The sequence below is a fragment of the Cygnus atratus genome, chromosome 11, assembly GCF_013377495.2.
Source record: "Cygnus atratus isolate AKBS03 ecotype Queensland, Australia chromosome 11, CAtr_DNAZoo_HiC_assembly, whole genome shotgun sequence".
Classification (NCBI taxonomy): Eukaryota; Metazoa; Chordata; class Aves; order Anseriformes; family Anatidae; genus Cygnus; species Cygnus atratus.
Genome location: NC_066372.1, coordinates 251,001 through 395,179, shown reverse-complemented (window position 1 = coordinate 395,179; position 144,179 = coordinate 251,001). Strand labels below are relative to the sequence as shown.

At 38.2% G+C, this 144,179-nt stretch overlaps 3 protein-coding genes across 6 annotated transcripts; 1 reads left to right on the top strand and 2 right to left on the bottom strand.

The window, feature by feature from the left end:
• Window positions 1-4,664: 4,664 nt before the first annotated feature.
• SECISBP2L (SECIS binding protein 2 like) lies at window positions 4,665-32,468 on the bottom strand. 2 transcript variants are annotated; one of them, XM_035553745.2, is made up of 18 exons: window positions 32,255-32,468; window positions 22,465-22,643; window positions 21,552-21,876; window positions 20,897-21,032; window positions 20,225-20,454; window positions 20,114-20,138; window positions 19,219-19,352; window positions 18,838-18,969; window positions 18,380-18,463; window positions 17,239-17,406; window positions 16,943-17,084; window positions 15,162-15,331; window positions 13,802-13,934; window positions 12,683-12,845; window positions 11,749-11,969; window positions 10,917-11,071; window positions 10,200-10,419; window positions 4,665-9,217 (listed from the first exon to the last, which is right to left on the bottom strand). In XM_035553745.2, exons 1-18 carry the CDS (start codon window positions 32,270-32,272, stop codon window positions 8,544-8,546), a joined length of 3,309 nt encoding a protein of 1,102 aa, XP_035409638.1. In that variant the 5' UTR covers window positions 32,273-32,468; the 3' UTR covers window positions 4,665-8,543. The 2 variants fall into 2 exon arrangements, with proteins under 2 accessions (XP_035409638.1, XP_035409640.1); XM_035553747.2 differs by having other exon boundaries at window positions 4,671-9,217; window positions 19,219-19,334.
• Window positions 32,469-39,322: 6,854 nt separating this feature from the next.
• COPS2 (COP9 signalosome subunit 2) lies at window positions 39,323-61,307 on the bottom strand. Of its 2 annotated transcripts, none has more exons than XM_035553793.2 (13): window positions 61,177-61,307; window positions 52,187-52,300; window positions 51,044-51,121; window positions 50,318-50,443; window positions 48,873-48,983; window positions 48,681-48,758; window positions 47,591-47,765; window positions 46,508-46,686; window positions 46,298-46,350; window positions 43,896-43,993; window positions 41,901-41,983; window positions 40,857-40,915; window positions 39,323-40,078 (listed from the first exon to the last, which is right to left on the bottom strand). In XM_035553793.2, exons 1-13 carry the CDS (start codon window positions 61,228-61,230, stop codon window positions 39,934-39,936), a joined length of 1,353 nt encoding a protein of 450 aa, XP_035409686.1. In that variant the 5' UTR covers window positions 61,231-61,307; the 3' UTR covers window positions 39,323-39,933. The 2 variants fall into 2 exon arrangements, with proteins under 2 accessions (XP_035409686.1, XP_035409687.1); XM_035553794.1 differs by having other exon boundaries at window positions 48,873-48,962.
• Window positions 61,308-62,568: 1,261 nt separating this feature from the next.
• On the top strand, window positions 62,569-118,038 carry GALK2 (galactokinase 2). 2 transcript variants are annotated; one of them, XM_035553790.2, is made up of 10 exons: window positions 62,569-62,732; window positions 65,268-65,356; window positions 66,695-66,818; window positions 72,332-72,422; window positions 75,292-75,438; window positions 91,656-91,754; window positions 94,435-94,587; window positions 99,604-99,814; window positions 108,394-108,595; window positions 115,357-118,038. In XM_035553790.2, the coding sequence occupies exons 1-10, from the start codon at window positions 62,680-62,682 to the stop codon at window positions 115,562-115,564; spliced, it is 1,377 nt and encodes a 458-aa protein (XP_035409683.1). In that variant the 5' UTR covers window positions 62,569-62,679; the 3' UTR covers window positions 115,565-118,038. The 2 variants fall into 2 exon arrangements, with proteins under 2 accessions (XP_035409683.1, XP_035409684.1); XM_035553791.2 differs by lacking the exon at window positions 75,292-75,438.
• Window positions 118,039-144,179: the final 26,141 nt, after the last annotated feature.

Genomic DNA, 144,179 nt, shown 5'->3' with positions numbered 1-144,179 from the left:
CCAATGCTGCAGCCCACCCGTTATGAGGAGCCTGAGATCTGTGTCCCAAGGCGTGCCTGGGGCTGTGGGCTCCCCACGGAGGTGCAGTGTAGCACTTGGCAGCCCACCGGTGTGGTGGTGGTGCAGGAGGCAAAGAACGCGGCGTGGGTGTTTTACAGCAAGTCCTGGCCGTGGAAAGCTCTGGTTTCAGCAGCACTACAGAAACACAAGCTCGAGAACAGAAGCCAGTAAAGAGCAGCATTGTCCAAGGAACATTAGCAATGGCAGGGAGGGGGAGGAGGAAGAAAGAAAAATGCCGTGCCTTTGTAAATCAAAAAGCTTTTTCTTGAGGCTAAAAACAAGATTTCTGTTTAAGATACTGGGAAATCAGCCTCTAACCAGCACAGAGAACAAAGCTCCTTTATGCACTGGTGAAACTGAGCCTACAGCCTTGCATGAAGCCCACAAGGAGCCTGTGTTCTTTGCTCATGGCTTCAGTTCCCGGTTGACCCAGGGCCTGGGAGCTTCAGGTGCTGCCCCAGCTCGCTGCCCAGCCCCGTGCTGCCACGAAAGCACGAGGAAGCAGCATTTTGCCCCTTTGCACAGGTGTTGATGTGCGATGTGTGTGCTCCCAAGAGGCTGGAGCCTCTGTGTTTTCTCAGGCTACGGGAACTGCCTCCTGGCGTGCAGTTAGGAACCCAAACCTCCCTTGGTTAAGAGTGGCAGCAACCCCAACACACCCTGCAGTGGCTACAGCCCCAAGCCCCCAAATACCATGCAAGAAAAAAATCTGTGAGCAGCCCCCACCGCATGTCACTGCAGGGACCACGAGCTTTGGCAGGTGCCACCACGTCAAGAGGGGCAGCAGCGTCCAGGGGAGGGACCAGGTGCCAACGCCAGGCACCTCCAGCATCCCTCCGCAACAGCTGCAGAGGCGGCGGTGAGACAGCATGGAGCAAACAGTGCTCACAGGAGCCAGGAGGAAGCTGCTACGTGCTTCTTGCGCCTGGCAGCCTGCCCACCAAAGCTCTGCGTTTCTGTCAGAACATGGGATATATGGGGGATGGTTTTTCCCCTGTATAAATAGCAGCAGCAGCGTTAATTGGTGCTGAGGTGCACCGAGCTCACCTGCTTGCTTCCTCCTTGACATGCCTGGCTGCTTCAGGCAGAAAGCAGCCAAGTGCTGCAGGGTGGCAGGAAAGCCCCCAGCCCAGCAGCCTGGGCGCAGGGAGCTTTGGGAAGCCCTGGAGCTCACTTTGCATGAGCGAGAGTCACGTACCACCACTGCGCCCCTTCAGTCGAGAGAAATGGGTTTTCCCCACCTACTGACTCATTCCCACTGCTTTATCTTCTACAGGCACCTTGGTCGTGGTGTCAAAGGCCAAGCCCAGGCACCTTTGCCAGCTGCAGCCCACTTCCCTCGTTTTGGAGGGGTCAAAAGAGGGGCATGGGTTGAAGACAGGGAGCTGAGAGCTGGCGGGCTGGAGGAGGGCAGAGGCAGGGCTGCCAACATGTCCCACCATGCATGAGGGGAGCCAGTGACGAGGCTGTTGCTGCTCTTCTGCTCCAGCTCTGGAGGGTCTGCCCCAGGAAACACCTCCTGGGGGAGTTAAGGACAAGTTGCCCTTCTAGAGCACCACACTGCGTTACCCAGCCCGATGTAACCAGTCGCAGCAACGCTGCCTTGCCCCAAACCAGGCGGTCCCTGCGGCACAGCCATCCCTTCTGCGAGGGGGCGATGCCAGCCTCTCCAAGGCCCTACAAGGGAGCCGCACCAAAGGGATCTGAGTTACAGGCAAGCTGCTGCGAGCCTTCGGGAACCCAGCGTACCCAAGGGGCAGGCACAGTGCCTGAGCTGCTGCTTTCTGAAAGGGGAGATGCAGCCAAGGAGCCCCAAGGGGTGTCCCGTGGCACTTGCTGGCCTGCCCAGCACTGCTTGCAAGGACAAGCCTACGAGAAGTCATGAGAAGCCCACCAGGCAAACAGCTCAAGATTAAAACAGCCTCTGATGGCCGTTGTCCCACAAAGTGCTGGCAGCAAAGCAGATGCAACATCGCCTGCCTGGCTCTGGCTGCCAGCACAGCCCTGCAGCAGGAAGGATGCGAAGACAAATCTCGGCTGATCCTAAAATAGCCTAAAGCTCCAGCTCTGCACAACCACCCTCCATGTGAACCAAGTTTCAGCAGCAGCACCACAACTGCAGTCAGCTCTCAAGGAAGTTGGAAATAATCGTGCTTTAGCAGCATCAGGCGGGTGGTATCTCTGCGATAGTGTGCAGGGAACATTCCTTCCTGCACTACAGCTTGTAAGTGGATTTTTGTAGGGCAATTCACAAGCACATGTTTGGAGAGAATAACTCCAGCAACAAATTGAACCTCTCCCAGTAGCTCCTCAGCATGCAGAGGCTACCCAAGGAACCACCAAGATCGTACCCGCACTATCTCCCACCTCCACCTTCAGTGGTTGGTTATCTGTAATTTGGCATTACGTTGTCATAGCAAATCTGAAAGGAAACTGTGATGCAGGGACATTTCTTACTGCTTTTTTCCTGTCAGTTTGCTCTGTTCCTCTACCACCATCTGAAGATGTGTCCTTCCCTTGCTTGAAATGCATTATAAGGATTTCAGTGCTCTAAATGCCTTTTGTCTATTTTTTTTTTAATGTAAGATGCCACCCAACAGAACTTTTACTGCAGGTGTTGTTTTCTTTTTCTATTATTTTTTATTTTTAAATGTACAAACCCCCTACCAGTTTAGAAGGCCTATATTTAGCACTGCTTTATGCCTCTGCAAGACATGCGTAGCCTACTACATAGGCACACAACACATAAAAACACAAAGTTGGTTTAAATTTAGCATGGACGCATGTTAGCTCTCCCTATAAATACAAACTGCCTGCATGAATGGTGTCACCGCATCCTCCAGGGGAAGCCGAGTACAAACAGAGCTGCAACACTGATAACTGCAGGAAATGCAGCTTGCTCCAGCCCCCTGCTCCTGCTTGTCTTTATATAACAGTAAGTCTGTTATCAGTGTTAGATGATTACTAAATTCCTCGTTACTCATTTAAGCGCTATCCTTGGAAAAAAAAGGACATGATAGATAGCTGAGCATTTCAGAGAGCGCCCAGGTGGACACCCACACACATCCGCCTCTCAGCCAGTGCTCACCAAACCTCAGTGGAAAACTGCAAGGAACCAGCTATGAGCACACCAGCGTCCTGTTGCTGTTGCCAGAAGGCACGTTCCTGCTCAGGTTTGCCTGATTTTGTACTGTTTGCTAAGTCATAAAACACCTGGGAAGGTACAGTCTTCAGTTGCAGTACTGCCTTTGTCCAATACTACCAAAAAAATCCCAACCAAAAGCAAAAATCCAAACATCTCTTTAAAAAAAAAAATTGTACCTTTCTACACTGTGATCCTAAAAATCTGAAAGCAAATCTGAAGAGCAGTCTTTGTTGCACTGAGTGCAATTTGAGTGGCTGGGGTCTTTTCTGCTGCAGATTCTTCAGCTCCCAGCATTAAACCTGGTGTCTGAGAGTTCAGGTCGCTCTGCATGTGTGGGCAGCGCTAGTGCTTGCTCCCATGAACTTCAGTGCAGCAGAGCAGGAAAACAAACTTGCATATGATACTGTGTAGCAGTGCAAAATGTAGTTGCCATGTATAGTTTCATTGCCAAACTTCTCAACGGAAGCTGGGAAATTTCTTCAGGGGAACTACAAATTGTGCAATGCTTTTTCTACAGTAGAGAAATGGGGATGGAGAGAAAAAAATCATAAGGCTTTAGGGTAATTATTACTTTCATAGCACATTACACAATGCCACCTGATTCTTTTTGTACTTTCCAGAATTCGCATCAGGTTGAGAGGTGTGCAAAACTCAGACATGAAGAGTGATTTTGAGGTAATCTCACCTGCTGTGCTGTCTAAGGCAGATCACAAAAGCACTTTCTACGGAGGCTACAATGCCAATAGCAGAATTCAAACATGAAGCTAAGGCACAGAAATAGAAAACTCAAAATTACAGGATGAAGCTGCATCCTTTTTGAGTTGCTCCAAATATTCTCACCCGTAGGAGTTGCAAAACCAGTTAATGACACTGTTACTAGAGATGCGGAAGCGTGAGCAGCTCCAGTGAGTCACTGGGGAACTGGGGGCAAGATGCTCCCAATGTCCTGCTGCTGTTTGCCAAAGGAAATTTAGCACCCAAATACAGCAACAGAGGGAGGTCGACTTCAACTCTCATACATTAGCAGTATGCAGGAAATCCACCGTTTTGGTGGTGCCTGTCATTATTCTCACTCTTCTGCTCTTAAATAAAATGTTACTTCCAACATGATGTGCTGGACCTACTTCAGCCCCAGGATGCCTGTAGAATGGTAGCGTTTTTTCTCTCATGTGGTTTTATGGTTATGGTACAGGGTGGTGCATGAGTGACAACAGGGAACTGGACTCCCCGCTGCCAAAATCCCCAGCTGATCCCCCAGCCCCTCTGGCAGTGACCACTCCACCAAGGCAACTGCCCAGGCCCCAAGCTCACGGTGTGAGACCAGGGCACAGGGCACTGCCCTGACCCAGCACGGACTCGCAGGTAGCGCTCTGCTGTCCCCTGTCCTGCCCGGGTCACCTTTGGCAACCTGAACTCAGGATACAGCAGCGAGGAACAAACACATCACTAATAACACCATACATTTCTACAATTGTTTTTATTAGTTATGGAAGAATCCCCCACTAGTATTTACATAGTGCAAAAAAGCTGTTGTTACTCCAAAAAGTACGGTAGACAGAACAATTATCCTTCATACAGCAAAAAAGAAATGGAACAAAACCCTTCATATTGTATTTCGTAATAGTTTTTCTACTGCTTTAACCTAAGTATTACCATAAATTTTAAGACATTAAACAGCTTTCCTAATTAGAATCTATTTAAAAGTAAGATACATGAACTATTGATGAACATTTAGAAGGTGGGCTGTGCCAACTGGGTTTCTACTTTCAGTGTTACCATTCACTGGAGTGGAAGTTTTAGGTTAGACACTCTTACGTTTCCTTACTTGAGGCAGGGTGGGTCGGAAACCCATGTTGTTTGTTTCTATGGCTTGCTTCTGCTGGTTTTTGTTTCACAAACAAGTCGCCATGTCTACTTTTTGAATGGCTAACATTGAACTCAATAGTTTCATTAGTTGGCACAACTTCACAGAAAATACTTAATGACAGTTTCAGCAAACAGCAGCTTTCCAAACAGTAATACTTTTTACATACGTATTTAAAGTAACGTTATTAAAATTTAAGCTTCTGTTAAAGAACTGGACAGAATCACACTGTGTAAGCTCCCACCCACCCCAATGAGCATAAAGACACCTCTTATCTTTACCATAAGAATACCAACAAGTGCATCATCGAACGTTTTCTATAATGAATTTTTAAAACACAGGTCAACACCCTCAGTCACTGCTTAGCTCCAATCTTACAAATACCTGCACACAACTGAGGCAGATAAATAGGCCACCGACCTTGGCTAGTGGAAGTAATGCTGTCAAGCGTGTGTTAGCAGGATCAGGTCCTTAACCTTAGTCATTTTTACTTGGTCCAACTAAGGACAAAAGTTCTTCAGAATTCTTCCCTTTTACATATTTGCAATCCATGTTTTATTATTTTTACAGAGATACTTAAAGTATTTATATAAATAGGTTGTATACATAGCCACCTCTATCAGCTTTAAAGATCCCTACCCCCTACCACAGATGCATTATTTTTGATTTTACCAAATAAATTAAGTGGTGAAATCATTTCTATAAAGAATGTCTTAAGAAAAGTAGATTAATTTTCTGAATAATCATTTGCACAACAAAAATATCTATACACCTATAACTACAGAAACATCTTTTCTTGGGAACCATAACAACCTGTATAATAAACTGCATACTTTTATACCGAAATAGAAATTCAGCTAAAAAAAATCATGGTATTGTAAAACATTTTTATGCCTTTTTTTTTTTTTAATCCTGGTGATAACAATTCAAAATTACCACAGTGAGATACTCTTCTCAAGTGCTTTAAGTGGTAAGGAACTTCCTTAAATTTAGATGCAGATGGATCACTCTCAAGGGAATTGCAATTTCATTCTCACAGTTATTGCTCACTCCCAGCTTATCAAAAAAGGAAGCACTAAAAACAGTTTCCTTAACTCATTTTCAGTTTGCTCCTCTAAGGGTGATCTGCCATATTTTTTAAAAAAGAGACTAGTTCCTCATTTGCTGGCAAACAGAGACATTAGAAGTGCTGTATCATCTTCAAGAGCTCTATTAAACCTGTAGCAAAATCGCAGTTAAGTAATGGGCTGAATATTACAAGTTTTTTTTTTTTTTTTATAAATGTCAAAAAACCTTAAAATGACAGTCCAAGTTCAGAAAAGACATACAAAAAGATGCGTCTGATGCTAATACTTCAAGATCAAAAGTTATTTGAATCACTGGCACTAAAAAAGCAAATGGAAAAGTTACAAACTTTTTTTTTTTTTTGATGTTCCGGTAAAGTTTTGTCCTCAGTGTATACACTGATCTCAGCGAATGTTGAGACATGCTTACACATCCAAGGGCAAGTTTTGCTTGTCAGCAGTTCAAACACCTATCATTTCCTAAAGCAAAAACTATTTCCAAACACACAGACAGTAGAAGTCTGCCATATGTACAGTAAAAGGTTTAACAATCAGGAGGCATCGATCCTTAGTCTTTGTTTTCCTATAAAACACCTGTTCTAATATCTAGGAAGAGTACATTAAGGAACTAAGAACGTGACAGGACAGCCAGTTGTCCTAGCGGCTCTCTACACTGCTTATCTCCATAGCCTTTGCTATGCCTTTATCAAAACACTATTTACATAACACACGCAGTTTCTACTATCGTCATTAGCATCCAAAAAACCCAGGGCTAGATGATTTCTAAACCTGGAGTCTTATTTTCCCAGTGCAACCTAAAATGCCAGCATTGCTAATACTATAAGCGCTGGTCCCATGTTAATAAGTGTGGACTAAATATCTAACTAAGCTATTGATTTCTTGTGTTTTTCTTTCAGCCAACCCAAAGGATTTAAATGCATTTTGATACAAGTGATCAAGAGAAATGAAGTGGAATTAAAACATACGTTTGCTATAAAAGTGTATTTGTGAGAGTTACTCTTTGGCTCTTGTAGTGAAGCTCCTGCTGCTGGCAGTTTCAGTACATCTCTCACCAATATAAGACAAGGATGGAAAACAGATTCCTTGCATGCAAGGTTTAAATATACACTCAATCTTCAATCTGAAATCAATTAACCATCAGTTAACAGATTTCACTTCATATTCAGAATAAAATTAAGGAACAATTCTGTAGCAACATGTATGTTTCAAGAGCGTGGGGGTCATTCCTTTTACCTCAGGACCACTGCAATACCTCCCCAAACTACAGGGCACTTCCCCCTTTCCTGGACAAACTACTTCCTTTTCTACTCCAGAGGTCAACTCCTAAGGCTGCTACAACTGAGAACAGACAAAAAGAGGTCACATTTTGAATACAAATTGTTAAGATCCATCCTGAACTCAACATGAAGGTGACCAGGACCAAAGCATGCAGATGAACTTATCAAGAAATTGAGCCACTGTGTCATTTGCACTTGCTGTTAAATAATTACTCTTCCTTTTTGCAATGTTATAGATTACAATATGCAAAAAACAGCATTCCTGAGGTAAGTGACAGCAGAAAAAGGAAGTCATCAGTTTACTAAAAGCCCTGGATAGGGATTATGGTTAATGATTCACTTAGTGTGGTTTGGCAGGCAGCAACTGTGGAGAGCATGGGAAATTTGTTTTCTTTTCCTGCTTTTATGTAATATTTCCACTTTGTAAACAGACTAATAACAACAATAAATACGTTATACCCCTGTAGTTTAAAGTTTTTTCTGGAATAAAAAATTGGTATAGCTTATTGTAACAACTGCAACCATCTCAACTATCAGCAGCTTTAAAAAAGCTGCATCTATCTTAGCGTAAGAACCATGTACAGATTTCTCTATTTACTCTTCATGAAGACTGCAAACAGGGTTTTCCAGCTTTTTTTTTTTTTTTTTTAAATGAAGATAACCAAAACCTTACTTCTATTTCTAGACAGAACTAGAATAATCACAGCCAAATACATTGACATGCCTGGCATAACACTAATGTGAAGTGCTGGTAACTTGTCAGTCTTAAAATGTATGTTATCTGTTTGAAAATGAGCTAAATGGTCACATAAAATAATTTTGCTTAAAACTGGTCAGTTATAAAGTGTTTCCTTTTACAAAATATTGAATGAATACTCACTGACAGATTTTCCACACAGTTTCTATTCTGGGAAATAGATACTGATTAAAAGCTAAGCTAGTTTTTAAATCAACCAAGTAATGGACAGCTACAAAAATATTGTGAATTAAATACACATTAAATGTTTAACAGTGCAAAACGTTGAGATGAAGCGTATGAAATAATGGCTGCAACTTTTACAACAGTTAGTTTTAATATAATTTCTAAAAAGTTCCTGAGTTCCTGCTGATTTTTATGGCATGTAGATGGAATCTGTGTGTTCTTTATTCAAAGAAGCGCAGATGGTGGGCTTATGTTGAGGGTTACTTGCATGCTTGTCATTTGTCCATTCCTCACCATCAACGACTGGATCAACCTGCTCAGAAGTCTCTATTTCCTCCTCCTCACTTTGTTCTGCATTGTCTTCTTCCGCACCACTAAGGGTCTTCCCAAGCTGAAGGGTCTCCATAGTTCTCTGGGTCTCTGAAACCCAGGATTCAATTCTGCTATTAAGCTGAACCTCAACAGAAATCGGTTCATGGGCATAATCCTCATCATCTTCCTCATCTTCCTCGTCCTCCTCTTCTAGCATTCCTGGCACAAGAGTACTGGTGGTACTGGTCATGGAGGAATTCAAAAGATCTTGGCAGCTGCCATCCAGTGATCCTGTCTCTGTACTCTGCTGTGAGGCCCATTCCAGATTGTCATCTGGTTTCACCTCCTCCTTCTCACCTAGTATGGATTTTCCGTGATTTGTTGCTGAGGTAGTGCTGGATGTAGCCAGTGGTGGTTGTTTATTAAGGGTAGATTTTTCAGTTTGACCATTACCAGCTTTTTCTGGTACTGCAGCCTTGGATGAGGATTCTCTCTCGTTTTCAGAGGTTTCTAACCCATCAGATGTTTCTACCATATTTCTCCAGTTTGTTTCTACAAGTTTCAAAAGAAATTTAGGTAGGAAACAGATTAATTCTTTCTGTATAAAAATATTTCTCCTCAACATCCCCAAATTGTTTAAATAGCAGTTGAACATAAATCACTTTAATATTGTTCTACACTTGCTATAACAATTTGAACTAGAAAATGGGGGAAGAAGAGGAAGGGAGAGAGAGAAAAAGAAAAGCTGTTTTGTTAATAGGATTTTAAGACACATTATGAAGTTGAAAGTTCGTGCACTTAGCTTTCTATGTAAACTGTGGAAGCGCTAAATATAACAGTGAGTATGATCAAAGAGGTAAGACTAAATACTTTTATGCTCAAGTATAAATTAACAACAGATTAACAACAATAAATTAACAACAAATGTTGTCATCTGTTTAATGATTTCTCAGAAAACACTCAAGTGAAGTAAGTTTAAGACACCACAAAAGAATTAAAACAAGACAGTTTCTTGCAAACTAAAAAGGATACTAAAAAAGAAGTTTCTGACTTCAAATAAACATTCTCCATTTTCTCCCCCGTCAACTGCGCCTATGCAACCTGTTAAATAAATCTGTCTATTGCTCACAATACATTCATTCATTATCTCATATTTCAAAATTTAAGCTACATGTCCTCTCTTCAGAGATCTCAATAATTTCCTAACCTGTCATTTTCAGCCTCAATCACAATCAATTCTGTGTTTGGTACAGTCTTGTTACTATACATATCTGTGTTAGTTCAATAAAACTGGAAAATCCACCTCCACTAGTGCAAGTAAGTTAACTGTAGCACTTACGAAGTTTAGAACTTTGAATTATGATCTTCTGTATAGTTCAGGAAAAATTACTTACAAAACTAGCCAATTCTGTATTACTCCCAAAAGCTGTAGAAGACTAATGAAGAAGTATTATATTTTTAGCTGCATTTTCCAATAAGTAGCATTTGGAAATCTCCAGCTTCTGATTACTAAATTACGTTTTTAAACACTTACCATATTCTTTCTCATTCACTTCAGATATGGGTTCGGAAATAACACTACAGAATGAGATAGCACTTGCTGCAGAGGGATTACGAGAATGACCCATATGATGGGGCGCCTTCTTGACATTCTTCAAAGCTTCTTCTGCCTGTTCCTGTTCCATTGCAGCAACCATATCTCTGTATGCTTTTCGGGCCTCTTCAGTCAGCGATACCAGCTTATTAAATAGATCCTAAGTATGAAGACAGATTTATTTTGTTTTTAAATAATCAGCAGTTCTTATTGATAATTTTCACTTTAAATTACTTCTTTTAATCAATGGCATACCACGTAATGAATCTGAAGCCTACTAACACCAAATACCTTTACTTCAACCAAAAACTAACTCTACTCTGTATTACACGTAAAAAAATGCCACTCCGCATATACGCAACCCTAAAATGTGCTTACTTTAAAACACTGTTTTCCTTACAATTTTAAGCCTACTAGAAAATTTCAGATGGCTTTTCAAGTCTATGAAAGCTACAGAAATGTCGTGACCAACATTTCAATGCATAAACCTCTCAGTTCCATAAAAAATGCTGAATTTCAAAGAATAGACCAGGGATCAGGGCTGGGCCATTATCAAATAGGTAGTAGTTTGACGTGCTGCTCTCCATGTCAAAATAACTCTTAACTACAAGGAACATACATTGTTTATTCCAGCCATACATTAAGTGAATTACTCACCTCAGCACCTGAGTAGTTGAAGATACCCACTACACTAACAGGAACCAGCTTGTTCACACAACGGCCAAGAGCTTTACGTCCAAGAGCAAAGACAAAAGGAATTTCCTGTTCCCGTGCCATGGCTATTACATTATACAGAGCTTCATCCAATCCACCTTGAAGACAGCAAATTTTTAATGGATATCTAGTCAGAGCCATAATACAGCGAGACATTCTGTACCCCAACTTTAATTGTAATTAGTCAGCAAAATCTCAATACACACAAATCACCAGCTACTATGTATCACAGGATAACAGATTATAAATTATGAGTATAGCACGTGTGTATATATCAAGGCACTTCTGTTCAGTGATATTCTATATTCCCTGTTAGTCCTGCAAACATGATTTTTTTTTTTCCCACTCTTTTTTTCTTCCATTGAATAGATCTTTACTCTTTTGATATCTCAGGAAGAGTCTCTCTGCATTTCTGGTAGAGGCAAAATGTGTTGTTTGGCTAACTAACATATTTCCTCATGAGGAATCCTCCTTAAGAGCACCCAGAACTTAGGACGTTAGGTATATTACAGACATAATGGAATAAAATTAAAGTCTACAGTATCTATTATATCATCTATTATTCTTCAGCTATTTGTTCCTCATGAACCAGTTTCTTCCAGAATGGAAGATGAAAAGAATGAATTAAGTATAGACTGACAATTGTACAATGGATCCATGAAGTGTTACATCCTGCATAAAATGCTGTTAACCTTGCTATTCAGTGCTACACAGTGGCACAAAAAAATAAAAAGGAATGAAATTAAGTGCATCACTTGCTTTTTATGAATTATACCTTTTGACTGGATTTTTTCACAGTTGGGAGATATGATTACACACTTGATCTTGTTTAGCTTCATATGCTTAGTAACCTCACGCAGTCCCATAACGAGTCTTCTCCTTGCTTTAGCTCTCATGGGATCCTTTTGATAAATCCGTTCTTGAAAGCTTACAAGCTCTTGCAATAACAGAGTCACACATTCATCTATTTCTTTACTCAGAACTTGGTTACAGTACCTGTTGTCAATTCAAAGAAATATGAAATATTAGCATAGCACATACTCACTGTTTCCACTGAGCCTCTCTTTAACCAAAATGTGTTATTTTTTATCATAAGTTTTATGGAATTAAAGCTATTTGAAGTTGTTAAAAGGGACTTAGAAATCAGACTGTATAAGCGAAGTTTAAAAAAAACCTTGACATTTCCAGTAATATCTGTTACCTCACAAAGTCAGACAAACGGAATATTAAGAAATGCACAGAAATATTCCAGTAAGTGCCAAAAGAAACAGTTCTTTTCCTTAATTTTACACTCTTAAAAATACAGAATACAAAACTAACGTACTAAGGAGTAAATACTACAGTATTTTCAGCATTCTTAAGTATTCCTCCTCTTTCCCATCCACAAAGTAGACCGTACTCCTTTAAATAAAAATCTTCTACAGAATACTTTAAACTACCTTATTTGTTGCAGCAAATGAAGAAAATCTGAAGTGTGTATATACATACACAATATATATACATCTGTGTGCACACACACCTGACATATATATGTAGCCATCCATCTATAGGACGATAAGTAGTAAGAAAATACTTGCACAAACTTGTATTGATGAAAGGCTAGTTTATGTTTATTCAGCTCCTAAATCTATTAAACCTATCCATGCTTAAAAAATGAGGGGGACTGAAGTGCAGAACTTGAATTTAAATTAATAATGCAAGACTCTTACTCTCTGAATCTCTTGCTGTGAATTTTGGTTATTGCAGAAGATGCCATCGGACTACCTATTCCAGAACTAGCAGGTGAGCCTTGTGACACCGGGGTCATACAGTAGGGAGAATTCTGACTTGCTGGTGAAAGTGAAGTATCACTAGGCATACTTAATCCAGTTTCTGAAAGACAGTTTTGAAACATTATAAAGCGCAAGGACATTTTCACATAGAAGAAAGAGCACTGCAATTCCTATGCACCTCTCTCACTTATGCCAAATTACATTTTGAAAAACACTAAACAGTATTCTTCTCTGGATGGGTAATTGAAAGGCAGAAAGCAAAATAAGCACATAGCAGATGCTTTGCATGGGGTCAGGTAACCAAGCAATATTTGAGCATTCATAATCAAACATCTAATGCCAAGTTTAGGAATACAACAGAATAGAAAACCTACCTAAATGCTACAACTTCTTTCAAGAACTCTTTACTATATGATGTCTAACTACTTTATTCATAGAGTATTTAAGATTTTCACACTTATCTTCAGTCACGTGAAGTCAGGAAGATCAAGCAGAAGAAAAGTTCTGAAGCAAGACATCTGGAGACTTGTTAGATAACCTGCTTCCCTCCCCTCCCTCAATCAAGAACATGGAAAATTCTTTGGAACTTCCCAGTTGCTCAGGGCTGTTGCTGCAAACTGACAATCCAGACACTACAGTTTATTGACAAAGTGTTCAGCGAACTGGAAACTCCTTTTGACAGTTTAACTTCTAGAAAAGTTTCAGTTTGCAAAAATTAACACACACTGTGACCAACGTGGCATGGCTGAAAAAAGACAGCATTTTGATAAATGGACAAGTTATCAACTCTGAGAGGTTTCAAGTAACCACTCAAGAGAAATTTATTAAAAGGCTATATGGAGATTATCAACCTAGAACACATACTGCACTGAGGCTTCCACAAATGAGGGACAGACAAGTCATTTTAAAAAAGGATTCTATTTTCTAGTATTTCATGACGTTAAGAAAAATTGCAAGATAACACCAGTAGATTGTATTGTATGAAAGAGATACAAAATAAGTAGGTTAGTAAAACTGGGGTGGAGTGGGCAAGGGGAAAGGAAGAGAGAGACTGACCTTCTTGAGAGGCCAACTCCTGAGACTGATCGGTAGTCAAACTTATATGAACCTCTTTCTGTTCGTCAGATCCCAAAAGACTGTGGTCTACTGACAAACGGCCTTTCTTCTCTTCTCTTTCTTTCAAAATAATCTAGGAACAAAACCAGCAGCTATTAACATTAAAAATAAACAGGATACCTTTAAAGAAAAAGGCCCAATTGATTAAACAAAACAAAATAATCAACTAATTTCAAACCTTCCTACTCTTAGTGGTATAAAGAAAGCTGAAGTCATCTGTGTTTCCTCACTGATCACAAACAGTATTTCATTCTAGCATTTTACAGATGGTATATTCCACGCTCCTGTACTTCCACATAAACAGTACTTCCAACAGTTTTAAATATTAAGCACTTTTACAGTTTCTTTCTGGTACACAATACTCACTCATTAAGAATTCCTCATTTCCATTTTTGTAAAAAGATTCTTATGCAAGAATATTAGTTGTCTTCATGAAGACAACATATGAAATACAAATAGAATCATTTCTTTTGCATTGAAAAAGCGCAGAGAGAAGCAGCTGTGGATGTACTGCCATTACTATGATAAACAATAAGATAAAGACCTTAACAGAGATGCTCTTTTTTCCACAGGAGCTGTGGATTTCTATCTCATGTAAATCACAGATAAGTTGGGGGGGGAGTTACCAGTGAGAGAAAAAAGGCAACTTAGCCTCCGTCAACCTTTGCAGGTACACAGCTTTACCAGATTCCAACTGCTCATCTCATCAGGTAGGCAAATCTTGATTAAGATCTGTGGTGCATTAGCACCAGTGGCTACCACTTCTTTAATGTTTCCCCACTGTCCTTTTTTTAAGGCTAGCTTTTCTGTGTTTTACCTTCTAATTTCAGAACATACTGTATTCTCTGTATACATACCTGTTTAATATATGCACATATATATACATATACAAACAATTAGTTCTAAATTCACTCCAAACCTGTGTGTTTGCTTCAAGTTATACAACCATTTCTAAAAAAAGGGTACAGTAATCTAGCATACTACTTTGCATTACAAACTAGGATTCAGCGACGTGGAAAGAACTACACAAACTTCTCCATATGTTCTAGTGCTTATAGTTAAAATATCCTCAAAACTCCTATTAAGATAAATTTGCACACCCCCGACTAGTTACAGGAGTAGAAAAGTTATGCATGTTACATGTCTATATCCAAAGGACAGGACATCAGCATAATAAAAACTAGAGGTAGAAGCTCATGAATCCTTCCTCAAGGAATAGTGACCATGAGTATATGGTAAGAAAATTTTTATTTTTGAAGTATGAGTGCAGATCAGAGCAACCTACAGTTGACACATTTACCTTTTTAAGTGCAGTAGGGCGTTTCAGTTTTGAAATCTCTCTTTCTTTTCCTCTTTTCACTTTTGGAGCAGTTGAATCCAAAGGATTAAGGCAACCCATAGATGGCTGTCCCTTTGTTAAAGATTTTCTGCTGGCAGATTCTTTGGTATGAAAGGGAGCAGCACTGCCAACTAAATACAAGAAAGATAATAGTTTCACTAAAAGACACGTCAACTTTATTTCAACACTACTTTCAGAATTTCCACTGATGAGTTCTCAAAGTGCATTTTCCTTCCTTGGAAAAAAAGCAGTTCATAATGACAGGAAAATTACATCATCAGATATTGTCAATTCCAGATGGTTTTAAGCTTTCTTCAGTTTAGCCTCATGCTTTAGGAAGCTACAGATGCCAGGAAAATAATTACTTTACAACACTTAAAATGGATCTCTCAAATGACTGACTACATGTAACATTATTAGTAAGATCATAATAGTAAGACAGAATGCAAATATTTATCCTTTTTTCCCCCCCAACAAAGACTTGGTTAGTTGAAGGAGAGAACAGAAGAGAGTACAGCATGTAGTTAAGTATCTTCTGTGAGAAACAGAATAAAATAAATAGTCTCAAATGAAAATGCCAACTGTTCTTTGCTGAGCTTTGTTTGATGTATCTTTGCCGACTTTAATTAACGTTTGAACACAGCTGAAACTCAAAGCAGGTAAATGAAGTAAACATGGTAACTATGTGCATAACAATGTACTCTAGGCTACATACTACTGCTCAGGAATGAGATTCAGAGGGTTGTAATAGGTAACTATGAAAGTGTCAGTTCTGTACTCAGCAGCAAACAAAAAAAGTTAATTTAGTATTAGGTGTTGATAAAGAAATAAGGAATAAGAAGTGTAATTAAGCTGGTGCATACATTTGTGATAGAACTATAACTTAATATATTTTGTGTACATGTAACCTCCTGCATTTCCAAGTGGATACTGTAGAACCAAGAACAGATACAGAGAGGACAATAAGGACTATCAGAAAGACCAACTTCCACACATGAAATAAAGAGACTAGAACTCTACACACTAGAAAAGAGAAGACATCTCTAAGGATCATAGAGAAGGAGAGACAGAGAATGACTGCTCAATCTCTTTGTCATACAAAGGTTATAAAGGCTAACAAAATTGAGTGAAGTGCAAAAACCCTAACCTCCCACCCAAAAAACAAAGGAAAACGAAGAGCTTCTCCACACAGCAAGTAGTAAGGTCAGAACTCACTGCTGTTGGACTTTATGGACAGTAAAAGCATGCAATAGAAGTGATGGATAGCTTCGGAAGCAAATTTGGTTTGAGAAAACCTTGGGTCAGCAGGCACTGAACTACAATCAGTAGAGGTTTGAAGAATATCCTGGAGAGGTATCCCTCTGTATCACAGTCACAGGTATCTTTTCTAAGCTGCTTTCAGGGAGAATTAGGTAATATTCTGTAATAAACTTAATTCGCTTATTTTCACACATTCACTTTAACACTGAATCACTCTTAAGACAAATACTGCATTTTACTAAGTGTTTATCTTCAGTTCTAATATGGACTTTCACTATTATATACTGCAGCTCAAAGGAAGTTAGCACAGGTGAATTTTTGGAGAAATAAATGCATCAAGTAGATCTTCCCAGGTTTTTGTTATGTTTATATTCCAAAATAAGAACTGTCAGGAAAAAGCACGCTTAAGATGCTCAGAACAATGACATTTCACACTTACATTGTCACAAAATACATTCTGTGATAGTCAAGATGAGAAGTACCTGTGTATGAAAGAGGCCTGGTGTTGGTGATCTGACGGGCTTTCATTGCTTGCTGCTGCTTTTCAAGAGCTGCTAACATGTCCCCCAAATCTAACTGAACAGGGGTCTTACTCTTCTTTCCAGCTGCTTTTGATAAAGCCTCCTATAAGGTGAGCATCACATACTGATAAATACAGAGAAATAGCGCCTGCAGAACAGTCTTTGAACGAGATTCTTGCTTTTACAGAACAGAAAGGAGTAGCTGCTATAAGATATTCCTCTTTACCAATCTCTGGGAGGTGGGGGTAGGGGCACACCTGAAGTTTTTTCTGTTCCATGCTTATCTCTGAATACTCTTGAGCTGTTGCAAGCGCTGCTGCCAAGGCCTTCTTCTTCTGACTTTTTGCACGCTTTGGTACGGAAGTCGTAATGGGAATTGGAGTTTGGACTATATTGATTGGAGAATTCTCTGGTAAGTCATCCAACTAGGATTTTAAACAGCGCGAAGGACACCATTAAAGACCTTTCTCTTGAGACCATAGGAAGTGTGACACTGATGAAGCCAAACGAACCATTGCTTTGGTCAGCAGTATGACAACCCAATAATTAAACACAACCAGATGACCCAGTAAGGTCATAGAACAAGTTCCGTGTATTTCATTTTCGTAAGAAAAACATTATTCTATTTATCTCCAATTACATCTTCAGAGGGTTTTCCAGATTGCTAAATAAGGGAAATTTTTTTCCCCCAGAAGATTTCATGTAGGACTTGATTTTCTTGGAGATCAGCCCAATAGATTAAATAGTTTACATGTACGATTCTGCAACAAAACATTTAAGTAAATCACATAAAAGAGCATCTTCACGACACTTATTTCTACAGTCTAGATGCAGATATGTTTAGCTTATTGTCTTTTCAGAATAAATTAGGCAAACTGTAGTTATTTTGGAGAATTGAAACTATAACTATGCATTTGCAGATTTAACAATTCTGCATCAAAGCTTCAGTCTGAATGCAAGTCCTTTTGAGTCAAAAAGAATAACCAGGATGTGATCTAGGTATTAGCACAAAGACAGACAGACAAACCTCCAAATCAGTTTTAGTATCAGAAATCTGTCTGTATCTACTGTTCATCCAAAATTCAGCATACAACTTCAAAAAGCACAAAATTCATAAGAAACTATTAGTGAAATGAAGAAGCGTTCGTATCTCTTACAGTCTCTCCCATTAACAGACTCATTAGAAGCCAACAGCAGTCTTTTCAAGATGGTTTCTCTGCACCACTTAATTGGCATTTCTTTAACATCTAAAACCGGTAATGCAAATACCCTAAGAACATCATAATTTCCACATCATAAATATTGTAATATGGCTTCATAAAAAAAGACAAATTTATGTTACCTCAAAATAACTGCCCTTAATTTAAAAATATTTTGCAAAACAAAAGAGTTACTTACTACTTTGGGTGAAATCTTTTGTTGGATGTTACTACTTTTGCTGCTACCATTGTCACTATTTAGCTCTGGGAATTCATCCTCATCCTAAACAGTAGAAAAAATTAAGAATGAAGAGCACGGAACCAGAAGTCACATGAAAAGCATCAACTAAAATAGCTGGAAGTACAAGAATGGACTTAATCCTAAAGTTCCACAAACTGGAAGAGCTTAATAATGACACAAATAGAAAGTGACAGAAAAAAGTTAAAATAGTATTTCTGTATCTGCATAACCTGTTTCAAAAAAGAAAAAAAGAATTTACTAACACTTTAAAGAAATTCAGCTATATTAAGAAAGTAAAAAATATCAAATATTTTTATTTGCAGGAAAACAAAAGTTTTTCACCTTTTCCCTTTTCATAAAATCACTTATTTCACAATTATTTCACTAATGCATAAAGAGTTTTCATACAACACTACCTCAAAATACAGAGGTTCAGGACTCTGTTCTGTTCTACTTGACTGACTTGGAGTCAGAGGCTTTTCATGTCGTTTCTGCAAATTCTGCCTTCTTTCTGAAGATGTGCTGTGGCCTCTGCATCTGAAACCAGACTAAAAAAGATAACGAATATGGTCAGTGTTCTGCAATTTTGATTTTTTAAGGTGTGTGCGCGCACATGTAAGACATTCATGTCCATTAATTAGAAACTAAGAAGGAGCAGTTTGTATGTAATTAAATAAGCAGTTTCTTTTTTTAATGCAAAAACTATTCAACAGATAATACCTACTCCATTTCAAATTCCTTATTTTCATGTGTTACATGAAACAAAATACTTAAGTTTAGAACCATTAACAACATACCTGTGAACTATTTCTTTGCTCAGCTTGTCTTCCACCTCTAGAAAACGTCTGAGTTTTTTCAGCCCAAGGTTTTTTTTGAGTTGCCTGGGAATTTACATTAGTCCAACTTACACCAGCTGAAAGGGAAGCGTCAGCTATGACAAAAGAATCAGTATGACAGAATGCATCAGTGACATGCATACCACCAGAGCTAGAAACTCAAGTTTGATACAAACACAGTTCTCTGAGAAGGTCTAATTCTCCTCTTATAATATTAACTTCTGTTAATAGCTACAGAAATAATGAGAATCACCTTTATGGAAGAGTCCCATGACAGATATTCAAATTGCTAAAAACTGATCACTAGGAAGCAGTCAGACAAAGGAAATATCAGATTTGCATCCCTAGCAATTTCGGTCCAGCCATAAATAATAGTCACTAGCATTATCAACTACTATCAGAGTAATCACAACATTTTTTTGTGTTACAGACATTTTTTAGAAGTAATGAGCACTTCTTAAATAGGTAACTGAGAGTTCTTCAGCTCCAAGTGTAGAGTAATGCAATTACCACCCTTATATGAACTGCAGTCCAATAGAGTAAGGAAAGAAGATAAAATACAATGCAAACACAGCTTTGTCTGAACGTTTCCATTGGAAAATTTAGCTTTTTTTCCCTCATTTGAAGACACAGTTGATAAATTATTAGCAATAGCTACTTAGATACTTTCATTCAACCAGCAGCAGGGAGGCATCGGTGGGGGTGGTAGAAGTCACAGTAAAGAAAATTCTTCAGAAGTATTTGATCAGTTACAACAGCATCCTGGAAGCAGATCAACTGTTCCCAGCAAAATGTCAAGCAAAAATACAGAAGTAGCCCAGCAAAATATGATATAGCTCACTAGGAAAATACTTACTTGTATTTACTGATGGTTCTACAACCTGAAAAGGAAAAAACATTTTAGATGTTTTCTTTTCTAGTCTGCAGGATACAAATATAGTTAAATTATTCAGTTATGTTTACATACATTCACTGCACAAGAATCTGTATTCCTTGAAGTCATGGCTGCAGCCTGGTTATTGCCATGCTTAGGACTACAATATCCACTATCGCTGTCAATGTCTGCTTCACTTGCACCTTGTTCACTAGATGACTCTGCAGCAGGGTGAGAAGCTCTTCTGCGCCTGCCTTTTGATTTCCAAAGCATGGTAGAGGTGCTCTCAGAAAGTGACTTATTAGCTATATCTGAAGGAAAGTCTGCAAGACAGAAGTTAACAATTCCTGCATAAGTAATTAATTATAATAACATGAAAAAACATACATGATAAAAAACAAAAGAAACAAGCCAGTGTCTTTGCACATGACCATTTCCCTTTAATAAAATTAATGATGGCACTGATTTTTTTTTTTTTTAAAGATGATTATTAGTTGGATCTAGACAACTCCCTCAACAAGGGAAGAGTTCTTTTTTGACAATGACAAGATCTCTGCAGAAGCACCACATGATTGCAACATTATAATCTGACACATTAAATAGGTCTCTCTGCAAACACCAGCACCTTTTCTTCATTATCTTATTGATCTGCAAAAATCACTCTCAAAAGCTACCTCTGAAACAGGTCCACCTTCTTTTAGGAAAGACAACAAGTGAAATATAGTTCTAGTTATTTTGTACACCCAGAAAATAACAAGAAATTACCTGTTTGTTGTGATGCATCAACCAACAAAACAATCTTTGATCTGCTCTCAGGACCTGATGAGCTAGTCTCCTTTTGAGTAGCTACATTTTTCACTGGGGGACGTTTATTTCTTATGTGCGTCTGTAACTGCTGTTGCTGTTTTAAAAGATTAACCATACATACTCATAAGCCATATGATTTGACTTCATAGTTACAATCAAACTAAAGAAACAAATTGAAAGTTCTAATGCTCTTTACAGAAGCCACATATTTGAAGACAAGAGATTAAGGGAAATATTCATAAAGTACTTGTAAGAACATTTTCTGTACGAACTCTTTTTTGATGCTTCCACCTCATTACAGTAAACAAAGTCTGAGGATATTTTATTCTCTAAGGAAGTAATCCTAAACTCAGACCAAACTAGCAGAGAGACAGCAGGAATTTCCCATATTACACTTAAGATTTGATGAGCTCATCACATATTTTAACCACAAAATTGTCTCTGCATACAGAGTTAAATGTCTCTCTAAATAACACCTTTTCTGCCCACCTTTCCTTCCATTTATATAGGCTATACCTGTTCTTGCTCAAATGAGAGGCATGCTTCCATGCAAAGACACTTTCTTTCTACAATTCTACTTATCCTGTTAACAAAGGGACAGCATCATGCTTACTTTTTGTATGACGGATCCCCTGTTACTGCTTCTACTCCGCTGACTGGATAATGGAAAGACCTGGCCCGATGGGTTGGGACGCTCAGTGCATTCTGTAGTAACTGCATTTACAGCACTCGCTGTTTGGAAGGGTGCAGAATAGGGAGTAGGGAAAGGATGATAGAAACCCATGACCTGAGCACAAGGTGCTGGCATCAACTGATAGTATGTGTATTCTGTAGAAACAGGTGGTTGCGCAGATATTATAGGATAAGCAAGGTATGGTCCTGCAGGATTTGGGTTGGGTTGCTGCCATCTGATGTCACTGTTATATAATGGAAACTGTCTGTAAAAAAAAAATCAAAAGGAAAGAAAAAAGATTGCTCCTTAAGTTTTTCCCTCAAGAAAATTCAGAACATGCAAACACCACCCCCTTAAAAAATTTCATAGGCTATTAGCTTATAGTAACTGAACTTAAATTTACTAAGACTTCTTAGAAATTCCAGTTAAATGATGTTCACCAGCTCAAATTACATTCAAGAGCAAAATAAAGAAATAGTTTTGTTTATCTTGGCATCTGTGTGAACTTATTTTCTAATATTAAATTTAGAAATTAAGCATAGGCATCTCCCTTGTCAAGTACTTTGGACCTACCACAAGTTGAATTGTTTCGACATCTCAGAAAGCATATATAACTTTAGAGACAGAAGTTTAAACAAGGTAAGCTAGCAGAGAGATGTAACAGTAAAGTTCATCATCTTACTCAGGGCCAAGTACTTGAGTATACCAAGAAGTTGCCAACTCACCCTTGTTCAAAATTCCTTTGAAATGCAGGCCTCCACAAGCACACGTGAAGACAGGCATTTACAAACTCAAACTTTCAAACTCATTTCAAGAGAGATTATCTTCCATGAAGACCACAAACATGTATTACCTATTGGATTGATTTTCCTGTACAAATGGATAGCAAGTGATCAGGTAGCTGGGGATAGGAGTTGGTTCCACACCATTAATTCCACCGCTGTCATTAGGAAGCGCCATTGGGATCATTAGTGTTTCTGGACCCTTCTTTTGAGGAATAAATGGTTCTACTTCAGCTGACAGCTTGACATTCTTAAGAAAGAGAAAAAGAAACAATGACTTCATTAAGTACAGAAAAGTATAAATTGTTTGGAAAACTTAGATTCATGAAGTTGTATGGTAACCATCACAAACAGCAGGCAAAAGGACGACAAGGCTACAAGCCTTCTGCAGTAAACTGAAAGACATGGAAAATAGTTGGCAAGCATTTGTTGGATCCTTCTACTCAACACAGGCTGTAACACACATCACCAACACCTAGCGTTTATGTTAAACTTTACATAGCGCTGTACAAACACCAACTAATTTAAAAAGGGGCTGAAGTTCAGATCTTGCAGAGGAAATACTAGTGTCAACACAGAAAGAAATAGACTTAGCACTGTAGGTGGAGCACGGTTGTGTAGGCTTGCATAATTGAAATCAACACATGGAAGATGTAGTAATGCCTGGTCTGCACTACAAAACTGACCATGTTTCTAGGCAATTATAGAACAGGTTTTTCAGCCACCATAAGTTTACTGCTAAAATGGATGGAACATCTGTGGCATTTTCTTCTGTGATACACCATCTGCACAAGTTGAACGTACTTTAAAGTGTTAAGAATGATTACTTTTTGCCACGAAGAGGGAATTAAAGACTGCTTAGAAGTAGGTTTTAAATTGCGGTTTTAAAGGAAATAATCACCCCCAGCCTCAAAGGTAGCCTCAACAGTTTATGGCTTTTTACCCCCAGTTTTCATCTTTGTTTGTAATAGACTAGCTAGATTTATGCTTCAGCAATGAACAACGCTCCATTCAGCCAGCCAAAGAAGCCTTAGGCTGAGACAAATGCAGATCCAAAATACCCTGAAATTCCATGCTCTGATATATGTTATAATTAGCCAAAAAAGATCTTTTTGTTCAAACATTTCAGCTTCAATATGCTTGCCTCACATTAGTTGCTAAGTAGATTCTTTCTAAAACAGGCAAGGAGTCCAGAAATGTTTCTTTCCATTTATCCAGGAAACAATTCCAAAGGCAATGTATAACCTGTAGGAGGATGTGGTCTTATTTTACAAAAAGAAGCTTGAAGGTTTGCTGTGCAGTGGACAGTTTTACATCCTTGTCACTACCTCTACAATGTCCACACAAGCAAAATCAGTTAAATAATGTGAGTTCTGAAAACGTCATGACAAGTAGTCATGTCTACCATGTGCCTCTCAGTCCACATCTTTGCTCTGTGTCAAGCCCCCAGCCCATACAGAAACATTTCAGCCTTACTGTTCAGAATCTGAAACTAAATGCTTATTATACCCTCCCTCCATTTATTTTTGGAAACAAAGCATGTGAGCAGATCATGTATTTCTTTATCAGCACGTGGTGGGGAAGTGGGTAGAAGTTGGAAGGGGAAAGTCCAAAAATGTTTAGAAAATACAGTTATCCTAAGTCAGTAGGAAACTACTTTTTTCTTGATGAATAGGCACATTTAATGTAATAGACTGAACAAGAAAAAATCCTAGCTTAAACTAGGAGTTAAATTTATTTGAGCAACAGTAAGGTCAAGACCCACTTGTGCAGAGTACTGGTTCTTCATTTATTTAGTCTGATACACTTAAATACAATGAAGTTTAATTAACCAGTGAAAGGCAGAATCGCCATCATCAACTAAATGACTAAGAGCATGAGTTACACTGTAATCCACCAAACGAGTTAAAAACCAAGTTATTTAATTACTTCGTTGTCACATACTCTTAAGAGAAAAGAACATAGTTGAGTAAAAGCTCCTAAGAAATATACTCACTATTAAGTCATCATAACTGCCAATGATCAATGCAATGTTTTTATAATATAGAAATATTTTCTCTGCCTCTATCAAACTGGATCTGAATTCCCTGCCAATCTCGAAAATAAAGCCAAAAATTTTGCTCACTGAATTCATTCTGTTAATCTCCAAACACAACACTCAAACTAATTGCAGAGTCTCTAAGAGCTATTCTAATGACTTGCACAAGTGGAACCAAACTACTCCTCCAAGTGTAAATCTTTTACTAAAAAAATCACCTGCCTGTTTTTAATTTTATCCTTCCATTGTCAAATCTGCTAATTCATAATCCTTCCATGAGATTTTCTGTAGTATTGGCTCAAATTTCACCATTAGCTATTCCCTGTAAACATCATCTCACTTCCTCGAAGAGCCACTGGGTAGCTCCAGGGCGCAGCAGTGCTCTACTCTTTGACCTCAGGCATATCACACAGCTCCCCGGTGACTCACGTACCCACCTGCCAAATTCCAAGGCATCTGCTCCAATGCAGCACCACAGCAAAGGCTTTTTTTTTTAATTATCAAATGCTTTCATACAGCGATCACATCATAAGCAACAAATACCTACGCTCAATTCCCCCTCTGAAAAGCAGGAGATTTTGTCCGTGATACAAAAAGACTTCCAGACAGAATTACTTGCAGAAGAATTGATTCAGTTGTGGGCTGGCCTACAAACCCAGATGGCAAACACGTTAGAGCACCACGCTAAGGCTGTCTCACCCACAGAAGACTCAACAGCGTAACAGGGATGAGCTCTTTACAAATACAGCATTCTTATGAAGCACTGAAAACTTCCAAAAAAGTATTCCTAATCTGCTGGTCACCAGCTTCCAGCAGTATGTCAACCCAACTTTAGCCAAGACACTAATTATAAACCACTCAAGAACTGGCTAGGAGAACAGTCAAAATATTTTATATTTGTGATTCAGGTGGTACAAGATTCCCTATTTTGAAGGGCTTTCTAGTCTGTCTGCTCTTTCCCTATATTACTTTGGAAGACTGAGGTGGAAATACAAACGAACGCACACACACATTTCTTAATGGTTGTAATAAAATGGTTGTTAATAGTTATATAATAAATGGTTATAAATATTATATATAAATAAATATTATATATATAATATAAAATAAATGGTTGTTAATAGTTCACTTGCAGAACTGCCTTATCACAATAATTTGTGCTATTGTATTATATCATCATTATTACTCTTATGAAGGAATAGTCTTTCTTTTTTTTTTTTTTTTTTAAAACACATGATAACTGATCAAAGCAGGAGCTGAATGACTCCCATCAGCAAGGCTGCCACAGCAGAAGCATTTCTTGCCATTTGGCAAAGATAACCCCTGCCTGTTAAGGTAAATTTTTTCTTCCTTTTTCTCCCTCCCCCCCACCCCCCCCTTTTTTTTTTAAAAAGGGATTTTAAACAATGCTGAGAATGTACAATCCTTTATTATTCTAGTAGTAACATTTTCAAGATAATGTGTTACCCAAACTGCTTTTGCAAAATCAAGAAAAGTGACCTTGGTTTTCCCTCCAAGTATTTTGGATAAAATGTATTGGATCTCTTTAAATCTTTCTAGTAAAAACAGGTTTCTCTCCCCATTTTTTTCTTTAAATAAAAAGCAGATATTTTGTAAATTCATAAATTTAGCAAAATTTCATTAAAATTATTGTGCTTAATTTTGGTATTTCATACAACTCAGAGATACCCGAAGTAGAAGGACAACGTCAATGGTTCTTTTCCTGTTGCCCTACCTCTTATGCAGGTACTGATTAACTAACGCTGTGACAGAGCAATTGCCTGATATATTTAATTACCATTTTCTGTACAACTCGTCATATATTTAGCTTATTTATAGTAGTAAGATAAAGATAGAAAATATCCTGTAATCATAAACAGGTATGAGTGCATTTGAAAATTAATGCCTTTTTTTGCCTGCAGAATGTTAACCGTGTCTGTTATTAAAAGTAATCAAAGCAACACTTTAGAAGTCTTTTACATGTATGATAGCATAAACACTGCTTTCTTTTGCAATCTAATCTGTATGGGTAGACTTTTTTCATTTTATTTTTTAAGTATTTCCAAGATGTTTGCTTCAGCAAAAAGAATTCAGGGTAAATCTTACTTTATTTTATTTTTTAAGTTTTACATTCTGTTCTGTACACACTTCGCATGCTAACTCACCAAAAGAGCAACTGAAAACTTAACCTTAATGCAGGTGTTTCAAAAACCATTCTGCAAGCATAATACATGCAATCCCCTGAATGACTGATACATCTAGTCAGACAACAACGCTCTATTTTCACTTCAGGGTAGAAAACAGAGACAACTTAATTGTATTACTATCTAAGCAAAGTTAACTTCAACATATTACTTCCTTAAGTATTTCAGAGGGACTGGTAAAATACTACAGAAGTTCCTTTTTACACAGCATACATCTACAGAAAAGGACACTAAAGTTCATTAAACCTAAAGCAGAAAGTGGAAACAGACGTAGTGAGGCAGGTCAGACTACTAACCAAACCAAAATAAAAGTAGAATTAACTCTCCAATGTTATTATCCAGACATTTCAGTACATTCCAGGGAGGGCTGGTGGTTTCAGTTGACAGGCAAAGGAAACAAAATAGCAAAGTTAGGTAATTGGCCCAAAATTATCTAAGCAAGATTTTTTGGGTCTGTGATATTCTTGGCTAGGAGGAAGGACTGGTAAAGACAGAGAGCAAAATAACTTTTTAGTAAGAGGCATTTTAAGTCACCTGGTTCCCAATATGTTGCAGAACAACTGAAATTATGTTCTCCTTAGTAGTGTAAGAAGAGAGTGAAACAAAAATTAAAAATAAACAATCAGTTAAAAGGTAAGGATGTTGCTAACTTCTCATTGTACTGGACAAGCAAAAATATCTCAGACGGAGCCTTTGTATTTTGTTTACATGGTCATCTCCTGTGCTTCTTTCACTAGATACTGAAATAATACAGCCAAGTAAAACAGTTCATCGTTGTTTTTTGTTTCATTTTTGAATACCATGTTGACATATTTGAGACTCAGTAGAAAACATAACCAACTACAACTTCAGTAAACTCTAGAAGAGAAGATGAGATCCCTTTGTTAAGTGACTATTTGCTTCCGAAACAAAATGCAGTGCACAAATCAGACCATGCAGATACGTACTAAAGCAACTCCCCAAAGACTACAGCCACACGGTACGGCAGGAGTGACAAGTGCAGATGAACACAACACAGTAGGACTGATCACATAGCTGATTTATAACCATATGCAAACAAAAGGAATTGAAAAGAAAGACCTAGACCAAATGCCAGAAAACTGGAGGAAGGCACCTAGACTTCGGGTAAAAACAACAGAACACTTGCAATAGTAATTTATGCTATGATTGCTCTCACAACATAGACATTTACATCACCTTGCACACACTAAAAATCAGCATTTTGCTGCTGACATCAGTAAACACAGGGTCAGGCCCTCAACAGTTAATATAACAAAAAAGTATGTTTTTGATTGGGCAATCTAAAGGCAAACATTGCAAGACCAAGTCTAATTTTATTCTGGCGTGTAACTTTTTCATGTTTATTCAACCCTTCACATCATAAAGCTGAACAAAGCTTTATTGAAATTGACCTCCGACAACCAAACTCAATCCTAAATATAAATTTAAGCCATGATGAAACACCAGATTTTCAATCAGTTGCCCATTAACGCAAGCAGACCCCTTCAAATGAAACCAAGATTTATACACAAGTCGCTTTTGTAGATACCCCTAGTTTCAATTTGTGAAATGTTTTGCAGTATCTCATTACATATTTCAGTCCAACAATTACAACTCTTTCAAGACAGCATATATACTGAAGAGATCCTTTGTTTCCTATATAAAAGCTACTGTAGTCATCAACAGCTGCAAAGACAGAAGATGACACAAGCAGGAACAGACTGGTAAACTTTGTCCTCTAGTTGTAGTACTGTATGTTTAATCTTAGAAAAGTTTTTGTTCATTGTAGCTTAATGCCATTCAGAGCTTTCCATTAAAAGGGATCTCTGTCAGCTTGCTGTCTTAGAAGAGAACACTTGGGTATCTATCTCACCATTTACAGGGGGAGAAAATAGGCACAGATGCTGCATTTCAGAAGGCTATAATGAAATCAGCTGCTTTGCTGCCTCGAAGTCTGGAAACAAGAAGTCTCATCACAAATGTGATACCCAAACATAGCTCAAGTATCTTTAAAAAAAGATCCTGATTCTGAATTTTGGATTTCAAAATGCAATAGTTGTTTTAGTAGTAAGACAGGTCACATTTTGTCTGTTTAAGATAAACTTTACAAACATGGAAGTCATTGTTTCTATAATTAGTTGCTTCTAAGTGGCAGATACTTCAGGAATGGTAAATATGCAGTCCAACTGGAAACACCAGCAGCAGGCCATTTAACAAAGCACAAAATTTAAGCCTACCCTATTTAGATTAAACATAATAATTCCAATTCAACACTTAAAGCAAACATGCTAGGAAGTTAGCCTTTCCCTTAGCTCCCGTACACAATTCTTTTTCCTTTTGCAAAAAGGAAACCCTACTCAGAAGCAAATAAGTTAATATTAAAATTTTAAAAGTACTGAAATTTTTCTGCATATGCTGAACGTAAACAAGTGGCACAACACGACAAGTTGGCTGGCTTTTTTTAACATTCAAGACCAGAATATTAAAAAAAAAAAAAAAAAAAAAAAGGAAAACTAAACTGCAGTATTTACAGTTACAAAGCTTGTCCAAAAGATAAAAAGCTATGGACAGGATCCTCTTCACTTATCTAGTTTACAGCACTTGACAGGGCATGTAAACTTGTAAAGTATGACTGCTTCGTAGTCTGTATACTAAAGGTGTTAGTACAAACCAGTCACGTATCTCTGCTTCCTCATCATTAACTAGTCAATGATAAATAAAATCTGTCATCAGAAGGCTTAGAAGACCTTCACATGTCATATCAATAACATTTTAGATGGACTGAAGAACACATTCTATAATAAAATATAAACCATAAACAAAACTCAAATTCTTCTGCACTTGCAGGGTTCAAGAGAAAGTAAGATGCAAAACACAGAACCCAGAAAAACTGATCTTTTTCAGTCTGATGACAGTTGAAAATTCTGCCATGCAAGAAACATGGAAGGATATTCAGTAGGATAAGGAGCACAAAACACTAATCTAGATCTATAGCGTTTTATCAAGCCAACTGTTGAACAGTCAAAAAGAGTAGAGGCAAGCAGTACAGGCAGTATTTAAGCAACAGTAATACAAAACAGGTCATCGATTTCACAACTTCACCTAATTTCTCAACTGCACTAATAGAATCAAATACCTTAATCATAGCAATAGACAAGTGTCTAACACTTGGAAAATCAAAACACAGCAGTGCTCTTGAGAGGGGAAGTTGATTCTCTTTAGGTTTCTACCACAATCAGCTTCAACAGAAAGAGTGACAAAGGTCACATACTGGATCTTCTCTTTTGTAGAGAAAGCCAACACTTTACAACCACTGAAAGCCTTATGCTTCTCAATGGAAGCAGTTTCGGTTCAAAAATAATTATTTTATAGAAGGATACATTACAAACAGCTTTATTCTGTTTTCCTCTTTGCTATCTGCCAAAAAGATCACTGGGAATACCATAACAAGCAAAGTCACACCAGAATTCAGGTAACAGAAACCTGAAGAGCAACATGCAAGTGACACCTTTTTCCTCATATGGGTGCCCAGATGTTCTTGGTGCGTAACAAAATTCTGTTCAAATACATCCTCCACCAAAAGCATTTGCAATCCCCCCCTACCCTTGAAATACCATACTTTAACATAGCGCAATATTCTACTTGCTCACGTTCTAGCTCCACACTAGTTATTCCTATCTGCAGGGACAGTTACCCTATTGTGGCTGACTGAGTAAGCTGGGGAAAAGGGAAGAAGAGAATTAAGTACCGTTATCATATATCTACATGCTTGAAGATTCATTTATCAGATGTCATGCAATACATGTGCCCAAAGCAGACCAAATCAAAGAAAACGTGGAACAGCACCCAGAACTGATGCAACCTTACCAAACGCTTGCACAGATAAAGGAGATTACATTTGATCTCACTGCACAAAAGGTTCAAACCCAAAGCATTTAGGAATCTCCTAATCAAGATGTTACTGCATAATGAGAAGACAATAGCAACAAGATAATTTAATAATTTTAGAAACTCATCAGCTATTAATTTGTCTGCCTAGAAGCCTTACTAGCAGATGAGGAACCAACAGGACGAGATATGCTGCAAACAGAATAAGCAAGAAGACTGTTCCTGCTTCAGAGAGCTTAACTGCACCTCTGAGTTGAAATATTACACAGTTAAGATAATCATACGGACAGATTAAACACATTATGTTGCGAGTAACTCAGCGATTCTCAGCTTTCCTGAGCTATTTCCAACAAACAAAAAGAGACTGGTTTGACAGTGGCATGAGCATAAGCCTCTGGTAATGAAGAGCTCAAGCAACAAGGAATAAATATTTCAGAAGGGTGCCACAGTCCTAGTTACAGATGAACCGAAGGAGAAAAATACAAGATTTTAAAGTAAAGAGTACAACAGGCAAATTCAGTAAGCTAATGTAAATTTTTACACAGTGAGATCAGTTTCTCTACATGAAATAGACAGTGGGAGCCATAAGGTGGTAAAGTGCACTGTCCACTAACTTCTTTAGACATATGTACAAAATAAAAAGCAATACATCTTTACAGGGTGCATTGTTACCATCTACAGGAGCTTGTGCTATTTTATTGATTGACCCTCCTATGAGAACCCCTGGACATAACCAAAACCTCAAGCTACAAGGAAGGAATATCTGAATTCAATGCATGAGTTTTGAAAATGTTTTGCTCAATCAGAAGCTTAAAAATAAAGTCATGTTGTTATGGAGAGCAACATTCACTTCAGATCCACCTTTTAGAAGTGCTTCCTGCCTGTGAAAGATTTTATTGCACAGATGTAAACAAATCACATGAGCTCTTAAGTCCCAGCTAAAGCTTCTTCATACCTATAATTTGAAGAGTGCTAAGAGTAATGCAGGCTGATTACTTGGAGAACAGCAAGTTAACTATTACACAAAAAAAAAAAATAGTGGTTTCTAGAATTAGTGACCTATACCCAAATCTCCCCACTCAGCTGACCGGCCTAAGACCTATCAGCAGTGGCCTAACCCTGAAAACTTCACCCAAACCCTTGTGTTTATGTTACTCCAACAGGCGACAGGTCTCATACGTCGCCAAGTTCTCAAGAACCCCACACAGGACTCTTCCAGTGACCACAGAGCTTTAAGTCACATCCCACCGACCATGACCACCCCACAAACATGAAGCAAAGCCTGTCAGTAGAAACAGGGAGGGGGGTGGAAGAATCCCATAACAGAGCCCCTTGGCCCTACAGGAACACAGGACCAGCCCCAAGCCCCGTAACAGAGCTCTTCAGCCCTGCAGGAACACAGTGACAGCCCCACAGCCCCCCGAGGCTCTCACGGAAGCCAGCGCCCAGTCTCCAGCCGGACTCCCGCTCGGAGCCTCCAACAAACCCGGCTGAAACTGCTCCTGCGGCCGAAGAGGGGTCGGGGGCAGCCACCCCAAACACCTCCCGGTCCCCCCAATCCCCCCCCCGGCCTCGTCAGGCCCCGCACGCGCCCCCCCCCCGCACCGCCAGGCCGCGCCCTGCCCCTCCGCGGGGTGCCGGGGCGACATGAGAGGACAGAAGGGACAGGGGGCGGCCGCTCCCCCTCACCGCGGTGGCCGCCGGCTCCCCTCAGCGCCCCCCGGCCCTAACCTTGTCGGCTTTGTCCATGGCTCCGGCGGGCCTGGGCGGCGGCTCTACCGAGGGCGGCGGAGGCTCGGAGCCGCCTCCTCCATGGCGCTCGCTTCTTCCCCCCCCGCCGCCTCAGCGGGCTACGCCGCGCTCCCGCACACGCCCAGGGCGGCGCTGGCCCCGCTCGCGGCTCTCACGGGAACTGGGCCCGGCTGCGCCACGGCCGAGGGCGGGCACCGGAGGGGAGGGAAAGGGAAAGGGGGCGGTGGCGGGGCGAGGGCGGGGGGGAGTGCTCATCTAGGACGGAAGCCGGGCGGGCCCAAGAGGCGCCGAAAGCCTTGTTTCTCCTCAGGGCTGGGGGGGGGAAGCGTCCTTGAAATTAAAATATTAAAAAAATAAAAATACTGTGAGTTATTTAGTCGGAAAGCTGAAAATGTACAGGAGGGGCCGGGACCACGCCCCGTTCTTTGCCCGTCCCCGGGTCCCCATAGGGTCGGGCCCGTCCTTGGGTGCTCCTCGGGGCCGCTGCGGAGCCCCCAGCCTCCAGGGAGAGCCGGCGTCAGGGAGCTGCAAGGTTGGCTCTAGGGCTTTCACTGATACTTCTGGAGTATGGTGGAAAAAACAGACTAAATGCCTATGTAAAATAGAATCAATTGCAAAAGATATGCTGGAGCAGAGTTGAGTACTTCCAGGTGAAATCTGAAATCCATTTATAAAATGTATTAATGCAAGAGGCAGGTTTCTGATTGATCTTTTTTATTTTTATTTTTTGTGAGAAATAAGGGCATAGCTAAGGGGAAAGGTAAGCAAGCCTGTATTTTGACACAGTTAAAATTAAAACTACCAACAATGTTTCTACAGAGCAATCTTGATAGAGCTTCATAGGTTTAACCTTTACTTTCCAATTCACTCTTTCCCACTTTATGTTCAGCATGCTATGTAACAAGCTGTTAGACTTTACAAAATTTTTGTTGGATTAATCCATGTTATCCCTTTGTTTGTATTTTCTTAGCGTAGCTCTCCACCATTAGAACTTTATAAGTAACGTATGGTATTTTGAAGATGGCTATTGCACTGCACAGTAAGATCTCATCTTGCAAACAGATGACATGAATACAGAACTTGTGCAGACAGACTGTCACTGCCTTTTGTGCTATTTTACATCAGCCGGATCTCCAGTTAAGTGTAACTTCTGCCTAGATGCCTGCAACATTACTTACGTTCTGTGAATTAAGTTTTCATGGGGTTGCAGCCAACAAAATCATAGGTCCCATGGATCATATGGGAAAGGGAGAAAGGTTAAATTGTAATCCCAATGAAATGTAACTGTAGGATTTCTGTTGACTTCATTGAGGCCACTGTTTTACCACTAATGAAGAGAACAGGAGGGCTGTTCCTGGCCCCCAATTGCTATAGAAACCTCTCTTAGCTGGAAAAGCTGCAGCACTCGCCTACTTTGCTTGCACTTCCATATCCCAACACTTTCCTTGACAAGATTAATAGAAGTCTTCATGGTCAGTGTTGACATATACCATCCTGTCTTTCAACAGTATACAGCATAGCGTGGTAAAGGTCTTCAGCAGAACTAACGCACATGTTCACAGCCTTAGGAAGCTATTTAAAAGTAGCAATACTGATCTAAATTTGAGGTTATGATGTTATGCTCCCAGCGGCTTTTACACAATGACATTTCTTATTCTGACACAAGAAGTCAGGAAAGTAAAACCAGGGATTAAGCTGGTTATATCAAGAACTTTCAGCTGATGCAACTGAACACCATTTCGTCAGTCACTGCTGAACTTATATATGAGATGTAAATCTACAGATAAATAATGATGAAACATTGAATAAGCCACCTAAACCTTAGTCTTCATAAATTGAACAATGCATCTCTACTGAGTGAAGTGTATTTTATTCCCAATTGTTGAATATGTTTCACTTAAGTCATTACAATTTCGCTCAATTATTTAAAATCTTGTCACTTTTCATCTCCCAAGTAATGTGGGAGAACTTGCCTGACTGGACAGAAAACAGTGAAAAAACCCCACTGAAACCACCACAACAATTGTCTTCTTGTATGAGCACACCAGCATTTTAGCATGGAATGCAGCTTAATTTGTCTAAATTGGTGCTGACCACGGAATATATATTATGACATTTGCTTAAGATACTTGCTGTATTTTTTTTTTTAAATAATGACTCATTATGGCAAGGCTGTTCATTATGAAATCCTTCTTTTGTTCCCAAGATACATACCAACAGAAAGGTCACACTTGAAAGGTCTGTTATGCATACTTCAACAACAATAACAAGAAGTTCTAAGATCTTAATTGGGCAGTGATTAAATAGGCATCAGATCTACACAACTTATACAATATACATAATACAGAAAGTTTTGTTGCATGACCTAAGTGGCCACTTCAGTGAAAAGAATTCAAGTCTCCCATAAAATTTAACTCTGTATTATCACAAAACAAACAAACAAAAAAACATGCCAAAGCACTTAGAACCAGTTATGTTAGATCCTCTATCCACAGCTATTTACAACTAAGCTAGGCTATCTGGTTACATCATCATCTTCTTGATCAAGTGTTGTGTAAGTGAACTCAACGGCGTTACCGGCCTTAAAGAAGCCATGAGGAAAAAAAAAAAAAGGCAACCAAAACAAGCAAAAAAACTGTCCAGTTTAAACACACTAGTAATTGCAGTAGCTGCTTTAGAATATTCAGTCCTAAAGGTCCAGTTTGCAAATCAGTCAATATGTAAACAATTATTGCTACTTCTCTATCACAACATAGAGTAAATAATAAATAGTTGGGAAGCAAAAATGATGCCTGAAACTAGTGGGTGCTAATTGCAATTTTGCTAATAGGTTGTTTGGTTTATTGATGCAGCTGCTGGATAGTGGAGTTATCCTTCCTGAATACAATGAAGAACGCCAATCAAATGAAAATCTAAGTTGACATAAAAATAAAATAAAACAAGGAGCCTAAACCAAGCTATCTCAGCAGTATGGAAAGGCACTTCATAATGGCTGCGTTCAGAAGATCACAAGCAAGTCTAACAGCCCACATGTAGCTACTCATGCTCCCTACTTACAAAGGCTCTACTTACACCCAGTGGGTAGAAAGCCTCACAGAACGTGTAAGGAGGCAATTAAGCACATCTCACTGAAATCAAGGTAGTTTCTTCTGCTGAAAGCTGAACATACACATACAAACTTAATTGCAATGGCAGAGGAATATGAAGTAAGGGTTGCTTGCTCAATGACACTCCCTCTGACTCCAGGTCTCAGCAGGCTCAGGCTGAGCTCTGTGGCAGCACGGCCTGAACGTCAACCACAGTGGAGGCTGCACAGTGAGAAGGAGGCAGCAGGAATGAAGCTGACTCCAAAATGACACAGCTTTACTGGACTGGAACTAAAATCTTCAGTATAATTATAGAAAAAGAGAGGTAGAGAGCAAAGCAGAACTTGGCAAATAAACATTGGTATGTGATGGGAGATGCAACGTGTCACATCCTGCACAGGCAGCTAAAGGCAAACACAACAGGGAACACACTGCAACCAAGGTGGGAGCTCGTCCACAGATCTGAGAACCACGAATCCGATAGCAACAAGCAATTACCACCTGGCAGCAGTCAGAGCAAGCACGGCACTCCCACTGAGCCCAGCTGCAAAGTGGCGTTAGAGCCAACGAGGACAGATCCTGCCTTGCATCTCCTCATAGCATGGCCACAAAGGGATTAGCCATTACTCTTGCTGTAAGGCTTACAGTTATTACATCTCAAACGTAGTGCTAAGTATGCAACTATTTAATGCAGATATAGTTTGCAATCTACCCTTCCTCTGATTTAGAAGCATTAGAAGGTGATAAAACTTTTTTGTCAACATCTTGATCAAGATTTAACTATGACTATGTAGCTGTAATGTTCTAGTATCTATGTATCTAGTTCTCTAATTTAGGCATTTTCTAGATCTATAATGGTATGTTCAGCAATTTGAAAATAACACAGTAACAGTTAAATTTTTATGATTAAAATCAGTACAGACGAATATATATATAGAAATTTATGTCAAATAACCGCTGTGTTTTTAAGAAAGCCTGGGGTACTGTCCAGAGTAGTATCATTTTACTATTAATACAAACATACATGCTTCCTGCTCAACCAAATTAATCTCCCCCCCCCCCCGAAATTAAATGTGAAAATACAGTCTTCAAATACAGACATGTTTTACAGCTGACAATTTCTGAGTAGCTACAAGAATGAGTGTTTGTTATCAGACTGCAATTCAAATACCTCTATTATATTATTCTGCCAGGTGCATTTCAACTGATTTTTTTTTGTTGTTGTTTTCTGTTCAATAAACTTCCAAGCCTAGTTAAAATGAAATTAAACTACTCTCTACATAAGGGTTTCAGATCAAACCCATGATAGAACCTTAAGATGAGAAATGAATTCCTCCAAAGCATGTTTGCTAATTAATAAAAATTTGCTAATTAATAAAAAATCTAACATGCATCAGACATATCGTCCCAGATTTCATTCGTGTGACATTGTTTTAATGCATAAGCTGCCAACAGCTCAGATGAGGGGTTCATATACACAGTTTAAATCACACTATTGTAACCCTATTTACACTCAAATTTTCTTTTGCAAATTGACAGTTATTTGTACAAACCAAGGTGCCAGTTTGTCTTGTGTCTACAGCAGCAAAACTAAAGGTACATAAAAACAACCAAAAATTGTGAAAAGCATGGCTTAACAATTGGAACTGAGAATGGATAATGTAGCGAGGTCACTTAGTGCTTCCTGAACCTGCAGGGCAACATTTCTTGAAAAAAGAAATTGTCATTCGCCATCCTTCCTTTCAACTGCTTGTTTGGTTTTCCTGAGGAGGCAGAAATTGCATCCGAGACAGATCTACCATGTGGACTAATGTCAACTACTAGCACTTTCTGTTGCAGCTTTATGACAACACATCTCCCTCATACTTCCCCAAACATGATTCTCATTTTTGAGTTTAAGAATTATGAAAAATTGAAAAAAAAGTTAGAATCCCTTAGGGATTATATAAACCTTCATTATGTGCCTAGAGCACAGATGCTAAGAGCTGAAGTATGAGTAAGAACTAAAGTATGCCAAAATGCACAACAATTTATAAGAGGTAGACTGATAGTTTTTCAGTTTAAAAACACAGTTATCTCTCACTTTTCGAGGTAATAGTCCTTTACTAGTCGGCCTAGGCCTACTATTAGTCTTTGTGAGCAAAACCTTAAAAAGGAGACTAACTGCATAGGGACAATATTTCCTACAGTATTCCCATTTCCTTCCAGGAAGCTCCAAATATGCCTCCCAACAGACATACTTCGGATGGGAAAGGTTACATCAGTTAGAACAGGCAAAAAGGCAGGAAGACTTTTTTTTTTTTTTAATAATACTAAGTTCACAGTTCTTTTTTTTCTTTTTTTCCTCCTTTAGAGGAGAGTAGCTGTTCCTACCCACAGCAAGAGGGCAGGAAATGGCAGAGAAGGGAAACACACTGAAACAGCTGTCACAGTTCCCTGTCCCCATGGAAGACTGGCTACTCAAATGAAAGTCTCTGGTTCTGTAGCTGAGGGGCCCAATGCCTGCAGAGGATGATGCTGGACATCTATTTCACTTACTGTGAAGCACTGGCATACCAATTTGTTTTTGCTAAGTTCAATTTGACATCACCAGATCTCAGTGGAATTTTCCAAGCCAAAGCTATGTTATATATCACAGCACTTTAAGGAAGCATAATACAATGTCTTTCAGTGAATGTTACCTAGAGATTTTAAGAAGGAAAAAAACAAAACAAAACAACTTTGTCTCTACTTAAAAAACTAAGATCAATTTATATTCATGTTTTACTATTACTTTAAGACTTCGGGAAAATTAGAAACACTGATCTGTAAAAATATGCATCAGCGAAGGAGAAATGTTCATCCAACATTCAATGCCTTGCTATTCCTGCAACACATTAAGTTTTAAAGTTTTACTGTGTAAAGGAAAAAAAGAAATCGCTCACTTCGACAACTACAGAGCAAAATAATTTTCTAAGGAAAGTAACTATCCTTCAAATGAAAGTTAATTTTATCCCATTTAATTATACACTGTTACTGATTTAAATCCTGCTCTAGAACATCCAGTTTACCATGCCATCTTGCACATACATGATGGAAGTATCATTTATTAGGCGCTTTTTTTTTGTGTGTTAATTGCTCTACTTACGTATTTTTCCTTTTACTCTAACGATGACTGTCTGTGGCACTGCTTTGTACACCACATTATACCCTCAGCTTTAAATTGGAGTACTTGCAGTTATGGAAGATGTGAACCCTACAAAATTTCTTCAACATTTCTGAGACCTGCAAGAGAATTTCTCTGTCAACACAAAACAAGAAAGAAAAAAACCACAGAAAGAAAAATTGCTGTGGCCAGTACTGCAGATCTGTATTTTAAATGGATCTGATGATCCCAAAATCTTAGGACATGAGGGGTATGTACCTACTATGTGGTACGACTTCAGCACTTGAATAGTGTCTCTGAAGGGATTACAATACAATCAAACATTTGGGAAAGAATGTATTCTATTATTCCTGAGGTTACTGTACTGCGTACCCACCGTGTCTTTCTATATACACTGAATTTGGTCAAAAAGACCACAGATTAGGCAAAGAGATATAACAATCAGGGTCTGCATTTCTATTCCCAGGGTGTGTGAAAACCCTGTATTCTTAGAGTACCAGAATCAAAAATGAGCATATTCCTGAGAAATGCCAACTGTCCATCCACCAACATCAACCAGACAGGACAAATAGTTCAGCATCTTGCAAGATAAAAATGTTAGCCAGACTGCTAAATGTCAGCTTTTGAACTTTTTAGTATTTATATTTAACTACTTGAAGGAAAAAAAAAATAAACGGCACGCATACCAAGGTTTAGACTTAAAATCTCCATATTGTCCTTCATATGTGAGGTGAGAATGAAGTAATCCCTATCTTCTTTTAAAAATAAAACAAAGTAAAAATCAAGTATAATGAAACCACATCAAGAAACAAACTGTACAATTTCTGAACTGCACTGTTTATTTTGCTGCTTGAAACCTAAGTGACAGTATGCCACTATAATTATTGGGTTTCTTCTAAACCTTTACTACACTGCAGGTACAGAAATAAATGGACACATTTTTGGAGAATTGACATTTTGCAAAATGCAGCAAACATTTCAATTTATACATGAGAAAAGGAAGTGTTCAAAAGGGTATGCATTTCAAGTTATTGCAGGTTATTTCTGTGAGAGAATTTCTGCAGGTAAAACATGTTTAAATTTAACCAACAGTAACATGTCAGTGTTTTTAAAATCATGACAAAAATCTTCTCTCTGGTCATTAATTGCCCTTTGACAAATTACTAGGATGTTGTGTGTTTAGGGCAAGATGTCAATACAGCATAAATCCCGTGGCATTTTGGTTTTCTTCTGGAGATTAAAGCTGTTTTTTTCTTGGGATAAATGCAGCAGCAAAACACAAACCAGCTGATCAAAAAAGCACTTCTGCCATAACTCCAATAATTTCAGGGCACACCAACCGACAGTAGTTTTGCCATTCCCAGTTCTTTTAAGGTTTACATCACTGCACTGTTGCCTTAAGTATGTTTGTGAAAGCTTGTTTTCTGTTAGGCCAGCTTGCTGACTACAGCCTGGTTGAGAGAATTTAGTTGGTTGGTCCATTTATCTAACGCAGTATACCGTGCACCACCTCTCTTCTGATGATCCAGTTCTAGGAGCTGGTTGACTTGATCAATTCGGCCATGTATAGTGCTAGAAGGAAATAAGTAACTATAAATCATTAATGCACATGAAAATAGGAGCAAACAATAATCAAGAGGTAAAATAAGAGGTCTTACATAAGAGGGAGACGCAGTGTCCATTTCAGAATTCAACTATCCTGTGTAGTAACGCCTTTTATAGTTGTCATCACGTTTAGAAACCAATTTAACTAATTCATTGAGCAATGCGTATCTTACTTGCCTAGCCATGACCCACATATAAAGTCTGATGCAATATGAGGTAAACAGTTCTTCAATGACAAGGAATCACAAATTATGGAGATATATGTAAAAAGAAATTAAAATATGAACCCACATATGGATCGTATTTTCCTAGTAGATGTAACAAGCTACCCTCCAAAAAAAGATTTTACAAATTGTAGTTGAGCTTTTCCAGTTAGGGAGAACAGACTACTAAAAAAAATTGTCAGCTTGAAAGTATACTTGAAAATATACATGGGTATAAGCAGCATTTACTAATAATATATCATTTTCATAATCTCATTACAATTCAAGTAATTTCTTGTGTAATTTAAAATTAAAGTAAAAAACATGCTACTCAATCTCTGTATATAATTAATTCTCTTGGCTCACATCTTACAAATATACTTTATTGCTTGTAAGCCAAGCAAATAATAGTCAGCATCATTACTTTTTGGTTTTAGAGTCAAACAGTATTGTCATAAAGCACAGAAATATTTTGTTGTTTATAATATTCTTTAATTATTTTAAAGTAACCAAAGATCAGTAAACAAGAAGAAAGTACATACTTATCCAATATGCACTGCACAAGCAAGCTTTCCACATCAGCTACATCTATGTTTAACTCCTAAAAGAAAAAGAAATCTCATTGTGTTGGTATTCTGGTTTGCAACATTAAATCCTTCCAGTCTTTATTTTCTTATGTAGAATTTGGTTTGACTTATGTTTATTAATGTTTGAAAGTATTAATTCAATAATGATCTGTCAAGCAAAAGAACTCCACCCAAAGTATATATGGCCAATGATCAAAAGAAAGTAACCTCTCAGATAAGGCTGAAGAGGCTAAAGCAACATTTTTGGAAGCTCCAGAAAACAGTTCTTTGCTGACTGTATTTAAAACAAACAAAAACACACCGCAAGATGAAATAAGGCAATAACCATCAGAAAAGAATTAGCCTGTGCTCAAAACTATTTAGAAGGCTAAATGGATCTTCTGCTCAAGTAAATTCTGGAAATGAAAAAGTTCTGACAGGATATTATGCTATTACAAGTTAAACATAACTATCAGGTTTCTTTCATATTTTATGAAATATTTTGGAATGCTGTGAATTTTTGCAAGAAAAATCAGACAAAGTCTGAGAAAAATCAGTCTCACAGGAGATGGAAACGTAATCAATTGTCATTTATTGCTTTTGTTCCTTCCAGATTAGAGAATGAAATCAGTTCTAGTCTTATAGCCTTAAAATACAGACATCTGAAAATATCTTTTGAACAAGAGATTAAAATTTGGATTTTTATATCAGTAGAATTAATTTTCATAATTATGCAATTTTCACTTTTTATACTTTCCTTCAGAAACGTATTTTTCTACACCAAGTAAAATATGGTAATTGAGTATTTTAGAAATACATCATAGTGCATATTATAAAAAGCATTTGGAAGATGCCTGAAATTTACATTTGCACACTGCAAAGCTGCCAGGAGCGCATCAGTACAATGTTACAGTTTAGATTATATTTTAGATGTTCTATTTCTGGAACCACTGTATTTAAGAACTTTTATTCATAATTAATCGTTTACTTAAGCAAATGTAAGGCTCCACTAACACATACCTTAGAAATAAAAGGAATATGTATTCTTGTGTAAGGCTTAATTAATTTTATAAGCACTTGTGTTCTGATGTTTCGCAAAAGCTCTGTAAGAAAAGAAAAACAAAACTGTAAAAACAACAGCATTTAACTAAGGGTGCAATACAACTCGTTATAGAAACATATCCTAAATTCTAAGACCTTTTTAGGTCATAGGTACTTTCAAATTTAGTGAGGTGGAAAAGCACAGCAAAATAGAGATCCTCTTTCCTTCAGGGACAGTATGGCAATATACAACTCTGACAATGGACAGATAAAGCTGAAAATTGTTCAAACAGGGAGCAATATATTCCCTAGTAAAAACTTTAATGATTCAAATTAATTGCCTAAGTCATGAAGGTTACTACATAGTACGTCTGCCCCTCTAATTTATGGCTGTAATGCTTGCACTGTACTAAAGTAAAAAGAGGTATTCTTAAGGCTCTGAAATTTAAGCCTCCGTGCATTTAACTTCATGAGAAATATTAATATTGTAAGATAAAGGTCAGAGCCTAATGGCATAATTACAATGAGGAACAGAAGAAGAATGATAAAAACAGAGCCTTCATAAAGTGACTGATTTTGGTTAGGTATGATATTGCAGCTATTGTTTTAGTAATTTTTACATTAAAGAAATTTTGTATAAAATGAAAGCATGAATTACCATTGTAAATTAATAGAAAAAAAGCTAGATCCATTTTTAGCTAATTTTTTAGGTAATAAAAAAAGCTAGTTCCATTTTTACCTAACCGGTTACACAAGTATTGTTTATATAATGAAAAATAATACTGAAGACCAGATTATGTATCTTAATAAAACCAAAGAGATTAAACAACAACACAAGGTATGTAAGCATTACAAACATAAACATGCACTATGTATCATTACAGATTGAAAAAGATGAGCGTCTTTTTTTTCCCCTGCAGATCATTGTCATAGAAGTGGTGAAATTCAAGTTCCCTCACCCTTTAATTCGACTGTCCTCCTTTTCTTGCTTTCCAGTTCTGTTATACTCCCTTCTTTAAGAATCCATCTCTCTAATCTTACTGAGTTTCCCTACAAGACTTTGAAGCTTACCAGCAGTCGACATGTAACAGCAGTAGAGGGATTATATTTAGTTTCCCCTGCTGTTGGCCCTGTTCTCTTTTACAAACAAGAAGCGTAAGAAAACCAGGTCTCTGGATTTAACTCTTTTCTTTTCGTGTAGCTATCCAGCTAACTGATCTGGCAATCCCACAGTAAGTCCTTCTCTTGATGAAAACAGTAGTTACTTGAAAAATGAACGCTGCATTCAAGTAGAGAGACTTTTACATTCTCAAGATACTAGTGTAAGATACTAGCACTTATCTAAGTGCTGGGGATAATTTTATTTTGTCATGGCAATGAAATGGATGGGCATGTTTTAGTGTGTTCCCGTTTTATTAAGTATAGGTATTATAAATCCAACCACTGTTTTCAACATATACATTAGAATTATGTACGTATACATTAGAATGTATTGTTACATATTTTGTTGCTACATATTTATTAATACAACTTTCATTACATTGTCTACATGTTATATCTTTCATCTGAAGCAGAAAATTTCCCTTATAAACTAGTGAACATCTAACTGTTGAGACTGACACAACCTTTACAACTAAGGGTTGCTGTCACTTAATTCTTCATCAATAGGGGTGGACACACCTGAAAATATTCAGTGCCTAAAACCACTGTAGATATTATCTTAGAACACCCTCTCTTGCTAGAAGTTTATTCATTATTCCTGAAATTCTTAACATTCCTCTGTATGCCTGTTGGCCATGACCAACTTGAAACTGGAAACAGTAAAGGAATTGTCCATAAGCAGTATGGACATAAGCAGTAATTGTCTGCGAGTAGAATCACAAAGAATTCTCATTCTGCCAAAGAGAAAATAAACCATAGAAAAAAAATCTTACCAAGCAGTGAAAAAAGGATTAAAATAGCCTGCAAAAATACCTTCAATGTGCTCCCTTATGAAGGGATCATCCATGATGTTGCTGTGATTTGTTTTCAGAATCTTCTCAAATTCAGCGATGTCGTTATTCTGATAGGCACTTCAGAAAAATGGGAGACTGAATTATTGTCTTTAAAATTAAAACCAGACTCATAAGGCTTCATTCTGCATCTTCTAAAAATCTGTATTAAGTTATTTAGTGTTGGTGATAAATAATTATATCCAGAATCTGTGTAAAGAAAAGCTATTTCAAGTTGAGATGCCACAGAAATGACCTTTCTCCAGTTCCAATTTTTGGTAACATTTACAAAACTATAGTAAGAATATTTAGTTCTTCTGCAAGTGTGCTCTGTTTTCCAAATCTTTGTACTAAAAAAAATAATCTTAAAAAAACCCTAAACCCAGCCAGTTTTGGACAGTATAATTACTTGTATTTTGGCTTCATGAAGCCCTATTTTATGTAAAAAATAACAGGTAAAAAAATTTCAGGGGAGGTGTTGTTCTTTCTAGAATGTCTTAATCTGAATTCTGAAAATACTGGAAGATGGAAGAAATGCCTGACTTCCAGGATTAACCATCGGTAATTTTGGCCTATTACTGTTTTTATTCTTATTTATAGTGTATTTTTAGTTTAATCGCTCAATTGTTATCTGAGAAAAGGTGACTAAGCAAAGGTAGATTTAGACATCAGTTATTGTTCAATAGTGGTACCATGACATTATTTAATGGTAAGAGCTGTAACCACTGAAACAAGGCCTTTTTCTTGAAATATAATGGTCTTAAAATTCCTATCTATTAACTTTTCTTAGAGGAATTGTCAGCTGTAACAGGGACTATCTATTCACCAATCAAACTTGCAGGCTTAGTTATACTAAGCTACTGGCTAACAGTATTTAACCTCAAAGACATACTGGTCAATACATGCTTTCAGTTTCTGCTTAATACTAAGATAAAACACTTTAAAAACAACGTCTATTTTGCTTTTATGGTCCCTGTATATTTTCAATTGTACAAATTTGCCAAAAAAAATAAATAAAAAGTAATCCCTGATTATCAGTAAAAGGGGAAAGAAAAAGACCAGTTAAATTTAAGGCAGAACTTGAGGAGTTTATAAACATAGTCATATGAGTGTACGGGATTCTATCACATGAAACCATTAACTGTACTTCACAATTAAATAGAATCTCAGTTAAGTATATATTATTGTTTATTCCAGAAGTCTCTTTTATACCATATGTAACACATTCAAGTTCCCAATGTAGAATATAAGAAGAATGAAAAACATAATTGTAATATTTGGAATTGATTTTATCTTCTGCATATTTCTTCTCCACACCACTTTAATTGCATTATTAACTTTAAAGAAGCAGTTATACTCAAATGTCAAGATAAAAGTTATAAATTAGGAATATGAATAAAATCAGATTGGGTAAGGCCATCTGGAGTTCCTTATGCCTCAAATTCACAGGAAACTATGAAAGTGAAATAGACAAGTCTGAAGTGGAATTACTGGAAATATTCCCTTAATGATGAGTAAACGATTTGGCAGTTTATTATGTCAATAATGAATGAACTTTCAGAAACGATTTGTACGCTTACAATGCTGCAGCACCAATAGCAGTATTGCAGCAAGGTTCGTTCCAACATGAGATTGACCGTGTATTTCAAAATGCAAGCACGTGTTACTTCTTACACAATAAAAAGGTAGGAAGTTTTCCTATGTTTTTTTTTTTCTTTTTTACTTGATAAAGCAAAGGCAGGGTAAAGTGGATGGAACAGGTTAGCTTCATAGCATGATATAGAAAGACTGCCTCAGTTCAATTTATTTCGTCTGATGATCTTAATACCCTAAAAGTCCTCACTTCACAGTTGCCTCAAAGAGGTAATGAAACATTCTTTTGATATTTATGTGTATTTGAAGGATGCTGGAGAACACCTGAGAAATTCATTTCATATTCCTCAATTATAAACCCCCTTTAGTAATCGCGAAATATCCGTGCATTCAATTATTCTATTGTCTTTAGTATGAGCTATCAATCACTTCAGTTTCTCATGTCTAATCAGCCAAACCTGAAAGTGCAGTTGCAGTACTACATAACGCAACTATCTTTAAGGAAAAAAATGAGTTTTGTGACTGCACAAGAAACTCATCATAGTAGAGGATAACAGCATGTTTCTGGTACAGTATAGATACTTGGATATGTCACGGTAAATAAAAGTTTCTCAAGAAAAACAACCAATCCACAAATATTTGCCCCATATTTATATATAAAAAAAAGAAAAAAGTGTTTATTGTGCAGAGAAGACCACCTCTAAAAATATTCCATTCCTGGTTTGGACACTACAGTTCCCCCCTCCCCATCCTCAGCCGCCCCCCCCCCCCTCCCCCCCCCAAAAATCTTACCTTACTAAATTCGTCATTGCTAGAATCTCTGGATCATTTTTGTATGGTTTAGCCTACAAAGAACAGAAAGCAAGATACAATGTTCAGATTTAAAATATTTTTTCTGCTGTCACCTTTAGGGTAACATCCCTATCAATTCAACAAAGACAAAAAAAAAAGACAAAAATAAGACAATATGTCTAATTGACTTAATCATATCTCTAAAAGTACCTCCTGAGAATCAAACGGATTTATTCCAGATTTCATCAGCATGTTTGCTAAGACCAAATATTTTAAACAAGTGGTTCTTCTGGGGCTCCCTGATTCATCATAATTCTTGAATGCTTCAAAAAAATCAGTATGTGCCTTTTCAAACTCTCCTTCTCTTAAGTGCATTTTGCCTCCACATTCTGAAAAGAAAACACAGATGAAGAGAAAAAGAACACTGTGTGCTTGTTGCTGACTACAATAATTGTACTAAAAAGTTCCATGCTATTTCTAAATAGATTACTGAAATATTTTTGGGAGTCTTTTCATTCTCTAAAATTTCTAGAAAAAAAAAGCACTAGGGCCTTCACATACAGCATTGCCATTTCAACAAACCTTTTCCAACGAAGAAAAAAAATGAAGCCCAACCCACACCATAAATGTAAAAGAACACTAATCCTCACAGCCAATAATTATTTTAACCTTATGTTAAAATACTGTAAAAAAATAAGTAATGGAATCTATCTTGATTTTAAAGGCAACGTACTTCCTATATTTATGGAATTTTCCCAACATATTAAACAAAACTATACATAAAAATTGAGAAACGCTCTTCATTTCCTTTTATTTTTGAAGCACCCACTACTGCTAGATTGTTTATGCAAGTACCTATACCAGAGTAAGATGATGGCACACAAATTTACAAAAGGGAACTACAGAAATAGCAGTCCCTTCCACTTAGCAGCCCTGTCAAGCCTTGTGCATTTATCCTTTGGTGCCTGCCATGGAGTCAAACAGCTCAGCTCTTCCCCATGTTCTCTGTTGCTTCTCTCCTGCACTATATGTAGCCAACTGTTCTGTCTGGCTGAGCAGTGCATCTGGTACTTGGGCACCAGAGCAGCAAAGCTGGAAGTCCTACAGAAGGTAAGCATTAAACAATGAGCCCGTAGTCTCAGCATTTGTAGTCCCTTATTCCCATAGGGTTTGTCTGCCTATGAACCTACAAGATCCTTTGTCTTTCTAGTTGAAACTGAAAAAATATTAATTATCAGATTTTCATTAAGCTAATCTACAACAAATTAAATGAAAGATTCAAGATTAACTTGCCTCTGATAACTCCCATGATCAGCGGATGAGGAATGGCTGACTTGATGTGCAATGACTGTTCATATAGTGCTTTAAGTTTTTTGTTATTTTTCTGTGCTGTATACATTTGAATTTCCAAAGCATAGATTTCCAATAGTTGAGTACCTTTTTTTAGATCATCTTCCCCATCATCAGTCTAGGATAGATTAAGTAATAAATACTGTGAAATTTTAAGAGAACAGTGATTTCAGTTTTACACTGACAGAAAACTCATTACCAAATACTCTCACTAATTTCCTGTCAAAAATAAGGATTTGCCTAAAAACTTGAAATTTTGATACAAATATAAAACACAAAACATAATACTCAAGCCACTTGCAGCATGCCAAATTCTCAAGCCCTTTCTTTAATAAAGTCAGTATTTTTGTTTGTTTGCCTTAAAACAACTTTGAGAACTTTGTTCTTTATTCTTTTCCACTCTCCTTAAAACAAACAAAACACAAAAAAACCCACACTCTCTCAGTATACAAACATAATGACTGAGACAGACAAACATATATATATTATATATATATAAGTGTATATATATCTATGTGTGTGTGTATATATATATATATATGAGATACATACAACTCTTCTACTGCCTATGACAGAAACAATTCCCAAATATTTGTAACCCATTTTCCATGCTGGAGGAAGAAAAGGGGACACAAACAGGCACAGCAGACTGCACAGCTATTTTTTTCCCTTCCAACTTGGAAAATAATAACTGTAGCTTCAGTTTGCAGTAATGCTCGTTTGGAATCTTTGCTATATTTTAAACTAAACATCTATAATTTTAGATTATTTGTATGTGCTTCTCCTTCCTGTACATGGCCAAGATGAAACTTAATCAATAGTTGCGAATTATTTTTTAAAATCATCCTTAAGTAAGGAATAAAGCATTTCTCACATCATTTTTCATTCACGTTATTAAACAGAAAAATAAAGCAAGTATAACATTTCTTTCCTCTGTACTATAAAAGCTTAACAACGTGCCTCAAAGGCCAACAACTGATGTAACAAAATCAATGCTGTTTACAAAGCTACAGTGATTAGAGTATAAAGGTACCTGGCATGACTGATGCAGCTGGCGCAAAATCTTTTGTAACTTTCCATATTCTTCTCGTTCTAAATATAATTTGCCAAGCTGTAATAAAAAAAAAATCAAGTACTAAGATCTACTAAGATTTCATAATTATCGTTTATTAAATTTAGCTGAAGGTGTCACAAAGCAAAGCAAAAAATGAGTTATATGTTTTACCTTTGTATTTGTCTTAAACCACAATCTATCGTTCTTAGCATCTTTCAGAGCTTCAAGTGTTGTTTCATAAAATTCCTGAAGCAAATCCATCTGACATAAAAAATCAGAATTCTATAATTGTAAACAGCAAATTTGTACCTGTTAATAATGTCAATCTGAACAAACTAAATGTGCATGCTTGAACTTCAAAACAAGAAAGGTATCTGCATTTTACTGAATTGTAAAAAGAGCGTAACAACACTAAGAAAATTTCCTTTTCTTATATAAAATAGATATTAAAAAGCATTCACATTTTAAGATCTACAATCTTCCTTCATGCTAGTTCAAAATGAAAGCTACCTTACAGAAGCCAGTCTTACATAATAAATTCTTACATTGTGTAACAAAAGACAAACATTAATGGGCATTGCTGCTACTTAAAAAAAATAAATAGTAATTTACATATCATATAGAAAATAAATTTATGAAGAGAAATAGACAAAGATGCTTTCTCCTTTCTATGCTACCAACACCATGTGAAAGAAAGCTCTCCAGCACATCAAACTATTTCTTTGCTTAAAATACAAAAATACAGTACCCAAAACAGAAATCTAACTGCTGAATGTGACCTTCAACAAAGGTTCTACAGAGAATTCAGTAGTATTGTTTCTGGCCATTATTCTTTTTTGGAATAGCACATCTGCAGCTATGAATGAATTTGAATTGAAGTTCACACTTCCCGATTGTCCCTCCAGGTCTGGCTCCAAGTGCATTCAGACCAAAAACTCTGCCAACAACGTACAGCCCAAGTCAATCCTTCAGACCTTAAAAGTAAACCATCCTTCATCTATTAAACTTCCCTTTCTTGTAAGTGGCAGGACAGGAAGGACTGGGATAATGACAGAGGAATCATCCCTGAAGACCAATGATCTTCTATATGCAGGTACTACTTCAAAGTAGTAATTTAGGTGAGTTTTCTGTAAATCTCTACACGCCACTACAGGAGCTGGACTGTCTCTCTATAAACATGTACCTAACTTGAACAGCACGCTCAAAGGGAAATGATATTTAACACCAACACCTCACCGCAAAATTTTTCGAGTTTTTTTCCCCCCAAAATAAAGTATCGTTTAATTGCAAGTTATATTTGAAAAGACACTTAGTGTGTAGCTACTATGCTAAAAAATTTATTTACTTTACTTATTAGCATCAAAATTCCAGACAAAAACTGCTAAAAAATAATTCAACCTGCTTGAACCAAAATATGAATTTTTGAAAAGTTATGTATATTCATAGAAACCATTAGATGTGGGAAATACAGTCTGAAATATGATGAAAAATTAATATTGTGAACACTCTCTAATAAGGTCAAAAAACAAACAAACATGACTACCATATATACAAATAAGTCCACAATTAAGAATGCAAAAAGGAAAACCACCAAATGGAAGAACTGATGATCTAACCTGCTTGGAAGTAGAGATATAATCAAGAATAGAATTGATGGATTTTTCAGAGTAATTCCTTGTAACTGCACTCCGTATGTAGGTCAATAGCTGTTTATATCTGTTCATCATTTCAGGAAAGTTAGTCTATAAAGAAAAACAAAATTGTTATATTTTTGTCTTAATGATTAAAAACTGAGTTACATCTTGCAACACACACAGAAATCAAAGCATAACAGAAAGGCTAGGCAGTAATGGTTGCTGCGAGGAACTTTTACATCAGCACTTTATTCATAAGCAGCAGAATCAGGAATAACTTAAGCAAGACTCCATAGAATAGATATTTAAAATATTTATCATGATTAAGAAAATAGAAATGGCTATACAACCTTTTGGAATGGTCACATACGTAGCATAAAAATACTTTGCACTTATTTGTTCTGGTGAAGTACACACATATGGAAATGTTCGAGTTTGCAATGGTTTGATACCTGAGGATAGCAAGGGCTGAGTGTCAGACATTCAGAGTCTCAGCTGACTACAGCAGCTATTTTGCATCCATTTTGCCTTGGACTTGCAACCACCACATAATCTCTCTGCCATGCCTGTAGTAGCTATTAAAGTATGTGAATGACAAGTTCTGGCAGATTTAGTTGTCATAGCCATAAATTTGAACAATAATTTAAGACCTCTGGATCAAATCTGTATTTAAACCATTTCTTCTCAAGCGACAGCTGAAATTCTTACCAATTTAAAGTTTATTTTGATCATCTGTTTCAGAGCTTTGAATCCCCATTCTCCTTTTTCACCTTCAAGCTCCAAAACCTGAAATAGAAGAATTTTTTAAACAATCTTTATAAACCTTTCATAAAAAGAAATGTTTTACTCTGCCATGTTCTTCAGTTCCACTCTCCACTGATATTACTGAGGAAGTTAGAGAGGGGTAGGTATCTTATTATTTTTCATACCTTAGGTGATGTAGGGATGGTGAATAGTTATTAATAGATTTTTTTTGTTGTTATCTAACATCAAACAATAAACTTCAGCACCATTCCATGAAAATATATGGACAAAAAAGTTTTAACACTCCCCAAAATTGACTCAAACAACTCCCCAACTAAACTATTCAAAGAATGCACCCTTCTGAATTGCTATACTTTCTTTACATATCAGGAAGACTTCTAGGCTGCAGTCTTTAATAATACCATAGTCAAGTCAAGTTCTGTAAGTTTTTTTTGGTTTTGAAATCATGTATATAAATACTGTTACACACTATAAATAAGCCAAAAGATGCAGAATTCTACTTTTTCCTTTCCAAGGAAAAATTCTACTTTTTCCTTTTTCCAAGCTAACATATTGCTTTCTGGTGACGGTGTTTGCACATTAAAAATTTAATACTGACGTGAAGGAAAGAAACAGTCATTCAGTATTTACACATTTAAAGTTTTGAATTCAGATAGCAACCCAAACACTATGTAAAACACTGAGGAAAATGCCACTTCATTTTAAAACACAAATTGATCTAGTTTCTATAGTTGACACATGAAAACACACTTAGGACTAATTAACTTAGTAAATTCTGAAGATTAAAAACTCAGTTCTGTAAAAAAATAGGACTAGCCTATTGTCCTATTTATGCTCCCTAAGCATGATCCTGAAAGGCAGTCAGCTACGAATCCAAGTAGTCCAGTGATAAACTTAGCACATTAGCAACTTAAAATATAAACATTACTAACATTACACTAACACTACACTAGTATGTTACACATACTAACATTACAGTTAGAGAAAATATCTCAAATCATAAGCAAATATTTAAAAATATGTGTGGAATATACTTGCAGTCTACAGAATCAATATAAAAATAAGAGATAATATAAAGAAAAAAACCTTCTGAAAACTGCTTAGTGCCGCTTTTGGATCATCTTCCTTCAAAGCTTTGGAATTGTAGTATTGATTTTCCAGATCCACATTGGGTTCAGAATTACTGTCTTCAGAATATTCCTACATAAAAGATGGGAAAAAAAAACATTATAAAACAGGAAAAAAATAAGGTTTGGAACATCTAATATTTCACTGAAAATAGGTAAACTGTAGTAAGATGTATGATACGGAAGGCCTGTATACTAAAATCTTGGGTTTCAAAGCAGGTATCAGGCACGTACTCCTGAGATGATTCTCTCTCCTCCGTCACCAGGCCTGCCTCGCCACCCACCACCACTTGCCTGTCAACACATTTGTTTCTGAACTAATGAACTGACTTTGCCTTTCTGACAAGTACAGTCTGTATTATTAAAATTCAGCCGATTTTGCTGTATAAGGCCAGATGCCTAATAGTATATGCCATTTCTGTACGGGGGAAGCAAACACGAAGGCCACTAGTCTCCTAAAAGGTGCTTTGTTACATGACCTTTGCTACCCACAGCGAAGATGCTGGCTGAGCTGCCAAACAAGTAATGATTCAGCAACGGAGGGTATAACAGGCCTCCACGAACCTCTCATCTGCCTTTTTACATCCTAAAGATCCATACTCATCTGAGAAAATAGGAACAGTAACACCAGCTGTTTCTTTGCTGAGCAGCAGAAACTGATTGGGAAAAATGCTAATGATACTTCCAGCGGGGGCCGGGAGGCATTGGCACAACAGTTTAATCAATTGCCCCTCACGTACACTACCACTGAATAAACTGAACTTACTTCTACCATTCCTTTTTTTTTTTTTTTTTTTTTCAGTACCCTGGGGCTTTTCTAATGAAAAAACCCAAGCCAACAAGCAATTATTTTATCTTTTTATGCTGAAGGACTATTGCTGTGTGTAAATTACGGACCACTAACAAAGTCAAATCTCAAGTAATAATTCTGAGGCTTACATGAATCAAAAATATTTCACAACGCTGCATTTTCAAGCCAACTTCTGTCAACAGAGTGCTCAGCTATTAGGAGATGATCTGTTTAACAGAATCTGCTTAAACCTCCAAAGTTACTGTCGGAGTACCTTTCCCTTCTAACAACAGAAACAACATTCGGATGCCCTTCTTTAAGTTGCCATTTCTTCTTTTCCTATACTTCTTCATCTACACACACCTGTTCTTTCATTCACCCATATATTGCCAACTCCTTCTTCAAAGCCACGGCCGAAGAGAAGTTTTAAATTAACTCTTCAGTCTTCTGAAATTCTAATGGAAAAATTAATTCTGGAAACTCACGGTTGGCCCAAATTTTAATAAACATGGTCCTTGAGCCATTGATCCAACCTTCAGAACGCATTGCTCACATTTCCACTCGTTACATGCGGACAAGGTGCTCACGTACGCGTTTATTTGTACTCGCAAACATCAATAGTCTGGAAAGCATAGGGAGGGCCACAAGCCTGTTTTCTGCATTCCCATACTTAATATGGAATACTCCAAAGAAAACAGCAAGCAACTATCTTATTTCACCGGGGAGACTTTCCTTGTAGTTTGCTTATTTTCCCTATTGATCCAGCACTGATGGAGCAATGCAACACGTACAGGGTGTCGGCAGCTGGAAGCGTACAGGACACCTCAGGAAGGCAGCCGCTGCCAAAGCTTAAGCAACCTCGCATTTAAGGTACGTGAGGTCAGTTGATGCCTTGTTTATTCTGCATTGTTCAAGTTTAGCATATTTTTGGCAGAAGTATCTATTTTTAAAGATAAAAGGTAGGCAAACTAAATTAATTCCTTTTAGGAAGCAATGGGTTCTGTGAGGCTGAAGCCAGAAACATCGAATTTTCATCTTGGCTCTGGCAGTGATTCTGGATGTGGACTCCTGCAGGAAGCCCTTTTTCAGATCATTTTTCTTAATGCTACTTAAATATTCCATAAATCTATTTTCATACTAATATTAATACATAATAAAGAATAAGTGTAACTTTATAGATTATTTTTTTCCTAACGGAATCACTTTGAAATGCATCAAAGGAAGCGTTTTATATCCTCATAGCTCCGTTTTTCCTTCAGTTGATGCCTATTTGCCTCACATCAAATTTAGGATGTTGATAGTGACTCAAAGCTGTAAGGGAGATAGACCTTTCCTATCTTTGGAAACATGCTTTTCTTAATGACATGTTCCTAAAAACAGAGGTCAGAGACCCCGGACTGGAATAATTTGCAATTTAAAAGAGAATTCACACTGGAGTTCCTGCTGGAAGCAATGCTTGCTCCTGAATGTGGTTTACCTAGAAGCAGGATGCATCTATCTGGGAAGGCAACCCATGGCATGATGAGTTATGTATGCCTAGACAGGTGAGGTATTTGGGAAGGTTTAGCTTTTATAGGTACTAGGCTGCTGATTAAATCACCATTGTAATGTCTGTCTGGGGCACCTACAAGTCCGTAGTGGCAATCCTATCTATCTTTTCCAATTTTGCAATACTAGTTTTTTTATTACTTCTGGAAAAAAAAAGCCAAATGGCAAGATCGAAGGATTTTCTTTTTCTTCAACAAAAAACATTCATTCAACTGAGTGAAAAAATAATGCTACATCCAGAGACTCACCAGCTATTTTACAATTAACTTCACTGTACCCTTGGGGAGGGCTCAGAGGTAACCATATAAATTATGCCAGTGCTGAGCAGTTCAGAAGGACCAGCACTCTACTCTGTCTTCTTTTGATGCAGAGATGGCTTAGTGCAGTATGGAATGAATGTAGGGGCATTCAGCTTTTGCCAAAAACAAGAGGAAAGAAGAAAGAAAAGTGTGAAGCTGTCTCCTCAAAGTTCAAACTAAGAAAAAGATGCATTTCCTTCCTACTACTGAAAACAGAAAAGTTCTTTAAACAATAAATTCAGATCCTGTACACCTAACCTTTCCTCTTCATTACTATTGACTGCCCTGCCTCCTGCCCGAACAACTTCCCCAACTCAACATCTTGCACCTAGAAAGTTTGTTTCCCCAGCAAATGCAGTACCAAAACAGAAGTGCACAAGGCTCTGTGTTGAATACCTAGACATAACTTTAAAAATCTCAACTATATCATCTAGATCTAACATTCTGCACAGTGAAGAATACTCTTAATTATAACTTACAGACAGAAAAGCACCTGTGTGCTACACCTTAGCTGTACGAGTCCTGGGCGATGGCTCACCCTGCTGGGTTAAGAGAACAGGCCCACCAACACAGGGACACAACGCTGAGGCTGGTGAGTGCCAGCAGAGGAGCAAGCGGCCAGGGAGGTTAGAAAACCAGCCATGGCTTCAGCAAACCACAGCAGGAGCCTTTGCCAATGACTTGAGAAATTGCATAAAGCTCTTAAAGCACAGCACCTCTCCTCACAGACAGAGGAACGTCAACTCGGTGACTCTAACACTCCATCAGCCACATTTAACAGCAGATTGTGGCATTCCAGCAGAACAGAGCGGCACACTAACCTGATAAAGTTAAAAGCAAAGAAAGCAGTATTTTGTGAAAACCACCTTTGACTAGCTGTTAATCCTCCCCTCCTGCCTACAGCACTTCCCTGAATTCTGTATTACATGTGGAGCGATAACCTGAACTTTTGCTTTCTATATATTGTTCAGCAAGCAAACTACTTTGCAAACCTTTTTTCAATAAAAAGGGAAAGTAGCTATGCAGAGGATATGCTCCTCACAAAAGACACAATACAAAGAGTTCTATTTCTGTAGAAATTAATCCTCTAAGTATTGTTAACAACAAAGCCCTTATTACCGTCATTTTCAAATGCTGGTAATTTTACCAAATTTCAACCATTGGGATGACTCAAAGCATTCTTTTTTGTGAAGTTCAATTGTTTCTGAGAACAAGTCTGGTAAAAATTTGATTTTACTTCAACTAACTTTGTTTCATAACCATTGCATTTAGGAGGTCTAACTCTAGGATTTGGAGCAAGGACCTGATATTTTGCAAGAGCACTAGTGATGTGGGTTTGGTTTGTTGTTGTTGTTGTTGTTTTTTTTTTCCCCAAACACAAAAATGCCAAAATGAGGCCAACTGAAAAAACTCTGAAAACAACTGCTCAGTACATCAATCTATTAGCTTGCCAGCTAAATTTTGTGAACATTTCATCTAAAATGGACATGCACTATTTTCACACAGATCACGGACACTGTCCCCAACGGTGACCAACCAAACACACGAGCCCCAAGCCCCAGGCCAGAAAGCAAAGAACAGTTTCTGTGTGCATTTACCACTGGCATCCAGGCAGATGAATAAAAAGAAAGCAACCACACCGCAGTGCAAAAAAAGTAAGGAGGACAAAACCCCGAGACAAACCATGAGGGTAAAAACAACATTGATTTGTGTAACAAGCCTGCAACTACTCAGCCACATGTTGGTAGTCCTGGTTTTCGTTTCCACGTTCCGAACCTCAGTACTCTTCTGCTCCTACCTGCTACCTCTGCAAGCCATCTAGTGCCTGCTGGCTCACACCAGGGCTCGTAACAGCCTGTTACTGACACCAGGAATAAGTAGGCTGTGAAGCCAGAGATTCACAGTGGGGCCAGCGCAGTTCCACAGAAAGGCAGTATTCTGCCTTTGTGTTATTGTCTCAAGCAGAAGTTGGAAGATGCAGAGAAATGAGACAGAAGACTGCAGAAAGAAAAAAAAATGGTATTATGACATGTAAACTGTATCAGAAAAAAGTGCCTTTTCTTCCCACCGCTATCATACAGCTCTCCTATAGTTCTGGGCATCCTAAGAGTCCATGTCGGGGTAACTGACATCTAATTTACCTCATTTTAACACCGAACTGCGTATCAGATCCTAGGGAGCTCTGTTCTGAACAGAGTGATAAATACTTTCTCTCTCTAAAATAATTACAGTAATAATAATCAAAACTTACATCAAACCTATCAATGTTGAGTTGGAAAGAATGTACTAATTATTCTCATGCTTTTTGCCTCGATACTTCCTTTTGAGACATTATGGTAATGAGGAAAATAAGCCCCAACTTTATTAATTCTGTGTTTGTGGATGAGTCCAAAGAGAACTGCATAAAAGAAAGTACCAGGACACACACGTTGAATCCATATAAAATATGAAATGGTAATGAATTCAGAGAACAGTGTATCCCATGTCCTTTGTAAAGCACACTGAATGTTTTTTCAGTCACATACTAATGTAATTAAATATAACAAAGAAATAGAAGAGCATAAACTGGAGCTGCCTGATTTGGTATTTCCCTAGTTATGAATGCTTGGTTTTGCCACCTTATCACTCTCTTGCTTGCAATATATATTTACACATACATAACAAAAATAACGGCATTACTGAAATGTAAAGACCTGGAAGAGGTAACTATCTGCATGAAATTTCAACTGTATCTATTATAAATGCATCAATATAAAGTAGGAAAATTTCCTTCTTTACTGATGAGACTGCTTATCAAGTCTGAGAACATACAGAAATTCTTTCTGAAATGGAGTGTTTCTCAGGGTTGGAAAGAAACAGTGAACCAATTCTGCCTTTCTGATAGCCTGAAATAAAAAGCATGACCACATACTTCTTAATATTGATACAGCATGAAAAGGGAATCCCTCAGTAATCTGAAAGCATGTTGCCCGTATTTGAGCCATGCTGATCCTCATGAACCAGCGGCGATCTCACCGGAGTGAAAACCGATGGCTCTTCACACGAATTGTACAAAGCTGTTCTCCTGAAGTCACTGAAATAATACAACTACATAACAGACAAGTTGTTCAGCAAACAGATTTGGCTACCTTCCCCCAGATTAATTTTGAAGTTGAACAATAAGCATAATAATAATGAACATAATAAGACGTCTCATTAAGAACGCCACAGACAAATTCCTTATGTATCTAAAACAAAAAAATTAAGTCAAGGGATTACAGTAACTGTCAATGTGCTAACATTTTGCCTGCAAGAATCAATTTCTCGAGAATGGCTGAGTTTAGTCTCAAAGACAATTCTAAACACAGTTCTCTGTCTGAGACTGAAAACAAAAATGGTAGTTACAATGGTCCTTCCCCCTCCACCCTCAAGCTGAAACAATAAAAAGAACCTGGGCTGAAATCAGCAGGTACCTAACAGCATCAAACTGGAAATTAAAATTCGGCGGCTTTCATAATGACCAGTAAACATTACTCTGTTTACTGAGGCATAAAGTGCAATAATCCGTGTTATAATCAAAGCTGTCAGTATATATTATTAGCAACTTCTGAGGTAGGCTCATCCACCCATAAAAATAAATGATTTTTTGTTGTTGATAGAAAGATCTCCAACAGATAAAGTTAACTTCTGTATGAGTGGCTAAGGCCACTCATTTACATGAAAAACCTTGCCTTTTATCCCAGTGAACAACTAGGCTGAAGCAGTAAACTATGGTCTGTGTAACAAGCAGTCTTCAGTTGTCTGGCAGTGTAGTAACTCCTCCAGTTATACAAAAATCCAAGATGATGAAGCTGGGAAAGAGCTGGGCCTTCAGAACATCAGCTGAGTTTCAGTTCAAATGCAAAACATTTGCATACTAAAGGAAACATAACTGACTGGGTGTACTCAATGGGAAGGTCAAAAGCACATTTAAAGAGGCACAGCCATAACCACCTTCAGTAAAAACTGACGAAAACTTCTTTTTTTTTCCACTACTATTTTTATGCTAGCAGTTACCCTAGGACACCTGAATGCACTGTATTTTGACAAAATAGCTATCTATTTCTGCATCCATTAGTGCCTTCTGCAATTCCTGCCACTCTTCCTATTTGTTACAAAACATTCACCAACGCTCAGGTATGCTCTTTGTTTTCAGTTCTGTACTTGTCTGAGTATTGTCTTGTACTCGGTTTTTCATTCCACATCCTTCTGCAGCTGCTTTTACGCTGAACTTGAGAACCAACCACCCCCTTATAGTCTTCTGTTAATTTAATTAGATTTATATCTACATGAAAGGAAGAAATCGGGCCCTGTCTTCAGAAGAGGTTTATTTAACTATTTTCCAAAACAATTTTGTTGAACACTGCAATTACAGTCTCAAGAACATCTGAAAACGTCATACAATCATGGTTTGTCATTGCAAGAACGTAGAAACTAGTTCAGCTATCTTTATTCTTAAATTGTTTTTTTCCTTCATTTGTTATAAATCAAACTAAAAAAAAAATCTGTTTTATTTAATGATGCAGTGTAAGTATTCTTTGATGTTTTACCTGGAATTTACATACTGAAAAAGAAGAAATGAACATGCTCCTAACAAGAAGTATTTTTAAATTTGGGAAGGTCTGGCATAGGGGCAATAAATGACAATAAAAATGTTCCATGAGAGCTAGCTGCAGTCATGGGCAGAAATGTGCCCTAAGCAAGAAGTTTCAGGAAGGTTTTTCCAATAACGGAGTAAACACTTAACACAGGAAGAAGAAAAAGCATCACACCAGCAATTATTCTTGGTGGAAGCTGACTGAATGTATTTTGAGCACAGAGTTGCACTGACTTATTCAAATTTATATGTGACAGATGCATTTAAATATTGAAAAATGTAATTCCAATGATTTCTCTACACGTCCAGTTCTCACATTATGCGTATTCAACATGAATTCTGCTGTTTAGTATTACTTTGATTGTATCACATGGAAAAATAAAAATGGTATTTTATACCAGTACATGGATTTAAGTGTTAATAAAAATGAATGGAAATTGATGTTGGAATAAACTGACACAAAATATGTTTAATGGTCTCAGGGTATTTCCTTCAGGGAGCTCGTTTATAAAAATCTGTGGATTCATTCAGGGAGTTAAGTGGAAGATTATTGGGAGCGTTAAGTGAAGACTAATCTTGGAATATTGACACAGGTAGATGACAATGCCTGTCAGCCAAGCACTCTCATCTGAGCTTGAAACTCAAAAACAAAACCACTTTTTCCTTTTCTTTCTGTGTTCAGTGTCATCCAGCCGTTCTGGGCAGTTCATAATAAAAAACTGACCAGAATCTATTTCAAATGAAAGCAGGTAGGTCTTTTAAGTTAATTTGTAAGTAACAATGGTCATCAAATAATTCATCACAAGACAAGCCTTCCATAAGCAAGCAGCTGGGGTTTTCAGTGAGAGTGCAGCACTGTGAGTACAAGCTCAACTGAAAAAGATGAAAGAGACTCTTAATCCTCAACTATATGGACTGTTTTAAGAAATGTGTCAGTTCTAAGAACTTCCGCAAAGTTCGGAAAAACAAAAACAACAGAACCTCAAGCCCCAATATATGACTATGGCAACGGGATTATAACTGATCAGAGAGCACAGCAAAGATTTTTTGTTTCAGATGACAACTATTTCGTTTATTAACCCATCTTGAAATCGCTTTGCTAACTGTAAAAAAAAATTAGCTTTAATAATTAAAAAGAGACTTGTTACATCCAATCTCATTATGTTCTCCAATTTTCCTGGACAAATTGCTCTGTCTGCTGCTAATTGCAAGCAGCACTTACACTTTATTTTTACCTGCAAGAGCTCGGAGCAAAACCCGATGTGAAAACGCACCCAGACACGCCACAGGAACCCCGAACCCTGCAACGCAGGTACCACGAGAGCAAAAACCTCGCTAACACCCCAAGCCCCAGCAGTCGAGCACGAGGACCGGGCTGCTGGGCCGTGTCCCCTCACTCCCCGCTCCCCTCCCCGCACTTTCCCTCCGTTCGCCGCCGAGGCCCGCGGGGGGCTGGCAGCTCCGTGCCCCGCGGGCGGCGAGCAGGGGCCGGGGCTGGCCGGGCCCGAAACCGGCCCGTTCGTATGGGGAGACGCGGCGGGAGCCCGGCGGGGCCTGCTCCGAGCGCAGCGCCCGCCCCCGGCAGCCGTGGGGCGGAGGAGGGCGCCCGGCGGCCCGGGGGGGCCCGGCCCGGGGCTGCGGCACCACGTGGCCGGCGCCGCGCCCCCCGCAGGCCGCCGCGGAGCCCCGCGCCCTACCAGGTCGTAGTCCTCCTCGTCGTCGCACATGAAATCATCCTCCATGTCAGACATCTTGGCCGCAGGATGGGCGGCGGGGGCCGGCTCAGGGAGGAGACGCCGGGGCCGGCCCCTTCTCCCACAACGCCGCGCGGCACGGAAGCGCGCGGCCCCGGAACCCGCCGCCGCCCGCGCGCGGGGAGCACGGACCCCGATCGGCGCTGCGCCGCAGCCGGGTTCCTGCCCCCCCCCCCCCCCCCAGCGACCGGCCCTTAGCAACCGCGGCCCCGGCCCTGCGGCGCCGCCTCGTACCCGTACCGCACAGCGGGTCTGGGAGCCGTGCCGCTTTGTGTCCCTGACGGGGAATTTGAAAAGTCCGGCCGCTGTGCTGCCGCAGCCCTACAGGCCTTAGCGCGTCGTCCTGCCGTGTTCGGTGCCGCTGAGCGCTTTCCGTGCGCTACCATTACCGTACCCAAATATCACCCAACCACCCGCCCTAACAGGGTTTTACCTGTGAAAAGCACGGGCCCCGCAAGGTGCGGAGTCACTGGCTTTCTAAAGACTTTAACAAAGTAATTGCTGCTGCCTTCAGGTGAACGAGGGGAAAAAAGCTGGACATGCAAGCGTTGCCCTCCCACACTGCGAGGCTGGTGGATCCTGCAAGCTCCTAGACAAGTTTGCAATATTTATTGTCTCCATTCTTTTCTGCAGGTCGTTTTATGTTACAGTTTTTGATCATTTTTTTTTCCTCTCCTGTGGCTACTTCTATTTCAATTCTGCCCCTGGGAAATTGCTTCAGAAAGGCATTAATCATAGAATGGAACATTACTATATTTTTTCTCAGTCCAGGCATTTAAAACTTCTGAGGTGATTATTAGCAGCCTTAAACAGCAAAATGGACAACAATGAGCTGGGCTTGTAAACACATTGGAAAAGCTCCAGCTCCTCAAAGTCACTGCTGCCATTAATCTTGAGGGGTAATGGGATCTGTGAAGCTACTTGTTTGAGGGAAAGCAGCAAACCCACATGCCAGAAAACCCAAAGGAGAAAAATAATGCCGGGGGGAAGTACTGCTGATTGCCCTGCCATTGCATGACCGCGCTGCCCCAGTCCACCGTGCTGGGGGCAGCTCTGGCCTCAACACCCCGCACCGCGCTGGGGGCTGTTTTTAATCTTTCTTTGTTGCCAGCTAAATTCCGATAGGAACGAAGTAAAAGATCGCCTTCTGCACGCGTTGCAACAGCTTTTCAGCCACCTGCGGACCGCCTTGGGCCAGGAGCTGAGCGGCCCCGCCGCCGGGAGGGCTGCGGGGCGCCGACCCCCCGCGGCACCGGCCCGGGGGCTGCACGGAGGGGCCGGGACCGGGACCAGGGCCGGAGCCGGAGCCGTGCCAGGGAGGAAGAGGAGGAGGAGGCCGTGCCGGCAGCCCCGCCACCCGGAAGGCTGGTGCCTGCCCGTCCCGTGACCGCGAGCCCGCCAGAGCCACCGCCCGCCTCCAGCAGGGGCCGGCGGGGGGGAGCCGCCATGGCGGGGGACGCCCCCAGCAGCCTCCCGGTGCAGTTGGTGGAGCAGCCCAGGTGGGTGCTTGCCTGGCTGGGTGAGTGGGGACGTGCCAGGGTGGCAGCACCCAGCCTCCGCCTTGCAGCCGCCGTGGCACCAGGGGCGGGTGGTGAGCAGGGGGCCGGGGTGGGGGCGGGCCGGCCGTGTGAGGGACGGGCAGCCTGTGGGTGTCGTGGCCTGACCCGGCTCGGCTCGGCTCCGACAGCGCGGCCCCCGCGGCCCCGGTGTGCCCCGGCCCCCGCCGGCAAGCAGGCCGCGGCCCCCCGGTCCCCTCCCGAGGCAGCCCTCGCAGCCCTGCTGCCCCTCGCCCAGTGCGGCGGGAGGAGGAATGGCGCCTTCAGCTCTTCCCCCGACGTTTTCTCTTCGCAGAGTTTTGGGGATATTCGGTTATCCCCTCGTCTTGTGGGCTGTAATGAATGGCCTGTGCGATTCGCTGGGACGACGTGTGCTCTTGCCCATGGTGCTGCACCTGGTGTGTGGCAGTAGAACACGCGGGCAGTTGAATGAGTCCTTTTACCCGCGTTAGCACTGGCAAGGGGCGTTTTCTAAATTTGCGATCGCCGCAGCAGAGTGCACTGTTACAGTGTAAGTCACGTGGAAAGGACAAGCTCAGCTTTTCTAGATTTGGAGGTGTAAAGTTGCGAGGGATGCATTTGCTTAACACTTCTGACAATCAGCTTTGATGTAGGTGCTTACATTGCAGCATGCGTGTTGCAACAAAAAGGCCAAAGCGCGTAAATAGCCTTTCATCAGACTTGTGTGTAAAACCCACATTAAGAGCTCAATCAGCACTTCGATAAACATGCCCCTATGACTGCTCTGTTTGTACTTAGTCTCTTGATATTAGCACCACTATGAAATCATCTGTGAAACAAAGAAGCATTCTAAATACTGACAGAAAAAGGGCTAAAGTTAACATCTAAAACTCTGCTAACAGATTTATTTCACCATGGACTACAATATTATCATTAATGGGATCTAGGAAAGGGATTGTACAATGAAATGGCAGAAATTGCTTCTGCTAATTGGAAGAGTGATAAACTAGTCAATACTGGGGAAGATTGTAAGCAAGTTAAAGAGGGCCCCAATACAGCTTTGTTAGTGGGCTCCAAGGCAGAAATGTACAGAAAGATCTGTTACAAAAATTCACAACAAATAATGTTTTGTAGCTTTCCATTTAGAGAAATCTTACAAAACATTTGAATATATATAGTTGGACAATAACACAGCTTTTACAGAGAAGTACAAACTAAATAATTGACTGTGAAATTTTGTAACATCTGTTCCTCATTGCTGTCTTCTTACTTAAGTTTTGCATTAACTAGGCTTCCAGTTTTAGTTTTAGACTGAATGTAAAAGGCTTAGCAGCCTGGATTTTTCTTAGTGGACTAAAAACCAAATAATAATAACAATAATAACAACACTGATAATTTGGTACATGTTTTAAAGTCACCAGGGTATGCTGGCGAGATATTATAAGACTTGTTTTAATTTTTCTTTTCTTATTACTTCTTGTTTATCATTTTAGTGTCTTGCTTACGTTAAAGAAAGTTAATGGGTTAGTGTGTACCCTAAATCGCTTTAAGGTAGTTTTGAAGTGAATCGCTATCAAATCACTTATGCTTCACTAAGATAACGGCTTAATTTCTTCTCAGAGTCTGTTTACCCACTGTTCCAGCATGACATGCTGAAGCATCCCAAGTTTGCAAGCACTGTGTGGAAGCTAAATATCTTTACAGTCTTATGAAACAAAAGAATATGCCAAATCTTTCTCTGTTTTGGAATTTTCAGTGACACGTCTAGAACCTCCAAATGGAAAACCTGAAGAACTTTCTTGGAACTGTTGCTATAAAACTGTAAATACTGTCTAAATAAGTCACAGGGATAGTTGGAGGTTTGGAATTTTAGTTCTCTTCACCGTACAGAAATGGTGCTCATACAAAGGCTCATACGAAGTTTGAAAAAGTCAAAATTTAGAAGAAAATCCATTTGCTCAGGCCTAGTGTAATCAAATCTGACTTTGAAGAGGGTGCCTTCATGTGTGTTTATGTGACAAACCCCAGTGCCACAAACAAGCCATTGATCTGTACTGCTGCACGTCTTCCTTACCTGCAAACAGTTTTACAGAGCTGTGGCATAGGAAAGGTAGGTGGAGGCCATGGAGTTTTGTTACACAAGGCAACTGCCTTCTCTGCTTCTGGCTGGAGGCAGCCAAGGTGGAGGACTTAAGTAAAAGCGGGTCGCTTTCATCCTTTTCAAGGGAACGTACAAACAATAGTTTACCATTGGACATCTGACTCCTGAATTAGTTTATGACTACTTGTATTTAAAACAAAATTCTTATCAATTAGGATATCTTAAACAATCTTATCTGTCATGTGTTAGGTGAAGAGCAGGAAGAAGCAGCTTAATGTAGCTCCTGATATAGGAGAGAAAACCAGTTGTACTTCAAAAAGTTAAACCAAAATTACTTTAGAACACATTTTAGACAACAGGCTTCCCATCTTTTATGCAAATATAGTCCTTCTAAAGGTTTCCAACCTGCCTTTCAGATTGCTGAAGCTGAAGGAGAGTTTTATAGCAAAATTTGGATCAGCTCCCAAGTTTTATGTTCGTGCACCAGGGCGAGTCAACTTAATAGGTAAGAGAAATATTAATATTTTATTATTTTATTTTATCTGACATCACAGAAGCCTAGTAATTTAAAACATAGAATCTAAAATAATGTTGGATTTTATTTTATTTCTTATTTTATTTTATTTTATATTATTTTATTTTATTTTTATTTTTTCTTAGAAAAGTTGCATGTGATAAAAGGAAAGTAGAATATAATACTTTCCTAGCTTTTTCAACACCTTATTATAAAGAATTTCACACTCAAATATCAGTTTTGGATAAAATCATAGAGAGCAGCAATGATTTTGAAAACTGGAGTAACATTCCAATTTATGGTTGGATACAATTCTTTTGAAAAGCTTTGCAAATCTAATCAAAGTAGTTGCTGAACAGTGCATCCATAAATGAAATCATTATATTTTTTTCTCATTCATTATAATTTAAGTTACCAGATATAGCTAGCCAAACAGGAATGCATATGAAGGTATGAAATGATTCTACCAGGATCTCAGCCATAGAGGTGCATCCACAGAACAGTTGGTTGTGATTCACATGCTGCCTGGAGAGACACAAATGCTGTTTATCTAGGACTTACCTGTGTTTCTGTGGCTGCCTTACTTTTTAGATTTGTCTATCCATCTTAGGATTGTGCTCTCCCTAGAGCTCAATTTCTTGTATATGCATAGAGGAACCATACACATTTGAAGACTTCGTAAGTAAAAGGAACCTGGAAAACAGAGCTTTAAAATTAATTAGTCCATTGTGCAGTTAATGATGATTTTCATCTTGGTGTTCTTAGTGTTGCACCTATATGTATTAGTTGTTATTTACATATAATTATAACCTTCTTGGAAAAAAGTCCAGAAATTTTATGAAAATAAATCCACCACAAGCCTTATCCAGTTATCCAGTGGTCAATGAATCTGCCACATGAGCAGAGGAAATCACATAATGGGAAGTCATGTACTGACTTTATCTCTTCCAGTCATCAGTTAAATGTAATCGATTAGAATTATTTTTCCATACCGACACAAAAGTTTACAGATAATGTAGGTAGTTGTTCTCATTCTGGGCAATAATATACATAGTGTTTTTTAAATTTTTATAAGCCAATGTTAAAACATGAAGATTTATAAACAGGTGCAATAGATAAAATCACTAAAGAATAAAATATTTGTGTAGTAATACAAAATGGAGGAAATGCACCCTAAACTTTCAGGTGTACTTTAAATAGTAAGAATTGAGACTATACTCAGAAGCTGTCTAGTACGGTAAACAACACTGAACTCCCGTAGGAGCCCTGTTTCTGTTACTCAAGAAAGACTTACTCAAAAATATTTTTAATCATCTGTTTCTTTGGTAGGAGAACATATAGACTACTGTGGTTATGCTGTGCTCCCCATGGCTATAGAACAAGATATACTGATTGCAGTAGAACCTGTAAATAATGATGTTGTGCAACTGGCCAATACAAACTCTTTGTACTTGTAAGTAATTGTTTATTTATGAACCTCTTTATGTAGTCGCAATACAGATTAACTTTTGTGAGGTTTGACAAACTTACATTGCAGTATGGATTTTAATTGTGTACATTGAATGATACAAGCAAATGGAATCCCATTTGACCAACTCTGTGCATATTAGTTTAGAGCAGTAGGTTCACTGCTCCTGTCTGCCACCTGTTTGTTTGGATTTCTCTTGTGAAGCCTCTGATTTTTCAATCTTTCTAAAAGTGCAACCCACTCACCTCTTTTAGCTCATCTTTGTTGTAACCCTCTCAGCTGGCAGCAGTTCAGTTTCTCCTGGGGAAGGAGTGAAACGTTTTGTAATCAATTGCTGCATATGTCAGCTAACACTCCCCTGCTCTTGTTGTCTTTGGGACTACTCTGGAGAACCTGGGGCTGTATTTTCACAACACAAGGGCTTTAGCAACAATCCTGTCTCAAAGAGCCTGTATTCCTTCTTCTACTTCTTCCACAGCTGCTTGTTCACAGAATCATAGAATAATTTAGGTTGTAAGGGACCTTTGGAGATTATCTGGTCCAATCTAGGACTAACTTCAAAGTTACAGCAGGTTTTACAGGGCCTTTTTCATTCAAATTTTGAGTATCTCTAAAGACAAACTCTATAACCTCTTTGAGCAACCAGTTCTCTAGTTTGGACACCTTTGCTGTGAAGAATATTTTCTTCATGTCTAATTGTTTTTTTTCTTGCTGCAGATTGCCTGTTTCCTCTTATGCTTCCTTCATATACCTCTAAGAAGAGTCTGGCTTCATCTTCTGTGGAGCCATGTGATGAGTGGTCAAAGACTCAAATGAGATTCTCCCATTCAATTTTCTTCTGCAGGCTGAATAAAACCAGCTCTCCTAGTCTGTCCTTACACATGATGTGCTGTAGTAGCCTTGTAGCCATCTTGGTGGCCGTCTGCTGGACTGTTTGGCACTTTGTCAATGTCTTTCTCTACTGGGAAGCCCAAAACTGGAGACAGTATTCCAGATATGGTCTCACAAGTGCTGAATGTATGGAAATATTCCTGCCATTCCTTTCAACTCCAGCCACATTTTTCTGCCTTCTTCCTTGCAACTGACTGATATTTGTGTGATAGCCTGGTAGTTCAGAGCAGGTCACTCATTGACACGAACTTTATTGGGCATTTTGCAAAAATCAAATCAGCACCAACTTAGTTGGCTTAAGCCAATGATAAATTACTCCCTGAAGGTGCAACATATGGCAGGCAGCACAGGGACATTTAGGTTGGAAAAGACCTCTAAGATCATCTGGTCCAACCTTTAAGCTAGCACTGCCAAGTCTGTCATTAAACCATGTCACTAAGCACTACGTCTACACATTTTTTGAAGACCTCCAGGGATGGTGACTCAGCGACTTCCCTGGGCAGCCTGTTCCAATACTACACAATGCTTTGAGTGAAGAAATTTTCCCCAAGGAACATACTGCCAAGAGTGGGAACTAGTTAAGCACATATTCCTGGTTAAAGCTCAGATCTTATGAAACACGTTCTGAGCTGCTACCTGCAAGTTAGGCAGTTAAGAGGAATTTTCACTTCCATGCAAAGTATAAATACGCAAATACTTTACACTCTGTGTATGTTCTCACAATATGGCTGGGCTGAATTAAGAGCTCACCACTCCCGAAGGGGCGGTGACTTGCTTCTTTTACCCCTGGTCTCCCTATTCCCGCTTCCAACATCGATTCATCCTCTGCCTTTTCCCTGGTGTAGTAACAATCTTAAGGTAAAGTGTGCCCTGATTAATCTTCTGTCATTTTAGTGAATTGAATTGTCATGGATTCAGCACAAAAGCTAACTCAGGGTAAACAGTGGGAACATACAGTGATGAGTGGGGGGAAGGAAGTGGAAGACTTTACTTTTCTGTGATAGAAACCTGCAACGGGGCTTCAACTTCTTGTTCAAGAGACAAGAGTTTCAGGATTGTAACAGCTTTGATTAGGGAAAGTTATTACAAAGGATGCTAAATAAAGCAGTAACCAAAAGGTAAACATATTTATGTGGTTTTTGAGCTTTGGCTCATTACATGGCAATTAAAATAGCCTTCTGAGGCACATACAGTTCTTACCAGATCTAGAATTACAGCCTTTGAATTCAAATTGTGTGCACAGTCACTGTATTTTTACATCTGCCTTGTTTTCAGTTTAAAATCATATGTTTTAAACCATAAACCAAGAAAAGGTTTCAGATTATGGCATTAAGCATTCTCTGTTTTGTTGAGACACTGTTGCTTAAAAACAAAGCTAAAACATGCCCATAATTTCATAACAAAGAAATATTTTTCAACACTTTGAATGTTATACCACATAACAAAATGGTTGACAATATATCTTTTTTTCCCCCAGCCTGTTCCACTGCTAGATGTTTATGCCTGTAGTGAATGCATGCGTATATATAGGCCTTTGGCTAGCAAGGGCTAACCATAAGCCTCTGTAGAATCACTGTTACCTATTTCATTCTTGTTTTGTGAACTGTTTACCAGTTCATGTAACATGTAACAGTTCTGTAGCCCTCATCCACCCTGATTATTCATATTAACTTTAGGAAAAACAGAACAGAGAATAGGTGGCAAAAACAAAACAAACAAACAAAAACTTTGTTTTTCATCATAAAGCATCTCAGCTGATCAGATGCTTTTAAATATTATTTGAGCTAAAATGGTATTCAAAAGTTAAAGTCTCTTGAAGATCCAGATAACTCCTCTTCACACAGCACCTTTTTAATTGAGAAAGACTTGTACAGACAGTATCTGACATCACACATCTCAAAATGCTTTCAGAAATGTCAAAGCACGATAATTATCAATTATCATTCCATCTCATAGAATAACCTGAAAATCTTTTAAAAACAATTAGATTTTTTTACAGAGAGTTCAAACAGAAAAACTAAGAAACTGCCGAGACAATGAGGCTCTGTGCGAAAAAGCCAAATTGGTCTCCCAGAAGTAAGGATTAATTACTACTCAAGGAAGGAAAAACACCTCAACCACATTTTTTTTTCCACATTATTCAAGAAACTCACCTATTCTAATTATACAGACCAATTAAAATGCTTATATCTAGCCCTGGAGGAGGGAAAGCCTTACCACGAGTCCTTTAAAATGGAAAGGTTGGAACAGACAATGTCAAGGTATTTTTATCTCAAGGGGATGTTTTCCCCTATTTTTTATTCTACTTGTTTTCACAAAGTACTTATATCAGACTTCCTACCTTGCAGTAGGAGGACTGAAGGCAAGATTGAAAATTTTCTGATTTAAGATATAGCTCGGGCATTTAGGAATGAGTTTTTGTAACAAATTGAATGTGATAACAACAACAAAAAGACTTAAGGATTCTGGGGACCTTGCCAGTTCCACATCCTGTGTTTGTATGAATTATGTGCATGTGAAACTTGCCAAGTTCACAGCCAACTTTTCTTTCTTTTTCTATGTGAGATTACAGAAATCTGCAAAATGCACTTTAAGAAGTCATTATTTTCATTTATCCACAGAACCAGCAAATATATACCATAGTATATGTCTTTTTGTTCATTTCATTCTAACTTTGTCTGATTGCATAAAAAGAATTATGCAGATAAAATACTTTAGGACCCTTTTTTGAGGAAAAGAGGACTTTAAATTCACTTTATGATAATCACTTTTACACATTGATTTCTAGCATCTTGCTTTTTTAAAATAATAATTTAAGGTTATTGTAGAAAACAAACATAAGTAAACAGAGGATTATTTTATTCTTCATTACTTTTGACAGTCATTTTCTACTGTACTTCTGCTTTTTGATTATATTCAAAAGCCGTAACAAAAACAATTTGTTTTATTCTCTGGAAGATTGTTCCGAAGACATGTGAATCTCAAATTGGAAGAATTTACTGCTATCCTTGAACTTTACTTGTATTGTAATCTCCACACTCCCTTTCAGATCTTTTTGTTACTCTAAAATCCCCAGTATTTTGCAGTTAACTCTCTACAATTCTTCAGTGCTGCATTGTTGATGAAGTCCTGTAAGTGGCACTATTTTGAACAATTCGGATGGGAAGATAGCAACTTATATGTTAAACTGTATAGCAATCTCTGATGTTTCTGCACTGTACTGAATATTGAAAGTGAATGTATAACTGAGAAAATGGTAATTCTAAGTTGATATTTGAAATGTGATATCTGTCTTGTAGCATTGACCCGGGTAGATTGGCAATACAAGTGGAGTAGCTCACTACAACATAGCTAGCATTAGAACCTATGTTTGCATAAACACAAAAATTGCAGCCTTTAACTGCATCACAATAAAGTGAAGTTTTCAGCCATTATTTGAAGACAATTATATCACTGTAAAGATGCTTTATATTAGTATGACTAACATAGGTTCTCTATAGGGAACAGAATACTTCACTGGTAAAGACACCTTCACACTGGTATTTTTTTACAGGTAGTAACTAGCAGTATTATTTTGGACAAAAATAAAAACAGCACGTCACCAACCTATATAGCTTACAGATACAGACTGGGACTAGCATAAGAAAGAAAATTTGTGTTCTCTTAAAAGCTGCGAAGTGTCTCCTTGCATGTAATTTCTTGAAAGGTTCTTTTTTTTTCCTTCCATTAAGACTAAATATTTCCAGGGAATCCAGCTGCCTCTTTTCATATTGTTTGGCAGACCTTGCCTTGTAAAGCACAACTTAGCCTACAAGGTTTGAATAATTTTTGTTAGCTTTGCTTGACATTCTCAGTGCCTTTACTCTTTCTTTGTTGGACATCTGCTGTACTGGCATCAGGTAGATACAATTATTGGGTGTTTGACAGTATAGACTTCTAAACAATCTACCCTTCCTGATGATTAATGCATGCCCCTCCAAGGCGTCTGCACATCACTCCATGTATATTTTTAAAGCACCTATCTGTAGCATTAGTTTCTTTAGGAACACTCAGGTTTACCATTTTTATTATTTTGAAATGCAGTAGGAAAACTATTATCAGCGTTATCCTGGAGGAAATAGATAAAGTGTTATTTTAATTATATCTTGTAACATACATAATACAATTTTACAGCATTAGGCCTGTTTTAATGAGCTGCCATTCACAGCAAAGGTAATGAAGATGAATTCCTCAGGGATTACAAGAAAGCCCAAAGTGTATTTATCTCTACTCTAGGCTTGACATGTATGATTAGTTAGATTTATACTTTTCTGAGAGATTTAAGAGAGGGTGTACATGTGATGGAAGCCATGCTGCCTTGATTATGGGTGGTAAGGGCAGTTTAATCTCTGAATTTGTGTAATAAATTCTGTTACTTTAGGAAATACTATTATGCTTCTATCTGAAACATAGAATTGATTAATAAAGAAGATCTGTACAATAGAATATTGTACTGAAAAAAATAACAGAAATGTTTTTGTTCATCAGCAGGTGGCAGTAATAAGCCATGTTTTTTCAGACTAGATTTACTGACAAGTTAAAGCCTCAAGGTTTTTCTGTTTTTGCAGGGATTTCAGTACTAGTGTTAATGACATTCAGATTAACAAAACCAAACTTCAGTGGCATAACTACTTCCTATGTGGACTGAAGGGTATTCAGGTAAGCCAAAACTATTTAACTTATGAAATTAATGTGGAAGTAAAATATGACATGCATATCCGTTCACCCTGAAACTACTTTCCTGCATTCTCTGTCGTTTCTTGAATACAGTTATTTAACGATGAGATATGAGTGGTTTTGTTTTAAAATATTTGCACAGCACTATATTCATATTTATTACATAAATTATGATACCAAATAATCACTTATTTAGTAAAGTCATGATCAAACTCGTGTCAAGATGACATTTTTGTATTTTAAAGTTAAAAAGAATGCTTCCCACTGGACTCATGCAATTAAAATTTGTTTTTTAAAAAGGTTTGGAGTCATGTCTGTCAGGATACAAAGGTCATATTTTAGTCCTTTTCTTCCTATGGAAACATTTTAAAAAAACATAGTTTCCATTAATGTTGGAAACATACAAGTCACGCACAACAACTGAGCAAAACTGACTCATGCAGTAGGCAAAAGAAATCTCAGAAAGTATATAAACCACATACAGAAGGAATTATCCAGTAAGAACCATTACTTATCCAGACTTTCAGTGTGTGGAATCTGAATGGGAATTTCAAAATTTCCTAAGTGAGTTAAGAGTAGAGCTATGCAGGAAACGGCGCGCTTACGGTAAAGGCTGGAACACTGAACAGACAGACGTTTTCCTGTCTGCTCATTTGAGCTTTATCTTCTCCTCTGTGAGCTAGCCTGTCTCCGGACTGACTTGAAGACTGAACTGCTTGTGAAACCAACTGCTGATCGTCAGTATTGTCCTGGGAGGCAGCCTGAACTCAGAATTGAGGCATCCTATAAATCCTGTCCTTTGCAGGTGATTCATGGACCTTTGAGTAAAAAAAACACACAGTGACTTCTCAGCCTAGTGTCAGTCCAGTGACATTTCTTGAAGGGTAGATGGGATAAACAGTGACGGCAAGGTAAGTTCACCACAGCCAGCCCAAATTATGGGTAAATGTGCTTCTGAAAGCACATGAAGCTTGTCTCTAGTTAGGCCATCTGGGTCACCCCACAGGGTGATCTAGTAGATAAGCACTGCGGGCAGCCAAGGAAGCATGCTTTAGACCTCGCACTGATGTCTTCAAAATACGATATTTGGAACAATCAGTGCCACGAATCACTTCATTACGATCCATAGTTCTAAACAGACCCCCCGCTATGTTTAGATCCCAATAAATTACTTACATTTGCAGTAACGTGAGTATTTTCAATTTTATATAGCTCAGTAACCCATGCATTTAAATTGCATTGACTGTAGATATATAGATTAAGTTTCTTTGCAATATATCTTTTCTTATATTAAGGCTAGCATGACCAATTGACTTTCCTTATTTTGCAGTCTGCTACTGAGATTTGTTTCCTAAGGACAAGCTTTTATACTAGAAGGTTAATTTACAAAGCAGGTTTTCAGACTCAAGCACTGGCAGAAAATAAGCATGAATGTTACAGACTTAAACACTGAAATACAAGTATTTAGAGGGTCCAACGGGATAATCTGTTTATATTAAGTTGAACATGCTATCCTTTTGGGACAGAACTATTGCAGAACTTGGCAAAGTCCATTTTCATTTTTGAAACCAAAATACGTTTTCTATTTAAACATTGCGTGATAAGTTTGCAAGCCTGATTCACATTCAAGACAGTCCAGAAACTGTGGATCAGTTTCTGGTTACTCAAGCATTTTCTGTTTTTGAACAAGCCTGTCTAGTGTTCTTCATGAAGGGCAGCAGCAGTATTTCAGGTATGAATTCCCTTCTGTTTGTAGAAAGGGAAATTTAAAATTTGGAGTGATGCTAGAAAACATTAAAGGAGGTGCTTTGTGTTTGCTGATCTCTACCAGTGGTATTTATGGTTGAAGTTATTTCAGGAAAAGTAGTAGAAATCTTTTGAACGTGGGCGCTTCTGTATGGAAACACTGTCATTTTTCTCATTATTGACTATTTTTCTGATTATTTTAATATAGTTCATTGACATATAAGTCCATATCAGAATATAGTTGTTCATATACCCCCCCATATACGTGCAAAGCTTTTTTAGTATGTACTGCATGTTTACTTCTAACTAACAAAAGAGAGAAATTTATATTAAAGTTATGCTAGATAAAAAGACACAACTAAAGAGTAATTAAAAGAATATATGCACGACAATTTATGACTTCTCTATTAAATATATTATCTGTGATATTTGTCATGTATGTAAAAATGTCTCAAATTTTATTCTAAAAGTAGCATGACAGATCTGTCATTGCTGGTGCCTCCTAAAGCGTAGTGCTTCAAATACCGGTATGGTTTTTTCAGTGCCAGTCCTGTGGGTGCTTCAGGAGATACAAGTATCTGGCTTTGAACACAGCTGCATGGCTACTAGTTCCTGATCAACATGATGTGGCTCCCTAATACCACATGACAGCATTAAAAGTGAGGCATGAAGTGGACCGCAAGCTCTTTGGGATGCATTTAGTGAGGAGCTGAGGAAAAAAAGACGAAAGGAGGGTGTAAAATGATTGGTAACCTCCGGTACTGTCACCATGACAGCTCAGAGCTGAGCCAGTGCTGTAAAACCCACCCACGAAGCTTGGTAAATTCTTGGGCACTTAGCCCACACTGAATTCTGCTTGGGGTACAGTTCTGTGAGCCCATGTATGTTTGTATACAGGAACTGCAGACATACCTTTGGCTGAAGCCTTACCGTTGGCTTTGTTCTTAAAGAATAGCATGAAAATTTTGCTTTATTTTGGAGATACCAGAAGCAGGTCTTTGGTTCCAACAACTCAGCAGAAAGATTCTCTTTCTAAGTATCAGATAATTGCAAGCCTGAGCCTGTCAGTACTTGAAACTGAGATTGTTTATTTTTTCATTGTTAGGAACATTTTGGTCTTAATAACCCAACTGGAATGAATTGTCTGCTAGATGGAACCATCCCTCCAAGTTCTGGTCTTTCTAGCTCCAGTGCTTTGGTGTGCTGTGCAGGACTCGTGACACTAAGAGCTAATGGAAAAACCCTCTCTAAGGTAATTTACTGTAAAACACAAGAGTGTCAGCAGTAAAATTCTACTTAAAATTAAATATTGTTAATGCCTGTAAACATTAAAAACACGATACAATTGTTTTTGCAAAGAGTTGTTGGATATAAACTTAAGATATTGCACAATTGAGCAAACATCTTTGGCCAAATTTTGGCAGGATTTGATTTTGGCAAGAAAACAGGCTTACATTAAAGCTGAAAAAAGGAGAGTTATTGTAAGCCTGTGTTTTGGCCAACCATCAGGTCCATGCCTGGACCAGATGTGCTATCTGCAGGCCAGGACAGAGGATATATGTGCTAAAGCATGTGGACCACACCCTCGAGGCCTTTACCCTCTCCCTGAATGACTTTTCATGGCTGCAACAGCATAGCATCTGTTGGAGGCCTGTGGAACAATTTCTCGATAAATTATATAATCAGCACAAAGTAGAGGTAAAATTCTTCCATCTGACTCTCCTTATTCTTTTCACAGTTTTTTTGGAATGAACATACTTATAATCCAAAATGTATTCCTCACTTTTTTAAACAAACATTAGTCTAAAAACAAACCCCAAGTATGTGACCTGTTACCAATAGAAGTGTTAGCAGAATTTGGCTCGTGTAATAAAAATTTCTGGAGGAGTCATGGTCCTTGAAAGTGCTGTATGGGAATGAAGTTCTCTCCAGTAAAAATGTCTGGTTAAGTGAAACTAGGATCTTAAATTAGAACATTGTCAGGAAGAGAAAAAAACAGATCTAAATGTGATTGTTACACATATTTGTGCCTATTGTCTAATTAAGTCAGACATTCCCACGTTGTGGTACAAAGCCAACTTAAAGTGGTACATGGTGATGGCAGCTGTTAACAGTGCTTGTATACAAGCACTTATCTGAGCCATAAGGTAAACAGCTCCACACAGAAAGCTTTTTCTGATCCATTGTGGCTTGCTCCTCGATGTTGCTGCAGCTGCTGCAATCTGCTCAACAGTAAGTTCTCCAAGCCACATTGCACAACTCAAAGTGCTTCAGGAAGGTATCAAGCAGGGCTAAGGCAGCAAGAAGCAGGGTTGGTAAGGTGTGCTGGCTTTCCAGGTAGGAGGATGTGGCTACAGTCATTGTCACCCTGCTTTGTGTTGGTGCAGCGTGTGGTCAAAGGGTAAGTAAGGGACTGGGCGTTTAACAGAGGCTGTAGTTTGTGGGGTGAGATGTAGTGCAATGGTAGAGGAAGACATGGAACTGGGGACCCCAGTTTGATGAGTGCAGCTTTGCAGGAAGAGGGTTGGAGGTGACAGTTGTACTTCTTTATAGTATAGATGTGTACCTGGCCTGCCAAGAAACTTTTGGTTTTGCATAGATGGTCTTATCACACAGGTCAGCACCATCTCTGATGGTGGTAACCAAAGGAGCTAAGCTGGGGAACTCCTGATCAAAGTCACTGGAGTGCGTGTGTTCAGAGAGGAACTGGGTATCTGCAAAACCCATAAAACTGACAGAAGTCAGAAAGCCCAAGTTTTGCTAGGTAGTAGAAATCTGTAACTGGAAAACCAGAAGCCAGGTTTTCATTATTCCAAGAAATACTGCTTTCTCCAGAGAATAAATTGTACAGTGTGTATCTTGAGGTAAATTTACGCATAGCCTGGGAGTACTGGTTGGCATTATGCCAGACCTTTTTCTAAAGAAAGGTGCAAACCTCTTTTGGCATTTTTATAGAAACTTGTGGAGGAACAAAAGGAAGACAGAGACTCTACTGAATGTCTTTCCTTCTCCTCATGTGTCCTGTTCAATCAAACCAAAATTCCTTCTGCTTGCTGGTTGGAAAAGGTGCTGAAAGTTAATGTTGTGTCTCAAATACAGTTGCACAAACACAAGAGACACAATTTCACATTTTTGCCAGGAACTCCGGCTGTCTGCAGCCAAGTATTTTGCACTTGTGATGAAAAATGAGCAATTAATGTACAGATGAGAATTCCCAATAGCTAACACAGGAGCAGTTAAGAACATGTCCAAGATTTTGTGTGCTTGTATAGACAGAGACACCTGGTTGTGCTGGGTAAGACAGAGGATGGCAGCTCTGCAGACTGATTACTTTTGTTTAGGCTCAAACTTTCCCCAAATCTGCCCTGTGTTCTTGGATAATTTATGATTTAATGTTAAGAGACCTCTTATGTCTAGCCAGATCCAGGTTTGCTGTTGCACTGAACTTCTGCTTAGCCTCGCGGAACTGCCTTGTATAAGGCAGTGTTAGTCTGAGTATAAATTAGAGCAATCTAGGCATGTTAGCCCTCAGAAGTATAAAATGTGCTCTCGTGACTTCTTTGCAGCTCCTAATGCATCCTTTGCTGGTGTCAAATGGTATCTGTGCAGGATCCAGTAATACTGGCTTGTATCAGCTGGGAGCTCCCTCATGGCAGGGGAATTTTTAGCTGAACAGAAATAGGGGTATTCCAGATCCTTTCTGCTAGAAAGCAAACCAGGATCTTGCATTTTTAGGGCTCTGGATATTTGTTTTTGTTTAGTTTTAAGTAAGAAATAATCACTTTATCTTGTCCCCCCGTCTTTTTTTCTTTTTTTTTTCAAATGCTTAGATTTGCAAAAGTTGTAAACGGTAGCATTTATAAGTAACAACATTTGGTCATTAGAGTAGGCTGTCTTGGTAATTTTATGAGAAAAGATTGACTTTTTGCCCCTCATTAGTCCGATGGACTTTGCAAAATCTTAATACTATGGTCTGTAGCAGCAGGACATAGAAACTTTTGGCTTTGGAATCAAATTTGGCTGAATGGTAGGGCTTCTGTAGCCAAAGGTATGAAAAATTGACGTTTTACTGAATGGAACATTTATCTGTTTTGCTTCTGTGCAACTATTTTTATTAGAATATTTGAGTTACATGCTCTCTCTTTCCTGATAAATTGATGTTTAAAATAGTAGCTGTAGACTAAAAATTGCTGAAATTTAGAGCTTTTGTGAGATAACACTTCCAGTGTGATGTTTGGGCCTGTGAGATTAAGACACCAAAAAAAAAGCAAACCCCTAAAAGAAAAATACTGTACAAACATAGTTAGAATTTCATGGTGGCTTGATTTAAAAATAGCTTTTTTTTTTTTCCTGACGTTGAAAACAAAATCAGGAAAAAAATATGCTCTCTAATTATTGTGTGTAGCAGTCTGCAATAGGGCATTGTTTCAGTTTGCATACAGTATTTTTTAAAAAACCCATCACACACATACACAATAGTTTAGGGAAAATACTAGTCCAAGACAATTCAGCCAGATGTGCAGTGCTAACCAGTTGCAGCAGTGCAACAGTATTGAAATAGCAAGATGGAAAATTTAGAATGCGATCCTTAAAAAGAATCCATTTTTCTTCTCCAAACAGGATACCAGTCTAAGACTCTGCTGGCATCTCTCAAAGAACAGCAATGCTCAGTATTAGCTTTTGATTTTAAAGTGATTTTTATTTTACTGTTACAAAATCAATCTTTTGTACAAGTTTTCATCAGGAAAAGATACTTTTTGTAAAGGAAATGGAATAATGCTCTAAATTGTCCCAGCTTTGTGTTTCATGGTAGGAATTAATAAGTACAGAAAATCATTTAGTACGTTTGAATAACTATATTTACTTGAAAGATGTGATGATAGCGTTGCTGTCCAAATGTTAAATCTTGTGGTACTAAGTTCTCTTCAGCCACCCTAATATTTTTTTTTGATGCTCAAGACTGGGCGGCTGTGCACATACCTATTGGCAAAAATAGATATAAAGCCATTAGGGTTTATTTAATTTAATGTGAAATGTTGAGCATAGGAAGTTAAATTATATTTGGCTCTATCTAGTCTGAGAAAAATCTAAGTCAGACAGAAATTTGAGTAAAGGACCTAAATCTAGTCTGTAGTGGCACAGTGTCTATTGGCTTCAATATTATCACACTACAGCTCAGTTGAATTGGAGTGTGGGATTGTCAAAACATTCAGTGTTGTCCTGTATTTAAGCAGCTACATTATGTGGTAATGTCATTGATTCTATCCTCTTTTGATAGTCCAAGCTGGCAGTGATAATATTGAAGAGAGAAGCCTGAAGGCTATCAAACGGGACTTTAGGGGACTGGGACAGTTAGTGGATGGAGCGGGAGTACAGGTGGTGTTTTTGTCTATCCCTACAGTGGCAGGGAGGGGTACAGAGAGGACACGGAAAGCCCACCTGATAAACACGTGGCTCAGAGGCTGGTGCCAACACAGAAATTTTGTTTTTTTTGACCATGAGGCGCTTTACTCGGCACCCAGCCTGATGGCTGCAGACGGGTCCCACCTATCTCTAAGGGGAAAAAGGATCGTAGCCCAGGAGCTGGCAGGGCTCATTGAGAGGGCTTTAAACTAGGTAAGGAGGGGGATGGGGCTGAAATAAGGCTTGTTAGAGGTATGCCAGGGGGAACAATGGCAAGGCCAGGGGAGAAGGCAATGGCCCAACTGAAGTGCATCTACACTAATGCACGCAGCATGGGTAACAAACAAGAGGAGCTGGAAGCCATCGTGCAGCAGGCAGGCTATGACTTGGTTGCCATCACGGAAACATGGTGGGACCACTCTCATGACTGGAGTGCTGCAATGTCTGGCTATAGGCTCTTCAGAAGGGACAGGCAGCATAGAAGGGGTGGTGGTGTGGCTCTCTATATTAGAGAGTGTTTTGATGCTGTGGAACTTGAGACTGAGACTGGGAATGATAAGGTTGAGTCCCTGTGGGTTAGGATCAGTGGGAAGGCCAACAAGGCAAGCATCCTGGTGGGGGTCTGTTATAGACCGCCAAACCAGGATGAGGAGACGGATGAGGAGTTCTACAGGCAGCTGGCAGAAGTTGCGAAATCGTCAGCGCTTGTCCTTGTGGGGGACTTCAACTTCCCAGACATATCCTGGAAATGCAATACAGCTCAGAGGAAGCAGTTTAGGAGGTTTCTGAAGAGTGTGGAAGATAGTTTCCTGACGCAGCTGGTTAGTGAGCCTACCAGGGGAGGTGCCCCGCTAGACCTTCTGTTCACAAACAGAGAAGGACTGGTGGGAGATGTGGTGGTTAGAAGCTGTCTTGGGCAGAGTGACCACGAAATGGTAGAGTTCGCTATTCTTGGCGAAGTCAGGAGGGGGACCAGTAAAACCGCTGTTTTGGACCTCCGGAAGGCATACTTTGAGCTGTTCAGGACACTGGTTGGCAGAGTCCTTTGGGAGGAGGTTCTGAAGGGCAGAGGAGTCCAGGAAGGCTGGGCACTCTTCAAGAAGGAAATTTTAATGGCTCAGGAGCTGTCTGTCCCCACATGCCCAAAGACAAGCCGGCATGGAAGAAGACCGGCCTGGCTGAACAGAGAGTTGTGGCTTGAGCTTAGGAGAAAAAAGAGGGTTTATAATCTTTGGAAAAGAGGGCGGGCCACTCAGGAGGACTATAAGGATGTTGCGAGACTGTGCAGGGACAAAATTAGAAAGGCCAAAGCTCATCTGGAGCTCAGTCTGGCTACTGCCGTTAAAGGTAACAAAAATGTTTTTAAATACATCAACACAAAAAGGAGGACTAAGGAGAATCTCCATCCTTTACTGGATGCAGGGGGAAACTTAGTTACAAGAGATGAGGAAAAGGCTGAGATGCTTAATGCCTTCTTTGCCTCAGTCTTTAGTGGCAAAACCAGTTGTTCTCTGGATACCCAGTACCCTGAGCTGGTGGAAGGGGGTGGGGAGCAGAATGTGGCCCTCATAATCCACGAGGAAATGGTTGGTGACCTGCTACAGCACTTGGATGTATGCAAGTTGATGGGGCCGGATGGGACCCACCCGAGGGTACTGAGAGAACTGGCGGAGGAGCTGGCCAAGCCACTTTCCATCATTTATCAGCAGTCCTGGGTATCAGGGGAGGTCCCAGTGGACTGGCAGCTAGCAAATGTGACGCCCATCTACAAGAAGGGCCAGAGGGTAGACCCGGGGAACTATAGGCCTGTTAGTTTGACCTCAGTGCCAGGGAAGCTCATGGAGCAGATTATCTTGAGTGTCATCACGCGGCACTTACAGGGCAACCAGGCGATCAGGCCCAGTCAGCATGGGTTTATGAAAGGCAGGTCCTGCTTGACGAACCTGATCTCCTTCTATGACAAAGTGACACGCTTAGTGGATGAGGGAAAGGCTGTGGATGTGGTCTACCTTGATTTCAGTAAGGCCTTTGACACCGTTTCCCACAACATTCTCTTCAAGAAACTGGCTGCCCATGGCTTGGACTGGTGTACGCTTCGTTGGGTTAAAAACTGGCTGGGTAGCTGGGCCCAAAGAGTCGTGGTGAATGGAGTTAAATCCAGTTGGAGGCCAGTCACTAGTGGCGTCCCCCAGGGCTCAGTACTGGGGCCAGTCCTCTTTAATATCTTTATCGATGATCTGGATGAGGGGATCGAGTGCACCCTCAGTAAGTTTGCAGATGACACCAAGTTAGGTGCGTGTGTCGATCTGCTCGAGGGTAGGAAGGCTCTGCAGGAGGATCTGGATAGGCTGGACCGATGGGCTGAGGCCAACTGTATGAAGTTCAACAAGGCCAAGTGCCGGGTCCTGCACGTGGGGCGCAACAACCCTGAGCAGAGCTACAGGCTAGGAGATGAGTGGTTAGAAAGCTGCCTGGCAGAGAAGGACCTGGGAGTATTGGTTGATAGTCGGCTGAATATGAGCCAGCAGTGTGCTCAGGTGGCCAAGAAGGCCAACAGCATCCTGGCTTGTATAAGAAGCAGTGTGGCCAGCAGGGCTAGGGAAGTGATTGTGCCCCTGTACTCGGCTCTGGTGAGGCCGCACCTCAAGTACTGTGTTCAGTTTTGGGCCCCTCACTACAAGAAGGACATGGAGGTGCTCAAGCGAGTCCAGAGAAGGGCAACGAAGCTGGTGAGGGGTCTGGAGAACAAGTCTTATGAGGAGCGGCTGAGGGAGCTGGGGTTGTTCAGCCTGGAGAAGAGGAGGCTCAGGGGAGACCTCATCGCACTCTACAGGTACCTTAAAGGAGGCTGTAGCGAGGTGGGGGTTGGTCTATTCTCCCACGTGCCTGGTGACATGACGAGGGGGAATGGGCTAAAGTTGCGCCGGTGGAGGTGTAGGTTGGATATTAGGAAGAACTTCTTTACTGAAAGGGTTGTTAGGCATTGGAATGGGCTGCCCAGGGAAGTGGTTGAGTCACCATCCCTGGAGGTCTTTAAAAGACATTTAGATGTAGAGCTTAGTGATATGGTTTAGTGGAGGACTTGTTAGTGTTAGGTCAGAGGTTGGACTCGGTGATCTTGGAGGTCTCTTCCAACCTAGATGATTCTGTGATTCCGTGATTTCAGTGGGAGAGGGACCAACATGAATCATCTCTACTTTATTTCTGAAGCCTGTATATGATAAGAAAAGGACATGAATTGGTTACTTTACCCCTTCCTGATAATTTTCCTGATATGCAGTAGGGCTTTAATATTTGACAAGAAAATCTGTGAGTAGTCATACTGGTAGTGTGACTTTGAAATTATTAATGTGTGCTGATAATTCTGATCAGGATCATTTTATAATATTGCTGCATCAGAAACGTTTGATAGATTCATGCTCGGATGATTTATGTAAGAACCTCAGGTTGCTTACACAGAAAATGGTACCTAGATGCTGTATTTTAAAGTACTCTTAATATTGAGAAATGTTAAAGATCCTTTCTTTCCCTATGGAATTAGAACTTGTGTTTTTTTAACTTGCTAAATTTGACTGTATGTTTGTAATCAAGGGGAAACGGAGTACTTCAGAGCAGCGGTAATCAAAGGCCATAATCTCTCATCAACCAAATTGATAACCTTTTATTTGAGCATGTTAGAGGGCAGACGAAGTCAAGCTAAGATTGCTGTGGTTATGAGGACATTCAGATCCTATCTGACAAATACTTTCCTATTTCTGAAAAAAGTAAGGATAATTACCTTGCAAAACATATATGAAGTTTAGCTAATTGGGATTTTGTATGCAAACTGGAAGCAGATGGTAACTTTCAGCAATCTATCTGTAGTCAAGACCAGATATTAAAAATAAGGACATTCCTGGTCATAGAAATAACCTCAAAATTTGGGCATAATTTTATGTCCTAATAAATGAAACATGATGCTGTATATTTCAGAAGTTATTTTCATGCATATATATATATATACTTACATATAAAACATGCAAAGATAGAAATAAAAGATCAACATCTAACTTAACTTTAAATATGACTTAAGTGATGGAAAATGTTTTCTTACTCTTAGATGCGTCTTCTCACTTTTCAGTCCTGTATGCTGTGAACCCCAAAGGATTTCACAGAAAATCTCCCGGGTCCTAAATTTGCCATAAAATGACCAACATTATGTAAAGAGAAGTAACAGAGTCTGACTTTTCAGATTAAACCAGACAAGGCGTTAATGAAAGTGCATTGCAGAGCCATTACCGTATTGCTGTAGAGAGACTAAATGTACATGCAGGACTTTGGGCTCAATAGATATTTAAATACTCCAGTTAGTTAAATTTGCATGCTGAATAGATTTTTGGAGCACTGAAAATGACAGTCTAAAAATAACTCTCATTAATGAATTCTTCTCTTTGTAGAGCTTCCTTTCATGAACGGTAAACTTTAAAACAGGAAAAAAATGTGTTGTTTTTTTTTTTTTTTTCCATTTTGAACATTAGCTATCACCATTCCTGCCTTGTTATACATAGAAAATCTAGCATGTTTAACTTTGGCTGGAATGAACTTACATAAAACCACTGAGGTAGATGTAATTTAATACTATCATTTTATAGAGAAGGCTGCTTTATTTTGGTTGCTGTCATTCTGGATTTGTATATATCAAATTTCTGGGTAATGTAGAGTAAGCTGTTCCAAAAAAGTACTAAGCAACACTAATTCTGTTTTACTAACAAATATTTGCCTGTCTCCTACTCACTAATTGTCTTACTCTTTTAAGGGGTTTAAGCTTACACAAGTTTACTTCTTTAAAGGTCTGTGTGAGATTGAAAGGGATTGATCAGTGGTATGGAACATATTGACAATGACAGTTATATAGGGACAAATTCTGTCACAGTTCACATACTGTCCAGACCCATTGCACTGAGTGAAAATCAGAGCAGTTGGCCCTTGGCCTCTTTGTGAGCAAGGGGACTATTGAAGTTGAAACTCCCTTATCTGTTCTCACTCAGATAATTCCTTAGGAGGTTGCTATTTTCAGGAAAACTTCTGTAAGTGATTTTTTGTTCATTTTTATTACACATTTTATACCTAAATACCTTTGCCTGTCTAAGTCTTCATAGTCATTATCAATAGCATCAAACTGCAAGAAACTAAAATAAATGATAAGACAATAGAGAATCAAATGAGCTGTACTGGGTGGTTCATGAGTTGTCATGCTGCTGAAGTATCAGGGTATAAAAGGTCAAATGTAATACAGTGGTGGATTGTGCCTGGAAATAGAGAAATACTCTTCTATCAGTTCTTCAGCATTTCTGAAATATTCATTTGAAAATGAAAACCTGAATTTTAGGTGTTTCATACTGAAAAGTAAACATACAGAGAAAAATACACATTAGTGAAAAGTATCATTTTACTGACAATCCACTTTTTCCATTAAAAAACAACAAAATAAGGTAACATGATGCAGCGCTATTGATGAGGGCTTATTACAAGTAATCTCTCTATCTAGAGTAACTACACGTAAGGCAACTAATAATAAAAAATCACAACCCTTCTTTGTCAGACTAAATTATATCTCCTCTAATATGATTTCCCAGATTAGACTTTCTGCATGCTGGATAGGAAGCCTTGTGGCTCAAAGATAAAAAAGGTTTAAGTGTTAGTAATTTCTTTCCTTGTAACCCAAGATTGACTTGCTCCTTATCAGGGAGAACCTTAAATTGTTTCAAACAAAAAGCAGAGTTAGGTAGTAGAGCTCTTAGATCAAAGGCTAGCCTATGCCTGCACATGGGGGCCAGCTGTTTGATGCACAAAGTGGTAAGTGCTGCCTCCTGCAATAGGATACGTTCTGAGCATAATTTAGAATTAAGGTTCTGAAAAGAGTGCAGAAGTAAGGAGCAGCCTGAAAAAGGTTTTGTATATTGTTAGTTTTCGCTTTGTCCAAATGCTCCAACTAAAGGTGTCTAAAACCTGAACTGAGTTTTGAAACCCTTAAGAGACAGCAGCTTCCTTGGTAGGTTATTGCTTCGTTTATATTTCTAAATGCCTAATTGCTTATCAGGCAAGTGAGTGAAATGTATGCACTGAGATTTGACTCCTAATGATGATGCTTTGTATTGTTTTAATTAGGGATATTCTCATTTATTGTGCTGTATCTTTTACATTGGATAAACAACAAAAATGTTAAACTTAGCATCTCATGTAACTCCCTGATACTAAACATCCTCCACGCGCACACAGCCAATCTGGCATGTGTACTTGCCAACAGATATAAAAGTACTGCTTGTGTTTGTATGTATCACAGCGGGTCTGGCATTCAAGAGCTACAATATTTAGTGTTTCCTGACAGATCAGCAGGGAGATTTCAAGGTTTAATTCACTACCAGCTACTATTACTGTCATGTTTTGCTCGTCCCTCTCACGTGCTCAGAGCCTAAACAAACCAAATGTACAAAATAGCTCTGGGTCTTGCTAGACTAACTTTCGATGTTTAAGTTTCCATTCCAGCTTCCCTGCTTATTATGGCTCATGTTTACAGACTTCACTGTGGTCTGCAGAAAGTAGCAGTGTGCTTCACCCATCCCACTGCAAAACACGTTTAGGCAAAGGGATTTTGACGTGGCTGATGTGGTTGCATAACCTGTCCTATTGACTGGGGTGTCAGGGCAGTAACCTCAGTGAAAGGGGTGGAAGAGTTGAGGTTGCTAACTGGTAGAGGTTGCATTACCATACGTACCATATGAGCCACCATTTTGTGGCTCGTTTGCCACATAAAAATACCAAAAGATACAGTGAATTTTTCTCCCAGATAGTCTTAGAAAAGCTGGAAGTCTGCCTCTGTCCTTTCTTACAAATCAAGATAAGTAAACTGGAAAAGGTTCAGGAAAAAGCCACAGGGACAATTAAAGGTACAGAATGAACTCCATAAAAGTAAGCTAGGACTAGGAAGAAGGCACTTGAGGAAGAGGTGAGAGATAAATGATAAGGTGAAATGATTAATACAATTGATATAGTGAATAGGAATCAATTGTTCATGACCCCTGACAATGCCAGAGGGTATCAAATGAAGCTAGTCAGGTGCATGTTCAAAACAGACACAGGAGGTGCTTATTTACCTGAGAAGTTGTGGAAGTCCTTGTTACTGGATGTTCCCCATACTACAAATGTGAATGGGTTAAAGGGGAGTTTGGACAAGTTCATATATAAGAAATCCATTATTGGTTACTAAGTGTACAGAATTCATGTTCAGCTCAGGAAGCCGTGCATCAAAAAAAATGTTTTGGGGAAATGTCTTCTATACTTGGCCTTTGCTCCATACTAAGAGGCTACTTTCTGATATGAGATACAGAACAAGATGTGGCTTTGGTCTGACCCACTATGTCTCTTTTTTGTTAATATAGCCTACATTTTTCTACATTTTTATTCTGACCCAAGGCTTTTAATGGATTTTATCTAACTGACAACCCATTACTTACTCAGGAGCATTATATATACCTCCATTCTTGGCTAGGGTTAGGATTTAGGGGGGAGGGTATTTGAGGGTGGGATGAAATCAAAGAAAACATCTCCTGGTGTTTGAGCTTTACTTTTTGAAGTATGTTAAATGTATCACTTTGCTTGTTCAAAAATGTAGGTGACAGTTTAGGACTTATTGTCTTCACGATAGATGTTATTCACAAATGATGTCCTAGTCTAGCCTGCCCTGTTGGAACAACTTTCCTGGAACAGTAATAAAGAAATATGGAGGGCAGTAGCATATGTAGATCACAGACGGCTGGGACATCTGATTAATGAAATCATTTGTTTTCCAGTTGTAATGCTGCTGTTCAGACCCATTTGTACTTTGATTTTGGTATCTTTTTGTACCACTTTTCGTTACCATCATCTTAAAATGATTTTAAACCCATTCTGCAGTGGTTTCCCTGAGACCATATTATTTGGAGAAATAAACTGCAATACTGGAAAAAAGGAGTTTTTTGAATTCTTACTTGGGCTTTGTATGACTTTGAACAAATCATGTAAATATCTGTACTGTATCTAAATTGAAGATAACAGCAGCCTTATAGGAATGCTTTTAAAGTAAAGTATGTAAAAATCTATGAAGACTTAAATGATGATTCATTGATGTTTTTGAAATAGTGCTTTAGGGATGGCATGAGACTCACACTCATGAGTCTCAGGTGCATAGAACTATTTATATTTTGTGATTAGCAGAAGGTGATCTTACATATGGATCATAATTTGAGGGATGAAAGTGTAGTCTGTGTGCAGATGGGGTTTAGTCTTTCAATGCTATTTCCCATAGTGAGTCATGAAGAACAAATGTCTCCTTTCACGTAGCTCTACAAGAACACCTGTTTAGGGCTTCTTTCTGCTACTGTAAAACTCAATAGGAATGATGATGTTTATTTTATATGCCTGATAGTTGTACTTTTAGCCCTACTGAGGAGTGGCTGGCAGCCTCTGAACTTAACTGCCTGGCAGGTGATGCCACAGTGGAGCCTGGGGTACGGTTCCCCTAAACCTGGCTATGAGAATGCTCCAAGTTAACCCTGCAGGAACCACGGTGTAGCCAGGGGGAAGTAAATGTTGCATGCCGAGGTACTGTTCAGACATACACTTGAGATGTTGCCAAACTGTGCAGTGAAATCTGAGATCTGAGAAGCTCGGTATTTTCACACGTGAGACAAACCCTGTAGTGAGATGCAAATAACAGACAATTCATACAGGCCCTGTTTTAAGGAGCTTCTACGTGCTGCACGTTGAATGGAAACAAGGCATTGCTGTGGGACAGGCACTCGTTATTTCCTTTTATTACACAGTTCTAGCAATTTTTTCCTTTGCACAGTTTTATGTCAAAGCCTTAAGTCAGAGAACTCATGTAGCAAAACGTTCTTTCAGTTTCTAGTAATGAAGTCACACATATTTACATCATTACCATCTAAGAATCCCAAGTAGTAATTACTAATTACCAAGAAGGGGAAGATATTCTCATTTTATTGAGGAAATAGAGCGATGATGAGTTAAAGGGACTTTCCCTGAATCACAAGAAACTTAATGCGGAGCTAGAAACTGAGCCCAGACCTTCTGACATTCAGCTCACTGTTTCAGCCATATGACCATCCTTTTCCAAGTATCAAATATGTACACAAGGCTCTCCAATTTAGTCTTCGCATTAACTTCCAATGCTACAGTTCAGTTTCTCTGAACTTTGCCCTCTCATTCGTTTTAGCAAAAAGGCGAACATTTGCCCATTTGTTTCAATAGTAAGTAGAAACTGTTTTATATACAGATGACGCTTTCCCCTCCATTCACATGCTTCTCATCCTAGTATTAGAAGGCCAGCCTGTGTCAGCGAGGGCCTGTTTAAATTAGAAACCAAATCATGTTTCAGGGATGCCTTGGGCTGTCTTGTGGAGAGGGTTCTTCTCAACCCTTGCCAGTTACTACTTGGTGGTCCTGCCAATCACTGCTGAGTTTCAAAACAAAAGTTGCTCAAGCTCAGGCAGCGCTGTTACCCAGCGTACGCAGCTGGACAGCTGGTGAGCTGGGATGGAGCAAGGCCCAGCGCTTAACCAGGCACAATTCACCAGACCATGTAAAGGGACAGGGGAGTGGCACTGTCCTAATTGCTAACATTTCTCCTCTGCAAGACTTCTCCTGATATGTATTTAATAAGCTCAGGCTCATAAAGTCTAAACGATTTGAGCAATCAAGTGGTAGCTGATTTGTATATGGAGATGACATGCAGTCAGACTAAGTGGAGGGTGACGTGCTCAATTTCTGACTTCTGCAAAGCTTTAGCTGGCAATTGCAAATGAAATAATACCTCAGGCAGCTGTGCCTGAGAGTGGAACATACAGTGAGAGTACCTAGGAGCTGTACTTCAGGCCAGGTTTGCAAAGCCACAGCTCCTATTTGAGTGTGCATGACCAGTATGCTGGCATGGTTTTTCCAGCCACTGTGGAGAAGTTCCTGTTGCTGCCAGTGAGTAATATTCATGAACTCCAGTGTGATGTCTCCTGCCAGTGGCTGCAAAAGTCAGGGATGTGGTATCGCTCAGTTCTCAGAAGGATGAAAGGCAGGTTCAGCAGAACTGGCTGGAACATGCCTGCATTTCCACAGTTTGGCAACAGATGTTTGTAAATAGGCACTCCTTCACATGTAGAAAGGAGTTCATCTAGAGACTGCCACATGTGAAAGTTTGTTCTTTCTTTCTGTGGAACCGTTGCTGAGAGTTTTAGCATTAAGTGGGGAAAAAAGCAGCATTACATTCATTAGCATTTCATTCAGAATTATTCCCAATTTGTAGTGAAGCAGGGACACATGGTAGACTTCCAGGTTCAAACTGGAAATGGGACTTACTGCAGTGGATGTGGGACAAGAGAGGAAGAACAAATTTTGAGGAACCTGTTACTCAGTAAAAGGCACTGGCAGATGGTTTTTGTTTAAAAAAAATCAAAATGAGCAATGTTCCGATATGTTATATATATTTATATATATAAAAGAAGTATTATCTCCTTTTCAGCTCATTTTTAAAATACACAAAGGAAAGGCAGAGTAGAGAAGGAGAGTATTTTTGCTGTTTGTTCTTTCCATTTTCTCTCATTAATGGTGTTACAAGTGGCCATTTACCCTATACAGCACCCATATAAGCTGAACAAATCCTTTGGTCTTTTCACCTTTATAACAGGATCCACTTAAACAGAAACATCAGCATGGGTCTCTGATGACAACCTGAACTCCCTTGATGTATTATTCAAAGAGAGGTAGTTTGCATAGTTTTAGAGTAATTTGTTAATGTTCTTTTGATAGCTTTTGCTTATCAGCCTGAGGCTTATTGACCATAACTGTATTGTGAACTGAGTAAATTGGTTGTTACTGTGTTTGCAAGCAGTTCAGCCTGATTATACTGATGTAAGCACCATTTTTACAACGTTGTCTCCGGTGCCATTACAGAAATTAAGCAAGCAAGCAGGCAGGCACACTGCACATACCTTGTTCTTAGTATGGTGATTTACTGCCTCTATCTGCTGCCTTTTACAGTTGTGTACTGGCTAATGTCCCTGCCCTGCTGCTTAGCTTAAGTCATGTGGTGCTACATCCTCAGTGTGGAATCTGAATCTGACTTTGCTACCAGACTGAGAAGCAGGATGCAGCTTTTCTAAAGTTCTTTTCTCATCTTCCTGTGGTTACCTTGTGCTTAGAAAAACGAACTGGTAGGGGTTATGGTGCGAGGACATGTATGCTTTTGACCTACTTCCTTCTGAGAAGTTTATGTTCTTCAGCCATTCTCCATGGCTTCTCTGTGTTCTGTTTTGACTTGGTCTGTTGGCTGAAAGCTTTCCTGTAAATTATTACTTTTGACAGTTATGATAGTGATATTCCACACTCCCATAGTATCCTCTGACCTGCAAGTATCAGAATGCACAGAGATATGCCTAAAATGTCACAAAAGAATGTGAATCACATATAATTACAAATGATGTCAGATAAACAGTGTAAGTGGAGTACAGTATCTCAGAGAGAACTGACAAGCACCACTGATTAGAGTATTTACAGTGAGAAAGGGTTTCTGAGTTAGCTTCAATCCATAATTTCTGATTATTGAGTCAGTGCATTAAAATAGTATAAAGTAACAATTTACCATAATTCTGTAAGCCAACAAGATAAGTGCATATATGGATTCAACTAATAAATAATCAAAATATTGGCTATTGGGGTGGGGGAGTGTGAGGCAAATAAGGAAGGTGGGCAGAGGGACAGCTACCAATGTTAATCATTTAAACAAAGTTACTCTGAAAAACATCTGGCTGCAGTGGGTCTAGTGGAGGCTGCATAGTTGATTCTCTTTTGCTTCAGAACAAAAGGAAAAAGGGGACATGTGGCATCCTGGCTGATACCAACTTATACTGCTTGGTGTGTGAGAGAGAATGGTCTCCCAGCTCTGTCATTTATCTCCTTCATTTTCTCACTAGTTCCTATGTAAGCAGTGTAAAAGTATCATCATTAATCTTGGCTGAAGGTTCACATTTATTGTTTTTTCAGGTGGAACTTGCAGAAATTTGCACGAAGAGTGAACGTTACATTGGCACAGAAGGTGGAGGAATGGACCAGTCAATCTCTTTTCTGGCAGAAGAAGGAACTGTATGTGGATCTTTCTAATCTAAACCAACAATGTGATATTCATTAATGTAAACGATGTCTTCATATCTAGCAGAAAGGCAAAAAACTAGAATAACTCGGCAAGCAGGCAAGCGCCATTGCAAACAAAACAGGAGTTGTATGTATAAACTTGTGCACAATTGGGTACAACAGGTATGAAAGAATAAGATGGTGAAAAGTAGAAATGGAAGGAAGGAGAAAAGAAAAGATGTGGGGAAAGATGCACCCTAGAAGAGCTCCAGGTTTCACACTATTTGGCTAATTGATCACTGAACTTAGAAGATTTCCCATATAATGAAATCTGAATGGCTGGTATGCCTTGTATTCAGTGCAAATGGGATAATTATTACAAAAATGCTTTCTTGAAACTTCTTATAACCAAAGAGTTCTAGGAAGTTTTGCCAGGTCAAGTTAGAAAGACAATAGAGATTTTTTTTCCCCCAGTTTTGGTAATTCCAGACAATTCTGTGGCTGAATTCTGATGTAGACGGTATTTAGCTGTCTTAAACATGGTGACAGAAGGTGGACTAGCAATGATATACAAGACCTGCCAAGTTATGCATGAGTGCTCGCAGTGGAATTTACAACGGAGTTCATCCACTGTCTCAGAAGGTACACAGGACTGTGAGCGTTCAAACCTAAAAGGTGTCAAAATACATTTACTGAAATTAATGCAGCTTTTCATGGGAGACCTTTAATCTGCTTATAAACTGTTTGAAGTGATTTTATATCTCTACCGATTTTGTGCTTTATTGCCCTATCTTGGATGAGCTTATACAGAAAATAAGCTATTTCCTGGAATTACACCAAATGTTTAGTGCCCTCATGACACATTTATTTTCAATTTCACATCATCTGTGCCTACTCTACACCTTTCCTTCATGTTTTATACTGTTAGTAGTAAACATGCAGCTAAACTAATGCTGAAGAAAGTTGCATATTTTCCTGGCATACACACAGAGGATCTTGTAAGCGGAGACTTTTCAGATACATATAGGTGGTAGAAAAGAAAAGAAAATGCTAGGAAAGATTAAAAAAGAAATCGTAAACCGAACACAAAACATCCTTGCTTCAGTATACTTGCAGCTGAATGCAGTTCTGGCACCCATGTCAAAAAAAATAAAAATAAAATAATATAATTAGAACAATTTGAGCACTGACTGAATAATTTAAAACTTCAGCTTGGAAAAACTGTATCTTTGAGGGTGAAATTTTGAAGCTTTGTAAAATACTGAAAGGGTTAGAGAAGGTAAATTGAGAATTCAGTGTTTTTCATAACTGAAGAGCTAATAGAAACACAATAACATTAGCAAGCAGCTTATTTAAAAACAAACAAGTTGTTTTTCAAAACATTCATTGTTAAATTGAGAAATACTGTACATAGTGGAAGGCAAAAGTTTAAAAAGGGTTCAAAAAGGATTTTCTTGGATACGCTGATAGAGTATTAGTCTATTTGTGGCTATTAAACATAATAGTATGATGTATATTCCAGTGTCAGTATAACCGCCATAATCTTCCATTATGAGAAGCTGGAAAAGTATACCAGAAGAAAAGATTGCTTTGTATATGTCTTATTTATATATTTCCTCTAAATATCCATCTAAGGCTACTGTCAGACACAGGACACCGGACCAGGTCAGTGGTACATTCTGATCTAATGTAGCAGTTCCTAAAGGGTATATTGAAATGTAAGCAAGCCTTTCTGTCTTGATAGTAGTTTTGTGACTTGGTCCAGAATCTCAATGGTGGGGAGTAATACACATGCTGTACATAATGTACAAGCAGATTTGTCATTGTTTATTTAGCACTCTAGCTGCTCAAGGAACTCTCTGGGGGTGAACAATGCCAAAACCAGTAAGATGTCCCTGCTTGCAGAATAACAATCTATTCTAAGGAGCGAAAGCAGGGCACATGATTTACGACTTATCCCACTGAAAAGCCAGATGTGAGTTTAATCTCTTGATTACATTACATCCTGAATTATTTAATTAATGCATGCCTAGCTTATTCCACGAAAAGGTCACAAAATGTTGGGAACATCTTACACAGCCTGTGTAAGGCATCTGTGAGGCAAGACAGTCTCTTATCGTAGAAGAAAGGAGACAGTAACTACTTTTTATATATCATTTTATTTCATTTCTCTGATTGTTGGTATGTAACATGATCACTGTCTCCAGTCAACCCTAAAATTTTGGTAATACTTAGTACCTCAGTGAACTAAATCTTGATTTAGTGGAAAATTAGAAAAATAAGGGGGAGATGGACACTGGTGGAGGGGAAGGGAATGTGAAACTGCTTGTTTCTAGTAGCACATACATTAGCTTCAGCCAGGCCTGGTACTTTTCTGTAGATCAAAGAAAAACTGTTGTCTTAAACAGGCAAGAAAAATAGGTTAGGTGGGGTTCTGTGAAACCCTGAAAAAACCCAAAGACTTAATGGAAACATTTTAAAATCCAGCTTACAAGGGAAGGGTTTGAAATGTATGTGCAGCTTGGCCAATGAGGTTAAATCTTTTTTCTTGCTGTTTCATGTCAGTTTCCTTCATTAACTGTCCCTGGATTTCCAAGAGAAAAAACATGCAAATTTGCATATGATTTATAGAACTAAGTGCACTGCTAGCTAGCAGTAAATTAAAACTAACCATTCATTTTTCTTCTGATAGGCCAAGTTGATAGAGTTCAGTCCTCTGAGGGCAACTGATGTTAGACTTCCAAGTGGAGCAGCGTTTGTTATTGCTAACAGTTGTGTTGAAATGAATAAAGCAGCAACTTCTCATTACAATATTAGGGTAATGGAGTGTCGTCTGGCTACGAAGGTAACGTATGGCTTATGTCAAAGTCTAATGAAACCTTCATCTAAATATGTGCTTTTCTCCACTTCTGACCAATCGTATCTTTACTTTAACACCTGGCTAGGTGCTACTTTAAGTAGCATTTTTCTTTCCAGAACCAGACACTTCCATCTCTGCAGAAACAGGACTCCTGCCGAATTTAATGGAAGTGCAGGGACAGTGCCCTTATATAGAAGATTATGTGATTTAATTCTATTTATTTTGTATTATATTTGAATGGAGGAAATATGTCTATTTTTCAGCAAATAAATATTCTCAGTTAATGAGATAGTCTGTTTCTAATTAAAGCTGAATAATGATAAATAATGGAAAGCAACCAGTGTGGTCACATGTTTATATGTATGTATGGCAGTAGATGTGTACTTTCAAGGATTTAGAGGACATCAAAGCTACTAGTTGGAGGCCTGGAAGTAATATTGGAAATGCTGAATAGCAGCATGCATGTTAGTGCGAAGTTTAAAAACAGGCTTGAATCAAACCCCAGCATTTAGGTTGCACTGCCAGTTTGTAGTTTGCAATTATCTCTAAAATACATGGAATCTGAACATGACAAATCTAAGTTCCACTTTAATTATAGATTTTGCCGACCATATGTTTAGGAATATGTAGATGTAGGGTTTGATTTAAGTCTGTTATAAAAATACAGTGAATTTTTCTTTGATTAAATTAAAGGATTTGGGATTAAATTAAAGGATTAAATTAAAGCATAAAGATTCAAAATTATACCCAACATAGAGTGCTGTGTGAAAGAAGAAAAATTGGGTCACAAAGTGTAGATGAAAGTTTTAAAAAGTGCTGCGTGGAACTCCTTGCCACAAAACATTTGGCCTAAGTCTAAGCAACACTCTAATACTCAATCTAAACAAACAGGTACTTTGAGCACCTGTTGGCATAATAATTCTATGAAAAAATACCATAGTTAATGCTAAAAAAAAGTGAGAGTTGAAGAAATTATCAGACAAAAGTAATATAAAATATGCTAGCTGGGATATTTTTCCAGGAGGGAAGCTAAACTTCAGGTGACTTTTAAAATGGGCTTTCAACCGGAGTATAAAAAACAGCTGCATTTTAGGTGGTATGTTAGATATTAAAGCTGTTGTTATTGAAGTTAATGAAGACTCCTATGCCTTTAAGCAAATCAAGATAAGTGTGATGGTTCTGGCATAACTGATAAACCTCTAATTTAGGATAGCTGATCAACTAACCAGGTCTTTTGGGGTCCAAAATGATCTGTTTTGAAAAGCAAACTGTAATAATAAGTGCGTTACGATGTAAGACCTTTTAAAGTATTGTTCCATATGCCAGCTTTTGCAAATTGAATCATAGTTTTCTAAATTGCTTTAAATTACTGAACCTGTGTAGTAAACTGCAAAAGGTGGCAAGGAAGAAAGATTTTTTACACGCCTGTTAGCTATGATGCAATCCCTTAATAGGTACCTTTAGCAGATCCATGATTTTAAGTAGACTAACAACATACACCTGTCTATTTTTAAACATATGCTACCCAGATGGAAAGCTGCACACACTATAAAAATATGTTTAGCCAGGAAAGATTGTCTTTAGGAACAGGTCACAGTGGGGTGAAGGAGGGCAGGTATGTAAGCGGAAGCAGGGAAGTCTTTTATGCACCATTAAGTTAATGGAATTATGAAATAACATGCAGAGCTTCACAATAATATTTTACAAGAAATGCCCATTGGTAAGTGCCTTAGGATGGGCTTTTTTCCCCTCTTCCACCTTAGGCCATTCTCATATTTCTTACTCCTTGCAGAAATCTGTGTAAGTAAAGATACCAATACAACATGTCTCTGCTGGCATTAGTACAGAACGTTTTGATATCAGTCTGTCTTACAGCAAATGAAATCTTGAGCATCCTCACAAAATTGCCTCTGGTTCCATGCCTTTCCCTTCTAGAAAGCCATTTATTTGATTGAATTTTTGCTGTTCTTGTTGTTTTGTTTTTTCTTCTTTTTCAATTTTTGCTTTAGTTTCTGAGTGCTTTCCTGTACACCATTAAACAGCATGTTTAAAGTCAATTACATTCCTCGGAACGTTCTCAGTTCCACAGGAAATTAACATGTACTTTATACCTTAGAATGCTTGCGCAGTAGGTGTTGCAGGATGAGTATGAACATCAGTGAACATTCTGCTATCCCCATGTTTCGTAGCGTGTGCTTCAGTTCAGTTTCAGCTGTAGTGGTGCCAAGAATGTCTGCAAATGGGATGCCATGTAGTTAATCAGCCAATGTGTGTTAAGTGTGGGAAGACACTCAGATGGTATATAGAAATGTAAAGTGTAAGAAAATGATGTTGTTATATAAGGGCTAAGTATCCCAATACTCCTTAGTCAGGCTTTCTTTTATTTAGATTTGTCCCATCATTCACTGAGTATGTTTTACTGTCAGTTGCATACCGTGTTCCAGGGTGCCAGTGTTGAACAGTAAGACAGTAAAGGCTACAGATCCTATATCCTGACAGTTAAGAGCCAGCTGGATGATGTCCACATCTTTAATCCATCTAGTCAGAGATCATCAAGAAAATATCCAACTGTGGGGATCAGTGCTGGGATTACATTTGTACATTTAATAGATGGGATTTTTCCCATTTCTGTTCTGTGTCCATTACAATTTGAGCTGCTGCTGCTAGATATTAAAAAAATATATATTAAAAAAATCTTTCTGCCCATAACATTTTTCCCAGTGCTGTTACAATGGAAACTTCGCTATAAGCAATATGAAATTTTACAAAAAAGCCCTGTCCAGAGGCCCGAAGGGGTCAGTTTCCATTCGGAAGATCTGACCTTTAAAACTCAATGTAGTTAGCTCATCTAAAATACAGCATCTCCACTCAAGAATAGAAATTAGAGTAGATGGCACAGTGCGTGTGACAAATATTTCTAGCTGGATTATTTATTTTACAAGTGAGTAGAAGGACTTTTGTTGCCTTAGAGAGCATTATATTATTTTTTTCTAAAATCTTAGTTCTATTTAAATTCTGGTAATAAAGTTTAGGGGATGCTGAACATTAGGATTAAATTATGAGGGGGAAAATTTCCGTTAATTTAGCATCTTGAAACAGATCTAAGTTCGTGTCATAAACATGCACCAACACAGGAGTTATTGAATATTTAAATGAAATAACTGAAGCAATAATTACTACTGTACCTGATCAATAAGTAAGCTAAAATACAAGTACATTAAAGCAACGGAGGTCTACGTGCTCAGTGCCTTTGAAAAGCAGTTCAGAAGAGGCTTAAGCAGTCTTTCACCAGAAAATTTTCTCACCTTGATTTCTGCGTTAGCCACTAGACACAGCTGTTTCTTTCTCCACCACCACATACAACACTGTTTTAAATGACTGCAGTGTCATATGATTGGGATTTTGATTGGATTTTGTTTGTTCTGCTCTGCTAAGCTTCATATAAATTTTAGCAATTCACTAGATGGCACCAAAAGTAGTTAACTTTTATGTGCCGTAATAAAGTAAAATTGGAAAAGCCCCTGCAGAAGCACTGTTGGAGGAGAGCAGGAGGGTGAGAATCTATAGCAGATAGCTGGACAGTAGATCTGCTTAAACATCCAGTTCATGCTCTAACTTTACACAAAGCAACGCAAATACTATTCAGGCATGTATGTATGTAAAACCCCTGACTTTCTTAATGCAGGAAGTTACACACGTACTAAATTGCTTTGCTGGATCGAGACCTAAATGACTTCAAAACAATCTCACTCAAAACCAGCGTTTATTGAAAAGAATAGCAAGACACACTGGGCGAAGTTTTGGCCTGGTTGATAGGGGTTTTAACATGGATTTGAATGGGAAAAGGAATTAATTCCCTGATTTTGCTGTAGTACTTTAAACTCTCGGCAAACGTAAAGCCTAATCTGGCATATGTGGAAACCTTAATCTCAATCTAAATGGTGCAGAATTAGAGGCATGTCGTGTATTTATCAATCCAGTAAAGTGACGTTGGCACGTCCCTGCTAATCTGTCTCTTGGTAGTGATCTGTTGCAATTAAGGTGTTGTATCAGTAGGCTCCCACAACAACCACTTAATATCATTCCATCATTAATAACATTAAAAATATTCCACCTCACGGAAGCATGAGGAAAGCTGCTTTGCTCAGGTGTTTTCATTAGGCACAGGGGAGCATCATCACATGCAGCAACCTTCTGGAGAAAAGCCTCTTTGACATATTTCCTTTTAGGATTCTAGTGTGTTTGTCAGTTGCCAAAACATCACAAAGATACATAACACATGACATCATCATCTGGAGTGGGAAAAACACATTTATCTAGAACTAATTAGCATAATGGCAATCACTTAGGAACAGAACAGATTTCTGACTAACACATTGTAACCTTGTAGGGCTCAAAATTTTAAATTTTACATTAAAAGAATGTGCTTATTTATAATTTACCCTAAACACTAGACACTGAGAAAGAATACAGTTAATTCTCCAGCACAAATCTTATGCCTACCTACTTTCGTATTTTTAGGAATATTATGAGAAAGGTTTGTAGTGACAACGGTCATTAGGAAACTGCAGGAGCGTCTTGGAAAGATCGAGCTGTGTTTTCAATGTTAGAGCAAATTAGTGCAGAAACAGACTTCTTGGGGACTTGCAGTGTTACAATATTGTAGCATTTGTATAAACAATAGTCTGAATGTGGTTTTGAAATATTAACAATTGTTTGAAGTAATAACATCCATGGAAAGGGGTGACTCACTAATTTGATATCACACAACGTCAGTAGGGCTTTCATGGACAATGCCTCATGTAGGGGAGTGTATCTGTCATTCATAGAGCTTTTATATAAAAATATAGTAATTATCTGCTCTGTATGGATTGAAAGTGGCTATTGATGATTCCCAATTAAGAAGTGAAAAACAACAAATGGGTCTTAAAGATGCTAATGGACAATTTAATGTTAGTTTTAAACTGGAAAACACAATATGTTTTATTTTTTAAATCTTAGCTTCTCTCGAAGTCAAAAGGCCTGGACTGGAAAAAAATGTTGAGACTCCAAGATGTGCAAGCCAAGCTAGGAGTTAGCCTAGAGGAAATGCTGACCATTGTCGAGGAGGTATTACATCCTGAGCCTTACAGCACAGAGGAAATTTGTAAATGCCTGGGAATTAGCCTGGAGGACCTCCGCTCTCAGATCCTTAGTCAAAACACGCAAGATGGTAAGCATATATGAAATGGCAGTTTTTTACTGCACAATGTTTGTGTTATATAAAATAGTTCTGTATTAATATTAGTAAGTAGTGCACAAGTCTTGCCAGAATACTTTTCCAGAATCTTAGGTGGCAAGATGCTAAATGGCAGAATGGTTTCTTAAATGGTAGAAGTAGCAGATCACTTACTATTTTAGATTAGTCTGTAATATTTTAGAGTCATCTCTAAATAACCCAGGCTTTATTCTAGAGAAAAGACTAAGCTAGGCTTCCTTTTTAAGCCATAGCTCCAACAAAACCAAACATTTTGGATGGTTACAGCATCGATCAAATGAGTCCTGTTTGCGGTCCTTTAACTGGTGTTCAGGGCTAGCACAGGTGGAGGAGCTTGTGCTTCTGTTTTCGAATTGATAAATACATGGTCACTTCATAAAACATGCAGCAAATCTTCTGGGCCACTCTTTCCTGAGAAAGAAGTTTCTGTTACTGCCTATATATATATTTTTTTTATTTTACAAAAATGTTGGTGCAGGTAAACAATTTACTACTAAATGTATTTCCCACATATTCTCGCATATAATTATACCACGTAGTCTTGAGTATTGGTGTATATGACTTTTGAAAGATTGACTGGCGTCTGAAAGAATTGTCTTGGATGTATACAGTAGGGTTGCTAATAGTACTTAATAGAGCATTTATGAAATTGTTAATTTGCCTACATAGTCATTTCCAATTGAGATTAGAATCTTACTTTATGCATTTAAAATAATCCATACTTCTTTGTTTCTATTCTGTGGCTTTAATACCTCTGCTGTTCTCCCCAGCGAAATTATATCCTTGCCAAGACTGCTTTCAGGAAGGTATATATTTTACACATATAAATTAGTAACATATATATATGCATACTGGTGCACATATTTAAATAATATGCATATCTGGAACAATTGTAAATGTTATATATTGAGCTGAGATCAGGCCTGAATCTATAACCTGTTTTGCAAGACAGTGATATCAGAGAGCAGAAAATTACCTTACTGTCTAATTACACTGCCAGAGGGGTACCAGCATGGAATATGGTATCTTACTCCAGCTCTTGATCTTCACAGAAAGAGCTATGATCATTCTGTGCTGTATGTACAAGACTGAACTCTGTAGATGCACTCTGCAGCATTTTCATGGGGAACTACAAAGTTCTAACTCTTTTATGCTGTCCCCTAACTCCCCTTTATGAAGCAGTACAAGACTTACAGATGTTTATAGACCTGGTTTATAAAATAAAATTCTACAGCTCTGTAGAACTGAATTGTGTATTCAGGTTATGTTGTGTTGTCCATCCCTCCCTCCCCCAAAACCTGCATAAAAAATTTAAACTCAAAAGCTATAGAAGAAACTCAAAGGAAATGCTATACTGTGGCTCTGAACAGTGTTTGCAGATGTTTGCTGAACGGAATCTCTTAAACTTGCATGACCATGATTTCATTTGATAAGGCCAATTACAATGGGTTATGCTGGAAGTCTCTTTGCATGTACAATATAAAATCAAATAACAGATTTCTGTAAAACTATATACAAAGAAGAAACAAGACAGACACAGAAAGAAAATCTAAATGCACAGTGGTTTTTTCTTTTTTATTAACACACTTGACAAATTTCATTTTATGTTGGCTTTGGAAAACCAGAGGGTGTTTGACAAAAATATTTTCCTTATCTCCCCTCTACTTTCCCACTATACTTTAATGACAAAGCCTGGCTTCTTTATGTGAGAAAACCCAACAAGAAATAAATGATCTCTGCAGAGGATTTCAGAATGTTGAACTCATGTTCAACAAGAACAGAGAGAGCTCTAACATTTAGGGTACCTTTTATTCCTTTGTATAGGTTTTATCAACTTTTCTGATAAAATATTACAACGTTAAGTGTAAAATATGTGCATGAGAAGTACTAGTTAGATCATTTACCGGAACCTGAATTTTCTCTGTGGCTGAATATAAATTGTCAGTAGTTTTAATTCTTTTGTATTACTCAAAGCCCAGCGATAGTTAACGTTATTACTGATGCTGTATCTCCTGTTTAAGGATCTGACAGTACTATGTATATTATTTTAGCCTTCAGTCCAGCTTTCCTTCCTCTACTGCTCCAGTGATGGTACTGTATACTTGCATAAAGTTCTGTGTGTATGTAAGGCTGACCAAAGAAAATATCCAGATCCCAAAGAAAAATCACATGGACAGGCTTTGGGCAAGTCCCAGGCTGTGGCTGATGCACAGCAACTTTGCATCCCTTTTATAGGCAGGTACTCAGGGATTCCTGCAGTGTCTCACTGTACAGCCCCACTTGTTCCCCAGGTTTGGAGAAGCACAGACGATGCATAAAGCCTTTGTAAACTTATTGCAGTTGTTCCTTGGCCAACTCAAAATCCTGAGTTTAAATCCCCCTTCCAAATGTTTACACATGGATTGCACTTGTGGCTTCTGAACATCTCTAGAGCAAATAATATTTCTTACATTCTAAGGTGCACTATGCCATAATTTTGTCTTGGACTTGAGCGCTTCACAGAACATTTAGTGTGTGGTTATTGTGGGACATTAAGTATTTATAAGCCTCACCACAAAAGGATACTCTCCTGTAAAAGTGTATTCCTTTAACTATAAAAAGTTTTTTTTGTTCTTAAGTGAGTTATTTTTAAACTGATTTTTCCTTTTCACATATAAAATTGTAATCTAATTGTGGCATTTAAACCTGGGAAGTGAGTTGTCATGGGAATAACAGGTATCCATTTGTTGTCGGGATTTGGCTGTTGAACTGCCCTCCTATTTGTCTCCTGGAACGATAATTCTAAAACCGTCCTGTAGCTTGAAGGAGTGGTGTTTGAATAGCCTTTTATTCGCATTGCCAAGTTATCTGTATTAATGGTGATCTCAACACAAGAACAATTTTTACTTTATTTGCACAGAAACTAAGGCATGGCTGTACGTGAAGGTGGACTCTCAGACGTGCTGCTCGGCCACACAGAGAGCTTTGTTGTGTGTGGCCATAGAGTGCTCCTGTCTTACAAGAACAGAAGCTACCTCCAAATTGGTGAACCTAAGAGCACTTCCCGGCTTTGGGGTCTGGGTGCCTACCACAGCCTCAGCCCCTGTCATGGCCAAATTGGGGCACACTTCATCTCCTTCCGTAAAACTACAGCTTCCTTGGGATAAATCCCAGGACACGTCCGCTCCAGGCAGACCCCATACAGGTACTCAGCCGAGGTAGGCCTTTCGGGACTGCCACAGGTCTGGCACGGGCAGTGAATGTTCTACGTCAGTCACAACAGCCTTGCTAAAGCTCGCATGTCTCTCGAGAAAAAACAGCTCAAAATTGGTAGTTACCATACTCTCAAAGCAGGTGTCTGCTAAAAGGGTCGCTGAATCCAGCAACAGCTGGTCCCTCATTTATTTTCAGAAAGCTGGATTACAAACAGTCACTTGAGCAGTCCCAGTAGAGTAACTGTTCCCCACTTTGAGTAGGGGGGTTCACAATCTGGCTCAAATTAAAGCCATCTGGCAGCATTTTCTTATATACATTATGAACCAGAAACCTTCACCCTCTTCATGTTCAATCAGCAGGATGCCTAACAGAGAAAGGTACTATTCCACATGAGTAATGGTGGTAGAAACTGTCCCCTCCATGATTTTGCATTGGTGAGTTTTTCCTGTTGTAAATTTCTAACAGTTCCATCAGCCATGTGTAGCTCATTAATCTACAGCGAAACACGTCGTAAGAAGCTGCCAAAGCAGCCAGAAAAAAATATACAGCCTGAAGAGGCTGGTCTTTAGCTAAAGGTCAGATAGAATTGTACAGGAAGTCCCTAAAGAAAGGAATCTGCTGAAACTGAAGTTACAACAAATCATATGAGTTGCTGGGAAGCCACAACGTTTAATTATAGAGAAAAAAATCCATGTAAGTGGAGTGGACAGGTTTACACAATTTTTAATAAAGTTAAAACAAAAAATATGACCATACAGTTGCAAACCCACAGTAAACTTCTCTGTTACATATAACTAACTGACATTTTTGTTTGGAACAAATAGCCTGGGATTTTTGTTTAAGAGATTCTGTATGGATTTTGAATGAGCTTTCATTAATGTTAGTTGTGTCTTAACAAATTGCAAGGTTCTTGCTGCAGTGTGAACTATTAGTGCACTGGAAAATGTCACTGCTTCTTTCAAGGGCCTTTGGTGGTTGCTAAGTGAGTTAAGTCTAGCTGCTCACAGATGGTATTACAGAGATCCTGTGCAGAGGAGCAAAGCCTGGGTGCAGAGAATGCACAAAGGGTCAGCAAGAGTCACTGACATTCCCTGAAAAATGCATGTTGACTGGAAACACAAAGCAGTTAACAGTGGATGAGATTCCTTGAGGACTGTGTCCTCTTTGAAGCTTCAGAAATAATTACTGAGGCCATGACTTGAAAGGTGGATTAGCTCTGCTAGTAATAGGCTGACTGCAGGTTAACGTGTTAAAAACTTAGTGACAAAGCATCACTAAGAGTGGACTTGGGTGTAAGATTCCTTGTCCTCCCCAAAGTTTTCTTTAGTCTCATTTTGACTTTTCATGTTCATTGTAACAACTTCTGATCTGTATTTCTTTCAGCCTATAGAAGGTATAGCTCACTCTTACTTCAGTCCACAAGAAACTTTGTGTGTGTGACCAGCTGATACCATACAACATAAATCACAATCTCCACATTGACTCTTCAGAAAGGGACAACAAAGCCCCCAAGATTCAAATCAAACAGCTCTTTCTTGCATGGCAGTGAGCTACACAGAAAGCAGCAGAGGAAACACACAGCAGTGTGAACAAACAGCTTTTGACAGCATGCTTCTGATCAGAGACGCGATCCTTAGTTGATATGAATCCCCATCGATGCAAACGGTGCTCCGGCATTTTAAACAAGCTGAACAACAGGACTGGATATTGCACAGATCCCTTTATGGGAGAAACATTACTTAAGACACGTGCTGGACAAGTGCTCTTATGTCAGCATGGCAGTCAGCAAGTGTCATTGCACCAGAGATTTTAACTTCCTCTCTAGTCACAGAAATGGGTGCTGTAGGGCAATTCACATCTCAGGTGAGATGAACAGTTACCTGAACTGCCCCTTCCACTGACAGCAGAGTGAGCTGAGCATATCCGTACCCCTCAGCTGGAAATAAATATAAGTGGGTGAAACCAGGGCTTAATAGTTTAAAGGTTTAGGAAAATATATTTACATTTTTAGTCGGCTTGAGTACCTAATTTCCATATACAATAATAGATTTAAGGACCCAAATACTTTTAAGAATGGGGCATTATTTCCCTAAATCCTACCTTTTTGCTCTCCTTTGAGCCCCGCAGAGGGCAAGACCTTACAGCCCAAGTACTGTGCAACACCGCCCACTTTACTTTGAGGGCTTCAGTTTCTCTTCTTTCAGAGCCCCTCCAGCCCTAGCTCAGATACAAACTAAGCAGTTGTGCACACTTAAGTTTTCTTTTAACCATGACAAAGTGTGGCATATGAAATCATTCTTTTTTAATTGTAAGAAATGTGGTTGCTTTCCCATGAAACACACAGATTTTGATCAGTTCCTGCGCTCTTCTAAAATCATGGGCTCTGTAGCTCTTTGGCACGGCCTGGCCTGTTAATTCAGATCTGCTTGCATGGATTCAGTATACAGGCTGTGATAGAGTAGGAAGGTTCAAATATAGATGTAGTCTTGGGGAATATCATGTGTGCTCTGCTATCTTTTATTATATGGAGATGGTTTGTTGGACCACCCATCCAAACAGAAGAGATCCAACAGGGTTTCTCTATTACCAGAAGCATTTGGTGTTGATAGCTGAAAATATGTGAATCATTTGATTGTTTTAGAATAGCACTCAGAGAGTACAGAGCTGTTTGCCATCCTGAAGATAACTCTACCTGAACAGTAAACATGCTGCCAGAGAGGAAAAGCAAATTAAGTGGAACCTTTTCTAAACACAAACATAATTTTCCGAAATAAAACGCTGCCCATAAACAACCAACAGCTAATGTAATGATTTCAGGCTTTACCTGATACCAGTTCTGTGAACAGCCACAAAGGACTCTGAAAATAACATACAGCCACGCTCTCATTTGAGAACTGCTTGTCAGGGTTGCTTTCACAGAGAGAAAGCCAGCGTCAAGGTAGTGAATTCTCCCCTGCGCCGCGGGGCTCTCCACCAAGCAAACATTGTCAAGGGCTCAGCCCAGAGTTGCTGGCTGACGGCCAGGGGCTGGAGTGCCCATTCCACTTCATAACATGACGAGCATAACACAACCCCAGAGATTTTAAAGGTAATCTGGCCAGTAGAGCATTGCTCTACCAAAGGGTGGTCTCTGAATCAATCACAGCCTTTGGCAAGTCTGTTGCCTTACAATTGAAAACAGACATGTTTTCAGTTCATTCTTTGGGTTACTACTGTTCAATGGTGATTTACAAGAGAGTGTGAGCTATGGCAATCTCTCACGCAACTTTAGATATTCCCTAAACAAATGCACATTTATAAATCTCCTTGCTGTAAAACAATGGCTTATAAGAAAAGAATATTTAAAGAGAAACCATCCTTAAAAAATGCCACGCAGCCATTCTCCAACATTCAGAAATACCGAGGCGTTGCTCTGCAAAACACAGTGCAAGTAACTTCAGCAGCAACAAAATACAGTGGGGCAGAACACACCTCTAAGTGGGAAAGCAGAACATGCTCTTCCTGTGGGGTGTTTCTGGGGGGCTCTCAATTTTGTCATTTCTATCCTAATTTTAAATACATTTAGAAGGCCTCCTCACAAGACAGCAACACAGTGTTTCTCAGTAGCAGGCTGTATTGAGTTACAAAGTAAGTATCACTAGAAGCAATATCATCAATAGCAGAAAACTTCTGTGTTCCATGTTGCTCTGTCATTTTAGACTATTTTTGTCTATCAGCTCTGTGTTTTCAGCATTTACAGGTGTGATTTACACTTATTCTGGAAAAATATAGAGATTGTATAGACACTGTTGAAGTTTTAGTAGGGGGTGCAATCTGGAGTGTGTGTATATATATATGTATACATACATATATATATGAGAGACTACTTCATACTGGACACAATTGCATTTTCAGTCTTTCACGGAAGACTTCTACGTATAATTGCAAATGTAGACTGCCAAAATTATCAGAAGTGGTTCCAGAACTCGTCGGTCTCCACAGAACAGCCCAGTAGGAAATGCATGTGTCTGGGTCAAATAGCAAGTTCTGTTAGGAATACAGGGGCTTGCCCATCTTCTCGTCCTTTTGCCTGTGTTTGACTATTTCATCAGCAATTTAAAAAAGTGAGAGACCAGAAGCTGACAGGAGGAAAGAGTCCTTGTTCCAAAGGAGAATTCATGTGTAGAAAGAAAATGAGGGATATTCCGAGGTGCTTGAGTTGTAATGATGAAACATACTGCAGTAGGTGCTCCCAATAAAGAATAAGGTTCACTTGCTAATATAAAAAAGCTCAAGCAATCCAGTTTTATCATAAACTAAATTGTCATGCATGCTTCTGTAACACTTCCTCAATGACAGCAACAAGTCTGTAGCATTGAAACAAACAGAACTCTACTGGCTGAGGAAAACAATGGACTTAACAGCCTAACCTTGGAGTAGCTCAAGGAGCCTTTAACCACAGACATCCCCTTCCTGGTTTTGCCCCACTGTCCAGGCTTGGCAAACAAACCCTGAAAACCAAACTGAAAGCACCTGTGTTCTTCAGCATACCTTTAACCTAGTGGTATTTGCAGTCACGTTGAGCCAGCATTGAGGAAATACCTGAGAGGGCTTCCTTACCTATGCACCAGGAAGTATGGCCAATGGCATTTTTATTAACCTCAGTTTCAAAATAAACATTAAATTTTTATTATTTTTTTTTAAAGAAAAGATCTATCTGTGACACAATGGATGCAAATTAGGCCTGGAGCAGTTGCACACAATGCCCTAGGCCAGCAGCTGCTGGCAGCTATCAGCCTGCAGGGCACTGGGCACCTCTCTGGTGTTCTCATGACTCAGTTTGGCTCCTATCTGAAAACCTGAAAGCATTTGCTTAATGCCCTAATGCACGTCAGCGCTTTCTGTCAGCATGTCACTGCTAACTTGGGAACGTGTGGCTTGTATCTGCAAAGTAAGAGGGAAGAATGAGTCTGTCCAGTGACACAGCAAGGAACTAATGCTGGGGCTGACCTGCAAAGCTGGGTATATGTATGTCTAGTTTCATATTTCACGCATCAGTTCAGTGCATTAAAATCTCTTCCTGTAGAGAGAAGTTTTAATCTTGTATATTTTTTTAAATTATACTCTTTTTGTTATGTGCATAATGTTATAAAAATGTGCCCATCATATTTTGATGAATTCTGAATATTACTTTATTAGCTCTTTTAAAGAGGTAGTTGAGCTTTTGCAGAAGACTTTTAGCTTAGAGTGTTCTGATATGAAATAGGAATTACTAAAAATAACAATTCTATGTTTTTATGTTCCTTTTGAATTAAATAACAACGGATAACCGTACTACTTAATGTTTTCATTTTGTTTAGTTTCCACCTTCAAGTTACACCAGCGTGCAAAGCACGTGTATAGTGAAGCTGCCAGAGTGCTGGAATTTAAGAAGATATGCAATGAAGCACCTGCCAATGCAATCCAGCTGCTGGGAGAATTAATGAACCAGAGCTATATCAGCTGCAGGGAAATGTATGAATGCAGCTGTCCTGAACTGGATCGGCTGGTAGACATCTGCCTGTAAGTCCTGACCACAAGGAAGAGTAATCGCCTGTTGAGAATATTGTTTGAATTGATGAGAAAATATGACATCGTTGGCTATTGCAATTTTAAAATGAAAGTATTCTTGTCTCTTATTACAAAATTAATCTCCTGCAGGGACATTACATGGTCAATTGTTTCCCTGCTGACATCTGTGTAATACTTTCAGATGAAAGCTGCGGTTTATGGCTTTATTACTGACTTTGCTTTTGGATTGACTCATCATCACAAGTGTTATGTTAGGCTGCGTTGGCTATTCTTTTTTTAAAAAATGTAGAAGTCATAACTGGTTTTCTTAAAACATCATTTTAGTTATTTTATTTGAACTCTCTTACTTTTTGTGTATTTTTTAACCATGTAAGAACTGCCACCATGGGAATTCTAGACAGTAAGTGAACTGTTCTACATTCCTAGGTTACCTTGAAATTGTAATGGTATATTGTGAAATGCTAAGGATTTTTTTTCTTTTTACTTAGAAATTTTATCTACAGCACCAGATAGGTTGGAAAGCAGTTTACCATTTAAATGATGAGCATATTAACTATTACAATGTCTGACCCTGCTTCTACTCTCCACACTGTGTGTCTGAGCCTTCTCTACATTATTCAGTCTCTGTCCCTCCCCCAGCCTTGTTCTTTTAGCTGGGTTCCCTCACTCAGTTGGGCTGCAGTAAAACAAGACCTATGAACTCCAAAACATATTCCTGGTAATTTTGTCCCTTCTTTTCCCCCTTTATTCCTCCCCAGTTTCATATCCTCTGGCCAGAATAAATGGAGTTTGAAAAGTGGAATGAAGTGAGCTGGAAATCACAGGTGGTTGCATGTAGCAGGCCATTATTTTCCTAACTCTTTTACAGTGGATGATGAGATCTGGTATAACCATGTGTTAACAGAGAAAGTGAAAATGAATACTTAGTACTCACATTTAATGTAGTATTTCATCCATACCACAGCACTGGCATGAAAGGATATACACATTTCAGCCCCTCTTAACTTCCATTTTTCTGGTACATTTAATCATGGGACAGACTTCTTGTGCTAACTTTGATCTAAATTCAGTGCCCGTAAAAAGAATTCAGTGGTTGGTAATTATTTTAACACGGGCATAGGGGAATAAATAGTTGCCCACCCAAGCCTTCCCACCACTATTTCAGCCCTGCCACTGCCCCAGCCACCTCTCCTGGCTGCTTCCCTTGTTCAGTTCATCACAAATCCTGGTGGTGCCCACTTCATACTGCTGCTCACCTTTAACAGTTCTTGCTTCTCCTTGGAGAAGGGTGCGCATAGTTTGGGAAACTGGCCTAAGTCAGAGCATTAAAAGGTTAAAGGTTATTGCCCTACCAGAAGGGAAATACAGTGTGCCGTAAGTGTTTGTAAACCTGAGGTCAAGGAATGTTGTTTCACTGTCTTTCAGAAGTAGGGACTCTGTAAAAGTATAGAGTTCTTTTCTCTAAATCTTTGAGTCTTGAAGACAGAAACTGCCTCAGTTTGAAGTTAAAAAAAGGAAGGTTACAAAAATACTTTACCAGCATTTTTTTTTTTTGACTAGGAAATTAGTCTGGTTTATAACAAAAATATTAATTTTATAAACTGGCAATGCCATATGCATTCTTACTTTCATAGTCATATGCATTTAGTAATACCCATTTACCAGGTTTGTAAATTGATACAGTATGATACAGATGATTATTTAATAAGCTAGGTTAGTCTCATTAATTTTGCAGACAAGATGGAATGGCTTCTAAGCCAGAAAACTACAGACTCAAAAACCAAATGCAAGACTTCTGGACAGTCACAGATTATTTTGCATATGGGATACGCATGCTGTTTTGTGATAAAACACAGAGAAGCCCTAATAGCCATTGGACAGTCTGATAGTAATTTAACAATGTAATTTTTGCTTTTTCCCTTGGAAGCCAATCCTATATGTAACTCGCAGGCCACATTCAGTTTAGTGGATCACATAATGGAGTAAGCTACGACAGTCCCTCAGTTAGTGGGGTGATTCCAGCAAGGTTGTCCCAGCTACTCAAAGGGGAACCGTCTATCCACGTGTGAGAAGGGAGAGCTGTCTCCAGAGCCAGCTGAAGACAAAAACTATGCTCTACTCAGTTTTGCAAAATCATGGGCTGCAAAGTCTTGATCCAGCGCCAGGTACCAGCAGCCTCTTCTGGGACCCCATTGCCAGAAGAAAAACCCTGCAAGTTAATATCTGCATTATTTTTAGTTACAGTAACTACCCAGCATTGATGCCTCAGTCGGAAGTACCTGATGACTCCGCCCTGTAGAAGCGACTAGCCATTTCAAGTGTCTGCACTTAGGGCATGCAGCTGGAGTCATACTAAAAGGGCTGGTTCTCAGAAATGCTGAGAGATAACTACCCTGTTTCAAGTAGAGGAAAACAAATAGGTATAAGCTAGTAAGTTTTATACTACAGCATGGAGTTACCTGTGCTACACTGAATAAGCTGGCATGGACGCTAGCAGCAGTGTCTTGCAGCATGAAGCTTAGCACAGGGATGGAAATTCTCTGTTTCTGATTTGTGCTGAGCTCTGTGCTTTCACAGCTAGGCAGCTGCTGCTCTCTGAGCTAGCTTGGGTATTATGACACTAACTCATAGGCAGCAGCATAGACATAGCCACAGAACCAAAAGGAAAGGAGCACACAGTTAGGATTTTACTAAATTGAATTAAAATTAATCAGAGCATTTCAGTTCCATGGACCAAAACATAAGTAGTGAAGAAAAAAAGTCACGTGTGTGCCCATGTTACTTCAGATTTCTAACTTGCCAACAGAAGCACCTATGGCTAGTATGATGAACGTAACTATGCTTCACAGTGGAGCAAAATAATTTTAATCGGTATTTTTAAATGATTGTAACTGTTCTATTATATTCATTGCACAAAGTAAATAAGTTATTAGTTCATTATTCCTTACAGTCTTGTCCCACTTAGAATATTTCTTAAGAAATATATCCTTCTTTAGAAGTTTCATATTCATGAAGGATTTTTCTAATGCTATGATTAGATTTGTAGAAGTGTATAGCTATTCAAGATGAATACAGCTTAATCCAGCACGTAAGTTTTGAAAACTATTGGGGAAAAAAAGCTCTAAAATTTTCTCAAGTTGTGCATTAAAAAACTAGAGCACGTAAAAATCACTAGTCACTCTAGGAAAACTTGGCTGATGTGATTATAGAAATGGCCAGGAACTACATAAATTACATTCTTTTCTTACAATGATATACAGCTGCCCTGTAACTTTAAAAAGCCCTTCCAAAAATACATTCCACAGAATTGCCCAAGTCTACTGCTGTTCTCTCCTTACAAGGTTTAAACTGTGAAGAATAATCTGCATATCCAGATGTTTTCTGTTTTGCCTAGATCTTTATGTTTTACTGTACAGCATCTGCCAAGAAAGAAAGGGATCCATACTTGCTGTGGTTTGTAGTGCTGAAAAGAGTAACCACTGGTTGGTCAGTATTTTATTTTTTGCAAAGACAAAAGACTTGTTCTTTCTCTAACCTTTCTCATGCTATTAATAGCTGTTTTACCTGTTAGCCTTTTAAAACACAAGAGGTTTACTAAACAGTTAAGGAATTCAGGAGCTCAGTTCCAACGTTTTGTTCCTTAGGTGCTTTCTCCCCAAGTCCTTGAATTTTACAAATAACTTTCATTCCCTTATTCTCCATATCTTGGGGGTATAAAACCCAATAATTTTTGTGTTACCAGCCATGCCCCTTACAGCTGAAGATGGCTGAATCCTCTCTGATCACTTTAAAATGCAATTTTTACATTACATCCAGGTACGTTATGGTACAGAGACAACTCTGTGTTTTATCAAGACTCTTATCACTGATGATTTTCCTAAAGCTGCAAGGCCTGGACAGGTTCATGGTATAGTTTGAAAAATCAACAAACAAAAACCAATGAAAAAGTTTGCAGCTCCAAAAAACCTTGAAGATGTTACTCAAATGCATGCTAAGCTATGAAACAGAAGTATGCACCATACCACCACCCCCAATTTATATTTAAATCTCATGTTAATTCCATACTTTCTGAATAGCTGGTTCATAATTTTGAGTATTTCAAATTAACAATATTGCTGATTTTTTCATCTCTCACAACAGAACTATTTTCAAAATGTGGTACTGCAGTGTCTTACCTATCACTTCTATATACCAACTGTGCAACTTTCATTCTTGATCTTTCCATTCTTACTCATCTTTTCTTTGCTGTAGCATTTGTGTTTTCGCTCTCATTTACACACGCGCACACACACTCACAATTCTCTGTTTATCCTGTGAATACTGGAACAAGGTATGTAAGCTCTTCAAGGAAATGACGAGCAGACCCCAAGACTCAGCGCTAAGTGCCTCTAACACTGGACTGTAGAGATACATTGCCTTTTTTTTTTTTTTTTTTTTTTTAAATGTGCTCCTTCTCACCCCCCTGTTACTTGTGCTCATGGGTGCACTATAGCCCAGGTAGTGCACATACTCTCCCACATGTTAAATCCATGTCACTCACTGTGTAAGTGCTCTGTCTGCAGGATTGTCAAAAGAGTGACTGTCTGCTTACTGCTCTTTTCTTCATAAATGCATAAGTTAGATGCTGGTGCACAAGAAGAGAGTGTTTGGCTATGAATCCCACTTTACCAGAAGAGTAAGTCCTAGCTTAGGACTGAATTGATTGAGACTTAATGAAAAAGAGTTTCAGACCTGTTCCAAAATCACTTCCTTGCGTTTGACCTAGATACTTCCCATGCGCCAACCACACCTCCAGTATCAGCAGAATGAGGTGCTCACTTCTGAATTCTTTCAATCTCAGATACCTAACTTTCAGGTGTTGCAGCACTTGTCAAAATGCCAAGTTCCTCAGCATTATGCCCCGAGCACCTAATTGTATCACCACATTTGAAACTGGTAGCCACAGTATTTTGAAACACAGTGACTTCAGCTCTGAAACAGGCACATTTTCTGCCTACTTTACGCTTTATTTCAAATAAGTATTTTAAAATGACTCAGTAAAAATGAGGCATGAGCATGACCACAGAGAATTATGAAATCAATAAAAGGTTCAGAACAATTCTAAGGGGATTTCAGTTGCCCACCAAAATAAAAGCCAGACACCATGTGAAATACAAAATTCTGACTGAGGTAACAGACCAGATGAACATAGACAGTTGATTTACCACTTTGAAAATTGGATTGGGCTTTATGAAGTCAATGGGAATTTCCCTATTGATTGCAATTGAGACTGGATTGTATCTTGCTCATTTTAAGAGGTTGCTCCATGGGCCAGAAACTACCAAAAATTGCATCAGAGAATGAGTGGCTTACAGGAATCATAAGTAAAATAAAACACCAACAGGAAATAAAGAAGGAACATAAAATCGAGTCAATATGCAGGGTGGCACCACACAGACACTGAAGAAAGTGTTTCTATTCAAGAAGATATGTAAGCATGTTTAGAATGAAACACATATGTAAATACTTGCTTGAAATACGACCTAAACTTCTTCTAACCCAGCAGTATACCAGACTCATTTAACATAAAATGTACATGCAAAAAAATCACAACAGCCTACACTCAGAATGAGCTGTCATTTTCTAATATATTATTCGCATGATGCTCACTCTTCCTAAAACCCATCCTATGACTAGTAAGTCACAAATGCATGGATATTGAAAACATCAAAAATACTTGTTGCAAATCTGATTAGACCTCTCATGAGGATTCAGATTTCAAATGAGTTTTCTAAACCATCCAAAGGAAATTCATTACATGGTATTTTCCTACTCTTTCTGAATCTAACTGAAGATAAGGAACACAGGCAAGCAAAGTAATGAAAGTAATTCATCTAAATTCTAATGAGGTGGCATCTGAATCTTGCATGGTAACGACATGAGATTTGCTGTAGGACACTTCTAGCAGGCCAGTATCTTGAGGGTGGGAATGATTTTATCTTTTCATGTCTTTTCTTTATCATTGTTTTTTTTCTCTTTGCCCCCATTATTAAAGGCATTTTGTTCTTTTGAGACTATATTCTTATTTTACCTCTACTGCTGTAAGTCTGTTACGTTCATGTGGCTTCTCTAAAGATAGATACCTAGCTCTGTCCATTCAGCATAAACAGATGTTTGAGTGCAAAAGACTTTTTTCTTTCTTTTTTTCTTTAAAAAAAGAAGTTTATGAACTCTCCTTTTATTGACCAGCACTCTCTGTAGTCCTGCAGAAGCCTGTGAATCTTCAGCATGTTTTAGATCTACCCTGGAAGAATAGAGCTATTCATCTTTGCCACATTAGAAAATGGCTTGCCAGCCTACATCCTGTGCAATTAGTTTATGAACCCTCTTTTGTTGTTTTTGTCATGTATTTCTGTTTTCACTTCTGATGTCTTATGAATGTTGCTAACACAATCCCTTTTCTTCTCCTGCTTTCTTCATCTCAGCTGTACTGTGATCCTTAAAACAGTTGATGCTGAAGCACTGTAAAAGACAGTATCTTAGAATTGACAGAAATGACTACATTGCAGCTTAAAGTGACAGATTTTTTTCTGTCCAAGATGGTAAATACAAATTGTTGGCATATCATATACAACCAAGTGAACTTCAGCAAGTCAGATAACATGGATGTATTTTCAGTTCAGTATTCACTACTTTTCTATAGGAATTTAACATATGACAGATTACTCCCTTCTGGCTTATTTTTCATTTTTTGTTGTTGTTGTTTGTTTTAGGCAATTTGGGGCCGTTGGGTCACGTCTGACTGGAGCTGGATGGGGTGGCTGCACTGTGTCAATGGTGCCTACTGACAAGCTGAATACTTTCCTAAAAAATGTTAAAAAAGCTTATTACCAAAATGATGTCCAAAAGTTAGCATTGAAGAATAATAGTCTGTTTGCTACCAAACCTGGAAGAGGAGCTTTGGTTTTTGTTGAGGCCTAAAGAACATAAATTTTTTTTAAAAAAACTATGTAGGGCATTTAGAACTGGCAGGACTTCCAATGCCACAGTAAATGAAAGCCTTCTCTGTTTTTTATTATAGTGAGCAGTTGCTATTATCAAAATACATTTCTGAAGAAGTGATTAAAAGAACACTAAGATCTATTTTTTCCAAATACTAAAAATAGATTTCAGTGTAAACATCGATTTACAAAAACCTATTGACACAGAAAACTGAAATTGAAATAAAGATGATGGTTCGTTATAGAGATCTCTTTTCTTTTCCTTTTTCTGTCATAAAAGTAAGACCAGGTGGAGCAGTGAACCATTTTATTGTAGGGTAGGAACCTTGCAGTGTTTGCAGAGTTTTCAGTGCTTACTCACTTCAGCTGCTGGATGTTGTTTTGTTTATAGAATCCTGTAAAGATGAAAGATCAAACTAAGGAATTAAACAAACAAAACAATGGAAGGACCTTGCTAAACATTACAAGTTTCATGCTAGTCTCAAATATGATTATTTCTGTTGCGATTAATGATAATATTGGAGGAGCACCTGCAGGCCAAGTAAAACATCAGGAGCACACTATGTTAAGCAGGAAAACGTTCCTCCTAGCTATATTCTTCTGGAGCGTGGTGCAAGGGTGACTTAATATGAAAGTTTTAGTGAAAATCAATGCTATCTGTGAGCTGTACGATACAACATACTCCCCTTACTAAATAAATGAACAAATAGTGAAACAAAGTTTGGGTCTGAGTTGTCCAAATACTGTATTTTAATTGTTAAATCCTAGCCGTGCATCTCTATATGGTGGATGAATTTGCATTTTCATGCAAGACTGTTACAAAGGATTAGATGTAACTCGTTCACCATGGTAAAAAAAAAAATCTATAAGGAATAACTAAGGAGAGAATTCACTCAATTGTGCTAAGTAAAAGTTAAGTAGGTATGACCAAGAGTTAGTATCATTAACTTCTTTCTGACAAACTGCACTCTCTCCCCTACTTCATGCAGTGCCTAAGGAAGTTCCTAGCAGTCTCAAGATTGTAACTGCAATGCATTGAACTGTAACATCCACGATTCATAGCCCATCTCCTCAGTAGGAGAAAAGATTATGATTACCCAAAGAGATGACTGTACATTAAGATACCCCAATAATATTCTAGCCGTGCTTCTAAGTACAAGATTAATTTCCTGTGCCCACACTAATTTGCGCTTCTCTGCCATCTACAATGAGAACTCAGGAGAAGTTTTGCTCATGTCATAACCCTTTTGGCCATAAAAGATATAACAAGATTTGTCCCTCTGCACATTTTTATGATGCACATGTGGATGTCCAGAAGTCTGCATCAAATTAGAGATCTCTCAGAAGAGATCCTCTGGACATTACCCATGCTAATTCAGGCCAAATAGGAATTCTTAGAGGCTACTAATTCTGTGAGATGACTCTGCCAAATTTGAACACAGCCAGTGTAGACTGCCAGGTCTTTTCAGGAACGTCAGAGGGGACATATAATGGTAATATTATTGCTAGAGAACATTTTTTTGTATTTTGACAACCAAGAAAAATTGAACAGAGAATGCTGTAGATCAAGCAAATCAAGTAGTCAAGAGGAAAAGGACAGGGTCTGGACACAAAGGGGAGAAATGAAGAGACAGGATTTGGAGGGAAGACAGTTAAAAGATGCATTTGACAAGAGGCAAGCAAGGGATAAGGGAAACAGTAAAGAATGGGATCTAGAACTACAGAAAGGTTTAAGCTCAAAACATTCACTAATACTATTGATGGAAATGTAGTATCTTGTAGCCTGTTTGTAATGTACAGCAGATGTGCTGTACATGCAACCAAATCTGTAAACAGGACTCCAAAAATTAAATAACAATAGCTAAATATCTTCAAGAATTTTCAAATTAACCCCAGAGATTTTAAAGAAAAATAATGCCATGGCTTTATTATCACTGGTCTTAATAAATACAGTCCTTAGTTTGAGTGAGTCTCTCCTTATAATCCTGTCATAAAAGCAGCATACTCCTTCATATATTTGAGTTGAACTTTAGTTCAGCTGTATTCGTGGAAGCTCTAACCAGTCTATGAGAAGAATAAAGATACTTTAGATTCATTTTTTCAAGTTGAACATATCACACAGTCATGGAACCTTCCCAAAAACATGCATGCAAGCTTTTGGGCTGCAGCACTTTTCAATGAATCTTATAAATGATATTCTCATAAACAAACTAGCACAATAATAAAAGAATAAAAACAAACGTTCTAAACTTCTGATTAATTTATTTCCTTTCCTTTTTTATTGCTTCAATTTTTTGCCATACTTTTGCTGTAATCTGCAAATAAAGTTGTGACATAACTAATTGAAAGATTTATGGTATTCAGAGTATATAAATTAAAGTGTTTGTTTTTTTTTTTTTTAACTACCAGTAGGAGGTAATTGTTTCTTTTTAAATAAATTTAAAAAAGAATGAATCAGTGTCTGTTTTTTATTATTATTTGTTTTTGAAGTCATTTTTATACATTAGTAATAAATAAAAGAGCATGAGAATGATATACCGACAACATGTAAAGTAAGCAGCAAGGACATCAGTAGTTACTTAATAACAAAGCAAGAAGGTTTAGGATAAGAATTTCTGCATATAAAGCTCCAACATCTAAACGTGTTAAGTCTTTCCAGATCTGCATTTTAATAACTGTAATGCAGCAATGCTGCATTAATTAATAACTGTAATGCATTTTAATAACTACTCTAACTGTATTTTCAGTCTAAATAAGCTACATCTTCTGCAACTAAAATAATGCGAATCAGTATACATACACACACACGGAAAACTAACAACAACAAGCGTCAGAGACTATATGCAGAGGTGATGCATGCTTTAAGCACAAGCTGTGATTATCAGTGGAGTGTGATTTCATCTTACTATAACGTCTGCCTGTAATTCATTCAATTGTGGGTTTAATCTTACTGTGCAGTAAATGGGTTCTAAACCTTTCCAAAAAGGATTTGGAATGGAGACACTCAGACATCTAGGTGCAACAACACTGCCTGGTGCCATATTAATACTCTGCATTATCTTAATCCCGTTAACATGTACTTCTTCATCATGATAATGCAGTCAGCAAATATCTTGTATGTAGGAATATGCTCATGCTCTCAAATAGAAGGAGAGTAACTTTATCATTCACTTGATGGGAGGGGATCATGACTTTATGTTTGACTTTTGTTCTCTTGGACTCAATATACGCGAACACACGCACGTCAACCTAATATATAGTAATGACTTGCATAACACCTTCACGATCATTAGTTTCTAGATTAATATGATCTGAATGTCAACTTTTATTTTAGTAACTGCTGTATACTTAATCAGTGTAATCCTTCTGAAATTCCTCTCTGAGTCCATGCGTCTCTTTAATAACATCTTGATATGTCAGAGCAACTGCTGTGCTACAATTTCAGTCAAGTGAAAGGTTTGCATTTTCAGCTAAGAAGGAAGTTTATTTGTGTACTAAATCCCAACTAGATATAGCAAAAGGTAAACACAGAACAACATTCACAAGATCTATCTTGTTCTAAAAAGAGATACTATGCAAATCACTTCTGTTATGGAAAGGCCTCAGGTAGTTCTTTCTGATCCTTGTGACTATGCTTCAGTGAGAAAAAATGAACTACAGAGGACTTACATTGTACGCATAGTATGAAAGCCAGACAAGCAAGGCTTGACATCACTAAACCTGTGAATCTCACAGCATATGATATTATATTTTAAATGCTAATTTTGAAATAGAAGCCTAGGTATTAGTAAGAGACTAGTTGACGTTGAGTCTGCGATACAGAAAGCAGTACAAGGACAATGTAAAACACTCATGCATATTGCTCCCTGTGATGCAGCTTAGTCTGACAGGTTTTCCCAGCTTACACAGGATGGGCAGTGAAAGCAGTGCCATGCAAGTAATATTGCCATCACATTTGTGCTACCTCAGCTTTTCTATTCTTTGCTGAATGTTCTTCCAAGTTTCAATAACACAAAATAAACACAGATGACTAATTGTGTTCTTGATCTTCTCTCCTATGCTCTGCCCTCTTGTTTGGGACTTGGATCAAAGTAATTAACTACAAGTTAACGCTAGACCCCCCACCACAGCCTATAACAACAGCACAGCGTTTACCAGGAGACAGAATCTGCCCGTCCTGTCAAGAGTACCTCACCACCTCTGTAATGTCATCCACTTCAACGGGACTGCAATACTCACTCTAAGATAGTAAGACCATGTTGTAATCAATACACTGGGAATCTGGACAGATATTTTTCCCTCAGGTTAGCCACTCTCGTTTTACCACTAAAGCCTGTAGATGAACATTTCCTAGAGCCACTCAAGTCTCTGCAAATCTGGCCATTGAGTTCAGCAGAACCTGGATTCCCCCCAGCTCATACTCCCTAGCAAACAGTTCATTCCATAGGATAACACGTAGTGTGAGTTTGCAAATAAGACTAACTTGCCCCCAATCTTAATTAAACAAAAATGTAATTAAGACATTCGTGCCAAATTCATGTGTAAGACTTACTAATGGAAAAACTGCAAAGGATTAAAAAAACAAAAACAACAAAAAAACAACCTTGAAGCTAACCAAATAAGAAGACACTAAGAAGCTTTTGAAAACTAAATGCCGAATAAAATGTTTGAGATTGATTCCCAGTAGCAGTGGTTCCTGCAGAAGCAACAAACAAGATGAGGATTTATACTGAAGTATTTGGTGTATTTATTGGATTCTAAGTCTAATGCGTTTAGAGAATTTCTATTGTCTCCTAAGCTCTACTTTGTTGGGCAAAATCAGTCATTACTATTAAAAGAAAAAAATCTCCCCACAAAAGCATGCCTTTCTGCAGTTGGTACATGAGGCTCAAATAACTCAATAAAGATTAGATGTAGACACAGACACAGATTTCTAGGTTGGAAGAGACCTCAAGATCATCGAGTCCAACCTCCGACCTAACACTAAGTACTCCACTAAACCATATCGCTAAGCTCTACATCTAAACGTCTTTTAAAGACCTCCAGGGATGGTGACTCCACCACCTCCCTGGGCAGCCCGTTCCAATGCTTAATAACCCTTTCGGTAAAGAAGTACTTCCTAACATCCAACCTAAAACTCCCCTGTCGCAACTTTCGCCCATTCCCCCTCGTCCTGTCACCAGGCACGTGGGAGAACAGACCAACCCCCACCTCGCTACAGCCTCCTTTAAGGTAACTGTAGAGAGCAATAAGGTCTCCCCTGAGCCTCCTCTTCTCCAGGCTGAACAAGCCCAGCTCCCTCAGCCGCTCCTCATAAGACTTGTTCTCCAGACCCCTCACCAGCTTGGTCGCCCTTCTCTGGACTTCGCTCGAGCACGTCCATGTCCTTCCTGTAGCGAGGGGCCCAAAACTGAACACAGTACTCAAGGTGCGGCCTCACCAGAGCCGAGTACAGGGGCACAATCACTTCCCTAGACCTGCTGTCCACACTGCTTCTTATACAGGCCAGGATGCTGTTGGCCTTCTTGGCCACCTGAGCACACTGCTGGCTCATATTCAGCCGACTATCAACCAATACTCCCAGGTCCTTCTCGGCCAGGCAGCTTTCCAGCCTCTCATCTCCCAGATGTACTTCAAACTGAAATACACTAGTGCCCAAGCAGCTGTCTTCTTTCCACCCAAGCTGTGTGTGATTCAGGGAGGCAATAAAAATATGTTCTATAAGCAAATGATCAAGAAAAGTGTGTTTTTTTTTGTTTGTTTTGTTTTTATCCAAACTAATTGTTCAAGTACTACTGAAGCAGGTGTGTGTGAAACTCTTACTGCGGTATCTGATGATTATTACCGAAGGCCTTATTTTTGCTAGATTTCATGTAACAAAGGGTTTTATTCATGTTGTTTTACGTTTTCTGTACTCTTACCTGTCCCTTATGTGACATACACATATTTAATATTGGCTAAGCTGACTTTGAGTGTTGTGTGTGCGTCTCCGCTGACAAGTATCAGTAGCAATAAAATTAAATCATTCGGATTAAATGTTTAAGAGTTTTCTGTTGTTTTTTCCCAGTGAACATCCATTCTTTCTTGTAACTTTTTCCTTCCTGTCCAGGTATCTGTCTAAAGAATTAAGACAACAGTTTTACAAGAACCTATCCCTGAGGAAGAATTTAGTGAGCCACTTTCAAGCAGCTTCAGAAATCATAGTTCTTAAGGAGGTCTAAACCTAATTTTATGACATTAGAAACATTTAGCTCTAACTTTCATAGCGGTGTTTAAAAGACGAACAGAAAACAGGAGCTAAAATCAGAACCAAAAGAGTCCAGCAAGGATTTACAGAACTTCTGCTGGATAAAGTTAAAACTCCACAGTTGAATCACAAACTTCATCAGAGCCAAAGATAAGAAGAAATTTTGGAAGACAGAGGGTTAAAGATCAAGTGAAAAATACCTACTGAGCTGTTTTTAAAGTCAGTTGTAGTCAGGCATGGACTCTCTAAAGAGATATTCAGTTAAATTCCTGTGTAACTCTTGGTAGAGCAAATCCAACAGTATCAGCAACAGAACTGATGATAGGCTTTCAAAAGACTCCCCCCCCCTGCCCTTTCAGAAGTCCCTTTGAAAAAGTGAGAGGAAGCCTGTGAAGCTTTTGTTTCTGAAGATCTATAACTTGATGATGGCGAATGGGGAGAGAGTGGGGCACTGCTGGAACTGATTTTCAATGCTTCCTCTAGAGGGAATACGATGGCTAGTGTAAGCAGCTTCAGAAGTTGGACTTACAGGCCTCTCACTGTTGTTGTTGAAAAATTCCAGAATTTATTGTCTTGTCTGAAATTCATAAGATATTTAACTTTCTTGATGATGACATTTCAGGGTGCTATCTTCAAGAAGCTGATTTTTGGTAAGAACTTGTTAGGGGGTGCAGATTAAGAAGCCAGGCTCAGTCTCAAAGGCTGATCAGTTCACAGCACGAGTACTGCTGAGCACTGAGCTCCATGGGGCTGGATGGACAGGCTCCAGCGCTTTCTGGAGAAATATCAGAAAAGCAGTTCTGAAGCACTGCTCCTCTAACCCATAAGCTGTCTGAAGATCCTACAGGAAATTCCTTTTCTATCATAAAACTCTTGATACTTTAAAAATAAGCTACTGCATAGTTAGTGATAATAAATTGAGATTTCATGTCTGAAGATGATTTCTATGATGTGTCAGCCGGTTAAATAAAATTTTATGGACAGAAAAATGTAATATGGGATTTATTAGCACTACACTAAACTAGCAGCCTCACACAACCTCTTCTTGGTGGCCTCCTTTCTCCCTGTGGTACAGGGCACAGTTTCATTGTGAGGACACGATGTGCCAAGAAATGCACATGAACTTACCATAGCATGCTGGAGCTGGAAGACTTGAGATGCCTGTGCACATTTTATACTTCTGTTCTGGCACAAAGAAAATGACTAGGACTTTGTAAGCTCTTTCAAGCAAGCCTAAGGGGTTGGGTTAAGAGAGTCTGAATCTCAACTATCTACTGTAGCTCCATTAATGAGATTTTTCCCCCCCTACGTAGATGGTCTTTAATTTCTTAAATGCAATTAGAATACAGTTGTTGCCTGATTTTTTTATTATTATTTTTGAAAGTGCCGACTACTGCACTTAGTTTCATAGTTATAATGTTTCCAGAACTGACTTCTGTGCTCCGCAGCCTATTTTCAGGAAACATTTTGTAAGAGGGATGATATTTGGAACTCTACTTTTATGGTTGCAAAGGCCTCTCTCTGCCTCTTTTTTTTTTTTTTTTTTTTTTTTTTTTGCTTCTTTTGTTTGTTCATTAGGGGCCACTTTTAATTCCTAGATGTGCTTTTGGAGATAAGTTCCTTTCCTTTGAAATACATACTACTAAAACAAAACATTAGAAATACTTTTTACGTCTTTAGACAAAATAAGGGATTTACTTTATGAGATTATATGCTGTGTACTTTTAATGTACTGCTCAGAACATTAAGATACTTGTTCATTTCTAGTTTTTTTCTAGACATTTCATGACATGTTCATTAGATGCCTTTTGCTCATTATGTAAAGACATGAAAGACCATCTGGCTTATTCTGTTTTAGCTAAGTGAAATGGAAGGTTTTAGGCTTTTAATCAAACTACAAAAAATGTCAACATTTCTCCCTCCCCGCCCCCCCCCCCACACACACACTTTTCTTTTTAAGGATGACATAGATGTGCTGTGTAGTGTTTCCAACTTCTAAGTTTTATTACAGTTTTGCTTTCTTGTGATTCATGAATCTTGTGATTCAAGAACCTGGGTCCTGCACCTGGGGCGCAACAACCCCAAGCAGAGCTACAGGCTGGGAGATGAGTGGCTGGAAAGCTGCCTGGCAGAGAAGGACCTGGGAGTATTGGTTGATAGTCGGCTGAATATGAGCCAGCAGTGTGCTCAGGTGGCCAAGAAGGCCAACAGCATCCTGGCCTGTATAAGAAGCAGTGTGGCCAGCAGGTCTAGGGAAGTGATTGTGCCCCTGTACTCGGCTCTGGTGAGGCCGCACCTTGAGTACTGTGTTCAGTTTTGGGCCCCTCGCTACAGGAAGGACATGGACGTGCTTGAGCAAGTCCAGAGAAGGGCGACCAAGCTGGTGAGGGGTCTGGAGAACAAGTCTTACGAGGAGCGGCTGAGGGAGCTGGGCTTGTTCAGCCTGGAGAAGAGGAGGCTCAGGGGAGACCTTATCGCTCTCTACAGTTACCTTAAAGGAGGCTGTAGCGAGGTGGGGGTTGGTCTGTTCTCCCACGTGCCTGGTGACAGGACGAGGGGGAATGGGCAAAAGTTGCGACAGGGGAGTTTAGGTTGGATGTTAGGAAGTACTTCTTTACCGAAAGGGTTATTAAGCATTGGAACGGGCTGCCCAGGGAGGTGGTGGAGTCACCATCCCTGGAGGTCTTTAAAAGACGTTTAGATGTAGAGCTTAGCGATATGGTTTAGTGGAGTACTTAGTGTTAGGTCGGAGGTTGGACTCGATGATCTTGAGGTCTCTTCCAACCTAGAAATCTGTGTCTGTGTGTCTGTGTCTGAATTTATAACTCATACTCTCAAAAAAGAAAATGGAACATTTTTGCAAATCAACATCATGCATATTGCAAATTACAATAAACATGTCAGCAAAACTGGATATACTAACAGTTTATGGTGGCTAATTTGCTAATTTATTCTTTTTATATAAATGGACAAGTTACAACTGCCCATTGTGGTCACATTAAAGGGAGAATGGTGTGGAAATTTCTGTTCTCAATCAACCCATAAAGAAGTGGACACAACTTATTTTTAGACAGAATTCTGCTCGTAATGTGAACAGTCACCTAAAATCTGCTGAGAAAAACAATCAGTTTCACAAGAAGTCTAAAATTTTCCTTTTATCCCATTAGTCAGCTTAATAACAAGTTTTACAATTTTTTTCCTTGTAAAGTTTGTAAAAAGAATTTGACAAATACAAAAATAACACACTGAAAAGTTGAAAATAACGTTTTCCATTCTTCAGTATTATGATTTGTTGAAGCCAGTGAAATTAAATTACTATAATACAGAACATGACACCTAAATACACTGAACTAATAGGAGTTGCCCTATTCTAACAAAAGCTGCAGAGGTTTGACAGTATTTTTTAAGTTGTGGTTTCCCTGTGCTGAATACCCTACCCTGAAAAGCAGCGGAAAAGTAGTTTTTCTTGAACATGTTGTGTTCAAATGCTTCTTTATACAGAAAAATCAAAATCCTGAGAATTCCCACCAGAAAATGTCTGAAAATGTTTACTCGAGTAAATCTTCATTAAAATCACCAAACACTGTCTAGGTAGAACAATTTGATATACATCGGGAAAAGAATAGAATTAATTAGGAAATTGTTGATTCTGAAACCCCTTAGTTTAAGATATAAACACAAAAGGACTCTGAATATCTGTACTACACAACACATAAATCTTCTCTACATTCAGAAAGATAAACGTGAGGCAGAAATATGTCCAAATTCAGAACAGACTCAAAACTTCCTTAAGATTTGTAGATGTTTGGATCCAAAGAGGACAATTCAGGACCATAATAGAACCAAGTCTATATATAAAGTTCAAATCCAGATATGATAGGAGCTTCATTACATTTTGTGAGGTTTGATTTACATTTCTTGCTCAGCTTTATTCCCCTAAAATCTAACAGATGTAAAATAAAGTAACCAAGTTGAAGTGCAGTCTTACCTAAGACACTTTAAATCACATGTTAGGTTAAAGGAATAACAAGATGAAGAACCAATCAAATCTTGTTTCTGCATTTCTAAGTTTCTCTCTTTTGGGCAAACCACTTGCTGAGATTGTCTGCATTACTGTGGTCTGTCTCAGTCTAGAAAAGAGAAAACTGTCCCAGCTATTGTGATCATAACAGAAAAAGGAAACAAAGTAAATGGGTGAGACTTCAGTAAGGCATTCCTCTCCTCCTTGCCCCAGCTGATTTAAAACCAATTTGGCAAAAAGTTTTGAAGCAAGGTCTTAAAATAAAACACAGGTTGGGAGTCAAAAAGGATATGGTAGTTTGTAAACTTCAGTACGATCAGTTCTGCGAGTCAAGGAATATGGGACAGCATTATCAATTTTATGCTTCTTCAGATAGTAGGAGACCAAGGGACATTGGCCACCAAATCTGAGGACCACACGCTTGCATTCTGGATCTGAGCCAATACGAGAAGACTGTAAAAATGGGAGAAAAGTCAGTAAGGCATACTATTTGCAGACAGCTTGATAATAGAACAGAATAGAAACTTCTACACACAGACTAAATATTTCTGCTGAGAACGTTTTGTTGAAAAAACCTTAGTTTTAAAGAAAATGTATAGTATATACTGGTGCTATCAGTATAAGGGGGGATCAGAATCTCTGACAAAGACTGGTGGCAATGATCTAATGTTATGGGAGATTTTCTTTCTTGATTTCAAACAGGAAAACTGCAGGAAACTAAAACAGACATAAGACCAAATTCTTGGCATGGAACATAAACACCTGCAACTAAACTTGAATTATTTCAAATCAATGCAGTATTTTATGCACAACAATTAAAAACAAAATAAAATAAAGTAAATCAAGGTGCGTGATAAATTAGTTCTATCAAAATACCTAGTAAATCCCATTTTAAACTGCAGTTTACCACATTGATGCTCTTATCTAATTAATTCTAGTGTAAGGCTAAAGTCTTTTCCTTTCATTAACACTGAAAGATTTAAAATACAGTAGAAAGAAGAATGGAATAAAATCACATAAAACACATAAAAACAACCCAGCACAAATACAGTTAGTAAAAGAAAAGTATAGCAAACACATCAGTATTCAAAGCCACTGATAATATAATCTATACAATTTAAAGATAGCATTTATGTCTGATTTTGTCATTTTTTTAAACTAATCACACCTAAAATTACTGCAATTACAAATTGGAGGAGAAAAATCCCCTTCCTTTTTTTCCTTATTTTCTCCCCGCATTCCTCTGTATTCTGATGTTGCCTCTACGTAGATAACCTTGTCGTGTAGAGCATTTTAGTAGTGTATTTCATAAACATTAACAGAAATGTGGCTCTTGTGAGTAAGCTACACTTACTACTCTCCTTTTAACATCAGAAGTGTGTAAAGCAAACCTCTGTTATGGTTTCAGATTCCTTTGGCATATCATTTGTATGTTCAGAATCTTCACTTATTTCTTCATCTGCCATATATTTTCCTATCTTCAAGTAGGTCTTTGCTAACAAAAATAGAAAGATCATACTGTTTCATTTACTGGCCATATATCGATACTGCTGTCTTCCTATTGTTATGACATCCCTTTTCATCACATAGCATTTTCTTGGTACTGTAGGATACACATCGTTCTTTCAGTGGAAGATGAATAAACCTATTCCTTAAGACACAAAAATGCATTTTTCACATGCATTTTTCCAGCCAAAAAGCTATGCAAACAGATGTCACTGCAGGTAGTGAATCAGTTAATGAAAAATGGTGCTAAGGCGGCTATTTAATCCAGCTACTACATTATTGGAGGCATACTGATCTGTCAATTCATTGGAAATTAGACAACATTTTACTAATACTGGCAATAAAACACAGATCCTTAGCTCTGCCTATCTCATATGTTTTTAGAAGTGTATAATTAATAATCCTAGATTCCTAAGGTTGCACAAAATAGAGAGTAAATATCCAGTCTCACAAGGCTGATGCCCTTCTGCCTGCCTACTGAAGTAAAAAATAAGCTATACAACACTGGAGAGTATTCAGCTTTGTGCAGTTTGAACAGGAAGCAGGCTGATGGGATTTTGACTGTGCACCATGTAGAAACATTATACTTCATGTAGTGCACACATACACACACACGTTGTCCAAGTGCAAGCCTGCTGTCTTGCAAAGTTCCCCTTGTAATTTTCTGTTGCAGTAATAAAGGAATAAGACAATTACTGAGCAAATAGTATATGTAAGAATGACATGCTGAATTTTTTTAGATGATCTTCAGTACCTTCAAGATCCTTTAGAATAGTTCTTAAGGAAGAATAAAGCCATTCGCTTCTTGAAGGTTTTTAAACAAACTAGCAGTTTTACAGTAAATTGTCAGGCATCCATGAAGGCAAAGCCAGATCTTAACTGGGCAAGTACATCTTAGCCACAGGTTATAAAACAGACACAGATGTACAAAACTTTCAAGACAGGAAAACGAAACTTTTCTCGCTGTTCTTCCAAAGCTTTACATTTTTGCACAACAGGAAATCCACTAAACAAGAAGAATTACAAATAACCACTAACATGCCTTATTTGCCTTAAATACAAAAGCTCCTAAAATGAGAAATAACATAACCAAATAAGAATAACCACAAAGTGAAGAATTTTATTTAATTAAAAAAAAAAAAAGAAAACCTCTTTGAACACAGCAACTTAGTGCACAGAGAGGATGATGGAAGAGAATACACAGAACTGCTAAAAAAGAACTGAAATGAAGTAACCTCTTTGCATTCTGATGCCAGTGGACAAATACCAACACTAAAGGTTTCCTGCAATGACAATTATCCCATAGGCTTTCAAAACAATTTATATACTTGCAAGCAAAATATGTGCAAGAATAAGGTTCTGGACCCCAAAAAGTTAGCAAAATGGAGAATGATGTACTAAGCACTTCTATATCAGTTAATCTGAATTTTTAGAAAGATGTTTACAATACTAACAGGAAGGTTAACTGAGATATACTGACTTATGGGTAAACATCTACTTTGGAAGCTTGCATATAATGACTTTTCTTTCTGCCTTAGTAATACAGACAGATTACGTAGAGCCATCCACCTTTTGCAAGCCCTCCTTTGTGCAGTAGAATTTAAGAGAGACTTGAAGAAAAAGAGAGAAAGGTCTGTGGACAGTCAATGTGCAGTTGGACAACATATCTAAAATCTGTAATTATGGAAAATGCTTTATCCTTTTTTAACTTGCCCTTTTCTACTCTGTCACTGGAGATGCAATACTCCACTCCAGAAGCTCAATAATAATTTCAAAGGATGTCTGAGAGTTCTCTTAGCAAAGCTACGATTCAAGGAGTGTGAACGTTCAAGCACAGACCTTCATAAAAATGAGCGTGTAACTCTAGCTAGCTGCACTGCAGAGATGGGACTTGGAACAATTATTTGGACACATTCTTAGCTTAAACTCTTCCTGGAGTAGGTCTAATCACCAATGAACAAAGTCATTTTGAATGCCTCATAGCATTTTTTTTCCATAGCCATCAGTTAAGTTGACATTCCCTCTGCAGAGATATGCACTTATGTTGCAGAGATAAAAACAAACAACGACACAATCGAAAAGGCTTGGTTTTACAGATATAGATCAGGACTTTCTGAAACCAATAAGCATAGTTACATTTTAGCCCTAAGATTTGAATTTAGTAAAGAAAACAAATAAATTAGTCTCCTGACTCAAACTGGATTATAATCTAACCTTGTTCATAAAAAGGTGCCAGACACATGCTATCTGGGAATAACATCTGTGTGCTGTAAGAAAACCTCTCACTGCTTGCAGAAGTGACAAGCATAAATAAAAATACTTTAATGGAAATGTGCAGCAGCAAACAGGTGGACAAGGGCCTGAAAGGATAATCCAAAAAATTTAGCTAGTATCAAATTCAGATTTTACTGGCATGGAACATCTCTGAGGAGGAAATACACACCAGGAATAGAGAAGACTCAGAGTTCCTCTGGTGGCGTACTGAGGGCAGAAGTTATATTGCTCAATAAACCAGGAGTGATTTCAAATCCTGGTGGTCTCCTGCCATAGAGTAGTGTTCTCTCTGGAAAAAAGAAAGTGGACAAAGTGGAACAAGATTTGGTAACTAACAAGATGAGGCTAAAGATAAGCTACTCATAAAGGTGATGCCAAAAGATTGGAAAGGAGGAAAAACAAGAGAAAAACAAAGCCAAAGAACAAGAACGCTTTCTCCTCCTACCTTGGTCCCCAAAGAATCCCAATGTCCCACGACGAGTGAGACAGGGAAAGGCAGTACGCAGCCCAGATTGCCACCCTAGTGAGAAGTACAGTGGAAAAGCCATGTCCCAGAACATGGCTCAGTCCTGCAGCCTGACATGTCAGTAATGAGGTCTTTGTTGACAAGATGGGAGTACAAACTGAATGACTGAATATCTGGCAGAAAGAGGAAGGAAGGAGCGAAGTGTTACTGCTTTTGTCCCTTTTCCCTTTACTGTAATGATCAAGATCAGTGGTGTCATAAAAGCATTATCAGAGGGCACGCTTAAACAAATCCCAACATTCTTTGAATTGCAGGCTCTGTTTCTGATAACAGTATGATTACAACTGGATCTAAAGGACCTGCACGTCTGAAACTGATGTTTTCCAAACTACACCATTTAGTTTAATTAAAATACCACTTCTTCCCACACACTTGGCTCATTTGTGTTACACATGAACACTACAGACTCAAATCCTTGAGAAATGTAAACTCAACAAGATGGTCACTATGTCAGGACTTTTTATAACTCCTGTGACCTTACCTATCATTCCTAAGATCAATGCAAAATTAATAGCTCTAAGGTTTATTCCTCTTCCTTCGACATTTCTCCACAGGAGGTAGGTCCAGAAACCTCTTACACAGACGTAAGTTTTTAGACAGTTCATAAGGAAGAATTAATCAAGAATAACCAGTACTAGACAAATCCTGATTTTGACAGACTTATCATCATCACAAGAATTAACATTCATTTACAGTCCACTGATGGATAGTTTAACTAAAGACACACTGTACCCTGAAGAACCTTTTTATTGCTGACAGTAATACTTGGGTTAGAATTAGCACAGCATGATTTCTAAATCCCAAATTGAGCCTGCAGAGAATGTAGTTAAAAAAGGGTTGTTTGTTGGGTGTGGTTTTTGTGTTTATTTTTTTTAAACTTGCAAACTGAGCCAACTCGATCTGGAAATCATTAACAGATAATAAACATAACCTTCCCCCACTCACTCCCAAGATGCCATCTCTACAGTCACTTTTCAGAATACAATCATATTTTTACAACATGTCATCCTACAGAGAAGAGCCACACAGGCTTTCATTTTATCTGATTTCTCCCTTACTGCTAAGGAATTAGTGCCTTCTCTTCAACAGGACTCTGTTCCTGGCAAGGAGAAAGAACTGGAGTGAAAGGAGAAGAAAGCTGGAAAAAGAAGAAAAGTGAGAGACTTTCAGGAGTAAGTTACATCTTTGCAAAATTCTCACATTGATTCTTCATTTTGACAGGTCATTAGGCATTTGTACACACTTGATGAATTTACCACTGATAGTAACACCGTGGTGAATGTTTTTGTTTCATCATTGTACATGCTAAATCTTTACAGTTCATGAGATGGTGGTGGTGGCAGATATTTAACTAATGTGCACAAGAGATTTGTGGTCTGCCATGTTGCGTTTACTGATGTGTAACTATAACACTATCTACAAACAGTTGTATTTTTAGCATGATTGCAAAAGTGAAAAATACAGAACTGTTATCTGTTTAAAAGAAATTCAGAATCATATTTTGATTTTGAATCAGCTGAAACATATTAAGCCTTGATGTTCTCATTAACGTCTAGCTGTTAAGATTATTATAGTTACTTTTTACTTTTTTTTTTTTTTTAGCCTTTCTTCGTGAGGTCTGAATAATGAAGACCTTACACAGATGAAACTCCCACCGATGTCAACTAGTATTTTGTCTGTATACAGCCTTTACTGTTTTATTATTATATAGGTTCAGGTGTTTGGAAAACAATCATTGAAAACATTCATACTTAAAAATTAATTGCTTTACCATTGTCTTCCACACCAGTGAATTATTAGCGATTGCCTAAATTAAGACTTCCAGCGTAGCTGTCAGTGGTTGTGAATAACAGTGCAGAACTTCTCTAATTTTGTAGCCCTTTGCTGTTTTCATAAGCACAGACATCATTATTTTTTGTAAAGTACTTCAGTTTAGTCACGAAGTTGCAAATAGAGTTGTATTTCAAAGGTGGTGTGTAGAATTAGTTTAATTATTCCTTTTCTTTAGTAACCTAATACGATAATCACCTCTTGCTTTACTATATGCATATCTGAAACTAACACTGTTCTTATTACCTTTTAAATACAAAGCTGAAACATTTTAATGTAGTTTTCTAAACTACAGATTATGTTAATTAAGATAATTACAAAAGTTCTACAGTTTTTGGAGCACACTGATGTTTGTCAAAAGATCTCTAAACTTGCTTGTGATTCTGAATGTAATCAAACATCTTTTGAACAATTTTTTGGATGTATTTCAAAAAAATCATTGAAGAATCAAAAACAGTTTTGAACATCAATGAAGTCTGTGCATGTATGCTTGTATATAAGTATGCGCAAAGTATGGATATTTATTTAATGATTCTACATTATATTGCAATATATTATTGTACCATCAGGTTTCAATATATATATATATATATATTCACAGCTTATTATGAAAATAAGGAGTTTCAGGCAGCTTCTTCATTAACAAATATTATTTAAAATGCTTTTTAAATAGTGGTGAGACAGAATGAATATATATTCTGAACAGTTATATGGCTAAAAATTATCTTCCAACAAGTCCAAGTTAAATGAAAGTTGTTTTGCTCAGTGAGATATTTTACTAAATTCTCTCGGATGACAAAGGCCATTCTGAAAAGCAAGCCAAAAAATACAGCAGGTCAACTTTAAAGTGTGCTGCAACAATCAGCCTTAAACAGATACCTAATACTGCTAGCCCATTGTGTAATAGACTTGACGATAAGCAGAGAGACATTAGGAAATGACTTTATAAGAAGTAAAGAAATCTTTAAAAGCATATTTGGAGATTTTTAACAATTCTTATCATGTGAAACAAACACCTGCATCCTTTTGGTGCTCGTAAGAAATGGCTTATTTTACACGACAGCCTTGTAAACTATGTTGTAATCTGTTTTTCTACATGACAGGTGACAGATTTTGATCCACGCAGTACTACTACAAGGCTGGGCTTGGAGATGCACCTCTTTTCACTCCTTGCTTTCCAAAGTAATCATTTGAAAATAGTAATGTTAATAGGCTTTTTAATTATTCTGTTAACCCCACAAGGAATCTAATTTAGTGTCTCAGATCTGTGCAAATTCTTGACAGCCAAGAAAAACTAGTCCAATCTTTGTTATTAAAATTAGAAATGCTGCCTCTAATTATCTGAACAGAGAACAGTTTTGCCATCTAAAGCGCTGTAATTTTTAACTTCTGAAGTTTTTTTATTTTTTATTTTCCAGATATACATGAAATTAAAAAAAAAAAAAAAAAAGCTTTTCAAAATGACCTCAATTTAAAAAGAAGGAAACAGGAGATCTTTATAGCAGAGTAATGCTACTGCCATCCTGACCCAAAGATGTGAAGAAAGGTTTCTGAAGAGGAGAATCTGTTCTCCTGCACTAAGATCAATGAGCTTGTATTTTATCATTGAAGAGAAAACACCTCCTTCTCTTCCCTCACTGAAAAAGGAACTCAAAATTAGACATACTGCAAATACCACGACCTGCTTCTCTGATATGAAATTACCTACATGACTGGTCCTATGAGCCTTGGAGAAAATGAATTTTTAAAGGAAGTTTAAAGGAACACTTCTGAAGGGACAAAGCACAGAATAAGTAGACCGCAAGCCAAGGCGTCAGACAAAGGCTAAAGATTCAAAAATTAAAAATCCTAGAAGAGGCCGATGATGGAAGGATTGCTTAAATGTCATTCTAACATCAACACAAACAACAACTTTGAAAATCATCAGATACCACTTATTTCCCTTGAAACTTCTCAAAAAGTTAAGGAAAATGAGAAAAAGATGTCTTCCTAAGCAAGCTTGTGAAGCAAAGCACTGCAGGCTGTGAGTAAGAATGGAATTGAGCAATCTAAAAATTCAAGAAGATTTGCTATTGATTCCTACTTATTTAAATATAGAATATAGATTAGGCTTTCTGCTCACATGAGAAAATTGTAAAAGACAAAATGAACATATGGAGATCTCATCATCAGAGAGATGATTGCTGCATCTGCTATATTGTGGTTGAAAATCTGACTTCTTTTAATAGAAAAACTAAGACTTATCCGGATTGTTTCTTTTTATGACAGAATACAAGAATAGCAGTACTCAGTCAAGCCAAAGGTACACAGAGTGCAGTATCCTATTTCCAACTCTGACCAATATGAGATGCCTAAGGAAGACTGTAAGAGCACGGCAAGCACAGTGATATTTCCACAAAAATCTCTCCTGGCCACAAGCATTTTGTGGCTTAGGAACCACAGGTGGTGACTCTGTATTAAATAGTCCTCTATGAATTTTCCTACTAATTAGCTCAGTAATCTTTGAAGTTTAAAAAAAAACAAACTAGTGTCTTTTGGTGCTTAGCAATACTGTATGAAGAGCCATCTCTATTTTGTATTTATTTTTCTTTCTAAGTTTAATCTGATGTTCTGCTAGTCTTATTTGCTTTAAAGTTAGGAAATAATCAGAAAACTCATAACATGGACTCTTACAATAGACAGTTGAAGATTTTTATATATTAAGACATCTTGCAAACAGAAAGCTCTTCTCCCAAAACATCATCTGGCAGAAGGAACTGAGGTTTCTTTTCCTGATTCTGCTCATTTAATAATCCCAAACTACTGGATAACAATTTCTGTTTCCTGGATTCAATATTCTCAAGTTTGTATACTATAACCAAAACTTCTACTAGAAGTTTTGTCAAATATTTTATGTTATACTATAACATTCTTAGAGATGATTTTACAACATAGTTTAACCAGATGAAGACCAGCTGTTCTCCCTACTTTTTTTTTTTTTTAAATCACTGCAAAAATGAATTTGTCTGCAGACCGAGTTACCAAGACGTTCAACATTTAGAGTGTACCTCACATTTCTCAGTCCTTAAATAAAACAAGTGCTTATTGGTGGGGCACACCAGGCATGAACCTATGGACAGCAGTCACACCTTGATTCTTGAAAAAATTCTGCCTCCCAGAGAGCATGGGATATCTTTCACCTCAGGTTATTTTAGATATGTATTAATTTAGTTTTAGATTTGTAGCTGGGCACAGCTACTGAGGAATCAATACCAAGGCTGCTAGAATAACACAGCTTCATGAAGCACATCTCGTCAGTGCCTTCAAATATATATATATTTTCATTTTCTTATCAAATAACTAATCCAACCCATTTTCAGTCTGCAAAACAAAAAACTGGATTGATGCCCTCATTACAAGAGTGTCAAATCTTTATACACATTTAGACAACTGTAGCCCAGCAGAAGACATTAAAGTGTTTGACTTCATCTAAAAACAGATAGATGCACATAGGATTGAATAGAACAGTTCAGTTGGAACAGACCTAAAAAGTTCATCAAGTCCCAATGCCAGCATAATGACATAGAAGAGTTCTTGAATATTATTATTTCAGCACATAAAAAGTCTATTTCCATGATTAGCATTAGCGTCTATAGAAGCATATTGTTTAGAGTATGCCTAGTGTTGATGACAGGGCACAAGCAGGATTGCAGCCTCCAGCATCCCTAATCAACTAATGGAATATTTTATTTAAACATCTGCAAAAAATAGAACTATTTTTCATTAACTTTTCCTTTTATTTGTACCCTCTTGTGCACTTGCAGCACATGAACAGAATTTTACAGCTTTGATTAAACATGATTAAAGATATATATATATATATTTTTAAATATGCATGCAAACTATTAAAACAGTTTTTGATTTCTCTCCTCCTCATATTAATTAAAGCATTGTGTTCTTGATGGCTTTAACATATTAGCAGAATTGTTTGGTAGATTTCTTTCCTTTAAAATAAGCTTTATGAATATTCAGCTGTGACTGCAACCTCTACTGTCAGACTAATCTTAGTTATCATCACCATTACCACATCATCGAGTGTGCCAGACATGCTCGCAAGTGGAGAGCATTTGTAGGAATAGGGACAGGACATAGTTTTATAAGGTGGCTAAAGCCTTCAGACACTGCAAACTATACCCAGCATAATTTATAGGTGTTACTCACATGACCAATACATACTCCTTATCTCATGAATGAATGTCTAAATAAACACTACCGGCTGTTGATCCTTTCATCACATGAGAAAAATCCGTAATAACTAAAAGCACATACAAAATGGTTAGCATCCAGGCCTTTGAATCTGCTGCCTCTGGTGAACAAGGAAAAGTTATGGGAGTTCCTGTTCTTTCAATATTATTTCTTGTATATCATCCTCAATATTAGCTTGCACACACAATTAGGAAATAGCACAGAAACTTCCCAAATAGCTGTGTTACATCCTAACAAAATACAGCAGTAAAAACTTAAAAAAAATCTGTTTCTATCAGCTCAGACACTATCTTTCTCAATATCTTACCAACATCTTATTTCACTAATATCTTCATGTGTGGCGGGAAGGAATGAAGTTTTCCGTTGCTAGCTCAATGACCTGAAAGCATCTTCAGTAAAATTTAGAATATATTGGTTGAAGAAAAGACAAGCAGGCCACCCAGAAAGACTAAATATCATAACTGGCCTCCAAAACATTTCTCCTCTTTTGCAGCGCAAGGTAATAATTGGGTCAGAGTCTGTCTTTAACATCTGCTGCTGGTTGAAATCTCTGACAGGCTTTTCCAACTTCAACCTGAGATACATTTTGAACATTATTAATTCCCATGACCTAGTGTCAAAGTCCGATAGAGAAAGTGATCTGGTTGCCTTATCTTCCAGTATTTAATAACAGTTCTGGGTAGAAACAGCTGGAAACAATATCACATTAGCTACAATAAATTTTCAGAGGATTTTTTTGAAAATATCTCAGACCTTGTAGAGCCAATTCAGAAAACACACGTATAAATCAATGGCATGTAAAGGACTAGCCACACAAGCAAACTGCTCAAGATGATTACCTAATCAGATTACATAAAACATAATCAGAAGTAAAATGACATCTTACATAGTCATATGGAAATCTAGGTACAATTTTGTCCCAAACTCAGAATCCAAATTTTCTCAATTAAAATAAAGTCAGATTAATTTGCATTTATTTCTTTAGCAGTCATTAAACTGTGAATGGGCCCTGAAATGCCTCTTCACATGCAGCTTTTGTTGATTTTAGTAGAAACTTAGCATGCAGAAACTTAGAACAAACTCTGAGCCTGCTCTAATATCACACAGAAGCTGTACTCTTTAAACTTTTACTCCGCTGTTTTGCTTTTTTTTTCTTTTTTTATTTTCTTTCAGCTTAAATGAAAGCATTTAACCACTAAAAATGCTTTTGGTTATTTTGATGTAAAAAACAGAATATCTAGACTGTCATTAGTTATTTTAGCATGTCATGAAATGCCCACAAATGAAAGTGGGAAGGGAAGAATCAATTGAAAGTTACACTTTATTTATAATTAACATAGTCAAAAAGTATGGCACAATTTCAGTGTCCTCCCCTCCCCAGCCTTTCTATGAGACAAGGCAAATGTCTGTTGCATGCATATCTAGGAAATTCCACTAGTAGTGTGTGTGCTGTCAGAGAGATTACATAGTGGATGAATGCTTCCAGAACCTTTCTGTTTGCATGTGGGAAGACAAAAAAAATCTCTATTTTCAGCTATGGAGATACTAGGAAAATATTTCAACAATCTTGAGCAGCACAATTTAGGGAACTGAAACAGTTCTACAATGAAAATAAGTTTGCTCTCCTTTATACTGACCACCAAAGGATCTAACTACATTGAAGTTAATTTTTTTTTTATATTGAAACAATTGTCTAGTTTAAATATTTATAAATTTCAAATAAAATATTTTAATTTCAAGCCTAGGTAAGGAAATACTACATTCATATTGCATTTGCATGTAGAAGAGAAGAATTGAAAACATACATACATTATATCTGCCCTTCTAATTAAATACTGCGTGTAACCCTGTCTCTAACAACAGTAAGTGTATTGGCAGGAAAAAACCAATAGATTTTTAACATGGTGGCAAACTCTTAAGAAATGGTAACTGATATCTTGATCATTCAAATCAATGCATGCATGCAAAAACCACCACCATTTCGAGCCAAAAAACACAGGCACAGGTTCTGTTCCCTGTTACTGTTAGGCAGATTTCAAGATACTCTTAATTGAAAGAGCAGCTTCCAAGAGGCTTTAGGAGTTGTAGTTGCTTACTTCCCCCCACCCCCACCCCCCCAAAGGATGAAACACTCCAAGGCCCTTCTACTCTCTGAATCTATTTGAGGCTTAGAAAGAGGAAGGAGGTAAGATTCTGATTCTAATTATTACGGTAGTTTTGAATATCAGGTGATGAGGCCCTGATAAGCACCTTAATATGTTCCCTGATTTTTGGAGTAGTGCTGTAACTAGAACTCAGATTTTTCTGAGATCCATTTTATTTATTTGATGTAAATACATAAAAACACCTAAAACTGTTTCCAGACTTGAATACCACTTTCAGGAAGGAAAATTTGGTCTTACATATAATTTTCTCTTTCATAGTAATGGCAAATTTTTCTTTGTCCCTCTCTGAATACCAGAGGATATCTTATAATTCCTAATACTTCATAAATTAAATAAATATAACCAGTTACACAGCAATCTGAATGCTTCTAGAACTCTTCTAGAACTTCATCATAGTGGCATTTCCTAAATATATATACTCTTAGGATGCATCTCAGTTAACACTACAAGTTTATCCATATTGTTTTGGGGCTCTAATACTTAAGCTCCTATGTAACTCAACTCTCAATATACACATCAATATTTGAGCTAAAATAACATTTCTGTATCCTTATTACTGGGCCTCATGCTTGAAAAGTGTTAGGCACCTAAATAAAATACTGTGTTTGTGTTCATTGTCAAAGTAAAGGAAAAGCATTGCAATAAAGTGAATCAGCAAAGATTTATGGTCTTGCAAATGATAGTATCTCTGGATGTGACAATTAGAAGCTTAATTAGTGTAATTATCAGTAGGGACAACTGAAAGGAACAACACATTTCCCCGGAGAGAAAACAGTACTCCCTTTGATCTCTACTTTGACTTAAGAGTAAATTGCAAAACAGCAGCATTAGAAAATCCTTTTACCAAATACTAGGACCAGTACTGAGAAAATAACTTTGAATAAAAACTATCACAATAAATCTCCTATGAATTTATTAAAACAAGTTCTGCATTTTTATTAAATTGAACTGCATGTACTTTTCATTTTTCCCCTAAATTTTTTCTACATCCTTTTTTTGCAGCAATTCAGGATATCAATGTAAAACAACAGACTGAACGCAGTTATAGTATACACCTCAGCTGATTGTATTCATAATATCCTTTAAAACACAAACTTCCACATACAATTGAGATACTGTGTTTATTATTATTTATTGTGAGGTCCTTTACCCAGTACACGTATCTACCAGAAAAAGAGGACTAGACAAGGACATTTCCTTTCTTCTAGACCATTAAATGATAAACACTGTTGACTCTAATTGACCATTAAGTGACAACGTAAAGAAAAAGAGATTATTAACACTACTATTCCTACAAACTCTTTCACCTTCAGACTTGACTCAGACTTGGAACATATTGAATCCACTTAGCATACCTTAGGAAGCACAGTGGAGAGGGAGAGAGGCAGTTTCAGTGACAGAAAGCCTCTCTTGAACATGTATGTTGGCTCTGCTTTCCTATTTGAATTAATCTTAAGTTATGAGACTGTGAATGTTATACAAGGCTGAGATTCTTCCATACAATCTACCAACATCTTGTTAATTAGCTCCAACAGAGTTGTCTCTAGCTCTATAGAACATAACAATGCTTCCAGAACAAATATTTTCTTATCATAGAATCATTAGGGTTGGAAAAGACCTGCAAGATCATCTGGTCCAGCCATAACCCTACTACCAATGTCACCCACTAAACCACATCCCTAAGCACCACGTCCAACCTTTATAGCCAAAAAATACAGTAGATTGTGATATCTGAAGAAAAGATAGTTTACTTCAGGTTGACTAGAAATACATCACAAACACCATTTTTTTTCTTGAATTAAATGTAACTACTTTTACAGCCTTCCTAGTTCTCATGATTAAATTTGGACACCTGCAAAGAAGCACTTTTCCTGAAAATTGTTACACGAAAGTCAGGTGAAACTGAGGAAAAAAATGAGTAGGATAATTCCTTGAAACCCTAGTACAGCTTTCTCTGTTCCTCAGAAGTCATGTAGACTGCACCAGTTTCATTCAATGTAACTTCTAGTAATATACCTTATTGTCCAATCTTACCCAAAATTTGGACAGTCAAGACTGACGTTATTTCCTAGTATTCCTGGGAGGTTCTGCTCCCCCCTTGCAGACTGACCATCTTTTTTGGTTTCTCCCATACTTTCCAGCAAATCAAATTGATGCTGAATGGAGTATATAGCAACTCACTCGTATAATTTCCTAACCATTTAGAATTATCGTATTTTTATTGGGGGAAAAAAATACTGTAAGCCCTGTGTACACTGCTCTCCAGAAAGGTCCTTGACAGGAAGATCAGTACCTTTAAAACTTAAGTCCTGCTTTTGCAGAACAGAGTGAGATTTCCACTGTGGTATGATCAAAACTCCACGGGAGACAAAACAATGGTAGCTTTTCTCAGCTTGAAAATCGACTGAGGGGAACGTGATAGTGGCCATAAGCAGCACAAATAAGTCACTTATTCACTGTTCTTCACATCATGAGAAAGGGGAAGGGGCATCTAGGAAAATGATCAAGCAGCAGGTTCAAAATAAACACAGGAAAATTATTTTCTCTCACCCCCACCCCACTGCTGGACTGATACTACAGAAAGATAGTCTGTGCTGTACTGGTCATTTTCAAGAATAGTACTGGGTTAGGTGTGACACTATGCCTTCTCTCACCTTTTCCAACTTTTATTTTAGTACACAGGAACGCCCTCTTTGTCTCTGCTTCTGAGTTAGTTGGAAAGTTGGAACTGTAATTCTTCCACTGATGGGCAATAAACTACAAAGCAGTCTTTTTTTTTTTTTTTCAGATTTAAGTATTGCCTTTAGTCACCTAAAATACTTTTTAAGCCATATGATTGTTGTTAATAAAAATCATGGCTAAAAATAGGGTTATGAATGAGCAGTCACTTGAGCAGTACTAGAGAAAAGGAGCAAAGCTAACTAAATAGTGCCATCAATTTACAGATTAAAACATCTGAATTCCCAAAACTTAGGGTAAATTTGCAGCAAGGGGAAGAATGATGGAGTACTTAAAAAAAAAAAAAGACTGGAAAAGTGCCATGCTATCGCTGTCTTTGAATACACTGGTTACTGTTGCCCAGAAGGCACTAGAAATGGATCTCCATTTAAAAAGCAGACTAGTTGCAACACACAGATGGACGCTCAGAATAGCAAAAAGCTTGAACAGGTGCAGTCAGGCAGGGAATTGCATGTGTATGCAGGCATGTGGTGAAGGATCTAGCGGGAGCCCAAACATCAGGCATTTTCCTACTTTTTGAAACTCTATCTCCAAATATTTAATTTTTTAAAAAAATTGCAGAAGTAAACATAAAACAAGCAAAACCAAAACAAAACACTAGGTCAAATTCCCAGACTGACTCATCTCTTCAGGAAGGTGCTGGAATAATTTTTCCTGGCAAGCAACAGAACTGACTGAATCCATACCAGCCTCTGTTTATTTGTCATTCTTGTAAATAGATTAAAACAAGCAGGAGAAAAAGAAAAATAGAAAAGCTAGGTTACAAATTCCTTACTCTGTGAGGAAGGGAAAAGGTAAAATTCTAACTTAAGTTACAAAAGACTTCCCATATTATGAAATAAGCTGTTAAATGTACAATTAATTATGTATTAACCTGAATTCCCTTGGACTAAGAATGAAAATACATTGATTTTAGAAACTCATTCTGTGATAGTTTAATTTTAAAGTAAATCTGGTCTACTCCAAGAGCACTTAGTCAAGAGGGATTGATTCCTGACAGCTGTTATTGTTCAAAAAGTTAATATCTAGGAATTTTGTATTGATTTGAAGGGGCATCTGTTTCTAGAATGTGTAAAGCTTTGATAAAGCAGAGATAATTTATCTGCTTTCATTTTGTACAATAAAGCTGCTCTTAATATTCTTATCTTCTAATACTGAATTTTCAATAGAATGACTTTATCATGCCATCAGCTTTTAAGGAAAATCATTGAAGTCAGGTGGGTTTTCTGCTCCGAAACAGAGGAATTATATGATCCAGTATCATCATCATCATCTTTGTTATAGTGAGAAAGTGAAAGAAAACTAATGATTTAGAACTATACGTGATAAAGCAGCAAGGGCTGCTTATTCCATGATTATTATGACACTGATTAATAGTTTGCTTATTGATAAAAAATGTTAAATTCTACTTTATAAACTATTGCTGACATTCATATTTCATACTCTCATGGACTTAGTGAAACTAACCTTGCTTGACTAAATACTTGGAGATGGCAGATTCATGCCAAAGATCTCTTCCAGCCTCTCTCCCACCTACTGTGCATCTTATTTACCTGTTTATTCTGGAAAATTCCAAACAGACACCACACACACAAGAAAACAAATTTTGTGAGCCAGCTGTTTCTCCAGCCAAAGGCGAAATTGAACTGCCTTGTGTAAACAAGACAGTAGCATCTTCCAAAATGGAAGGTGAATCTTATGATTTTTACTGGGGAGAAGGGGAAAGGCAAGTATTCTGATGAATTTTGGCAAAATAAATATATAAAACAAGACCCACTACCACCTGTTCTGGTACCGAGGTCCAGGATAGAGTTGTGAGGAACTACACGTTGGAGTTCTGACTAGCTGAGCAATAGACTGGTGGGAGAAATAAAATGAAAAAAAAATATATATAGCTCTAAAAAGTCAAAGAAGTTCTATGACCCCTCATCATTTACTGAACCTTTATCCCACTCTGGGAATGTTTTTTGTTTGACAATTCATACACTGTTTCTAAACACATGTACAAAGACAACTGTGTAAACTCGCATGCACTGTTTTGTATATGGTACAAAATAAAAGAAAAACATGATGACAAGAGGTAGAAACTAGAAAGCAAATCATATTCCAAGATACAAACGAAGTGCTTGTTCTCATTCTGCAAGCTCCTGCAGTGAAGTCACTTAAATTGCATTCTTAGATCTATAGCTGCCTTATTTCATAGCCTTGGAAAATGTACATCTCTTCACACATCAGTTTCCCCAGCTGTGATCCCAAGATCAAGGATTCTCTCTACTATTTATTCACAATGGCTGCCATGTGAATATGCCTCTTTGTATGGAGTTCGTAAATTTTTTCTCTGAAGAATACTGCCAAGTTTCAGAAACTGTACATTAGCATATCAGTGAGATTTTTTTTTTTAACCTAAACAGTTATACTGTATCCTGAAAGCAATTATGCAGATCACATAGAAGTTAAATTTAAATACATACAACACACTACAGGAAAGAACTTTAAATCAGACAAAAGAATATAGAAATTAAACTAAGGAACTCGAAAGAAAAATTTGATTTGTATTCATGGTATAACTTCAACACTAGAAACATCAGCCAGTGCAAACCCTCTATGAGCTGAAAAACATTCCAGGTTGGAATCCTGTTTCAGTACCCATAACTTGAAATTGGTTACTAGGGAAATCTCAGAATGCCAAACAGGCAGTAAAGTATTTCTCCAACCTCTTCTTTCAGTAGAAGCAAAAATATGTTTGACTCATGAAAATACTTCCAAAATAGAACATTCTAAAGATGAGAACAGTTTATGAAATACAGCTGAAATATCTGAAATTATAGAGTGGCAAAATAGGAATAAAAAGTCAAAGAAATAGAATCCAGTTCACGAAAGTAACATTTCAGATAATCTTCCACCTTTCCATTCTTTTCCATTCTCTAATTCCCCTCCCCCCCTTCAAAAAAAAGGGTGTTTCTTAATTTTTTTTTTTATAATACCTGGCAGAGAAATAGAATAGCTCTGCAATATCATGAGGGTTCCCAAGTTCCTTTGTAT

Coding starts and splice junctions, on each gene's coding strand:
- SECISBP2L (XM_035553745.2), bottom strand. Junction 21,033..21,551: donor GGGGATCCGTCATACAAAAA/GTAAGCATGATG, acceptor CTTTTAAAACAG/CAACAGCAGTTACAGACGCA. Junction 10,420..10,916: donor TCAACTACTCAGGTGCTGAG/GTGAGTAATTCA, acceptor CTTCATACTTAG/GATCTATTTAATAAGCTGGT.
- GALK2 (XM_035553790.2), top strand. CDS start 62,680: ATGGCGGGGGACGCCCCCAGCAGCCTCCCGGTGCAGTTGGTGGAGCAG. Junction 99,815..108,393: donor TAGTCAAAACACGCAAGATG/GTAAGCATATAT, acceptor CATTTTGTTTAG/TTTCCACCTTCAAGTTACAC. Junction 108,596..115,356: donor CGGCTGGTAGACATCTGCCT/GTAAGTCCTGAC, acceptor TGTTTGTTTTAG/GCAATTTGGGGCCGTTGGGT.
- COPS2 (XM_035553793.2), bottom strand. CDS start 61,230: ATGTCTGACATGGAGGATGATTTCATGTGCGACGACGAGGAGGACTAC. Junction 50,444..51,043: donor TCAAAATAAACTTTAAATTG/GTAAGAATTTCA, acceptor TTTTCTTTATAG/ACTAACTTTCCTGAAATGAT. Junction 41,984..43,895: donor CATAAGGGAGCACATTGAAG/GTATTTTTGCAG, acceptor CTTTTCTTACAG/AGCTTTTGCGAAACATCAGA.